Source organism: Brachyhypopomus gauderio, chromosome 8, assembly GCF_052324685.1.
Source record: "Brachyhypopomus gauderio isolate BG-103 chromosome 8, BGAUD_0.2, whole genome shotgun sequence".
NCBI lineage: Eukaryota > Metazoa > Chordata > Actinopteri > Gymnotiformes > Hypopomidae > Brachyhypopomus > Brachyhypopomus gauderio.
Genome location: NC_135218.1, coordinates 5,762,282 through 5,904,953, shown reverse-complemented (window position 1 = coordinate 5,904,953; position 142,672 = coordinate 5,762,282). Strand labels below are relative to the sequence as shown.

At 42.5% G+C, this 142,672-nt stretch overlaps 8 protein-coding genes and 1 long non-coding RNA gene across 21 annotated transcripts; 6 read left to right on the top strand and 3 right to left on the bottom strand.

The window, feature by feature from the left end:
• The first annotated feature begins 15,412 nt into the window (after window positions 1-15,412).
• glyctk (glycerate kinase) lies at window positions 15,413-18,859 on the top strand. Of its 5 annotated transcripts, none has more exons than XM_077014027.1 (6): window positions 15,413-15,550; window positions 15,845-15,903; window positions 16,198-16,602; window positions 16,816-16,967; window positions 17,121-17,296; window positions 17,566-18,725. In XM_077014027.1, the coding sequence occupies exons 3-6, from the start codon at window positions 16,238-16,240 to the stop codon at window positions 18,454-18,456; spliced, it is 1,584 nt and encodes a 527-aa protein (XP_076870142.1). In that variant the 5' UTR covers window positions 15,413-15,550; window positions 15,845-15,903; window positions 16,198-16,237; the 3' UTR covers window positions 18,457-18,725. The 5 variants fall into 5 exon arrangements, with proteins under 5 accessions (XP_076870142.1, XP_076870138.1, XP_076870143.1 ...); XM_077014023.1 differs by having other exon boundaries at window positions 15,414-15,550; window positions 16,174-16,602; window positions 17,566-18,859; XM_077014026.1 differs by having other exon boundaries at window positions 15,432-15,550; window positions 15,784-15,903.
• On the bottom strand, window positions 18,609-22,096 carry tcta (T cell leukemia translocation altered). 2 transcript variants are annotated; one of them, XM_077014030.1, is made up of 3 exons: window positions 21,422-22,096; window positions 21,056-21,140; window positions 18,609-20,641 (listed from the first exon to the last, which is right to left on the bottom strand). In XM_077014030.1, the coding sequence occupies exons 1-2, from the start codon at window positions 21,630-21,632 to the stop codon at window positions 21,082-21,084; spliced, it is 270 nt and encodes an 89-aa protein (XP_076870145.1). In that variant the 5' UTR covers window positions 21,633-22,096; the 3' UTR covers window positions 18,609-20,641; window positions 21,056-21,081. The 2 variants fall into 2 exon arrangements, with proteins under 2 accessions (XP_076870145.1, XP_076870144.1); XM_077014029.1 differs by having other exon boundaries at window positions 21,086-21,140; window positions 21,422-22,094.
• Window positions 22,097-30,343: 8,247 nt separating this feature from the next.
• Window positions 30,344-34,414, top strand: LOC143521022 (tumor necrosis factor receptor superfamily member 1B). 3 transcript variants are annotated; one of them, XM_077013615.1, is made up of 8 exons: window positions 30,344-30,360; window positions 30,869-30,984; window positions 32,164-32,268; window positions 32,660-32,785; window positions 32,919-32,994; window positions 33,350-33,567; window positions 33,660-33,770; window positions 33,869-34,414. In XM_077013615.1, the coding sequence occupies exons 2-8, from the start codon at window positions 30,873-30,875 to the stop codon at window positions 33,928-33,930; spliced, it is 810 nt and encodes a 269-aa protein (XP_076869730.1). In that variant the 5' UTR covers window positions 30,344-30,360; window positions 30,869-30,872; the 3' UTR covers window positions 33,931-34,414. The 3 variants fall into 3 exon arrangements, with proteins under 3 accessions (XP_076869730.1, XP_076869729.1, XP_076869731.1); XM_077013614.1 differs by having other exon boundaries at window positions 30,345-30,360; window positions 32,916-32,994; XM_077013616.1 differs by lacking the exons at window positions 30,344-30,360; window positions 30,869-30,984 and adding an exon at window positions 31,902-32,055 and having other exon boundaries at window positions 32,916-32,994.
• Window positions 34,415-58,633: 24,219 nt separating this feature from the next.
• Window positions 58,634-64,200, top strand: tnfrsf18 (tumor necrosis factor receptor superfamily, member 18). Of its 2 annotated transcripts, none has more exons than XM_077014022.1 (6): window positions 58,634-58,797; window positions 59,056-59,195; window positions 59,503-59,590; window positions 59,670-59,743; window positions 62,708-62,830; window positions 63,164-64,200. In XM_077014022.1, the coding sequence occupies exons 1-6, from the start codon at window positions 58,775-58,777 to the stop codon at window positions 63,289-63,291; spliced, it is 576 nt and encodes a 191-aa protein (XP_076870137.1). In that variant the 5' UTR covers window positions 58,634-58,774; the 3' UTR covers window positions 63,292-64,200. The 2 variants fall into 2 exon arrangements, with proteins under 2 accessions (XP_076870137.1, XP_076870136.1); XM_077014021.1 differs by having other exon boundaries at window positions 59,025-59,195.
• Window positions 64,201-88,642: 24,442 nt separating this feature from the next.
• Window positions 88,643-96,083, top strand: arl8ba (ADP-ribosylation factor-like 8Ba). The gene is made up of 7 exons (XM_077014020.1): window positions 88,643-88,872; window positions 92,655-92,735; window positions 92,848-92,921; window positions 93,109-93,202; window positions 93,293-93,360; window positions 94,865-94,935; window positions 95,054-96,083. Exons 1-7 carry the CDS (start codon window positions 88,750-88,752, stop codon window positions 95,101-95,103), a joined length of 561 nt encoding a protein of 186 aa, XP_076870135.1. The 5' UTR covers window positions 88,643-88,749; the 3' UTR covers window positions 95,104-96,083.
• A 648-nt stretch (window positions 96,084-96,731) lies between these two features.
• edem1 (ER degradation enhancer, mannosidase alpha-like 1) lies at window positions 96,732-107,946 on the top strand. The gene is given in 13 exon segments (XM_077014019.1): window positions 96,732-97,378; window positions 99,480-99,552; window positions 99,968-100,071; window positions 101,895-102,066; window positions 102,368-102,551; window positions 102,637-102,811; window positions 103,000-103,120; window positions 103,618-103,725; window positions 103,727-103,789; window positions 104,002-104,075; window positions 104,201-104,297; window positions 105,097-105,258; window positions 105,672-107,946. Coding segments are annotated over 13 exon segments (1,884 nt in total). The 5' UTR covers window positions 96,732-96,917; the 3' UTR covers window positions 105,762-107,946.
• Window positions 107,947-114,225: 6,279 nt separating this feature from the next.
• Window positions 114,226-119,475, bottom strand: gnat1 (guanine nucleotide binding protein (G protein), alpha transducing activity polypeptide 1). Its single transcript, XM_077014018.1, has 9 exons — window positions 119,370-119,475; window positions 117,310-117,352; window positions 117,045-117,186; window positions 116,711-116,868; window positions 116,474-116,602; window positions 116,015-116,144; window positions 115,768-115,921; window positions 115,285-115,497; window positions 114,226-115,011 (listed from the first exon to the last, which is right to left on the bottom strand). Exons 1-8 carry the CDS (start codon window positions 119,473-119,475, stop codon window positions 115,307-115,309), a joined length of 1,053 nt encoding a protein of 350 aa, XP_076870133.1. The 3' UTR covers window positions 114,226-115,011; window positions 115,285-115,306.
• mst1ra (macrophage stimulating 1 receptor a) lies at window positions 119,454-135,927 on the top strand. Of its 5 annotated transcripts, XM_077014014.1 has the most exons (23): window positions 119,454-119,591; window positions 122,071-122,133; window positions 122,226-122,326; window positions 123,326-124,587; window positions 126,750-126,914; window positions 127,008-127,133; window positions 128,424-128,594; window positions 129,092-129,252; window positions 129,415-129,550; window positions 129,754-129,890; window positions 129,984-130,160; window positions 130,570-130,663; window positions 130,768-130,971; window positions 131,157-131,303; window positions 131,438-131,591; window positions 131,705-131,791; window positions 132,177-132,386; window positions 132,728-132,808; window positions 132,983-133,164; window positions 133,367-133,476; window positions 133,585-133,750; window positions 133,899-134,035; window positions 135,639-135,927. In XM_077014014.1, the coding sequence occupies exons 4-23, from the start codon at window positions 123,406-123,408 to the stop codon at window positions 135,910-135,912; spliced, it is 4,101 nt and encodes a 1,366-aa protein (XP_076870129.1). In that variant the 5' UTR covers window positions 119,454-119,591; window positions 122,071-122,133; window positions 122,226-122,326; window positions 123,326-123,405; the 3' UTR covers window positions 135,913-135,927. The 5 variants fall into 5 exon arrangements, with proteins under 5 accessions (XP_076870129.1, XP_076870130.1, XP_076870128.1 ...); XM_077014015.1 differs by lacking the exon at window positions 119,454-119,591 and having other exon boundaries at window positions 120,886-122,133; window positions 122,226-122,295; XM_077014013.1 differs by lacking the exon at window positions 119,454-119,591 and having other exon boundaries at window positions 120,886-122,133.
• On the bottom strand, window positions 129,108-130,082 carry LOC143521298 (uncharacterized). Its single transcript, XR_013132712.1, has 2 exons — window positions 129,967-130,082; window positions 129,108-129,585 (listed from the first exon to the last, which is right to left on the bottom strand). It is a non-coding gene; the product is annotated as an uncharacterized LOC143521298 (long non-coding RNA).
• Window positions 135,928-142,672: the final 6,745 nt, after the last annotated feature.

The following is a 142,672-nucleotide window of genomic DNA, read 5'->3' as shown; positions in this document are numbered from 1 at the left end:
AACAGAGGCACCGTGAGGTCAGGAACAAACCCGTTGATAAGCATTCTCTCGTGCAATCTCTCCGGGTCGAGCAGCACCACGGGCATCAGAAAGGTGCAGCAGCATTTTTAAGTGGATACATAGGAAGAGTATTCCCTGCACTACGCTGTTGGTGACCTTCTGCTGTTCTGTAAAGGAGAGCATCATCACATACTGTCTTACATTGTGGTGCGCTGACTGCACAGCTGCTGACAAAAAATAACTAAATAAATGTTACAAACGCTCCAGAGGAGATCACTGGCTGTCCCTCACACCTTTCCAGAGCCCTAGACATAATCAGAGACTGTCCCACTCTGGTCACCATCTGTTTGACCCTCTATCCTCAGGGAGGTGCAGTTTCATCCCAAAGGCCATTCAGACACTTAATCAGGATATACAGTAGTGGCATTTTGCACTTACATGTACTTTTTATTGATAATTAGTTACCTAATGTGGTACATATGTTGGCTGTACTGTATGTGTGGTCAGTGTTGCCAACTTAGCGACTTTGTGGCTATATTTAGCGACTTTTCAGACCCTCTAGCGACTTTTTGTAGTAAAAAGCGACTAGCGACAAATCTAGCGACTTTTTGTGGTGTTATTGGAGACTTTTGGCGACTCTGAACAAACACGCTCTTCAGTTGCTGTCCTCTGGACCGTGAGCCCCGGCGGGTGCTGCCGTGAGCCCCACAACACTCAGTGCAGACTCACACTCAGAGCAGACCCTCACTGCTCCACGTCCACACTGCAAATGAACTACGCATGCCCAAAGCTGCCGCTGATTGGGGATGTAAATATAAGTGAGACACGAAAAGAAATCACTGAATTTAACTCACACAGTCTCAGTCATTCTTCACCTCATTCACCATGTAGCCGGTCACTCGACTCGTCCACAGTGCATCTCTGTGAAAGCTAAACATCTAGCTTAAACATTTAGCTAACTCTCCACAGTATGTGCGTCTCTGTGAAAGATTAACATCTAGCTAACTTGCTCATCATGTCTCACTCTAAACTCTATTCTCAAAAATACAGGAAAGAGTGGGAATCAAATCCTGAATTTAAAGGCTGGCTGAAGCCATGTATTGGAGATAATACACGGGCATACTGCCTGTATTGTAAGGTTGATTTCTATGCCAACTAGTTCCTGCTAACTGCTACTCATATACTAACATTTAACAACACAGCAAAAGAACTTTTTATGTAATTTACATAAAAATTATTTATACAAAGCATTAAAGTCATGTAGTTCTTTTGAGAAGTGACTGCCTATTTCAAAGGCAACAGGTGTTGTTCATTTGTAGTTCAACATATTTAGGGTGTTTTTTTACAAATTTTCTTCTCTCCCAACGTTATTCCTTTACAGCTTCAAAAACATGTATTATGCAAATTAGGTGATGACGTCATTTAGCGACTTCTAGCGACTTTTAGGACAACCAATAGCGACTTTCCTTACTGAGGAGTTGGCAACAGTGTGTGTGGTGATTGTATTTGTGTGTAATGGATGGCTAATCTGCCATGTATGTTGTTCATAATTTATGAAATTTTGTTTCAAGTTCAAGTTTCAAGTTCAAGTCACTTCACTCTTGCCTCCATTACCAGATCCATTCAGGTCCACCCTCTTTGTTTCTCCTACTTACTCACAATCTCCATGCACACCCGAGACCACACGGTCTCATTGGTTGACCTGAGCAAAGGGGTGTGGCCAGAGTGCTGGTACTGCTGAAGTGCATGAGGTCCAACCAGACGTTTTGTTTCAATGGGGGTTTAGGTTCTGTATGAGCTCGTCTTAACAGCTATCTAAAATCAGTCGTCATGATCCAGAGCTCTGGCTTTGACTGATACCCTTCTTTTCCTCTCTCTGAATCTATCTATGGGTTCCTTTCGCTTAGCTGTGGCATTCCAGCTACATATTTCTCACCTGAACATCTCTAGGGTGCTTTTAGCCCATTCTGTGGCTTCAATCATTTTTACAGTCATCCGGATGCCCTTTGGCTTAACTTCCTTTATGATGTCATACCGAAGTGCAGCCAATGTTAGAGAGTAGTGCACTAGCCGTGAAGAAGTACGCAATATTTTCTGCCTGACTTCTCACTCAGCAATACTCTCAGAAGCATGGACGAAAGCCTCAGTCGTCCTGTGCACTTAACTTGGTCAGAAGGTGGAGGGCTGTTTGTTTGGGACCAATGAAACGGGTCCTTGGTTTCTGCCTTCAACCTGCGGGCTAACCTGCTGGCTAACTCCTAAAACCTTGGCAAAGGTTGGCCTGCAGTGGCAAATGAGCTGATCGGTTCTGTGGAATATCTTGAATGATGACAGCTGAGAGAGATTGAGAATCGGAGCATGTGAGCTGTATGGCGTGAGAGTGGTTCACGGAGAGGAGCAACACAATGTTGAGGGCAGCAGAGAGGAACAACACAATGTTGTCCCGAGGAGCAGCTTTTCATAAAGTTGGAGGTGTGGTTTTTCATTAAGCTACTGTTCCAGTACAGTGCCAGTGCAAATTATATGATAATAGTCCATAATGAAATTGAACCATACATTTTTACAAGCTTGGATTTGTCTAGGTGTTTTCACAGAGACTATGAAAATCATCAAAAATACAAGTGCCCAATTAAACATGAGTGCAGTGAGATTATCACCACAAGGAATTTTTATGGAATCTATTTTTTATGGAATTTATCTAAGATAAATGTTCCGTCACAATGCACAGAGGCAATATTTTTTTACTGCTCAAAAAAAAATATTTAAAGGGAGCACTTGAACAACACAATGTAACTCCAAGTCAACACTTCTGTGAATCCAACCTGTTCAGTTAGGAAGCAACACTGATTGTGAATCAATTTCACCTATTGTTGTGCAAATGGAACAGACAACAGGCAGAAATGAGAGGCAATTAGCAAGACAGTCCCTATAAAGGAGGTTCTGCAGGTGGGGACCACAGACCTTTTCTCTGTTCTCATCCTTTCTGGCTGGTGTCTCAGTTCCTGGCTAATGTCTCAGTTCTCTCACTATACAGTATAGCATGAAGTGATGTCTACAACCCACAGAAGATGCTCAGGTATTGCAGTTCATCCAGGATGGCACACCAATGCGAGCTGTGGCAAGAAGTTTTACTGTGTCTGTCATCAGAGTGTCCAGAGCATGTAGCAGATACCAGGAGACAGGCCAGTACACCAGGAGACACGTAGGGAGCCATAGAGGGCAACAACCCAGAAGCAGGACCACTATCTCCTCCTTTGTGCAAGGAGGAACAGGAGGAGCAGTGCCAGAGCCCTGCAAAATGACCTCCAGCAGCCCACTAATATCCATGTTTCTTGCCCAAACTGTCAGAAACAGACTCCGTGAGGGTGTTATGAGGGCTCGACGTCCACAAGTGGGGCTTGTGCTTATAGCCCAACACTGTGTAGGCACGAATGGCATTTGCCAGAGAACCCCAAGATTGGCAGTTTCGGCATTGCCGCCCTGTGCTCTTCACGGATGAGAGCAGGTTCACATTGAGCACGTGACAGACGTGACAGAGTCTGGAGACGCCGTGGAGAGCGATCTGCTGCCTGCAACATCCTCCAGCATTTCTTTGGAGGGCCGCACAGACCTCTTTGTGCTATTGCCATTAGGTACCAGGATGAGATCCTCAGACCCATTGTGAGACCAAATGCTGGTGCAGTGGGCCCTGGGTTCCTTCTGATACATGACAATGCTAGGCCTCACATGGCTGAAGTGTGTCAGCAGTTCCTACATGATGAAAGCATTGATACTGTGGACTGTCCTGCCCGTTCCCCAGACCTGAATCCAACTGAGTACATCTGGGACATCATGTCTTGTTCCATCCACCAACGCCACGTTGCACCACAGACTGTCCAGGTGTTGACAGATGCTTTAATCCAGGTCTGGGAGGAGATTCCTCAGGAGAACATCTGCCGCCTCATCAGGAGCATGCCCAGGTGTTGTAGGGAGGTCATACAGGCACGTGGAGGCCACACACACTCCTAAGCCTCATTTTAACTTGTCTTGAGAAACTGAAGCTGGATCAGCCTGTCATTTGATTTCAAATCCAGACCTCCATGGAATGATGCAATATGTGATAAACCTTCCGGTAAAAGGTACGCTGTGCGCGTTTGTGTTTTGCCGCTCTTTTACCAGAGTTCTTTTTGTTGTTTGTTTTTTTGTTTTTTCTGTTTTGTTTGTTGTCATTTTAGTCATTTCTTTGGCTACTTTATTATTTCCATGCTCATCAGTATTTTTCCCATTACTGGAATAACTGGGCCTGCTGACGGTGGATCTACACTGACTTCTTTGAGTGTATGGCTCTTAAAATCTTTGGCTATAACTCACCTGTACTATTACTGGTCTACTGTCCCCTGCACAGTTCTGTCACTGAATTCATACATGAACTTGGTGAAGTTCTAACCACTCTTAGTCCTTTATCTAATTCACTGGTCATTCTTAGAGACTTCAATATCCACCTAGACTCAGTCTCTCCGGGTTCCTCTGTTTTTTTGTCTTTGCTAAACTGTTTTGAACTGTATCAACATGTCAATTTTTCCTACTCATAAACACAGTCACATTTGGACCTAATCTGTTCCGCACCTGGTACTATTACTGATGTATTGGGTCATGACACTTGCTTTTCGGTCCATCTCTTCATTACTTCATGTATCTCACTGCCCTCTGATATTCCCTCTTCTAAATCACTTCTTACCTATCGTAACCTTTCATCCATTAACCCATCCACTTTCTTCTCTGCATTGGGAACCTACAGTATACTTTCTCCCTAATTCCCTCTCTTCACAATATTCGTAACTCGTTCTATACACTCCACTCACTCATCCCCCTGAGAAACTTCTGAGCTTTGTGTTCTTAAAACCGCCTGCAGGCACCTTGAGTGACAAGAAAACCTGTTTGCCTGTCCATCACCAGGCATACATGGATCACCTGGTCAAATATAAGGATGCTCTAAAAACTGCCCGTTCTACTTATTACATGCAATAAATAACACAGGCTCTGACCCTAAGCAATTTTTCAAAATTGTAAATAAACTTTTGCGTCCTCCATGGTTCTCCCCAGCTCCTACACCTGGCCAGTGTAATGTACTTCTTAATTTATTCAGTCAGAAAGTCTTTGTTATTTATCAGGATCTGTTGAATGACCATTCACACAATTCTCCATTAACCTCTTCTTCCATGGTAACCTCCCTCCCCTCTATTCAGTCTTTTTCCTCATTCTCACCAACTAACCCAGATAACATAGCTAGACTCTTCACCAATTCAAAGTCTACCACCTCTGTTCTCGATCCTGTCCCTACATTTCTCCTGAAAACAGGTGTTTCTTCACTCTCTCCCTCCATCTCTCATTGGCCATGTCTCACTCGATTAAAAAATATCTGCCATTACTTCTGTTATTAAAAAACAGAATCTAGACAGCTCAGTTTTAAACAACTATAGACCCACTCCCATTCCTCTCCAAGGTTCTTGAACGTGTGGCTTCCCAGCTACATGTACATGTCTTCCAACAATCTTTTTGACATCCTCCAGGTTTCCGTGCTCAGCACAGCACAGAGTCAGCTCATACTTATGACCTCCTCCTTTCCTCTGATAATGACCTTGCTTCTGTCCTTTTTCGGGTAGATTTATTTCCTGGTTCACGTCCTACTTATAAGATAGACGGTAGTTCATACGGTTGGGTAACTGCAAATCAGATCTGGCTCTTGTTTCCCAGGGTGTTCCTCAGGGCTCTGTCCTAGGACCACTGCTTTTTACTATTTATATTCTGCCACTTGGGGACTTGATACGCATTGTTTGAACTTTCACCTCTATACTGACGACACCCAGCTTTATTTTAGCTTCAAACCTTCTGACCCCTTCCCACCACCATTATCACTATGTGTATAGGCTGAACTCAACCGTTGGCTGCGTACCAATTTCCTCCAGTTAAATGCCCATAAGACTGAGTATCTCATTGTTGGCACTAAATCTGTGGTCCATTCCCTTACTAGTACTTCCCTATACCCCTATACCATTCCCCTATACTTCCCTCACTATTGCTGACACTTGTTAATTCTTCTGCTACAGCACGTAATCTTGATGTTTTGCTTGACCCATGCCTTCGTCCATTTCTGTCCTTCAAATTCTGGTTCATGCCCTTATTACAACAAAGCTTGATTACTCTAACTCCTGTATGGGCTTTCCTCAAAATCACTTCGGCCTCTCCAGCCTCTCCAAAATTTTGCGGCTCGTGTTCTGACCCAGTCCAGAAAACACGATATAACACCTGTTTCAAATAAACCTATTAATTCATTACAAAATCCTAGTTCTTACATTTAAAGTACTCACTGGCTTGGCACCTTTGTACCTGTCTAACCTCCATCACCTCTATGTCCCCAGTCGTAGACTTCGATCCTCTGATACTGATCTTCTGGTCATTCTGAGATTTAAATTAAGCACTATGGGTGGTCGATCATTCAGTGTGACTGCCCCACACTCTGGAACTCTCTTCCCCTCTCTCTCCGTCTCTCCTCATCTCTTACCACTTTTAAGGCTCAATTAAAAACTCACCTATTCATTCATTATTTCCACCCAACCTCTCCACTTTCGGTCACTGCGTGATTTTGATCTGTGTGTCCTTTCTGATTGCTGTGACTTCTGTTGTTGACTGTGTATTGCTTGTAAAGCGTCACAGTCGTAAAGGGGCTGAGTGAGGTGTAAGCAAGGAGTGGGGGGGGGGGTGAGTGGGGAGTGAGCAGCGAGTGAGGAGCAGAAATAAGAAGAGCTGAGTGGAGTTGGCGTGATTACACAACGCTTTGAGCGGTGAGCAGAATCTATTTGTTGTCCCACTCACTGAATATGCAGTGAACTGTTGTTGTTGTTTTGTTTTGTTTTTTTGCTCATCACCTGTGCCCAAATTCTCCATGACTGAGGGGCTGGTGGTGAACCAAGACACAGACGCAGGATATAAGCAAAGCCAAAACAGCTTATTCAAACCAGTGCAGGTAAATGATCCCAAAGGAGTGAAGAGGAGAGAGAGTTATATTCAGGGCACAGTCTGGGGAATCCAGGGGAAGCAGTGATCCGGTCCTGTTTCCTGGGTGCTGGTCTCAGCTGATCAGACACCACTTTAGAAGTCTGGGAAGTCATTAATAGAGGCAGCGAGATAGAAAGAAGGAAAAGAAGGAACAGAGAGCTTTAGTGAAGCCTGGAGACTCACCCAGCCATCATCCACACGGCCTATTTATAGCCACTACTGCATGCCGGGTGAAGAGGAACAGGTGGGCCAATTAGTTCTCGTGCTCCGCCTGCTCACCACGCGGCTCTGACCGTCCACAACAGAAGTGCTGAACGGCCTACGTTCAGCACCATGGTGAGCTCTTCGCTGGTGTGGAGGTTTGCTTGCTGTGGATCTCAGTGGCAGTGTCCCACGTCCACCCTCGCACCCAGCATTAACAAAATAAATCATCACTGCGTTTTATTTCTGGATTCATGAGCCATAAGCATGTAGAGAGTCAAACACTCACGAGCACAAAAAGCAATGACTGATGCACTGCTGAAGGTTAACGGCACAATTAGATAGTTTGCACGTGTAGACAATCTGAGTGTAGAATTGGGTTTATCACTCTAAGTTAAGTGTAGGACACTTGGACTAGGCCCGTCAGGAGACAATGACACAGTAGGTTAATGAGAGTGGACTCTGTGTGCTTGCAGCGTTTGAGGGAGCTTTGGAATGTCCTCATGTGCAGCAGCTGTGTCCTGCTTTTGCTGACATCATCGTTTTAATTCACAAAGTCACCTGGGGAATACAAACCAGCTTCATTGAAAAAACTGGCTCAGCCAAGACAGCCAAGCAGACACCTCCACTTCTTGCAGTGAACGAGGTGAGGAAACATGTCTTCTTCTAGCTTCTTCTAGCACCTTCTGTAGAGAGACAATAGAGACTGTCTTGACCAGCATGATGGGAGAATTGCACTGTCTCAGATCATAGCACTTCCTACGGCAGATTGTCTGAACAACAAAAAACTCACTATTTATCTCTACTCACTATTTCTCTATTGGGGTTTCTCTGCTCACCAAATGCTCACAGCATTTGCGAGGCAGTCGGTGTTCTGGATGGTCCACCTCATCCCTGAACAGCCTCTTCAACCTCTGGCCATCCACAAGAAGGTGCTGGAGCATCTGTGCCACCTTCAGCTCCAGCTTCTCCTTGGAGGTGGTGGGGCTGCATGACACGCTCACAGCCCCACAGCACCCACCTGGACTCATCTGGAATCTGCTCATCACCAGAAGATCTATCAAGACTCATCAAGATCCCATCACCCACCCAAAGGGAACCTGGACCTTTCTCTGCACACCACCGCACACCTGCTCATGAATCACCAGATGAAGCACCTTGCGGAACTGTCATGCTCTTAGTGACGACATGTAGGATGCAGGTACAAACATTAGTGCGCTTCCTGCTTCTGCTGTTGGGAATGTTCCTCCTCACCCAGTCCACAATGTCAAACTGTACCAGTTTCACAGTTTACTGACCTCCTCAGATGACACATAACCAGGCACCCTCTTATCCTCACCTCTCTTCACAGCTGGGTGAACATTCAGTTGTCCTCATTTGCACTGTGTCCCTTGACACTGTGACTATCATTGTCTTTTGGACTTAACATTCTGGCTATTTATTGCCATTGTGTACCATTGGGTACTGTATTTAATGTATTTCCTGCTTTTCATCCTCTGTGTTGAGCAATTGCACTTTGTAATCATGTGTATTGTACTGTTTTACTGTTGTTACGTGTTGCACATGGACCAGTAGAAATTTCATTTTAATTATTCAAACTATATAGCAGCTTCATTTCATTTGTCTGACTTTCATAGCTGTATGCAACCTACAGCTTTATGCTACCAACTAAACTGTAATAACCTGTATACACACTCTGTGTAGTACATTTGCCAAAAGGACTGAAGATGCCATAAACAGACAAGACACAATTCTCTTAAAACGTAATGTACACCACACACAACAAACAGAACAATAAAAAAACAACAAAAAAATAGCCTGACCAGTATCAGTAGCAACTGTTTTTTCTTCATTTTCCTGTTCCTCAATCTCATATTTGTCAGTGACCTAGTTATAGCCTATATATCTGTGGCATTGCAGCTATTCTCTGTGATGTGATTAGATGTTCACTGAATGTGAGGACTTGATAAAGAATCCACAGAAGATGCTGAAGAGATCCATCCACAGAAGAGATCCATGTCAGGCAGATCTCCCTTGAGAGTCTTGTCTGCACTGTGATGGTTTTGTAGTCAAAATATGTCAGTGTTTTTACTATGACATCTCTCTCTTTTTCGCTCTTACTCTCATTGTTAATATGCAAAAACTTTACTGCTGCTTTTTGTAAGATATCAGATCAAAATAATGTAATTTATCGCCACTCCCAACATGTGTAATATAAATGTACATTGCATTGTTAACATCTAATGTGATAAAAAAAAAAATACATCTACATGTTTACTGTGAAAGTAGGGGAAATTAACCCATATGCAAAATATCTGTAACACCCCCCCCCCCCCCCAAATATGCCATATGCAATATGTAAATGAAAATGTGTACAAAGATGTACATTTCACATGTAACTATAGTCTTAACTATAGGAGCCTCTTCTGAGTCTATGAACACATTAACTCCCTGTATTCACTTTATCCAGGAGGATACATGAGGATTTATGGGCCTATAGAATGGGATTAGAGAACTGTGACATGCAATAAAAAACGTGAGAGGCAATAAGGGTTTTGTCTATTCCAAAAGCCAAACAATGAGAATATGTATTACATTTTAGCACATTCTCAACCCCTTTGTATTGGTTTTCAATATCAAGGCAAGTGGAACCTTCCAGTTGTGGCTTTCTCTGCTGATCATAATGATGCATCCTTTCCTTTGGACTGCAGGGTAGGTGTCCCCTCCTTCAGCTGCTGACAGATATTCTCGAAAAATCCCAGATGACCTTCTCTGGAGCACTTAGAGCAGGCACTGCCAAAAAAATTGAATACAGTGATCCTAGACTTAATTATGAAATGACACATTAGCTTTTTACCCTTTCAAAGCCTGATATTCCTTAAGATCAGTATTGAATGAGATTTGTTGTATGTATTGAATGTTAATCCAGTCACACCTTTGGACTGTTTTGGAGTACATTAACTGTGTTCTTATTCACATTGGTCCAATAATACAGTAGCCTGAGGTATGTTTACTTCTTGAAATAAGTTCTCCTGCACTTGTTCATGACAAAACATACACTCACCAGCTACTTTATTAGGTACACCTGTCCAACTGCTAATTAACACAAATGTCGAAACAGCCAATCGTATGGCTGCAACTCGATGCATTTAGGCATGTAGACATGGCCAAGACGATCTGCTGCAGTTCAAACCGAGCATCAAAATGGGGAAGAAATGTGATTTAAGTGACTTTGGTTATTGGTGCTAGACGGGCTGGTCTGAGTATTTCAGAAACTGCTGATCTACTGGGATTTTCATGTACAACCACCTCTAGGGTTTCTGAGAATGGTCCAAAAAAGTGAAAATATCCAGTGAGTGGCAGTTCTGTGGGTGCAAATGTCTTGTTGATGCCAGAGGTCAGAGGAGAATGGCCAGACTGGTTCGAGCTAATAGAACGGCAACAGTAACTCAAATAACCAGTCATTACAACCGAGGCATGCAGATGAGTATCTCTGAATGCACAGCATGTTGAACCTTGAGGCGGATGGGCTACAGCAGCAGAAGACCACACCGGGTGCCACTCCTGAGAACTGAGGCTACAATTCGCACAGGCTCACCAAAATTGGACAATAAAAAAATTGTAAAAACATTGCCTGCTATGATGAGTCTCGATTTCTGCTGCGACATTGGGATGACAGGGTCAGAATTTGGTGTCAACAACATGAAAGCATGGATCCATCCTGCCTTGTATCATCAGTTCAGGCTGGTGGTGGTGCAATGGTGTGGGGGATATTTTCCTGGCACACTTTGGACCCATTATACCAATTGAGCATCGTGTCAACGCCACAGCCTACCTGAGTATTGTTACTGACTGTACTCGAATGGCCTCCACAGTCACCAGGTCTCAATCCAATAGCGCACCTTTGGGATATGGTGGAACGGGAGATTCACATCATGGATGTGCAGCTGACAAATCTGCAGCAACTGCGTGATGCTATCATGTCAATATGGACCAGACTCTCTGAGGAATGTTTCCAGTACCTTGTTGAATCTATGCCACGACAGATGAAGGCAGTTCTGAAGGAAAAAGGGGGTCCAACCTGGTACTAGCAAGGTGTACCTAATAAAGACGTCGTGTTTAAATGTTTGGATTATCTCATTATAGACAGAGGGCCTTAAATGAAAAATTATATCTTCTTTATCTATTGATATTTTTGGAAGGAGTCTTGTTTTCTTTATAGATCCAAATTAGTGTCTGTCATCTTGAAAAGTAATAACATTCACATTAGAGGAATGTTTAAGCAAAGCTATATGATTGCCAATGTTACACCCTGCTCACTCTAGTTCTCATGGACTGAGGCATGAATCGGCTTCTGCCAAATTCTGTTAAAATTCTAGATTGGAACATTTTAAGATTCAGTTTCTTTCCTTACTTTTTGATTTAGTCCTTCATGTTTATCATGTTGGTGTTTTTGGAGGTGATCTTTTTGATTAAGTCATTCATGTATATCATGTTGGTGTTCTCGGAGGTGATCTTTTTAACAGCAGTGCAGCTCTTTCATCTCTCCACTTTGGCAAACCCATGACCCACACTGTCTACAGGGGAACGCAGCCTCTCAAAATCGTCATCGCATCACCCCTGCACGATGCCTGAAATAAATCTCTCTCTTTCCTACATTAATCGATGTCCCTTTCACGAGAGCTTTTGTTGGCGCATTGATCGATCGTTAAAGGGAGGGACAGGCCAGGACCCTCTTAAGCAATATTACCTTTGTGCTCGTCTGTCTGTGCCATGGCCAGCTATGATTTAGGTCTTTTAAAAAGGGCAGATAAAAGTGTCAGTGGACAAAATACCTGGCAAAGAACAGAGTGCTATACCTCCATTGTGACATGAGCAGTTCTGGTTATCAAGTAGCTCCTGCTCTGAAGTAGACATTTCACTGGGGGAAGTTAAGTACTTTTAAAAATGACTTAATAACAAACTGATTTCATAGCTAACCATGAATATGAAGCTGCTTAGCATAATTAGCATAATCTTGTTAGCATAATTTATGTAATTTGACTCAAACCGAACTGTACATAGTCATTATCAGATGTTAGAATTGGTTAAGATGTGGGAGGAAATTATTTTGATAACCTTTGTCATGAAAACATTGCACTAATTGTTTGGTTCCCATATGAAACTTCTATACTTTAACTTTTATCATTTTTGCCGACTGGGGTTAATTAAAGTTAATGAACTCAATGTGAGGTAAGATTTTTGGCTTATGGAATATGGCATAGTCTCTCTGGTGTCTGTAAGATATGAGTTTACTTGTGAAAAACAAGTGGAAGAAGATAGAAAGTCAGTTAGACTGGCCTCCAAAAGTGAGAACTTTTAGAAGCTCTTAAATTTAATGTGCTGGATGATTTGCCTGTGTAACGGATCTTTAAAGACAAAATGAAATGATGCTTGAAACAGAACAGCATTAACCAAAAGGGTTTAATCGTAAAGGGAAAGGGTAAAATCATCTCGGTGAGAAACATGTGTCTAGGAAATGACAGGAGCAGGCATTTATGCAGATCTCTTGTGTTATTTTAGTCGACTGTATAACAGCACTATGTCCACTCCACCTGCCACTGTAGCAAGCTGGAGAAAATGTTTCTTAAATAAGATATATTTCACTTGTTGTAGTTATAACCTTCGCATGTGTGTCTCTCTTGTTCTCTCTCAGGTGGTCTCAGATAACAGATTATCCCTGCTGAAGCCCAGGAAACTATGAGCGCACATGGGGACAGCAAGGTCATCATTAGGAATTGTGAAGGTGAAGTGAACTCTTTATCCTTTAGCAAGGTTGTGCCCTCGGCAACAAAACCTGGTGTAGGTTAGCAGCCTGAATGCATTGTAACTGATTATATGACAATATAACAGAACTGCAACCTCTCATTTGAAAAATGCTGTTATTTAACAGGTTTGCGGTTTACCTAAGCTATCTTCTATCTTTATTGGCCATCAGTTGCACTCTGTTGCACCTAACCATCTCACTTCTTAGAAAGGGCAAAGCTTCCTGATTTTGTGTTTAATAACACCATGCCTTCTGGGACGGGCTTGAGCTTTCTCAACCCGCCCTAATTCCTTACTGAGGAAATATTGTCATGTGACAAGGCACACCGTAGCACTACGGTTGCCTAGCAGCAGATCACTGGAGGCAACCACCCAAGGAGCTGTCTACAGAGAGTGCCCCCTGTTGATAGCACTGTGTCAGTATAACCAAGACATTTCTTATCCACAATTTGAAACATTTTTTTTTATGCAGATAGGCAGCGTCTTTGTCTTTCTTTCATTCTTTATTCCTTCCTCACCTCTGTTTCTTTTTATTTTTCCCTTTTCCACTTTAGTTTTTTTTTTTCCTACTTTGACATTTGTCATTTGGAAAAAGCTCTGGGTTATTAATCCCCATGGATCTGCAGTGGGTCTCTGACTTTGATCGTCTTGAAGGTGGGCATCTGCAGGATGCCACTAAGAAAGCTTGAGTGTATTTGGCAAAGGAGCTGCCAAAATCATCAGACATTCAAGGTAATAATCAGAGACAAGGGAGATTTTAAAAACCTTCTTGTTCCCCAAAGCCTATCAAGAGAACTGAAAGCAGCATGATTTTGCTTGTGGATCGTTTAATGGCTACATGTGCCAGAAGTAATTTGGGTGCAATTAGCATTAAAGAAAGAAACAGACTTTAATAATACTTTAATAATACTTCATTGTAGACCAAATCTACACATGCCTGATCTATCATACCTTAAAAAACTGAAACTGTGATATGATTTCAAACTCAAAGAGTTCTTCCTGTGGAATATGTTTCTTAACTTCACATGCTTTACGTTTTTAAAGCGCATAGATTTTGAAGAAGGTGAACAGAGCATCATTATGAACTTTATGAACATTATGAATTCCTTTGTAGCACTGCAGGCTAATGACTTAACAAAAGCGAAGGAAAAAAACAAGTGATGAATGTTAACCTGAGTATGACAAAGCGCTAGCTGAGGCTAATTCTGTTTCCCTCCCCAGTTATCATTATTTCCCACATCTGCTCTAATGAAAAAGAGTGGAGATGTAATTGGACTCAGGGAAGTGATACATCTTAGTCACTCACAAAGGAGGGAGACTAAATCCCCTCACTCGTGTTTAGTTCTTCTCATCTTAATTCAGCCACTGCTGAAACTTCCAGCTGTCAAAAGATCATCAACGCAGTTTCTGAGGAGTTGAGGTCCTCACTGATGGGCAAAATCCTGTCCACTCATCATCCACCTTTAGTCATGAAGCGCTGTGTTTCTGTTCCATGAATGACTTGCACAACATGCAAAATAAAAGCCCAAAATGAGCAATGACCACAAGGAGAGAAGAAACAAAGTGAGAAGAGGCTGTAGATGGAGGATGTAGAAGGGCCCGCAATGGTGCTTTATAGCAGAATAAAGGAGTGTGCATCGATTATCCAAGATTGAAAAAGAAAGCAAGGTACACTGGTGCAGTAACCACACCCAAACCCAGCACATCAATCCACATATTAACTTTTACTTGCTTCCAGAGGCTGGACCTCCAGCCATTTTGGCTCTTTTGTTTCCATTCCTTCACATCTTTTACAGTCCAGTTACATAGCCTACCTGGAATCGTCTTTGGATGTTTGTTTGTTTATTTATCGTATTTTTAAGAATTTTTAAGTTAAAAAGTCTTAAATTGGTTATATACATGTTGTTTATTCATGTAGCGTATTGCTAAATCTTCAAAGTTAGTTTCATGAACATGGATTTATTAGTTATAGTTTGTGTTGCTATTTTGTTACTCATGCACTGTGCAAATTGTATTTCCACATTACACCTCAAGGGAACTCTGACAGTACTACTATTACAATTAATAGTACAACTATTACAACAATATTACTATTACAAAAACGATCAAGTTTTGTCTTAGAACGGTTTACTTCAGATGTACTTCACTATACTATGGCCCGGAAGACGTTTAGGCTCTCGTGGAGTATTATCTAGCAGTGCCATCTCCTGTCAAATGTATGTAATTGCATCTAAAGGAGTTATCTGACACTAAAATTCCTCTGTAATCAATATCAATCAAAATCAATTCCCTTTCATGCATTTCAATATTTTATATTTAATTCGTAGTCTTTCCCTCTGTAAAATAATGAAACGTGACTTTTATTTTGACCTTTTAAAGTTGTGAAAATGACCGGAAGTAGTACTTTGGTACTTGTTTACTTGGGAACTGTAAAGGTAGTTAGACCTAGTTAGCTAGACAGGGTAGTCGTCCTGAAAGTGCAAAGAAAATACCATTTATCGCATATTGAGTAAGTAGAGCATTTTCATGTCGTCTCTGAATCTGTATTCACGGTCCCGTTCAAAACATATCGCTGTCTTGCTGGTAAATCGTTTGTAAATGTAGCTATATCCACTAAAGTATCAGCTCCCTATCACATGCCCCGCCCCTTACACACGCCGTGTCATATACAGTAAACCTTAATAAACTTCACGATCTCCCCCATCCATGTTTTAATAACTTAATTTGAGCTTCCCCTCACAGTCCTGGCCCTGGCGGTGCTCTCTGACCTATGGACACTTCTAGTGAATTATTATTCAAACAGTACACAGGTTCAGCGGTTCCGACACAGCCAGACAGATGAATGTTCTTCTAACAGCGCTGGTAAGTCCAGGACTCGCTCGCTGCTTTTGGTCAAACTTGTCTAATCATATTTGCCACTGTTACCTCTGCTTGTTTTTATTAACTTGTGTAATCGATTATGTCATATAACATATACGCTCAGTATCACTATTTGTAGCCTTTCATTAACATTTAGTTGTTTTTTTTTTTTAGTGATTAAAAATATTTATAAAATATTTTTAAAATATTTATATATTCTTGCTGCTGAATTAATAGTCCCTCGTCTTGTTTACCTTGGGACACCACCCTAAGGTTTCTCACCATTCTGAGCTCTAGGTGGCGCCATCGGTCTGCCAGTGTGTGATCTGATTGGTCCATGGCTCGCGTCCTAACACTCTGTCGCACCCTTCATCAATGGCGCCCCCTGTGGGCAAAAACAGCACAGGCCTGGGTCAGAAGCATGTCATCACTAGAGGAGCGAGCCCGGGCTGTGTTCGCTGCTGCGGTGGAGGGAGTGCAGCCCGGCAGTGTGGTCCGCAGAGGTCTGCAGCGACGTGGGGATGAGCTGGTCGTGGGGGGGCGCAGTTTCACGCTCAGGAATAACCTGCATCTGGTGGGCTTCGGCAAGGCTGTGCTGGGTATGGCGGCCGAGGCAGAGAGGATTGTGGGGGACCACCTGGTTCGAGGGCTGATTAGTGTACCTCACGGCATCCAGGAAACACTTAAGCATCATGGGAAGATGTGAGTATTTATTGCACAATTTACAGTGCTTCCATAATGGAGAGTATTGTTACTGCTAGAATGGCCTGAAGGTCACAGTGTTGCAGATGATTGCAAAAAGTCCTGATCTAAGACATATTATGAGCATTATGCACAAAGAATAATAACGATTAACGTTGATGTAGTTGGTCTGAGATGGTCACACTGACCATGACTGCTGACATACTTGTTCAGGAACATGTTGCTTAAGAGCAGCAGCAGAATAGAAGTAATAGAGGGGGCCAAGCACAACCTGCCGGACGCAGACGCCCAGAGGTCAGCTGAGGGGATCCGTGAGCTCGCTAGCGCTCTCACTGAGAGAGATCTACTGCTTGTCCTTATCTCAGGTATCCCCTCTAATAATCAACATCTAAACTTTAATCACAGCTACCAGTAAAGTAGCTTATGCTGTAGGTTTGGTACAAGTGCACTCTGTCACTTAAAAAAATTAAAGTTTACCAAAGTAAGACTCACACTGTTTGACGCACGTCTTCATGTAGGTGGAGGGTCTGCTCTTTTACCTGCTCCGGTCCCACCAGTAACACTACAGGAAAAACAGGACGTGACACGCTGTCTTGCTGCAGCAGGAGCCACAATCCAGGAGTTGAACACGGTCCGGCGAGCCCTGTCGCTTCTGAAGGGCGGGGGCCTGGCACGGTGCGCCTACCCTGCACAGGTACAACTGTGTCCCATTTTTCTCTTAAAACAACAGTAAACAATCTTATTACAAGTCGTATTCAATCAGAGTATCAGTCTTGCCTAATTCATATTTCATTCAGGAGTTCTCGGCTACAGTCAGCTACAGTCTCAGAAAGGATGTGAAAATCAAGACTTGTGGAAAGCAGTGAATCAATTGCTTAGGAGTTAAGCGTTTTAAAGGGTTATTCTCTCAAACTTCTGTTATAGCATAACTCAGTTACTGCTTTTTTGTTGTTTTTTTTGGAGGTGGTGGCTCTTATTCTCTCTGATGTCATTGGAGATCCTCTAGACTTCATAGCTAGTGGTCCAACAGTGCAGAGCGAGACGTGCCCACAGGAAGTGCGGGCCATCCTGGATCGCTATCACCTCTCTGCCTCTCTCCCCTCATCTGTCAAAGAAGTCCTAAATAAAAGTTCTTCCCAGTGGAGAGGCGAGATAAAGGATCACTATCATGACAAAGATCGTGTCCTAAACGTAGTAATTGGTTCAAACGCCATCGCTCTGGAGTGCGCTGGCCGTAAGGCCCGAGAGTTAGGCCTGCACCCCGTGGTTCTGTCCCCTGGGGTGTGTGGAGAAGTTGGAGCTGTGGCCCGCCTGTATGGGCTGCTCTCTCGCTTTGGCTGTTCACCAGAGAAGGAACCTCCCCCAGCACTGGCAGCCCAAATCCTCCAGCTGGGGCCCGAGGTGGGTGTAGAGAGCTGGGACCTCCATCGCACAATGAAACTGATAAGGGAGGAATGGGAGGAAGGCTGGTGCACCACCTGCGTGTTGGCGGGAGGTGAGCCCACCGTGCAGCTGACCGGGGGGGGCAGAGGGGGCAGGAACCAAGAGCTGGCACTGCGGGTGGGGCTGGAGCTGAGCAGAGAGGTGGAGAAGAGTTCTGCCTTGTTCCTCAGTGGAGGAACCGATGGCCAGGACGGCCCTACGGAGGCGGCCGGAGCAGTTAGCGATGGGGAGATGGAAACAGAGGCCAGGCGTCAGGGACTGGATATCGATGGTTTCCTTTCTAATAACGATTCGTTCACGTTTTTCTCACGCCTTTCTGATGGGCGGAGGTTGCTTCTGCCAGGGCTCACGGGTACAAATGTAATGGATGTCCATGTAATGTTACTGCCACCTCAACCACCATCAGAATAGTGGGTCAAAGACTTTCAGTCAGTGTGTGATCCAGTTTGATAAGACAGAGGAAATGTTATTTTCTTTTTAGATTGATAGCATTTAGCTGCCTGTACCTAGTGCCATCTCAACAGAGGTTCGGTCGGAAGCATCAAGTTCACCTTATGCAGTGCAAGTTTTAAATTGTTTTTAATACGCAGTATTCAGTGTGAACAATTACGGATCAAATATTACACAACTATCATCATTTACATCAATAAATGTATTATTAAAGGCCAATAATAACAGGACTCATTTGTATGAAGAACCTTCATTTTCACAACAAAGTGTTCTCAAGAGCTGACAAGTCTCACTCCATGTAGAAAAGATATTACTTGGCATATGTACAAACACCTCTTGAACCCATTAAACACAACCTACCATGTTTGCATGACATTTATTTAAATTCTAAGCACCTTCGGCACTCAAAAGTGTCTAGTCTGTGATTTATACACTGATAAATCTATGAAAGAATAAACAGCTTTCAAATCCAAATCTTTGAAATTATGACCAATGCTTGAAATACAAGGCATGTAGAGAAATGTGTTGTTGAAAATGCACTCATTAAGGACAAACATATTGGGACACGTACTGCTGCAGTTATGGCATCAAATTCTAAATCCATGTGCATCAATATGGCGTTGGTCCCTGTCTGCAGCTGTAACAGCTTCCTTCTAGGAAGGCTTTCCTACACAGTTTTGGAGAGTGTGAAATTTCTGCCCATTCATCCCAAGGCATTTGTGAGATCAGATACTGATAGCTCTGTGTTCTAGTTCATCTAGTCGTGTTTGAAGAGTTGAAATCAGGACTCTGTTCAGGCCAGTCAGATTCTTACACACCAAACTCACCCATCCATGTCTTTATGGACCTTGCTCTTTGCACTAGGGCATAACTGTATTAGAATAAAATAGACTGTTCCCAACAGCCTTACCCAAAAAGTTTTAAGAATGCATTGAGTACCCTTCATTGGAACCAAGGGGCATAGGACAACCCCTGAAAAACCAGCCCATAGAACAACCCTCCTCCACCAGACTTTACAGTTGGCTCAGTGCACTCAAGCAGGCGATGTTCTCTTGGCATTCACCAAACCCACTCGCCCACAAGACTGACAGAAGTGTGATTCATCACCCCACTGAACACATTCCCACTACTCCAGACTACACCACTCCATCCAACACTGGCATTGCGCTGGTGAAGTAAGTCTCGCATGTAGCTGCACAGCCATGGAAAACCCACGTTGTGAAGCTCCCGGCACATTTGCGCCGATGTTATTTGGAATTGAAGGTACTGAACATTACCAAGTTTTATGTGCTACGTGCCTCAGCATGCTGTGACGTTACATGGTCTCTTTTTAGGAGTAATTCCTAAACATTTCTATAAAACTGCTCACAGATGACTGTGGAATATCTAAGAGGGAAGACCGCTCAGGAAACAACTCATTGCAAGGGTGGCATGCTTTTACAGTACCATGCTCGGATTCAGTCAGCTCCTTAGAACAACCCATTACTTCACAAAGGTTTGTAAAGACAAACTGCATGGTTAGGTGAGTGGTTTTAAACATGGCAATGGGACTGAATGGAACGAATAAATTCCATGACTAAGAGGTGTGTCACAATGGTTTTGTCCATATAGTGTCGTTTCTTTTGGTAGCTATGTAGTTCCAAGATGCTTGATGTGAACTAAAGAACTGCACGTGAATAGACAATGGCAGTGTAATATTGGCTGTTAAGTGATTTACAAAATTACCTGTTTTCTTGCCTAGGCCCAACAGTTTGACAGTTGGCATTATATTGATTTCCAGTTTATTGCTAATGCCATGGAAGTGGCTATATTTTAAGTCAAGTTATATCAGCAATTTTATCATTAAATTTATACAAGAGCAGAAATATCCCCACATGAGCAGCTACTTGTTAGGTGTCCCACATCACAGCTGCAAAATGATGTGTAGTCACCGCTGGATTGTGGACAAAGCTTCTCTTTAACTTCTCTTCACATGCCATGGGTGAAGTTCTGGAAGGGTCATGGCACACTTCTCTTCAGGAATGTGGTTAACAATAAAACACCACCACTGGGGTCCATCCTGTGCGATTAGCTCAAGCCAGCCCCATGCCACTAAGGGTCCAGTCATTCATGGTGTGTTTTAAGGACGTCTCCTGCAGAACTGTCCCTGAAGCAGACAAACCACAGGGAAAAAAATGTAATTTGTTGTGTAGTTAATTAAGACTGGCTTTATTTATATTATTGTTACAAATTATGTTCACAAACTGCCTTTCCAGAACACCAAGACATCTCCTCTGAATATTTCCTGCATGAGGATATTTACTACATTTATACACCACACTCCTCAACAAACAAAATTTAAGCCATTATTCTCTGTTAATTAAGCATAAGCACATGATACGCACAGCAGTGCTGGCACACCATTCTATCCGACTCCATCTTAATTGGCACTAAATGTTAATAAGGGAACAACAATGACGCACACTGGATTTACAGAGTAAGGTCTGGTCATGTGGCACATCCAAGGTGATTTCATGCCAAGCACACCGTGCAAATACAGTTGATCTGAAAATACTTGTACCTGGAAGCAAACAGACGCCTGGACACCTACCATCCACTCAGGTGAGGTGCTGTGTCAGGCGTGCCACCATTCTGTCCGCCGGTTCCTGATTCAAAAGGTATTAAAGATGAATACATAAAAAGACAAGACCCCTGATCTTTAACAGGTGCCATGTCGTATCAGTAAAGAGAAGTAGGCTACAGCATAACACTAATAAATGGCATTTAAAACGTCGTCTAACGTCTCGTTAAGTAAACCCATTCTAATTAAACTTTGACACTTAGAAGTGTGTCATGAATCATTCTGGTCAACTAGACACACTGTATAAGCCAGATGATCCAACCACACATGATGTGAAGGCCTGCCGGGTGTCTAGGCCCCACTCACCCTGCCTGTAGTACATGTCGTTCACCGTGTTCCCGTACACTTTCCACGCAAAATGTATCGCCACCAGACTCAGGATGAGCCAGCTAAAGAGGATTTTGAACACAGCCACCCTCATGTCACTGGCCAGCCAGTCGTCCACGAACTCGGACAAAAACGACACCACACTGTCGACAACGCGAGCCAAGAACTCCAAATCCCAGGGTTCCTCCATCACAGCCTAAGGCTCCTAGCTAGCTTAGCTGATAGCTAGCGTATTAACTAGTGTAGCTGTTAGCTAGCGCAGCTAAGTAGCACTATATCCTCTTTGACATGGTCAGGGCAGCACTCACAAAACATACAAATATTTGTCTACCTCACAAGTCAAATTCCATTCAGACTCAGTGTTAAACTGACAGTAGGATGGGCACCTAACATAAACAAGTGAGAGAATATCGTCTCCTCCTCTTCTTCTGACCAGTTCAGCTTCAGACAGAAACACTGACACTCTGTCGCCCCCTCTTGCGCACATTTATTGGTTAGTCATTTGAGCTAATTATCCAGTATTTAAAAATCCATAGACTGAGGTTGAATCCAGGGATCAGAAAATAGTATCAGTCTTACACTAATCTGTGACTATTTAGTCTGTATATGTATCCTCCTTCCATATGGCATATATCCTTTGGATGCTGGATCTTGGGTGGTTTGCTCCTGAGGACTTTATAAGACCATCTTATCATGTCTGCTGAGTATCTTGTAACTGAGATTACAGTACCCCCCCCCCCCCCCCCCCCGAGTACTGTTTACACACAAGCTTCTATGTTGTGAACAGGCAGATTATTATTCTGTAGTTGTAAGATCATTGGCCCTTGTTGGGGTCCTTCCTGACCAGTTGGTTCATGTATTGCTTTAAAAAAAAAAGACAGTGTTTCTCACTTAATTGGTGCAGAACTGTGAAACCAATTTGATTGCAAATGCACTTGTCACCCACAGTCTCACAGTCCTACAAAACTAACTCACAGCGAAGGCATGTGCATAATAAAATATGCAAATGAATAGCCAGAACCTGCTATGTGGTGTTTGTGAGACACAAGTTTGCTGTGAATGTAATTAACATCATGACCAAAAAACTTGTAGCTAAGTTTAACAGTTGTGAATCCTACAGAGACAAAAGTTGAACTATTTGCATTTTTAACTAATATGCATAGGCTCACTGGAAAAGTGCTTTGACAAAAAGAAAGAAAATACAATCAAATACAACTTACAATCCACTTGGGACAAGAGAAATTCTGCAGATGTAAATCCATGAATTTTAATGTAATGTGCCATATTTTGTCAATTGTGATTTTTACACCCCAATCGAAATTTGTCCTCCGCTTTTAACCCATCTGTGCAGTCAGAACACACACACACACACACACACACACACACACACACACACACACACACACACACACACGTGATTACTAGGGGGCTGTGGATCACACGTGCCCAGAGCAGTGCGCAGCCCTAGCCCGGCACCCGGGGAGCAGTTGGGGTTAGGTGCCTTGCTCAAGGGCATCTCAATCATGGCCTCAGGTCTGGGAATCGAACCCACGACCCTCCGGTCACAAGACCAGTTCCCTAACCGCCAGGCCATGACTGCCCACATTTTAATGACATCATGAAAAATCTCTCCCTTCTTGTTGCCAAAAGGAAGATAGTGTAATGGTGAGAGCAATATTTCAAACATGGCTGATGTGTTCGACATAATGCTTGGGCTTGCTGGATGAAGATCTTCTTGGGCTTGCTGTTGTAATTATGTAAAAATGTAAGTCCATTAGCTCCATATTTTCCAGCTTTGCCCATCTGTGGTTTGTTCAGCCTACCATAAAAAGTTTCTAGTTCCAAGATATTTAACAAGGACCTTTTCAAACCTGACTTGATGTCCGAGGCGTGATTCAAGTTTCAGAGGTATAGGCAACTTGTTGTGGTCTTGCCCAAGGGCTCTCATAGGTGTTGCTAGTGGTTGAAACAGAAGTGAAAATCATGAAGTGGTTTTGAATAGGTGAACTGATGATGCTTGTAATGTTAATGTTTATTTTCCGTGATATGAAGTAGTTTTCCCCACCCACACGGAAGGTTTAATATAGCTATTTAAAATATAAACACACACACACACACACACAAAGAGGTAAACTTGTTCATGTTTTCATTTTTATGGAAAAATAAGGTAACAAATCCAGGAGATGACAGTAGCTCTTCTTACTCACCACCGTTTTACTCTTCGAGGTTGTCCACAGTCTCTGTCGTTACTGATATGTGTGCGGCTCACGTGCACCACCCGTAGCCTCAGGGGGTTCTTCAGTGGGCACGGGTGCTGTAGTTAGTTCCTGTAGAATTGGCGGCATCAAGGAGGCCTGCTGTCTCAGCTCCACAGCCGAGCACTGCTGACAGGCTTGACCTGTGTCCTTTACAAGTCCAGCATTTCCTTACTAAGGTCCTAGACAGCCATTGTAGGGAAATCCAAACCAAGTATGCATCAGGTATAGACACTGAGCCAGACGTTGTGCATTCAGCTTAGCCCCTCCCACTCTGACCCTCCCACCCTCTCCCTGTCATGTTGACTCGACTGCTAGTGGCAGATTTGAGTTGGATGTTTGTCACTTCCACGACTTCAGGTCTGTGGTTCTGTGGTTGAGGAGCACCTTGAAGGTGCTTGAAGGATGACGACCACCTGAGGGATGGTGAGTGAGCTTATATAATATGCGCAACCATCTCTAGGGTTTACAGAGAATGGTCTGAGAAAGAGAAAATATCCAGTGAGTGTCAGTTCTGCGGGCGCAAATGCCTTGTTGATGCCAGAGGTCAGAGGAGAATGGCCAGACTGGTTGGAGCTGATAGAACGGCAACAGTAACTCAAATAATCGAACAGAAAAGGTGTACATCACAAAACCCGTGACATAGTCCAAATGAAGGATATAATAACCAGCAGTCAACTGGTACAATGACAAGATATATAAAGACAGACAACCATCAAGTGCTGGGAATCCTAATAGGCCCCGCCCACCTGAGGGACCAACACAACGCAACAACAACAGGACAACAAAAACTACTGCCGCTGTGGACAGAAGCAGCTGACAGGGGGTCCCCGTATCGTGACAATCACGTTACATCCATTCTCAGAGTTTCAGTGGCATCCTTATAAGTGCCACGTATGTTTCATAATTACCAGCTGTTGCAATCTTGCACCTTATCATCTGTCTCGTCTTCTTCACTTCAAACCACTTGCTCTCTCAGGTCTTTTGAGGAAAAGAGAGAACAGTTTATCTAAAGATGAAACATATCTGTCCTCCATCACCCACCCACCAGCTCACCCCCACCACAGCCCCACCCATATGCAACACACATGTTCTAAGCATCAACCCTGAAATAATCTGATGATCAGTAATCTGAGATATATGAAGTGGGAGGCTGCATTGTCATTATTATGTCACTCTGACGCTCCAGGGGTAGAATTTATCAGATTTCATGGTACCAAACGTTGATTGTGGGTGTATTGCCAACCCATGTCTTATTTCCAGCTAATCAATTCTGGTTGTCTTATTGTCTTTTATGAATTCTGGTTGTCTTATTTTCTTATATGAATTGTGGGTGTCTTATTGCCAGTTAATCAAAATACATTTATGATCCACAAAAATTTGTGAGTAAGACAAATTTGTCAAAATGTGAGATTAACATTGTCTTGAACAATACCTAGTACAATGAACTAAGGATCTGTCATGTCCAGCTCCGCCCTCCTCCCTAGTCCCTCCCTAGTTCTGTCTGTCACGCCCCTGTCTTCAGTGTCCACACCTGTGTCTCATTTCTCCTCCTTGTTCTCGGGTATTTAATCCCCTCTGTCTTATCCGCTCGTTGTCGGTCATTGTGTTTGTGAGGTTTCCTGTGTTTCATGTCCTACGCGGTCTGTAGCTTGTGCTTCCCCTACGTTTGTTTGATTTAATAAATTATAATACTGCTTGCACCCCCCCTTTGATTCGTTACAGGATCCTTTTCTGTTGTACTTTTTCTACTTTTACTCAGTTGATCTTTGCTCAGATAACAACTGGATGCCTCACTTGTACTGCTGATGGAATATACTGCTTTGTAAACCGGTGAGAAGGAGTTAAAGCAGGTGACAAGTTGTCTCTTCCAAAGTGTTTGTTCATTTACCACCAGATTATAAAAACTGTGAAAAGGACCTCCAGTGATATCACTTTGTTTGCAATAATAAAGATTTGTAGTGAAATGAGATGGAAAAAATCATCATTGTAGGCCTGAGTCAGTCAGTAATGGTCCTTATGTGACATGACCAATTCCACATACATTAGGTAATGATATCTCCCCCCCCCCCCCTTTTTTTGAAGGTTGCAGCTTTCAAGAGTCTAGGTTTTTTCAATAGTCTAGGTTTTTTCAAGAGTCTAGGTTTTTTCTTATATCTTCAGCTTTTTCCAGATTTGCTCCACACATCTAGAATGTTCTCCCCTCACATGTCTGGCAATATTCTTCTCTCTCCTTATTCAAATCTAACCTTTAAAACCCCTAACCTGACAAATTCATCAAGCCTTATCTTTCCTGACTTTCTGCCACACTCTTTGCATGTCTTATTTTACGTTATCTACCTTTTTGTCGAGCCACACATTTCCCTTTTCGGCTGCCTGAAGGTGAAGAGCCTCTTTTGAACAACGGCAGTGCAAACAGCTGCAAGCTCCTCCTTCACCAGTGACATTGACCTGGCAGTGTCGACAGTTTCAGGACTAAACCACTGATCTTGATCAACAGTGTGGTGGTCTCCCTGCCCAGGATCAAGCGTGACTTATAGAGCAGATCTAGTGGCATTAGACACCACCTATAACAAGAGGGAAAGTGCCATGTAGTCTTCATTTATTCTGTAAAGCACTTTGAGATGCATGTATGTTTGAAAGGTGCTATACAAAATAAATAAAGATTACTATTATCCATACTGACTAGGACACTGAGTGATCCTGCTACATCAGATTACAGAACTACATTTTACATTTAGGGCACATTTTACATTTAGCAGAAACAAGTGAGTCTTCAGCCTACGTTTGAAGTCGGCCAGAGACTCTGCAGTCTGCACAGCCAGTGGAAAATCGTTCCGCACCTGGGTAGCTTCCTGTGAAAGAAAGGCTCGTAATCTCCGTATGTTGCAGAGGAGTAATACCGGTCTGTAGTAGCTTATGTCAGAGCCGGCAAGTCGCCTTCAAGATTGGTACCACCCTCGATGTCTTGAACATGGTAGGAACATGTCCTGAAACTGTTGATTATAGTGGAGAGAAATGGAAAGTGATCTCTTGAAATTTTCTGGAACATAGTGGAAGGAATTGGATTCAGCGGGCATGTAGTATTGCTGGAAGACAGGAGTTGATGGGTCTTGTCTGAGGAGAGAGGGGGAAAAGTCTGAGAGGTGATGGTCTGAGAAGTGAAGGGGTGACTGTGATGTCCGATGTACTGGTGGTGAGGTCAGATGATAACAGCAATGGAAGGAAAAACAATTTTTCAGCAGAAGGTTGAAGTCACTGAGGAGAATGAGTGGGTTTGCTTCAATATTGAATTGACCGAGGAGGGTATCAAGCTTATCAGTGAAGTTCTCAAGGTAATCTGGATGACGATATATCATGATGTGAAGATGGGTATTTGGTGACATCATCTTCACAATGATGTGAAGATAGAAAGATGGGTATTTCATTTTCATTGATGTCTAAACTGTCTAATAAACCTAAGTCTCCCAGCATTAAAAGATCACAATGGAGTGTCACCTAGGCAAGATGGACTTGGGGGCAATGGCTAACAACAAGCACCCTTAGCTTGAGCACCAGTGAGTTTTTCAATGAACACAGCAGTATAATCTGAGATGACTGTGTCCAAATTGCAATCTACCATGGGACCAGGGTGGCCCTTTACCCACGATAACACTTAGAATGGTAATATTGTATTAGTTTCACTAGGAGTCATGAAAATTTCATGTTTAAAAAATGGTAAGTGGTAAGTTCATTTCTTTTTCTTGAGCAGTCTATACACTCTTCAAGACCTGAAGATTGAGGGTGGCACGGGAAATGAAGCTTCTGTTCAATACTCAGACCTGTCACAGTATGGCGGGCCCCCTACTGGTCGCCTCCGTCCACCAGTTGACTGCTGGTCATTGTAATTCGGATCGTGTCACGGGTTTTTGGTTTGGTTTGCGCACTTTTTTCATTAAAACCTCCTTTTCACTGACACTTGGCGTGATCGTTTCCATTTTATTTTGCACTCCCTGCCCGTCACAAGACCTTTGCATTAATGTTGAATTACTCTTGATGTGAAGGCATGGCTTTGATTGCTGTTTATCAAAATTGGTATTCCACTCTCTGAATATTTTCCTTTGCCAGAATTGCCTCCTGTTTTCCAGTTCTTCTTAGCACATAGAAATATCTCAGGCCTTATAGGAAAAATGGTCAATAATTACCAATTTTGACTTGAATGACCCACATGTGAACATGTGTGAGAAATTGTTATGCAAACACTGAATGGGCCCAAAGCGGAGGGGAGCACATCATGTTTAACTATTTTCAATGCCACATTATTTTGTGCACAAGTTACAAATTAGTCAGACATCCATGATGAAAAAATGTTATTGGCATTCCCTGTAACAACCCTCGTGTAGCATGACGCGTGTGGTAAAAAAAGTGACAAAAAGGAGACGGGAATATGACGAGGACAACCAGCCTTTCAAGGCATCTTATCAACCGATCTGCCCCCTTGCTACAGTGCTACGAGTGCCATATCCTCCCCTGATGCAGAAGACTGTGGCACAACTAGGTCATTGTAAGCCGCACTAGGACTACAATGTGCATGTGCAGCTATTTCCAGACAGATAAGAGCAGACAGTGTACTGCGTACTCTGTGACCAAAACCCCTTTTGTGTCTAATTTCATCCAAAGTCATGGGAGAACTGTAAAACATGCATGCTATGCTGTCTGTGTAAATAGACACAGTTTATCCTTGAACAGAGGACATGCATGAATCAGAGATACCAGCTCAGTCCCCCCAGCTGAGGCACAAGAAAGAGGGTGAGCTTCAAGAATTACATTTGTCAGTGTGCACACAGTATAGCCACATAAGTATTATCACTCTGGAACAGGTCCATAGAGGAACTGTCATGTTCCTCAAGGGTCTGTGCTGAATTTGGCAAGGACAAGCCTGCACATCTGCTGAAAAGATTGTTTATTAGTCAAATTACTAGTGCATGTCAAAATAATTTCATAGCCACTATGTCTTTGGGCTATTATGCATTGCATGGCAGATGTATTTATCATCCTGGTTACATGATGACTAGTTTTGCAGGAGCCCAATAACAGAAGTCCTAAGAAACTAATAATACCTTTCTTTGTTGAGGGGAGCTTACAGAAACTACAATACAAGCATAAAGTACAAACTCTTTTTTTTTATGAACCTAGTACAAGTTCAAACTAATAGCTCCACTGAAATCTCAATGGGCCCCAATGTACTCAGACCATAGCAAAATAAAGGGAAGATGGTCAACCTGGTAGCCAGTCACATCTGAGCTATCACGTGTTGAGCAGCAGAGCACAGTCTGTAGAGCAGACAGTAACCAAAGATTGCAACAATTCACAAGTCCAAGGAGGGGCTTGAAGAACCTACAAGTGGGAAGGTTACAAAAGGGAAGATTGTCAGCCCAGCAGCGAATCACATCATGGATGTGGACAATGCCCCCTGTCAACAAAATATGAGAAGCATATCACAGCACGACTCTTCCAACAACATCCACATAGAGTATTCTGACAATATAAATAGGACACACCAAAGAAAAAACTGAACAGAAGCAACACATGTTGTCATTAATAATATTATGTAATAATATAACATAACATTACATTAATAATATTAGTATCAGCAGGCAACCTGTTTACATCAATAGGTAGAGAGAGTATAGTCCATTGAAAGCTACTGAAATTTCCCCTGGAGTTCAAACAACAATAACATGGCATTTGGGTTTTAAACACTATGGGTTTAGACCATAAATTAGTTACATGTTCCATGGTGTCATAGTGTAATGTCATTAACCTCAAAGTACACACGGTTCAAAGTAAGTACTCATAATTGCTTTAATCTTCAGTAATATTAGCTTTGCTAATATAGTTTATCTTGTATGTTTAATCCCAAGATGTTTATTGTCATAGTATACACTCATTGACAAAATTCAGCTGTGTTTCAAATGAAATCATTTTCTGTTCTTTTCTAATACAAGATGTGTTGAAAATATGTTCAGTGCTAAGTTACCAAATGCTATACATATGATGCATAAATATTAAATTGAAATGCTGGAACATTAATTAATCTCAACAACAATAACAGACAAAGCTTAAACAAAGCTATATCACAGGATATAAAGAAGAAAACAAAAGAAAACACTAGAACTATTACCTTGTTTCAGAACCACGTAAAGTGTTTTGCAGCTAAGAGTAAAGGAAATATTTGCTAGATTTTGCATGAGGTGAAATCCCCCTGCCCCACATAGAACTACCTTTCAGCCCACACACTCCTAACTCTTTGATTATGTAATAAAAAACCCATTAACCATTACAAACAAAAATCGTTAACTTCCATTAACTTTGTTCTAGAAATATAACATTAATCCATCAACAATATTTTTCTGCATTAAATGTTTTTTGCGGTTTTCCATTTGTGGTGACTCATCAATTTTGAAAAACTGAACTGTGTTGAATTCTACTCACAACCACCTTTTGTGTTTCTAATAAAGTATTGGTAAATATTCAATTACAAAACATCCAGTCAGACTAATTTTGCAGTGCTACTGAACAAGTCTAACATTTTTCTACATTTCAGAAATGCAGTATCCTCAGGAAGTGAATTCTGCAACAATGCACCTGTTGTCACGTTAAACCGCTTTGAGCAGATTCTTGGTAAGAGGTGTTTTTTTTCCCAGAAGTTTGTGAATGATGCATTTCAAAGATTTAAAGCATTCGAAATATTATCCATGTCTGTGTAACACTGGTTACAAACTGTTGTTGAATAAGAAAAAAACCCTACATTTAAAACTGAAGAAAATTTCAGTTATATTTAAAAAGTGCTGGAAAAAATGGCAATGTTAGGGGATTATGGCAATGGTGAGACACGTATGAAGGAAATGTTACGTTGTTAGCAGTGTGTTTTGGCACTGAAATGTAGAATTGAATTCCACTTTAAAGGTAAATGTTGAGCAGATTCCATGCCAGCTACTCGGTGATACTCAAAGGGACATTCAGAAATTCAGGACCAGTGCCAACAAACAAATTTAATTGTTCCCTTAAAACAACATAAATGTGCCTACAAGGTTCATCACAACTCGTATGTGTTTACTGAAAAAGTTACGCTTTGCACATTTGTATTAACTGGCCTGGCGAAAATGTAACTGTAAGGATTCTTCCTCAGTTTGATGTGCCTTCAAGGAAACACCTGGTCACGCTGGTCCCACATTTACTCATCACTGTTCCGGTTGTTCTTCCTTCTGGATCCTGGAAAGACACGGAGTCCATCCAGACCAAGAGGCAAGCGCAATTTATTAAGGAAACATCGGGATTTATATAGATGGTTGGAACAAGCTGTCTCAACAGAAAGGAAAACACATGATCCATTGTCTTATGAAAGATGGAAAATCACATGAGGTGTGTTTTAATGGTCAAGAACATAGATATTCGTAGTACGATTTGTCCTCAGATAAATATAGAATGGATTTAGCAGAACAGGATATGACAGACAATGGCAATGATGCGGAACAGAAGTCCTGTGTGTATCTAAAGAGGATAAAATATAAAATATAACAGCTTTGCCAGAGAATATTTACAGAAAACGTTTCTCCTTGTCGGAAAGTAAGTCAATTTAAAATGCCAAATTTTAGCTTTAAAGTTGCCACCGACAAGCATTATCATCATTATTATTATTTCTGAATTGTATGAAATGCCTGAATATTAAGCTTTCTAATTTATTTGTGCTGGCTACTAAAACTGTTTGATATAGTATGCTGAACTTAATAATCATGCATAGCTCTTACACATAAAAAGGCAACATGTGGGTTTTGGGCAAAAGTGTGCTACAGCACTAATTACTTCAGAAGCACAGACTAGGTGTTAGATTTGAGGTTCAAGATCAGTCAGGCAGTGACAGCCAGTCTTATCTTAGAAACACCATCCATCAAACCACAGACATTAGAAATTATATTGAGGTGACAGTACTCGTTTGAAGCACAACCATGATTTTCCAGGACAATAAATAAACCAAAGGTTGAAATGTCCAAATTTTTATATGAGTTAGTTTTTATTTATCATCTGCCTCCCAATTTGGTCAATAACCTTACAGTGGACATGTCACCAAAAAACTTGTAAAAACACTTTACTGTGACTCCTTGAAATTGCCCCCGCACTGGGGTACAGGACGTTGAGGGGTGGAGTATATAAGGCTTGAAATATTTCAGTCTTAAAGGGTAGCACGAAATCCACATGTTTGTTAAAGCGGTGTTGCCATGCTTGGGATTAAAGTTCAGTTGCTCTCTGGCTCTTCCTGCATTCTCTTTTGGTTGTTTATGTTTCTTCGAGTTAATGCTGATATTGAATGTGAACCAGGCAAGTATTAGATGACAATGATTGAACAAATATTCCCATCCTAGATACTGCTGTCAGTTACTCGGAGATCTGTTGAGGCTCTTAGTGAATGGGATGTGTTTACTGCAGGTCAAAAGATATCAAGGACAATGGACAAGTGTGAGCCTTGTGCCTCAAATCAATACAGAGACAAGCGTGGAAAATATACAGAATGTCTTAACTGCTCTCCATGCGGTAGGTTGAACAAGATCCTCACCGTGCACACTGACTCTCAGTGGGTCTGCAGTTAGCCACATTACACACGTTGCATCTGGGTTAGCGGAAGGCTAATATTGAGCAGATAATGTTAAATAATAATGTTTTATTATATTTTTTGCCAGTATTACAGAGCATAATGGGTTTTTTTGCCTTCTTTGTCCTCCTTAGTTTTCTCTTTGATAGTTTGGGTTTTGGGTAATGAAACAGGATCACATTGTTGTAGCATTTACTGCCACTAACATCTACTAAACTTTTACTGTAGGTCAAATCATTTAATCAAGTGTCTACCTGAATTTTTCAAATGAACAGCTGAAATGTTGTTTTCTCAGCTTCACTCATGTTTGACTGTTTTTCATTGTTCTTGTAGGCCGGCATAGCGAGATCACATCAAAGTGCACCCCAATCAAAAACACAGACTGTAGTTGCCGTAAGGACTTCCAAAAAATCCATGGGAGATGTGTATGTATGGAGGGGTCAGGAATTGAGAAATCAGGTAAGCAAAAATAATGTATCTGCATAAACATACAAATAGTTTTAGGTAACTTTTGTTTAGGTAAGCTGTTAAAACCTTTCCAGTGTTTAGTTGGATTAAGCGTAAGCTTGTTGCTTGATTTGTTTTTAAGCAGGGGGAGATATTTGTGTGAAATGTAAAGATGGAACCTTCAGTAACACCACTGACTCGACATGTCAACCTTGGAGAAAGTATGTATTTTCATACACTCACATAAAAAATAGTAAAGATATTGGAGCTTGAGTCTAGGAGCTATTGTGTTTAGTTTGCATGTGTAAAAACCATATGTAAAGTATGTAAAACATGTAAAGTATGTACAAGCTAATAATTTTTTTTCATAATTTTTCATAATAAAGATTTATAAACTCCGATCATATACTATTTTACAGAAGTTGACATATAGATTTTTACTTTGTTTATACTATTTTTCTCTTAATAATATGTATTTTGTAAAAACATTTAATTTTTTTATGACTGTGTTCTGCTTTGTAACTGGTAGCACTGTCAAAAACAATCCTTTCATGCCTTCTGTGGGTTCTTTTTTAGGTGTGATCAGAATGGTGAAAAAATTCCTGGAAGTGATATCTCTGATGTTGTCTGTAAAAACGCAACAAAACCAGAAGAACCGGTACCAAGCTCCATCATCTCCCCCAACTTTGTGCCACAAACATCCACCAAGACCTCTGTTGTCTCGTGGCCCACACCAAGCAGCTCTCTTGCAGACACTACATCAGCGCAGCCCAGCAGGAAGAAACATGGCCTTTGTAATCTCCTTTTACTGCTAATGTGGCTTTAACACCAGTACCCCAAAGAAGTACATTAGCAAATTCTGATGCTAATGTCTATTTTATTCCAGGGCTGGGTCCACTGGGAGCCATTTTGGCACTCCTCTTCATACAGTTTGTGATCATCCGGATGAAGCCCATCAAGTGGTTTAATAAAAATAAGCAACAGATTATTCAACAAGGTACGGTACTTTTGGGTTTGGAAAGATACTGACTAAAGCGTGTATGTCACATGTCTGTGTAAGTATATGCACCTCTGATATGCGTTGATTCTCTCCAGATAGCACATGCAGAAAACCAGTTGAAGAATCAGGGGAGAAATGCCTTCTGCCTTCTGTCTAATCCTAAAACAACCTCTTTCTTCATTTAAAATCACAGTCCGGCAATCTCTATTGTCCTTATTTTTTTCATTTAACTTTTTTAATGCTCAGACCAGTATTCCTTGACAGCACTACTGTATTGTTCTTTTAATTAAAAGTCAACAGTAGGTATTGTATACCGGTGCAGGTGGGAGGGCACGTTAACTTTTATATTATAATGTGAAAATAATCGTATTTATTTGTATGATGCAATTAAGAAACATTTTACATTTTAGCTGCATAAAAAGTATTTTGGTGTAGCAATGATTTGGGGGTATTTGTAATCCCTCTTCTGATATCTGTGTTCTGTGGTGACTTAGGTCCTGAGAATTGTTATTTATTTTAGCCTTCTTATTTAAGGCTGATTTATTAATACATATTTCAAACATACTAAACATACACAAAGGAAAACAAATTGTAGAAAATATCTGTATCTTCTTTCCTAGTAAATTTTTGTTGTCGTATTATTGTAGTGTTACTGTGTCGTATGTCATTTCTTGCCGATACTCGTGTAGATAAGATGCACGAGATAGATAGTTCCGTTCATGCCACCAGTGTTCAGTCTAAACACCTCTGCAGTGACTACTGTTCCGATCAGTTCTCCGTAGGTAGTTGTAACTTCCTACAGGCAGTGGGTTTTTTTCCGAGAGTATGTTAATTTCCTTCCACTTTAACAGTGGAACTGTGGTTGAGACAACGTGGTAGCGATGATGCATGACAGCTTGTGTGTTAACGTTTGAAATTACGTTTGAAATGACAAAAATGTTTCAACGTGTGCAGTTCTGCACAGGAAAGCATGAATTCCCACGAAAGACTATGAAAAAGCAAGCCGAGGTATCTAAAGCAGATCAAACAAATGACGAGATAGAATGATTCGATTATGGATATATTTCGATTATGCAAATATTTCGATTTGGATATAGGCCTATATCAAATTAATTTTGAATGTTTCACATTTAAACTGTATTGTGAATTTAATTGAATTTAATTGTAATTGAATGGAAAACCCCAAATTACAGACTGAAACGGAGCTAGTCTGCGTTAGTCCACTAGGTGGCAAAATAAAAAGATCAATAAAAGCCGAGCCAAACTGAGCTGCTGACAAAACTGAGCAAGATAAGAATTTGAACGGTATTTAAAACGGTAAATACGGAAATGAGCTGTTTTAGTAAATGTAATAAGGGATTCATAAGTCTATATAAACCTGTAACATATTCTTTCTGGTTTACTGCAATGATGGAGTGAACTGTCACCAACTTAATATTGCTACGCACCATGACTTCACAAGTGCCCCACACCACACATGGTCTTTAAAGGTTACATATTGTCTCACACTTTACCGCTGCTTATTATGCTCTTACTGAAAAACACCCGTGAACCACCATCCCCCCCACCCCGCCCCAACCCTAATTCATCTTTTTTTTCTTTTGTTGACACAATGATTTTCTACAAAATATTGATTATATTTTCAAATATATATTTTTTATATTTTATATTAGCATTCATAACACGTGATGATAGATGGTGTGTTCATAGAAGTTTCAAAGTCATCAGCTGTGTTCGAAATAGCCTACTACATACTACTGGCATACTGATCGAGCACCAAAACAGTATGCCGTATGCAGTATGTGACCAAAATTTTCCAGTACACGAAACATACCCGGTTGACCTACTACTTCCGCAAAATATTCCAGTACGCGAACAGAGCTATCTTCGTGGTGTACTGCATCCCATCATGCAACGCTATGTTCACGTGACCCCGTAGTATGCATTGCTTTTGTCGCATACTGGAAACTGTACTGCATACTACTACGTGGACCAGTATGCAGTATCCAGTATATAATGAGTCCAGTATCCCATGACGTAAGACACTCTTCCGGGTGAACGCTGGCGCGTTTGGCTGCCGCTGCCTGCCGGGGTTTTTTAGTTTCTTCTATTTTATTTTGAGTTTTAGCATATCGTGATTATATTTATAATTACTCGTCTCTGGTTTGCCCTTTTATGGATACTCTTCGCAAGAATTTACCAACCTGTGCTGGGTATCATCCACTACTCTGCTGCTGAATTGGTTCGGCTGAGATTTCAGCAATCCGCTCCTCTGCTCTCACTACCGGCAACTCTGCTCTCCAATGCGGATTTACTCTATATTCCCCGTCGGAGATACATCCACCGAGGGTCCCGCCGATCTTCATATGAGGATATATCGGGTCCATTGCGTGCCATCGGGTCTACTACTAGACACTTCCATCGTGCCCGTCGAGGACCGAGTCGCGGAGCTGACCACAGCGCGCTAGCTCATCTAGCCCGGTCGGCTAGCACTGCTTCTGGGAAGAAGCATACAAGCTTCGGTCTATTCAACATCCGCTCACTAACAAACAAGGGACTTCTTATCCAGGATCTCCTAACTGATCGCAAGTATGACATCCTCTGTTTAACTGAGACGTGGCAACAGCAAAATGATTTTACCCAACTTAATGAATCGACCCAGGCGGGGTATGTTTACATTAGTAAACCTCGCGAGATTGGCAGAGGAGGTGGCCTTGCGATACTTCATCGCGAGGAACTTAAAGTTGTACAGGTATCTGCTCACGCTTTTGACTCCTTTGAGGCATTGATTTGTCGACTTGCTGGCTCCTCACCAACTATTATCGCTAAAATTTACCGGCCTCCAAAAGGTAATAAAGACTTTTTCCAGCATTTTGTTGCGCTGCTTACTCACCTGATCACACTCTCACCGGTTATTATAGTTATGGGCGATTTTAACATTCATATGGATGACACCACTAATCCCCTGACTAAATACTTCATTTCATGTTTGGAGAGCTTCGGTCTACAACAATATATTGATAGTTCTACTCACGCTAAAGGTCACATTTTGGACCTCGTCTGCTGCTCTGGTGTCACTCCTTTAAACTGTTCAGTGGAAGAGATGGCTATATCGGACCACTCTCTTGTCTCTTTTAATGCCAACCTTCCTCTCTCTACTACTAAGCCTTCTCGTCTTATCTCTTACCGCAATATCAGGGATATAGACCCAGCTTTATTTTCTTCCTGTATTACTTCCAAATTGGACTTCCACCAGCATATGGACCTTGAGGATCTAGTGACATTATATAACACTGGTCTTCAGGCCAGTCTAGACTTTGATGCTCTGCTGAAATCGCGTATGGTTCGTTTCTCACACTCGGCCCCATGGTTTACATCAGAACTTCAGCTCTTGAAAGCCAAAGGGCAACAATATGAGAGACTGTCACGTAAAACTGGACTGACCGTTCATAAGGATTTGTACAAGGAACATATGCTTCTTTATAAGGATTCTTTAATACAAACTAAATTGAAATATTACATTGCTTTAATTGTTTCTATGAACGGCAACACTAGATCACTTCATACATTTTATAATAAAACTGTTTGAGCCCCAGACTCTTTTCCATCATATCTGTGCACTACTACCTTCTGCAATTCTCTTATGTCTTTCTTCATTGAGAAAATTGAGAATATTTATAAATCTCTTGATATTCAGCTCACACCTACAACTGTCACTAATTCTTTTGATTCTTCTCTAGTCACACCGTTAGCTGATTTTCCTCTCTCCTCTGACTATTTTTCATCTTTCTCTCTTCCTTCTGCTTCAGAACTATCTAACCTTATCTCTATTGCTAAACCATCCACTAGCTCATTGGATCCACTTCCCACAACATTGGTTAAATCATATTTACATGCTGTGCTCCCTCTTATTACTGCTATTATTCATTCTTCTCTTAGGACTGGGACTGTACCAATAGCCTTTAAAACGGCAGCTATTACTCCGATTTTAAAGAAACCTGGTGCTGATCCGTCTGATTTTAATAACCTACGACCTATTTCTAATCTCCCATTCATTTCATTTCAAAAATTTTAGAGAAAGTTGTTGCAGCTCAGCTTCACTCATATCTATCACACAATGTTTTATATGAAAAATTCCAATCCGGCTTTCGATCTTCCCATAGCACAGAAACAGCTCTGGTTAGAGTTACTAATGATCTCCTCTCTGCAGCCGATTCTGGTCTTCTCTCTATTCTTAATCTCTTGGATCTGAGTGCTGCTTTTGACACTGTTTGTCATTCCACTCTTCTTCACAGATTGTCCTCTATTGGGATAACCTACACTTCATTTTCCTGGTTTAAATCATATTTATCAGATCGTTCTCAGTTTATACAGCTTAAAACTTCCACTTCTCAATCCTCTCCTGTTACTGCTGGTGTGCCTCAAGGCTCTGTCCTGGGCCCCCTTCTCTTTATGGTTTATCTTCTTCCCTTAGGTATAATTTTTCGCAAATACAATATAAATTTTCACTGTTACCCAGATGACACCCAGCTCTATCTTTCAAGTAAGCCTTCTTCTAAATTTCTCTCAGCCGTTCTTGCAGATTGTCTAGTTGAAATTAAAACCTGGTTTTCTCATAATTTTCTCAAACTAAATGGAAATAAAACAGAGATACTTCTTGTTGGCACCAAGTCTAATCTCTCCAAAGCAAATAATTTTACTCTCACTATTGATAATTGTTCCATTTCTCCTTCTGTTCAAGTAAAGAGCCTGGGTGTCATCCTGGATAATACCTTGTCATTTCAATCCCACATAAACAATATTACTCGTACTGCTTATTTCCACCTTAGAAATATTAATCGTCTTCGCCTTTCTCTCTCGTCACACACTACTGCCATTCTGGTCCACAATCTTGTTACTGCTCGTTTGGACTACTGTAATTCTCTTCTTTACGGTCTTCCTCTGAAATCTCTGCACAAACTCCAATTGGTTCAGAACTCAGCCGCTCGTATTATTACTAGAACTCCTTTCTATCATCATATCACCCCCGTTCTACATCAGCTGCACTGGCTTCCGGTCACGCAACGAATTCAATATAAAATATTACTTCTCACTTTCAAGGCTATTCACAACCTCGCCCCTCCGTATATTTCTGACCTTATTAAGATCACCTCTCATTCACGATCACTGAGATCATCTGCCTCAACTCATCTGTCTGTTCCCACTATGCACCTTGTCACCATGGGAGGTAGAGCCTTCAGTAGCTCTGCCCCAACACTTTGGAATGCTCTTCCTCCTGATCTAAGGAATTTGGACTCTTTATCTCAGTTTAAGTCGAGACTCAAAACACATCTTTTCAGAACTGTTTATAATCTCTGATGCTAAATGCTCTTTTAAATTATGTCTTATTTACTGATTCTATGCATTTGTAGTATATTGTTTGTTTATTTTATTATTGCTGTGTATTACCTCTTTTATGTAAGGTGACCTTGAGTGTTTAGAAAGGCGCCACCAAATAAAATGTATTATTATTATTATTATTATTATTAGTATGCAGTATCCAGTATGTAGTAGTCTATTTTGAACTGAGCCATCACCTCCAATTACTCTACACCCGGATGTGTGAGACAACACAAACTGATGACGACAGAGCTTAATAATCTGCATTGCCTTGGATCTACATCGACAAATATACTCCCAAGCTGCAGTTAACATCACACATGGTGTAGGGCAGGTGAAATGGTCTGGCCTGAAGGACCTCTGCTACATAACTCCTGATACTGCAGCAAGCAACAAGCAAGCTCATCTTGAACAAGCCTAATATCCTAATATTGCAATATCCTTATATCCTAGAAGTCCAGAGTCTGAGAGAGTCCATGGGTCCATGGGAGATAAACACTCCCTTAGCCCATTTATTTAATTGTAGTAGTATACTGTATACTGAAGATTTTTACCAAATACATACACCTGGCAAATTTATTTTTAAATTTGTAAGATTTGTACTATGTAATATGTAATATCAAGTGATAGTATAAAATTGACTTTTGTTTGTTAGTTCACTTCACTCGTTATCTTGATCATTTAGGGACAGTGTGTGAAAGAGGCATGACCTTTCTGAATGCTGAGAGTAAAGCTTACATTACCATTATCATTTCATTTTAACCTCATGAAGAGCTGTTCTATGAGGCTTATGGTTTCCTCACAACCAAAAAAATAATGAATAAATTATGGAGCAAATTAAAAACATCCATAATTGAAAGATTCAACTTATACTAAAAAAATAATACAACAAAGAAAACTGCAAGGAGTATTGTATAGCGTCTCCTCATCAAACCATTGTCACGACAAAACCACTTCCTCTCAAACCATGTTTTACAAAGAGCTAATGTGTGCTCTTATCACCAAACCAAAGAACCAGCCATCACACACGGCAGTCAAACATGCACTCTCTGTCATTCTCTCTGTCACACTATCCTTCCTTTCAGGGGGTGCCTCCCGTCACAGACTTGTTTCTGATTACAAAATATAATGCTTAATACCACATGCAATAAAAGAAAGCTAGGTTATACAGCAGATGCTGTATTCGTTTTTTCAGTTCAATTCATAGTGTTACAGTGCTAAACGTTTACACCGCGTAGTTCCCCCTAAACCACAGTGCAGTGACAGTGCTTACTGAGCATTGGTGAATACACGAAATGTGACATTTTCTCTAAAAAGACAATAATAAAGGATCCAGAGGATCAAAGTAAAACTGAAGTGGGTACCACCACAGTGTGGTAAGCGTGCATACGTCTTTGTGGTCTTGTCTCATGACATCATAAGAACGAGAGTTTGTGGGTCTACACCTCCAGTTACCAAGAAGCACATCTTACAGCAAAATACATTATAGAAACATAGGGGTACCATAGGGGTACAGAATGCATTTGCCTATTACTCCTCGCTTATGTGAACAAAATGTGCATGAGTCTTGTTTAATATGCTATTGAAACATTAGTGTATTTCTACAAATTTGCTAGCAATTTTATGTATTTAACCTTTTAACCTTTAGGATTTCTCCCCATGCAGCCCACTTTATTGGATTTGTGCCGGATTTGATTTGTGGACACTTTGGGCAGTCCAATTTTAGTTATATCCACAGCTGTGGCCAATTGTTTTGAGAATGGCACAAATTTTGGTTTTCACAAAGTTTGCTGTCTGTGTTTTTTTTTTTTTTTTACTTTTTGTCAGATGTTCTATGGTATATTGAAGTATTAATATAAGCATGTCATACATTTTAAACTTTTTATTGATGAATACATCCAGTTTAAACAACTTATTATTTATAGTGTTGACACTTTTTTAACACTTTTGCAATTCACTTCGGGATGCTGAATTTCAGCTTCTGGGTAAAATCTTGAGTGATGGTGACTCATTCTTGCCTAATCAGTGCTTGAAGTTGATCACAGTTTCTGGGTTTTTGTTTGTCCACCCTCTGTTTGAGAGTATAATGTACTGTAATGGCCTCCTGACAATTAAATAGCTACAATTGATTAAAATGTAGCTGCTAGAGTTCTCACTAAGAGCAAACAACGTGATCACTTCTATTCTTAAGTTCTTACACTGGCTACCAGTACAACACTGTAACCATTGTCCCTCAGATACAGGTATACATGGTATGCCCAGCTCTAGCCACAAGGTGTAGTAGGGAGCTATTTTGGTTTGAGGGAAGGTATACGAGAAGAAGAATTTGAAATATTCTGTTGGTAGGAAGCATGCAACAATCCTGATGGATGTGGGGTGTCTTAAATATCAAATCCTGTAAATGGGGGTTGGGGGTTGCTGGATTTTTGTGTGTGATTACCGTAATTTCCGGAGTATAAACTGCTACTTTTTCCCCCACGATTTGAACCATGCGGCTTATAATGAGGTGCGGCTTTTCTGTAGATTTTTCTTCACCCGTCAGGGGGCGGAGCAAAAAGTGAATCAGGTGGTAAGACAAAGTTGTAAATCAAAGAAGAAAGTGCTCACTGCTCATTGAATTTTTTCCAAACCAACATGCCGACTCCCCATTGTTTGCACACACATAAAGACGCTACAGATTATGTTCGGGAGTTACAGTGGGAGTTCAGTGATTATAACTTAGTTCATTGAGCACTCTAGTTTTGTCCTAACTAGATATTTAGACATAATACTGCTGTAATACTGCCAAGTCGTGCTCAGAGGTGAACTTCGGTATAGCCAGTGTGTATTTTATTTAAAATAATTAACACCCTTGAGCCAGTGTGGCTTTGGACATAGATAATGCCGTGTCGTTTGCTGTGATGGATAATTAAAGTGTAGCTCTTATTTATGCATAGAAACATAAATCGACAATATAATCTGTAGCATCTTTATGCGGATAAACGAGGGGAGTCGAAATTCAGCACAACACCGGCTGAAAGCCAAATCTGTCGCACGTGAAATGCTAAAGGCGCAGTTCAGAAACTGATCAGGGGTGGGTTTCCCGAAACGTTCGTAGCGCTAAGTACTTCGTAACCTCGTATGAAACGTATGAGGTTAAGAAGTACTTAGCGCTAAGAACGTTTCGGGAAACTCACCCCTGTTCAGTTAAATGTATTCAGTTCAGTAGATATACAGTATGCGGCTTTTAGCCCAGTGCGGCTTATACAACATTTTCCAATAAGAAAAGAAAAGACCTCCACTTCAGTCCCCTGGAGAATCTGTGCGGACACTGAACTTGCGACGTATTTGCATTCAGATCCACTTGCCTGATGGCGGAAAAATCAAAATCGATTCCCTCTTCTGTCAAACATTGCCAGAAAATATATGACCGTTTGTGCGACGAGCACTCCATCGGAGCGTGTATTCAGCATGGCAAGCAACATTGCCACCTCGTTTAAATCGTCCCTTAAACCGGACAAAGTGAACATGTTGGTTTGTCTTGCAAGGAACATGAAGACAGAAAAATAAGATATTATTTATGTCACGTTATTCACGTAATTATTAACAATATTATGGCCATAATTTTGCCTAAAGTATTTACAACGAATGAAGTTTTTGTTAACTTAAAAGTGCATGTTTTTAATTTATATTTATTTATTTATTTATTTGGGGGGGGGGGGTACGTTGCTCCGATACGTTGCTCTCGCACCTCGGTAAGAAAAAATCATACCATCACAGCCCTATTTGTAAGTGACTTAATGGTGCATCTATCTGACATGCTGCAGAGTTATGAGCTGGACATGAATCCTAGGTCACTAGGAACTAATCAGTTAGTCTTGCCCAAGGTAAAAACTAAGCATGCATTTTGATACTATGCTGTTTCTAAATGGAACCAGCTGTCAGAAGATATTGGAAGAGATCCAACACGAGATGATAAAATGCCAAGATAAAAACTTACTTATTTGGACTGGCTTTTGGTTAGATATTGTTTTGTAGGTACCACAAATATAGCCTGTTTTATTTATCTTTTACTTATTCTTATTTTACTTTCTCTCACTTTACTTTTTTCCAGTTTAAGTGATTTTTTACTTGTTCTTCTTGGCGCAGTCATGGTCTGGTGGTTAGGGAATCAGTGTTGTGACTGGAGGGTTGTGGGTTAAAAATTCCCAGACCCCAGACCATGACTGAAGTGCCCTTTAGCTCCCTGGGTGCCAGGCTAGGGTTGACCACCGCTCTGGGCACATGTGCGTGTTCTCACTTCACAACTGAGTAAATGTAGAGCACAAATTTTGATTGGGGTGAAAATCACATTTGACAAATATTTGCACATTTTAATTCTTAAATTAGGTGGAGAGCGTCACCTGGTGAGGAGTTTCCCTGAAGTGCCCTTCAACAGATGTCAGCCTGCTAAGCAGTTCTCTATCGAACCTAGGTCCATATCCGCTATGATGAGTGAACCCACCTTAGAATGTATTGTCAAGTTTATCAAAATTCCTTTAATCCTTACTACTGCTGCACACTCATCTGTGTTTCCAGCTGTAGGTACCATGCTAAACAAGCAGGTGGCAGTACCACTGGTAACACATAGGCCCTTTTCACAACAAAGCAGAAATACGTCACCGCCGGGTAAAACAAGTTCCTGTACTCGCAGAAGATAGTTGTTTTCAATTCACCTCAGCATGGAGCGTATGTTTACTTCATTCCTGTCGTCGCTGCCGAGACTGAATTTTGAAGATGTTTCCAGGATCGTTGGAGAACATTCAACAACGAAGGGTTCCAAGTTGAATAGAAGCTACTAATTGTTAGTTGAAGAATTTATTCACTCATGCCAGGGTAAGGTGACACCAGCTAACACTAGCTAGGTAACTAACTAACTATTATTTAACGTATAGCTAGTTCCATTAGTCATCCTATGGAGTGGTAAAACAGTCTATATTATTATGATATATTATAATATTACGAATAATACTGACAGCTTTAGTTAACAATATCTAGCTAGGTTATTCCTCGCTATGCGAATGTGAGACTAAGTGTTATTGTTTATTCAGTGTCCATTATAGTCGACAGCAAAGTGATAGAGCTAAATGCTACCGATCAGAGCTAGATGAGCTAGATGCTACCTATCAGAGCTAGATGCTACCGCAAATGCTCAAATCTTTCACAACCACCTCCGACTCTGGTGGACGAACGTCTACTCCCAGCCGAGAGCTTGCTCTTTCAAATGCAGACAGCCTTTGAGCAGGAACATGGAAACTGTTCCACTGAAACCGGCTGGGAACAGCACCAACTTTTACTTGCGAGCTTCCTACTATGTAGTCTGCAGCAGTGAAATGCTGGCTACAGACAAAGGTACTTCCCCTCCGTATCACAAAGTTTTCCCCTTCATCTCTCCTAATTGCATAAACCCATTTTCTTTTCTGCTCGTCGTCAGCCGGAAAACCATGGAAACTGAGATACAACTGTTTTTGCTTTGAGTTCGAACACCCTGGTACACTGCAAAAGCTCATGTTTTTAGACTCTGCCATTGTTAACTGTTTAACGGAAGTAACTTTACCCTGCGACGAGAGCTTCCGGAAGAAAAAATGCGGAAGTATGAAAAGGGCCTATTGAACAAGCTTGCTTTGACGGAAGAAAGGATGTGTCTAAAGTACGTGGTATCCAGGTGTCCATCTATCTCCGGTTTTCTTTATTAAGAGCATGCGAACTTTGGTATGACTAATAGCAAACAGCTGAAAGTCGTATTTCTTAATTAACGAGCCCGAGTTACGGTGTAATCTAACAACAAACAGATCAATGTTACCACGGCAACAGATTCACCGAATTACTTCCATCAATCTTGGTAACGCGGCCACATGGACTGAAACAAAGACGATGAATTCCCTGTTAAACCGTGAAAGAGACTCATATTCCTGGACTTCATATCCAGAAGGACGATTCCCAGCACACCTGGACGACGTCGCTTTTTATCAATGAGGAACATGTGGTGGAAATTCCCTCCTAATTCCAGGAGAAGTCAGAGAGGATGACGAAACCACCAAAAAATCCACGTGATAGTCTAACCGCTGGGCAGTTTATAAAAGAGTATAGTCAGCTAAAACCTTAAGTTTTATAAGTTAAGTTATATACCAGTGTTTTGTGTCAACTTTTTTAGCTAATCTTCAAGATGTGTACATATAAAGTTATCTTTGCTGTGCATCCAACCATCTCTTCTTTATCTGATTAATTGACAACTTGGAGTCTTCCCCATTCTCAGACACACCACATAAATTTTTAGTTATTTAGTCAGCGCCATTACTCTTTGTTCTGACCACGTTGGAATAAACCAGCTGAGCTCATTAACATACTCTGCACGCCCGCACAAGCGCACACATTTACTCTCCTCCCCTTTTTACACATTCATACACACTAGATGCAAGTCCTCACTGCAAATATACTGAACATTGTTGATGCTGTTTGTGCTTTAGAATAGTTGGTTGTAAACACCAAATTGTCTGTGTTGATATAGTAATTATTCTTAAGGGATTATTGGGTTACTGTTTCTTTAAGTTAAGTTGTGGCGAGTGAGTGCAAAATGCTCGAGGAGTGAGAGAGTGTATTCACATTAAAATAAAAGATGAGTTATCAACAGCAAACCGTCCTGGAGTAGTATTTAACAAACGTTACAATATCATTCAAAAGTGGTTTTTGCCAAACAAATTATATCTACTGTGAGGGGGGATATTATATATATATATATATATATATATATATATATATATATATATAGACGGAAGAGACACAGATCTGCTGGTTGCGACAGACGTCACTTTTATTCATACAAAGTCTACACGGCAACGTGTAGACTTTAGACAATGACGAGCACAGGACACTGCGCGAGCGCACATTAAATAGACGAACCACATAAGTCCCGCGTGATTACGAGACGAGGCACAGGTGAGACGGATTATCACAAGACACAACCACACCCACGGAGATCCACAAACGCAGACTAGGAGACGTAGACAACGTAGACACACGCCCAAAAGGGAGGGGCCGGGGTCCTCACCGTGACAGGGAAAACCTGCAGGAAATAGAAGGTTAAACAGAACTTTTGGGAAATGTGAATATTTTCTTGGTTAAGCAGTACATCCTAAAGAATTTTATGTATCTGGCCAAGGGGAATGCAAAGTGTGAAATACATGTTTTGTTAGAGTAAGTTAAGATTGAGGAAAATACTTAACAATGAATGGTATGTAAAGGAAGGCAGCCATGTCTTCTTTTTGAGGAAACAGAAATGTTGCTATAGAGAGCTTTTATGGTTGAGTTTCCTGACATCACACCACTTCCTGTGTAAAAGGCCTACTGTTGTTTGAGAGGGTGGGTTGCATGGAGATAGATTAGCATGGAGAGTAAAAAATGCTGATAATTGAATTATGGGTTTTGTAACTACTAAGCTCTATAATTGTTCAAGAACAATTTTGTGAACTGTCACGTTGATATTTTTCTTTATCTGCTTCTACATTGAGACTTAATAAACACATTCCATCTCACATATTCTACACGTAACACCTCTAATCTTCCGTTCCACCTCTAATCTCACCACCAGTGGAGCATACCTAACGAGAACGCTCTCCAGAATATCGAACACACTCACCTGTTCCGTTACGCTCATTGCTCTCCGTCCCTTCCATTTTTATAGTGCTCCCAGTCTCTCCATCTTTGCGAAGTGTTGCTTTTATGTGGAATACTGAGCATTCTTGTCCTTTCTTAACCTTCTTGTGTACCGACCCGCTTTCCTTCACCGGACCTTCAGCCTGAGCCTTGGATCTGGCCTAGACTGCCTCACTGTTGCAGACGTGGATTACCTAAACAACACCTTGTTTCTGTGGATTATAGCTCTTGAGCTGTTTGTGTCTCATTGAGTTGCCACACAGGCTGCGTTTCTCAGAAAAATAAAAACCCTCTCTCATTATCTGAAACTGGAGATTTTCAGCTCCTTACAATGTGATTATAATTGATATAACAAAACAAAAACATTGGCATGCATGATATTAATGTTGTAAACTTTTATACAGTTTACAATATCATTACCACTTCATTCACATGGTTATTCCTTCCACAGCAAGATGAAAATGGAGAATGCAAACTAAATTTAGTGCCGTATTATACATATTGAGTTTAATTGTCCCAATACTAGTGGTTGGATCAGCTTACTCATTACATCACTCTTCCTTCCCTTCAATATACATGATAAAACAGAAAAGAAAAATAACTTTAAATTAAGTCAATCACAATTATATTGATAGTTTGAGCAGAGTAATTTAAAGTCAAATATCAATGATCAGTTATCTAGTTAATTAGCAGTTAAGTTGTATTAACAATAAATGAAGGCAGTCAGTTCACAATGAATTTCATCATTCAAATATGTTGAATCTTCAATCTATAACAAGGAGGTAAGGCAGGATGTAGAGACAGGTTGTCGTGGAACTGACACTGAAGATAATTCACATGAACAAAACCGAAACTAAAACACAAGTGTGGGAAAACACAGTCATCATGAGACTGAGCTGTCCAGTAGCATGTGTGCATAACACAACACAAACACGAGACAGGATCTGGTGAACTAACAGAACTATCTGTCACTATCATTGGACAGGTGTGACTTATAATAACAGGAGTGAACAAGGGAGGTGCGTGGCACATATGAAAGGAGTGATACATACATGCACACAACAAATAACACTCATGGGAGGAGACAAGGAGTACCCACCCACCCCTGAAGGCCCGATGCTGCCTATCGGGCCATATCCCCCAAATCCAATACAAACGGCAAGTTCAGAGGGGTTAGCGGACCAATACAGGCCAGCAGAGACCAAGACCATAACAGACACAAGGACAGTCACACCAACAGGAAGGGGAGCTGACACAAGAGAAGACCAAGGAACACACACGGTGACGGTGACGGTGCTTGTTGGGACTCCAGTTGAAGTGCCTGGAAATTCCCTGCCATACAGGCCTGCGTGATTCAGACAAATGAAACACCTCATGATCACATGACAGCCAAAGGTCATACGAGTATCAGAAGGTGTACACTGATGTGGGAAGTGGCATGCTATAGAATCTGTGGTTTATGTAAAGATACAGAAGTTCAGCTGTATAGCAGAATACAATACCATCAGTAAAAATATGTGGTGGTTCTTGTTTGACATATGGCCTACGGCCTGCACTTTTCAGTTCTCTGACGTAGGTAATATCCTTACCTCAAATAGTTCTGGAACTATCTGGAAAAAATGATTCCTCTGTGTATTTATAAGTAGGGTTGCGTGTCATCAGTGTCGGTTCTTCCTGAAGTCCGTTTGTTCCCCATTGCAGTAAATTGTGTATATTATGTATATTATATTATGTATATATGCTGCACATTTAAGTACTGTGTTGTTAGATTTCAAAAACACATTTGAGTGTGATTTCTTAGAGATCTTCTGTTTCTCATCCACTGGCCCTACACAAATGAATATCTATGGTTACTGTTATGACACAGGACTTGGTCCAGGTCTTTCCACCACTCACTTTCTGATTGCACCCAAGAGAGTGGCCGTGGGATGGCTGTGGTTCAGTGGGGCTGATTATTGGGCATGCAAACACGTCTCTAAATAAACACCTAAAAATGATGTGGAAAATGTCACTCTGTCATGAAGGACTGAGGATGATTCTATTGATAGATTGATACATTGAAGCTTTTATTAGTATTTAATTTGTATTCATAACATCAGTAATTTATTCACATGTTTTTCATTACCGGTATTAAGATTGTCTCTACCAGTCTTATTGCTATTAATAAATTAGATCATTCTGTTTGAAGCCTTTTCTTACCTTTCATTTATCACATCTAATCTTCTTATTCTTAATAATTCTTTGTTTAATTCATGGCCCCACACTGTTTTATTATCTTATGAACCATAAGATGTGTTTCTATGTATGAAGGGCACTACATAAAGTTCTCTGACGGGGTGGTGAAAGTACATTGTGTGTATTTCGCATTGCCAGTGATAACATTGACTACTGTAGTTTCCAGCAAATGTACTCAAAACTTTAAAATCACTGTTTCTGACCTCAGGAGCAGCCCGATGTCCTCTGGAGAAAGCTTGATCATTGATGAAGGACTACAGCATGGAACACACAAAATGAGCGTGGAAGCCGGTGGACTGCGGATTTTAGTTTATTTTAATCAAATAGCAGTTGATTGTATATGCATGCAAAAAGCAGCTTGCAATTTATCAACCAATCAATGTTAAAGGTGCAACAGATTTTCTCAAGCATCTCTAGTAGCGAAAAAGAAACTTGTGGTTTCATGATGCGAGTGACGTAAATTGAAGTGAGCGTGTGTCGTGGCCTTTAAGGGAAATGTCATCAGTAGAGTCTGCCTGCACACACCAGACACATGTACTAAGTAATCATATCTATAGGTGTGCATTCAGATGAGATCCTCAGTGGTTAAGTGCCTTTGGTGGGAATTCTCAGAATATTTTGCTGTAAATTACAAGCGTATGTTTTTGAAAAGACTCTTTCTCTTTCACATTGCTTTATTTGTTTGCTTGTGTCCACATTAATTGGTCTTGGACTGTGTTTCACTTGACATGCATTCAGGTTTACTGTTGTAAAGATTTCCAAAGAACTTTCACACTGGAGCCACCATACAGCAGTTATATTCCCTGTCCTAATACTTATACCCCCTCCATCTTTTGCTTATTCTTTTCCTAATTTAAACCTCAGTTCTTCCTGTGCGTCTCTATAAAGGCTCTTCTATTATTTACCATACGTCTGAATGTTTCTCCACTCTTTATCACAATGACACTCAGAGGTGAGCATTCCAGGGTCAGGAAGTAAAAGTCCTCTCCAGAATTTTGCTCAAGCTTGCTAGATTTTCTAATTAGTGCAATCCAGGTCAAATTAGAGGATCAACACAATCAAGCAAGCATGAGCAAAATCCTGGTGAGGACTTTTACTTTCTGAACCTGGAATGCCCACCTCTGATGACAGTACATGTTCTCCTGGAGAGTGCTGAGAGTTGTTATGAACATTTGTATGTATTGTGTTGTATTTCACTTGGGGATATATTCACCCCTTCAAGACTGCCTTAGGTAGTACCCTTGTTCTGCTATATGGCTTGTGGGACTTAATGAAGTCCTTAGGAGGTTTTTGGGTAGATCTTTCCTTACATTGACTACATCTTGATCAATTTAACATCCTAAGACTTGTTCATGACATGCATCAGGTAGGCTACTCACCATGCACCTGCATTATAACCTCTATCGTAAGCCGAAGAAGGGCACGTTTCATCTATGCCAGATGAATTTTCTCCTCCATGCAGGGTTACAGGGATCACCCCCTTCAGGTCTGTCTTGGGTTACCAACCTCTGCTGTCCCCGTGGAAATTCCCAACCTCGGACCAGCCTGCTGTCCATGACAACTGAGCAAGTAGGTCTCAGGTCTGGGTGAGACCCTCCGATGCTTCCATCACCATCTTCATGTAACCATTCTCACCATCTGCAGATCACCACCACCACCACCACCACCACTCGATCTTGAAGGCATATAAAGTGAGAGCCCTGCTGGGCTCAAGGAGACAGACGGGGCTGCTAGGGGTACTGCCCCAAGGGGAGAAGCTGATTAACAGCCTCACAAATCCTGAACCCCAACCTGGTGACCTCCTTCCACTGGGGGCGTTTGGTTTCTTACCATGCTGCACTGCTATGTTACCACGCCCCTGTGTCATTGTCATCACCTGTCCCTAGTTTGGTTCTATGTATATAAGTCCCGTCATTCCCCAGTCGTGTCATCCGTGATTTTGTCTATCCATTTGTTCATGCTGTCGGTTTGTGCTTGCTGTTCGCTGTTTTCATCTTGCTCGTGAGTTTGTCTGTGTTCCCCGTCGTGTTCAGTATGCCTGTGTACCTTTGTTATTCGGACTGCCCTCCTGTGATCGACCCTGCCTGGCTTTCTGATGATGAGTATGGTATTCCCTTTAATTAATCTCGCTCCTCTCAGGGATTGTGTCCGTCTCCTCGCTCCGTAGCGCGAGCTACGTTACATAATCACGGATCTATCCAGGACACAGCGAGAGAGCGAGACTCCGGTGAGTTTAGTCGCTGTAACGAGTTGTTGGCTGCTTCCGTGCAGTTTAACTCTCATGTGTTACAGCGCGAACGAGCCGGAGACAGGAATACCCCTGGCGCTGTGGGAACAAGGAAGTCTCGTCACAGACCGAAGAAAGCGCAGTCTCTCACTACTGCCTTTCGCGGCGAGACTCCTATCGAGCGCTGTGAGTCTGCCCTGCTTGTCGAACACCACAGGGGTGAGCAACCTGTGGTGCAAGCAGCGGGCAGACGGAGGGAATGCACAGACGAGCTTTGGCTTAACCCTCGGTCGGCTCTCAATGGCTGCGAGCTCCCGACGCCTCAGAGGAGGCGGAGCCATCGCAGAGAGAGCCACCGAGGGGCGTGTGTGTCTGTGTGTTCTTCCAGGCTCAACCCGGACCCCGAGGAGGAGGACCTAACCCGGCTGATCCCGCCGGCTACTCCACACGACATCCCCAAGTATTTTTTGGGGGGGAGTACAAGCCACGTCGGCTTGGCGGTCCCGCCCCCCGATGACGTCAGTATGGCGGCTCCGCCCCCTGAGGACGTCGGCTTGGCGGCTCCGCCCCCCGAGGACGTCGGCTTGCCGGACAAGCCCCCCGAGGAAGTCGGCTTGGCAGACATGCCCCCCGATGACGTCAGTATGGTGGCTCCGCCCCCCGAGGACGTCGGCTTGGCGGACACGCCCCCCGATGACGTCAGTATGGTGGCTCCGCCCCCCGAGGACGTCGGCTTGGCGGACACGCCCCCCGATGACGTCAGTATGGCGGCTCCGCCCCCCGAGGACGTCGGCTTGGCGGCTCAGCCCCCCGAGCGCATCTCCTCACCTCAGGTTCCAGTTCCCGCTGCCCGTCGGCAGTCCACGCCGGTTCCTGTCCCCGCTGCCCGTCGGCAGTCCACGCCGGTTCCTGTCCCCGCGACCCTGGAGGGGTCGTCCACATCGGTTCCTGTCCCCGCTGCCCGTCGGCAGTCCACGCCGGTTCCTGTCCCCGCGACCCAGGAGAGGTCGTCCACGCCGGTTCCTGTCCCTGCGACCCAGGAGAGGTCGTCCACGCCGGTTCCTGTCCCTGCGACCCAGGAGAGGTCGTCTACGCCGGTTCCTGTCCCTGCGACCCAGGAGAGGTCGTCCACGCCGGTTCCTGTCCCCGCGACCCAGGAGAGGTCGTCCACGCCGGCTCCTGTTCCCGCTGCCCGCCAGCGGACCCTGCCTGTTCCCTCTGCCCGCCAGCGGACCCTGCCTGTTCTCGCTGCACGCCACGGACCCTGCCTGTCCCCGCTGCACGCCAGCGGACCCTGCCTGTTCCCGCTGCCTGTCTGCCGGCTCCTGTGCCCGCTGCCCGTCGCCCGGCCGCTCCTGTTCCCGCTGCCCGTCTGCCGGCTCCTGTTCCCGCTGCCCGTTTGCCGGCTCCTGTCCCCCAAGAGACTGTGCTGCCCCCTGCTGGGCACGGACTTTGTGTGCCCCCTGCTCTGCCCTGTACTCCTGTCCCGTTGCCCTTGCTCCACTTGCCCCCTTGTTCCGTCCCTGGATTTGTGTTGGTTCCTGTTCCTGTGTGTGTATCTGTTCGTGTACATGTACCTGTCCCTGTGTCTGGTTCCAGTGGTGTCCTCTCTGTCCCGGTTCCTGTGTCTGTTCCCCAGATTGTGACCCACTTCGTTCCTGTCCCAGTCTCTGTCGTCCAAGCCGTGTTTGCCTCAGTGTTTACCTCTGCCCTGTCCCCTGGCCCCGCTCCAGTGTCTGTCCCCGGTCCTGTCCTGTCCAGCCCTGCTCCTGTGCCTCGCCCTGGCCCTATCCGGTCTCCCTGTGTCCCGTGTCATGCCGTGTCCCAGCCCAGCTCTTGGCCTGTCTCCCTGTCTCCAGTCCCTGCCGTGTCCCAGGTCCCTCGTCCTATTTTGTCTGGTCCTGTCCCTCCGGTCTGTCCTGTGTCTGCTGTCCCTGTCCTGTCTGCCCTTGCGTGCCCCGGAGTGGCACGCTTTGAGGGGGGGGGGTTCTGTCACGTAGGGCAACGCCCCCTCTCGTAGCTGTCACTCTGGGTTCCCTCATGTCTGTGTTCCCTGCCTGTTTGTCCCGCCCTGCTCGTGTATTTTGATTATTCCTCGTTTGTTACCACGCCCCTGTGTCATTGTCATCACCTGTCCCTAGTTTGGTTCTATGTATATAAGTCCCGTCATTCCCCAGTCGTGTCATCCGTGATTTTGTCTATCCATTTGTTCATGCTGTCGGTTTGTGCTTGCTGTTCGCTGTTTTCATCTTGCTCGTGAGTTTGTCTGTGTTCCCCGTCGTGTTCAGTATGCCTGTGTACCTTTGTTATTCGGACTGCCCTCCTGTGATTGACCCTGCCTGGCTTTCTGACGATGAGTATGGTATTCTCTTTAATAAATCTCGCTCCTCTCAGCGATTGTGTCCGTCTCCTCGCTCCGTAGCGCGAGCTACGTTACAGCTGCATTCCTTCTGGAACTAACGGGATGTCTGTTTTGAGAACCAAGTATCCTGTATTATCAATGCATTTCAGTTATTTCTAACACTTAAAACCGATTGATTATTGATTGAAAATTCCACCACCTTGTTCAAAAAGAAAAATTAAACACTGTACCTTGAGGTAATGGAGTAAAACAAAATGCAGTCTGCCTACAATTGTAAATGTATTCTGTTGAACGGTAGAATAATAAAAAAACATCTGACAAATCCTTTTTATTACTGTAAGTTAACCTTTGCAAATAGCTGAACTGGAAGTCAACCACAACCACTTATACCAAGATTTACAGTAATATGTGGGGAATATGATGGTGGTAAGGAACAAGCTAGAGTTTAGGTAAATTGGCTATCCCAAATAAATTATTTTGGTGTGTGTGTGTGTGTGTGCGTGTGTGCACATGTATGCCCAGTGGTGTACAGTGATGCCGGTAACGCGTTACTTAGTAACGCGTTACTGTAGTCGGACTACTTTTTTCAGTAACGAGTAGTCTAACGCAACTACTATTTAAAAACTAGTAGTCAGATTAAAGTTACTTATCTAAAGCATCGTGCGTTACTATTTCTGCATTTCGGGGGAACGTAGGTTATATTTATTCATTCTTATTTTTTGGCTACACGTTTCTTACGCGGTTACGTCATCTCTGCTCTGCGGCGCCAAAGTCAGACGTAAGGAGAGGTTCGCCTTTAGCAGCTGGAAATACAGGCATTATTTTGATTTTATTTCGGCTAAGGAAGACAACATTAAGGTCCGTTGTACACTCTGTCCTGGCGACAGAGTGCTGTCTACTTTCAAAAACACAACGTCAAACCTGAAATAAAAAACCGGGGCTTGGCGGCGAACGTAAATTGTTACTGGGCGGGGTGTAAAATGGACTAAATTCAGTATTATATCGCGATCGATCGATCGCCGGTGGTTGGCGCCAGATCGAACTAGTAACTCATTGAATCATAGATGTGGATCAGAGTTAAATAAACTAGATTTTTTTTCGGCGTGAGATATCGGAAGTGTGGCGTGTAAGCGTGTGAAGACAGTCAAATGCGTGTGTCTCAATGCGTGAGAGTTGGCAACCCTGTAAGTGGGCGGAGTTGAACAGAGACTGTCTTATTTATTTATTTAAAAAACATGTAAGCCTATTTCAAGAAAAAGTTTACAAATGCCAGTGTCATTTTTGATGTTCCGGTTAAAATACATGTCAATAAAGTGAGTATTGGCAGAACTGGTAGTCATTTTCATGTTATAGGGGCGGGGGATCAGCCTCTGCTGAAAGTAACTAAAAGTAATCTAACTTAGTTACTTTTAAAAGCAAGTAGTCAGTAACTTAACTGAATTACTTTTTAAAGAAGTAGTCAGTAGTCAGTAGTCGGATTACTGTTTCAAAGTAACTATGGCAACACTGGTGGTGTATGTTCTGTTCAGGGTTTGTCCTCTAGCCCCTTGTTGCATCTGGTTGAGAATGTGCTTCATGCAATTGGCTGCTGCTTCTTATCATTGTGTGATTGGATGTAAGAAGTGTGTGTGTGTTTTAATTGGAAAGCAACCTTGGGTAACTTGAAAGGTGCAATATAAATCTAACCATTCAGAACTTCATTCATTCATTCGGTGGACCAAAAAATAGATTGAGAACAATTGATAAATAGGAAGGGAAGAATGCAGTTATTTATTTTTCATTGACAATTAGTAGGTTTTCAGTGCAAGTTATTATAGTAATTAAAATCATATAGTTTTTTTATATTTTAAGGTGGGAACCTCTCAACATATCATTGTAAACAGGAAGGTGGAGACAGGACCCTGTTCCCCATGGTCCTAATAGTTCTAGAGTATATCATGGCTAAGAGACGGGATTCCCATCAAATCAGGTGTTCCTCTTCTCATCAGACTTCTGCTTTCATGTCCCTTGTAACAGTTCTAATGACACGTTTCATTTACGTTTATTGTAGGTTGTTTTCTTTTAGTGTGTCACATATTCATGTATTTGATTATTTTGAATCCCTAAGATCCGAAATCTGTTTAAAAGGTGTAACATAAGGAACAATTTAACATTATCTTCAAAATGTGCTTTATGAATAATGTGCTGGTTAAAATGTACTCTTCGTGCGGTCATGTGATTAGAGCTTAGTTACCTGTTGCAATTTAGAACAAACATGGACACAGAAATATTGCATGTAGCTCCAAATTGTATTCTATACATGGTTAAAGAGGCTGTTCTCCATCACTACACACAGGGTCTCTCTGTAAGGATAGGTTACGAGCTCGGAGAGAGGACGTGAAAGTAACACAAGCTCAGTTTGACACATCACCAAACACTCTAGTTTATTCTTGTCAGTCCTTATATACATTGAGGAATGAACCATTTAAGGAAAACACACATGCATAGGATCACTATTTACTTGCCATGCAGATTTAAAACCACTTTTACAGACATTTGGGAAACTTGTTTCTATCTTAAACTTGTCTTCCTGTCCTCCAACTTGGTTCTTCTTCATTTCATGCATGGTAATTGTCATTTGTTTGTTTATAGTCGTGTATGATATTCATTATTGTGCCTTTGCATGAACAAAGTTGTGACGCTGGGGTGCTGGAGCAAGGACGAGACACGAGTCCAGGTCTCCGGTCCAAACGACACGTTTTTATTGTGAATTATGGCGCACAGAAAACAAACACAAGCACACCACGTGCAGACTATAGACAACCACGAGCACAGGACACTGCGCGAGCGCACATTAAATAGACAAACCACAGTAGCCCCACGTGATCACGAGACGTTTCACAGGTGAGACTTATTAATCACACAACAAAAACCCCAACCACGTATATACACTGACGCAGACAAAGCATGTGGACAACGTTGACACACGCCCAAAAGGGAGGGGCCGGGGTCCTCAACGTGACAAAAGTGATGTGTTTTGAGTAATTTTAAGTGAGATGTAGTGACCAGCTATAGTGACCAGGGACTAGTTTGTGAGTAAAATGCATCTCGAAATTCTATGTGAGTTCTAGTAAAACCAAAATCCCAAACGTTTGTGTAATTTCGCCCAAACATTTTTTTATGGATCAAAAAGAAGACATGTCCAGGTAAAAGAGGATGTCTGGTCACCCATAAGTTATGTACACTTTCACAAATGTAAAAGCTACCATAACTGTCCACCAAAAACATCCCTAAAGCATACCTAACATACCCAATACAAAGTCTAAAAACAAGGGCCAGGAGACAATACCAGTAACATGTCAATGGCACTGCTAGCTAACAGCTAAAATAAAGTAAATTTTAACTAGTAACGTTAAACAAATATTAGCTAATATTAGCTATTAGCTAATGAATGTTACCCATATAATTTCTAATGTTTACTGTCATGGAGTGAATGAAGCAGGAGGTGAGGCAGGAAAAGTATGGTGGCCCTGAAAGCCCATTGTGCTGTAAAGGGAAAACGCGTTGCAAATACGCAAAGCAAATTCATCAAAATGACAATGCGTATGCTACATTTCGGAAACCGAATATCATCTGTAGCATCTTTATATGCATGCAAACCAGAGGAATTGAATTCTGCCGAGGAGTCGGAATTCGGCACAACTGAACTGAATTGAACTATCTGTTTAGACAAAACCACACCGATGGGCAGGACCAGTGCCGCTGGGACCCGCACATCCGGGAGTCGTCGTCCTACAGTGGGAAGTCCGCCACAAAGCAGCTTAGAAAACCCTCCCTCGTCCTCGACGTAGGGCACGTACTCTCCCTCCTCCATGGAGCACTCAGAAGGCGGAGAACTGGAAGCCTCGGTCCACGGCTTGATGGTCTCGCCTGAGCACTGGAGTTCATGCAGGATACTCTGATGGAGGAGGGCTGGTGTCCTCCACCTCACAATACTCCGGCTCCGCCAAGTACTCAGATGGTGGAGGGCTGACATACTCCCCCTTGTACTATACAGTGCTCTTGTAGCACACTGAGCAGGGATACCCCTCGTCCTCCTCCCCAAACTCATACTGCATCAGAGCAGGCATCTCTCCGGTGGTGATCATCACCCAGTGCGTCTTCCTTCAGGGGGAAGGAGTCTCTCGCAGACTGGCAGGCTCAGTTCTGCCAGGTGTCCTCCGCGAGTTTGCGGTAGTAGCCTGCCAGACCCTCCTCCTCGGCCTCGCAAACGTGTCGCTGTAAATCAGGGAAGATGAGCTTCCCCTCACGTTCTGAGGCCATGTCTGGAGCTTCGCACTGAGAGCCAGGTGAAAGTGTGGGATGGAACCTGGGAGAAGAGGCAAACAGGTGCTTCCCCTTCCTTGCCCCATGTTTACTCGCCCTCTTTCCCGGGCTACGGAATCCTGGCATTCTTACGGACACGAAATATTACGACACGGAATATTAGCATTAGCTACATATAGCGCTATACCACACAGCAAGAACATGTAACACACGTAGCAGACTCAAAGATGAGCACAGGACAAGACAAACACACAGTTTATACACAGAACGTAACAAGCACCGCAGGCATCACATTACACTAACGAGACTCACACAAATGACCATACCCACGAAAATACATGGACTACGTTAACACACCCCCGCAAGGAGGGGTCTGGAGCTATATTGTGACACTTTTGCTTTGCCCAATTCTAGACTGAGGGAGAAATCACAAGATCCACTGTACAATTCATAATGTTATTGTGGTCATAAATTATGTTATTTAAACCTCTGTGTGACTGTCATATGGTATTCCAGCCAGAAAATGATATAATAGCACAAATATGGTCTCTCTATGTATCTACTTATATGTCACACAAGAGTTCTCTCTCTTTCTCTTTCTCTCAGTTCCTGCTTAGATTGTGGGTAGATCGGAAACCACTGACGTTGTGAGGTGCTTCACATAAAAGCCCAAGACCCCAGGCAGCTCACATTACTGGCTGTAAGAGGCTCTTAAATGGACATTATGAATTCCTGTCTGAAACTGTTCATGATGGGTTTTGTCTTGTGCGTGTGCCAGGATATCAATTGTAATTGGAAGACCCAGTATGAACATGAAGGGAGATGTTGCGATGCTTGTGCCCCAGGTAAGATGATTATCATTATCCTACTCTTGTATCTCTAATTGTTGCTTATAAAATAGTAAAATTAAAACTTCCCTAATACATTACATTAATTTCTCTAGTCAGCCTTAGTATATTTAACTAAATAAAAAAGCCAATGTATTTTTAAGATCCTGATAGATATCACATTGCTACAGGAACTCATTAACATTCATCACATCTGAGTAAAGTTGCTCATCTGTATCATATAGGTAAATATCCCAAAATTCCCTGCAACCCTAGTAGATGTGAGAACTGTTCAGCAGCGACCAGCTCTGAAACCCGGTGCTCCTGTGGCGGCGAACACTTGTGCGAAGACCTGGGGTGTTCTAAATGCATTCCCAGACCGCGGTGCAAACGAGGAGAACAGCTCAAGAGAAGCGGTAAGGGTTGGGTCCATTCATCTGACCAAAGGTTTCCATGCCATTCTCTCAGTTGCCAATGGTGGTTGGGCAGATTGTAGTCATGTTCTGAAAATTACTGGCTGGGATTTGATCAAACAGTGTAGGAAGCTGTGGTTGGCATTTGTGGTCTAGATTGGAACCTTTTTTTATATATATATAGCCAGGGGCATGTATGTGGGGAGGGTGAGCAATTTAGAAGAGAAACGAAGCTAAAGAATCAGCAAAGTCTGTGTGTAGGTGATGTAGATGTATAAGTGATTTGATACATTTTGTGAACCTTTGGTAGGTAAATATGACTTCAGTTATTACTGTGAACCATGCCCTAACGCAACATTCAACAACGTTACGGACGGCGTGTGTGTGCCCATTTTAGAGTAAGTGATACTTAAATCCAATTTAATTTTGCTAAGTCTTTTGATATATTTATCATACATGTTATATTGTTATAAACAGCTGCCGGAAATTTGGTTTTTCCACACTCTTCCCTGGGAACAAAACACATGATGCAAGGTGTGTTTGTCCTAAAGGTTAGTGTTCATTATCAGTCCTTCGCAAGTCTTGAGTTATTATTCTGTAAAAATGCTATTCGTGTTAAGGAAATGATAGTATTGATGAAAGATAATGATAATGATAGGTAAGTATCTTAGTCCTAATCACGGTTGTCACCACATAGCCCCTGACTCCTCCCTTCAGGCGTGTCTGTGAGACGTCTGTCTGTGTCTGTGAGACGTCTGTCTTTGTCTACATATGTATACGTGCGTGTGTGTTGGTTAAAGGGGGTGTGCGTTTGTCTGTTATCCGTGTCACCTTTCCTTCGTCTTGTCAGCATTATGTGTTGCACGTGTGTCTTGTTTATGTATTTAAGTATGTGCGTAGCATTCATGCCTTTGTCAGTTCTTGTTTCATTATAGTTCTGTTGTAGGGGGCAGTCATGGTCCTGTGGTAGGGAACTGGTCTTGTGACCGGAGGGTCATGGGTTCGATTCCCAGACCTGAGGTCATGACTGAGGTGTGCTTGAGCAAGGCACCTAACCCCAACTGCTACCCAGGCGCTGGGCTAGGGCTGCCCACCGCTCTGGGCACGTGTGCACCACAGCCCCCTAGTAATCACTAGTGTAATCACTAACTGCGCAGATGGGTAAAAAGCAGAGGACAAATTTCGAATGCGGTGATCACAATTGACAAAATATGGCACATTTACATTTATTTACATTCATACATTTTGTATATCTGTTAGCGATATTGTTAATCATTATAATAAACAGTGTTGTTCATGCTGCTCCCACCATGATATTCCGCTTCACCCTTGTGTTACAATGCTATATAGTGCTATTACGGATATTTGGCTTTTGGGTGAAAATGATTGAGAATGTAAAACGTTCACACTACTGTGATGTTATATCATGAAAGTAGGGCATTTAATTAGAAGCATGCTAAGTTCCTAATTTCCTCATCTCAAACAATTTATTGAAACAAAAGCAAAAAACAGTGGTGGGTGGACCACAACAAAAATGTCAATGTCTCAATACCTTGAGTGTCAATCACAGCTTGACAACGACATCCCATGATGTTCACAAGTTGAAATATCATCCGCTGAAGGATTATTGCCTGCTCTTCTTGAAGGGCGGCCCTCAGGTTATTGAGGTTCTGAGTTACAAACCTCTACATGACAACTCAGCTGATCCTGTATGTTTGGTATGGGATTCAGGTCTGGAGAATGTGCAGGCCACTGCATTTGAGGAACCCCAGTCTCCAGCAGCCGTTCCCTAATGATGTGACCTCCATGAGTGTGAAGATTGTTGTCCATGAAGATGAAATTAGGCCTTTGTTGTTCATGCACAGGCACAATGGCTGGATTAATGATGTTATTCAAGTAGAACCACCACCACCACCACCACTACCAAAGGCTCATTTGTTAACAACAGGGTCTGAGGTATAGCGCTCTCCTTGATAATTCCAACATTGGTGGCCATTATTTCTGATCAGCGTGAATTGGCTTTCATCATTGGACAGCACTGACGTCCATCGTCAAGTGTCTGGATGCCTGTGCGGCAGTTTGATCAGGAAACCTCACATGTCATCTAGCGCACTGACCACTCCGTTGTGAACGGTTTCAAATGGTCTGACTCTTGGGTACCTCTCACCTCCCTCAAATGTGCCTGGAGAAGTGTGGCATTCATCATTCGGTTCCACAGGACACTGTTCACAATAAAGCATCATCCATGTGGAATCAATTTCTGTGCCTTTCTGTGACTTTTTCAGTCTCTGTTGCAACCTTTTTACACTCTTTTTGACACTCTAAGCTCAGTGACCACTTCCGTCTGAGAACATCCTGTTTGAAACCTCGCAATGGCGAGGTACTGTTGATCAATTGTTAGGTGCCGTCTTGGCTCCATGATGACAAAATGTGAACAGCATAATGAGGAGGACTGTTTAAATACCAATTCTAATTGAACCAGGAAATGTATTGGTCGATTCATGGATCAAACACCTGTTGTGAATTTTGCTGTTAAGTCCCTTGTTAGATAACAGAAAGTTGTGCAAAAAGTTCAGAAACATTGAACAGTTAGACCTGTGCATTCAAATGTTTAGAGAAGGTCACACCTGTAAAGGTTAGAGTGCATTTTAGGTTCATCCTGAAATTTCACCCGAAAGCCAAATATAGTAGTGTATATAATCAGTGTATATACAGAGAGTATAGTGTACATACTGTAGAGTAGTGTACACTATAAAGTGTATATACACTATAAAGTGTCTTAAACTTTTCAGTTAGAGGATTTGTGGATTTGTTGTTGTTAGCTTGGAGATTACAAAAAAAAAACCTTATTGATGTTGGCTAATTGTATTTTTTTCTATTTCTATAGTATTCTCTGAAGTATGTGCCTATGGGTATGACATCAGCCTTAGATTGCAGTTTAGTAACATCCAAGACATTCAGAGCCTTTGGTTTCTTTTTATTATTGACTTAATTTCTGAGATGCTTAAATGTTTCTTGTTGAACTTGTTGAAAATGCTGTTTCTAATGTAATGTTTTTTCTATGTAATGTTAACATACAATCTAGTAATAATTTCAGCTGTCTGCATGTGCTAGACAGTAATAGTTGCTTCCTTGAGCTGTTATGGTCAGATACAGTAGCTGCAGTATTACACAGGATAGTTTGTTGTCACACTAATAATGACAGCACATAATGAAGGTCACCTTTAAAGAAAGAAATAAAAGTAAAGAATATTCTCATTCGTTGTGGAGCCTGTGAAAATAAATAGGAGAAGATGAAATGGGAAACAATCAGCTGTATGATTGGCAAACAAGGGATTTGGACCTGGGAAGTGGATGGTGTGTGTGTGTGTGTGTGTGTGTGTGTGTGTGTGTGTGTGTGTGTGTGTGTGTGTGTGTGTGTGTGTGTGTGTGTGTGTGCGTGTGTGTGTGTGTTCTTGGCTCGGTTTCAACTGGAACATGACAGTGACAAATTTTTACCTGCCCTCTTTTAACAGATAAGTATGATGATTTGATCCATGTAGTCATGGGAATATGTTTAGCGATCACCAGTTTGATCTGCGTGGTGCTGTTTATCAATATCTGTATTCGAAAGGCCATGTACAAGAAAAGGAAAAACAGTAAGTGACATTTAATATCATTAATGTATTTTGTTAAGCACTGGGTCAGTCTGTATTGATGTCATGCTGAAATGCATTGTAAGGTTAGTACTGTTTAAAAACAACATTACCATTGTGTGGGAGTTCTGGTGGTATAGTGTAGTGGGTAACAATGCTACCTTTCTTGTGTGAGACTGGGTGCAGTTCCCTTATGGAAAAATGCTCTATATGTTTTTGGGCATGACTCTAGCCTACCTCTGTAACATAATGTAAAATTGTAATTAACTATAGATAAGAGTGTTTGACAAAATGCATTAAATGTCATGTAATCATTCTCATTGTGTCTTTCTACAGAGCACCATCTGATTCATCCAAATGAATGCTCGTGTAAACTCTCCAAAGAGGAAATAGGTGAAAACCATGATATCAATGAAAACCATGTCAGTGACATCTTTTTAGAAGTCTCCACTAAAACAAGCTGAATGTCTGAAGCAGACTGTTTCTGGAAACGCACTTCAGATATCTAGCAGCCACGTATCCTCTTCAGAAATGTTTGTTGAGCATAGTTGTGAACACGTTTTACTATTTTATAAAAGCTTGTGTTTCTACAAGGATTGGCAGACTCATGATCAGGTGGAGAAAAAAGTAGGTCATGCTGCAGAATATGCTTTGGAAGAACTGAGATGCAATAATCCATGAATTCATAAAATTATTGTTACAGTTGTGCTCTCTGGAATGATGGCAATGAAACCCAAAGCCTGAAAATATTAAAAAGTTTCAGAAACATCTCAGCAATTCTAAATATGCTACTTGAAAATAAAACGTTCAAGCTACAAGTTGCTTTATAACTTTCACAAGCTTTCAGCTTGAGTTCTGTATATATGTTATTTACATTCATGATTGCTTATTTATTTTTACAGTGATGTATGAGATGCAGGCTGAGGAATTCAATTTCTGTTGTTGGCGCCAGTAACTGGTTCACTCTGTTTAATTCAGTTGCTGAGGTTTCTGGCCAGCTTCATTATGACGGTGTTAATGTGTGTACTAGCATTGACTGCAGCATGTTACACTGGACTGGTCATGCAAATCAAATGGCCAAGGGCCAAAACCAGAATCGACTAATAAGAGTTTGCACTCAGTTTTATCACTTTTGGTGTGTTTGTGTGTATGGTTGGATGTGAATATAGAAATTTGTGTCTCCTTAAATGAAGATCACCTTGCATAGATGGTTTCTACCATATATATGTAAGCCATCCCAAAGCCAGTATAGACTGGAATTAAAACTGCATTCAAACAGCATTCATTTAATGAATCGTTTAATCTATGTTTTGTCCTCCAGTGTTGTAATAAAAATTGTAAGAAAAAAATTGTAATAAAAAGTTACAATAAAAACCAAGACCAACACTAACTATACCAGGGGTGCCCATTACTTCGAAGGAAGTGTCCGTCGATCGTGAAGGAATGTGGGTAGATCGCATGACTTTAAAAAGTAGTGGATGAATGACAGGCTATCGTCCATCTGCACTGACGGTTGTATATATACACCGGCCTGGTAACAATTTACGTTCGCCACCGCTACCCCCCCCCCCCCCCCCTCCCGTCAACTATTTACACTCGAGGTTCAAATCTCAGTCCAAGCGATCTTGAAAAGGTAGATCTTTCTGACTTGGTCATCTTATAAGTAGCTCGCAAGCTGAAAACTTGTGGGCACCCCTGAACTATACCCATAAGGAGAGAGGAGTTGTACAGATAGGATGGGTCAAGTACAAGTAGTCTGTACATTTTTTATTTTTAAATTTTTTGAAGGTTCCGACTATAATCAGTAGGAAGACCTTTGCTTTGAATGACATCTGAGGCCAAAGGACATCACTAGTTTCTCACATTGCTCTGGTGTGATTTTGGTCCACTATTTTATTTTTCCAGTCTCTTCCACAGTTCTGTGACTGTTTCATGGTTCCTTTAGTTTCAAGGAACTGCTTTACCTTTTTGCTGTGTGACAGTGTGTGTGTGTGTGTGTGTGGTCTTTGGTTGGGAAGGCCTGAGCATAGCGGGTAAAACTGTCACTACGAGTATACTCGCAAATCCCTGAGTATCTGGCAAGAGTGATAAAAAATGTATGCACACCAGATCTAATGGGCCACGGCTTGGAATCTTATTCAGAGGAGCCGCTCTTTGAGGTAAGGTTTTCCGGGCAATGCATCGGCCACTGTTCTTTTTTTTTTTTATCATACAAATATGATTATGTTAGAACTCAAATAACGTTATTATATATAATATATATAAAATATACATTATATGTACACAAACATGCCCATACTAACACATATCAACACAAAGAAAACCAAAACAAAAAAGAAGGGGAGGGGGGGAAAGGTAAGGGGATAAGAGAACGTGGAGGTTGCTTTGGTTAGTCAGGCTTACATATCCTCAGCCAGAAGCCGTTGCAAGGATTTGAAGAATGTTATGAAAGGTGACCAGCACCTATAAAAGTTTTCTGTTGAGCCTCTAACTGTGCGTTCACACCGAAAGCGAAGAGAGCGACACGGCGACCGGAAGTCATTCATTTTTAATGAGAGTGAGCGACACCCAGCGATGCGACGCGAAGTGAGCGATTCGAGCGACACGAACAAGTTGAGCTTGGCTCAACTTTATGCAAATGAGCAGTGACGCGCGGCGGCGACTACCAATCAGAAAGTATGTTTGCACCCTCCTCCGAAACCGCACCTCTGACATTGGTTCCTACTGATTATTTGTTCCGATTGCAAAATGGAGGAGAGATTAATAGTGGCTGTCTCTGGATGTCCCGCACTTTACGATGTTTATTTTTGGTACACCTGGATACTGTTCATTCGTTAAAAAACATCTGCAATAAATTAGCGTATACCCTATTATTGGTTATGATTTTTTAAATTCCTGTTTGATCTTCAGGTCTGGGGTAAAAAGTAAAAAAAATACATAAACATTTTAGGTTTATATACTATATGTGTTTTATACACACACTATGTTTTATACACGCACTCCTTTATAATCGTGTGTCCTGTAATCAATAGATTAAAATAAATACTGCGTCCTGCTTTAAAAACGTGATTTGCATATCTGTCACGTGCTGCATGCAGGCGTGATGTTGGACACGCCCCCACGCGACGCGATGCTGGCGACTCTGCGACGGAGAGCGATTTTATCGCTTTCGGTGTGAACGCACAGTAAGACTAAATTAAATTTTTTCAAGGTGTAAAAAGAACATGACATCTTTAAGCCAGAGTGAATAGGATGGAGAAAAACAAGACTTCCAGCTAATGAGAATTCGCCTTTTTGCAAGCAATAGTGTGAATCCTATACTGTCCAACTCCCGAGAACTCCATGTTATACATGTCCAACTCCCGAGAACTCCATGTCCTCTATTTTGTCCGAGGGAACACCGAAGATTGCTAATTGAGGGCCCAGATTTAATTGTTTTTTAAACACTGTAGAGAGAGATGAGCGCACAAAGTCCCAATATTTCTCCAGTGGCATCGGCCACAGTTCTTGACATATTGCTCAATGTCAGCGCCCATCTTGGGCCAATAGAACTGGTCCCTTATCAGGTCGGCCGTTTTCTCTACACCTAAATGGCCACACTCATCATGGAGGGATCTCAGCATCATGGGTAGGTAGACCTTGGGTAAGACTAGCTGTCGCACTTCTGCACCTAATGTCCTCTGCACAAGCCTGTAAAGCAATCCATCAATTATCTTCAACCGTGGCCCTTCCCTTCTCAGCAATGCAGTCACGTGCGACTCCCCCTTGTCTCCCATCTGTAAGCTCCCCTCCGTGATGGATTTCTTGACCAGGGCTATTGCTGGATCCGAGTTTTGGGCGTAGGAGCCAGTAGGAGCCATTCCCAAGAATACAGTGCAGTTGGGGGGAACGCCATCGAGTGCCAAGCGTACTTGCTTGCAAAGAGCTTTAATGCTGTCTGATGACATGTTTTGCCATTCCCCATTCTCTTTGGAAAACACGTTTCTGGACAGAGTCAGCATCGACATTGTGACACCCTGGCCTGTACTGAATAGTGAAATTGTATGCTGAGAGTGCAGCCAGCCAACGATGACCAGTCGCATTTAGCTTTGCGGTGGTGAGAACATATGTGAGAGGGTTGTTATCAGTTCTCACGGTAAAGTTTGCCCCGTGCCTGGGGCCCCCCAACCCCGAGCTGGGGCCCTGCCCCGTGCGGGGGGACCTGCGCCGCTGCGGTTGCGCCGCTGGGTGGGGTGGGTCGGTCGGCCTGGGTCGGGGCGTTGGATCTGGGCCTTGGGGCTCCGAGGTGCCTGGGTGGTGGGAGTGGGGTAGTGGATGATGGGGATGTCTGGGGTGGGCCGGGGAGTAGGGTTCCGGACTCCGACCAGCATGTCCTCAATACTGTTGATGTCTGTCATCGTTTGTTCACTGTGCGATTGGTATGGTTGTGGGTGCATACACAGGGGTGTGGTGTATATGGGACAAGCGTGTGTGGGTGTATATGTATGTGTAGATATATATGTATATATGTATGTATGTGTATGTATATATTTATATATATGGATGGATGTATGTATATATATGTGTATATATGTATATATTTATGGGTTAAATGTGTGTGAGTGCATACGTGTATGAAGGAAATGTGTGTCTAGGTGTATGTGGATGTGCGGACCGGCTGCTCTCTGTGGTGGGGGTGGTGTGGATCCGGGCTTGGATGTGGTGGTGGGGAGGGTTGCCGCCCTGGTCTCCCCGGGTCGACCGCTCCCTGCCTTGAGCTGGGGGGGCAGTGAAGTTCGGTGCTCAATGAGGGGGTGGGTGTGTGCATGGTAGGGGTGTATAGGGGCGAATGTAATGTGAATTTGAGTGTATGGGTGAGGACAGCTGGTTCTGGGTCGGGGCTGGTCGTGCCCGGTTCACTCCCGGACGCTCCCCTGAGATTACTGCACCACTCCAGAGGGGGGGCGCCTTGGGGCTCCGGAGTCCGGCTTGGCCCCCCGGCGTAGGGGCGTTTGGCCCGCTCCCCTGGGCGGTGGTGGTATGGGGCGGCAGGGTGCTCCTCGGCGGGAGGTGGGCCCTGCCGGGTGGTGGGTGGCTTTCCGGGCGCGTGGTGCCGTGGCTTTGCTGCAGTCCCCTGGGGGGGGGGGGGGGGGGGGGGGGGCATCCTGGGGGGGAGGCGCTCTGTTCCCTCTGGTTCCCCTGGACCTGCGCTCCTTGACTGGTGGGGCGCTGTCCGGGGTCTCTCTCTCCCGTCTGCGGGGGCGGGCATGTGAGGGTTTCTGGGAAGTGCGGCTCTGGTACTCCACCACTCCGTGGGGGGCCGTGGGCGGGTGGGATTCCCGGGTCTCTCTCCGCCCGCCTCTGGCCTCTGGGGGAATGTTGTCGCAGCTACCCAGCCTTGCTGGTAAGTACATTCCATACATCTATCCTATGTTGCACTTTTAGGTTGCACATAAACACACACTCACACACACCCATACATCGCACTCATCTGATCGAATGCTTGGGTGCATGACTCACCCCACCTGTCACCAAAAGGCTCTCTGACCTTGAAGTAGGTTTTGTCCCCTGCGGCCTTGGAAAACTTCCTGCCCTTCTGTATGGGTGGGTATCCCTTGGTCAACTCGGTAAAGGGTCGGACAATGATGGAATAGTTCTTAATGAAACGTCGATAATACCCACAGAACCCCAAAAGGTATTGGAGTGATGCAAGATCAGTGGGCTGCTTCCAGGAAACCACCGCCTCAATCTTAGCCGGGTCTGTTGCAATGCCATGCTCTGACACAATATGTCCCACATATGTCACTTGGGAGCGACAGAACTGACACTTGTCAATGGACAACTTCAACCCATTCTCCTCCAATCGGTCCAAAACTTTCAGTAAGTGTTATTCGTGCTCTGCCAAGTTTTTTCCAAATACAATCAAGTCATTGAGGTACACTATCACTTCTAGCATGTGCATGTCACCTACTGCCCTCTCCATGAGGTGTTGAAATGTCACTGGGGTCCCAGTGACCCCTTGTGGCATCCTCTCAAACTGGAAAAATCCCAGGGGGCATATGAACGCAGTCTTCTCTTTGTCTTCATCTGCCATAGGGATCTGATAGTACCACCGCTTCATCAATACGCGGTACAACATACTGGTCGGGAATGGTCTGTCGGTTCAACGTCCTGTAATCCACACACATGCACTTGCCAGACTTCTTCCTTGTGAGAACTATGGAGGAGGCATAAGGGCTCCTTAAGTAAGTAAGTAAGTAAAATTCATTTATATAGCACTTCTCACAGGCACAGGCCACAAAGTGCTTTACAACGGAAAAGAAATAAGATAACAAAAAATAAAAACACAAAAACACACACTATAAAACAGAAATAAAATACAGTGCACAAGGTCAACGGCTGCAACCTCCACCACTAACTAAACGCCTGCGTAAAAAGGAAAGTCTTTAGCTGTTTTTTAAAAGTATCCACAGAGTCAGCTGATCTTAAATGTGGAGGAAGTGTGTTCCACAGTTTTGGAGCAACCACCTTAAACGCTCGGTCTCCACGAGTCTTTAGACATGAGCGTGGCACAGACAGTAAACTCAGGTTGTTTGACCTGAGTGATCGCGATGAAGTGTAGGGGTGGAGTATGTCAGCGACATACACAGGAGCTGTGTTGTGTAGTGCTCTGTATGTTAAAGTTAAAATCTTGAACTGGATCCTGAATTCTATAGGAAGCCAGTGTAAGGATTTTAAAATGGGTGTTATGCGAGACCGTATGCTTGACTTGGTCAGTAACCTCGCTGCAGTGTTTTGAATTATCTGTAAACGTCCACGAGCTGATACACTGAGAGATGAAAACAAGGCATTACAGTAGTCTATGCGAGATGAAATAAACGCATGGATCAGCATCTCTAGATCTGCTGTTGAAACCATAGATCTCAGTTTACTGATATTTCTCAAGTGGAAGAAACAGGATCTTGACAGCTGTTTAACATGAGAATCAAATGCTGAAGACTGATCGAAAATAACTCCCAGATTTCGGAGGCTAGAGTGGACAGCAGAGGAAAGAAGCCCAAGATTTTGCCTAATCGTTTGACTAAGTCTTTCGGGAGCAATGATCAATACCTCAGTCTTGTTGTCATTTAGCTGTAGGAAGTTATTTGAGGTCTATTCTCTGATTGATTGAAGACAATCTAATAGCCTAGACAAACTATGAACCTCACTTGGTTTAAAAGAGAGATAAAGCTGAATATCATCAGCAAATAAATGATAGGAAATATTAAAACTATTTAAAATCTGCCCCAAAGGTAACATGTACAAAGAAAACAACAAAGGCCCTAAAACTGAACCCTGTGGAACCCCACAGGTTAATGGGGTTGCCTCAGACATGTAGGCTCCCATCGTAACTGAGAAACTTCTGCCAGTGAGTGTCACGGTGAGGCGGCCCCCTACCGGCCACCTCTGTCCACAGCGGCTGTTGTTGTTGTTGTTTGGTGAAGTCATGTGCGTCCCTCAGGTGGGCGGAGCCCGTGATCCGTCTCACCTGAGCGTCATTTGTTTGCCTATATATCTTTTGTCTTTGTACCAGTTGACCGCTGGTCATTATATCCTTAATTTGGATCTTTTGCACGGGTTTTGGTTTGCACACTTTCTATTAAACCATCCTTTTCCCTGAGACTTGGCGTGATCGCTTCCTTTTCTGTTGCTCACACCGCCCGTCACAGAATGACCAGCCCTCTTCGGAAGCCGCCAGTCTCTTTTACTTTCTCCTTCGTTTGTGGTCATGTCTCGTGGTAAGTGTTTGTCTGCGTGGTGTTTTGTGAAGAGTTCCGCCGTGCTTTTGTGTTGTGTTTGTGGCACGGCGAGGACCAGGGCTGTCTGCCCTGGGAAAACTCTTCGTGTCTGTTGTTTGTTAGTTTGTTTGAAGAGCTCCGCCGTGTTTGTGTTTGTGGCACGGCGAAGACCAGGGCATCTTCCCTGGAAAGGCTCTTCATGTTTTGTGTTGGTTAAAACGTGTGTTCATGTCGACGGATGTGTGGATCAGTGTGCGTACTGATTCGCGTCACTGTGTGTTTATGTCGAGCGCGCATGTGTAGGTCCCGTCTGTCTGTTTGTGCACCGTTTTTGTTTGCTTGTCTAGTCTTTGCATGTGTGTTGTGTCCTAGCGTGTTGTCAACTGTTTGCGTGTAATTCCACGCATGCTCCTCCCCGTGAATGTGTGTTTGGGGGGGGACCAGCTGTGGTCCCGTGCCATGGGGTGTGGCACGGAGAGCGTCACTCCCGAGGGAGGCCCTGAATAGGGTAGGGTGCGTTTGTGTTGTGTGTGTGTGTGCTGTTCTCTGTGCAGGTGCTTCTCCTTGGCGGTGTTCCTGGACCTTGTGGGGATCTCCACCTGGCAGGAGCCCCCTTGTGTTGTGGGGTGACCGGAGCCCGGTCATGAAGAGCCCCTCCCTAGAGGGCTGGGGCCCCCGGTTGTTTGGGGACCATGGGGCTCCGGTCTGAAAAGCTCCTGCTGAGGAAGGAGATCCTCCCTCCTGCCCGGGGTGACCAGGAGGCCCTTGGGGCTGCTCCCTAGCCTGCGTCGGTCTCTGGCGCTCCTGGGTTGGGTGGAGGAGTCCACCTTGCGATGAGAGGCCCCGGGAGGGGTTGGCTCCCCAGGAGGCTGGGGTGACCCCGTGATCCGTCTCACCTGAGGGTCGTTTGTTTGCCTATATATGTCTTGTCTTTGTACCAGTTGACCGCTGGTCATTATATCCTTAATTTGGATCTTTTGCACGGGTTTTGGTTTGCACACTTTCTATTAAACCATCCTTTTTCCCTGAGACTTGGCGTGATCGCTTCCTTTTCAGTTGCTCACACCGCCCGTCACAGTGAGATAAGAAATAAACCAATCAAGTGCTTTTCCAGATATGCCCACCCAGTCACGTAACCTATTTATCAGTATTTCATGATCAATGGTATCAAACGCAGAACTGAGATCCAGTAGCACCAACATAGAGCAGTCACCGACATCAGCAGACATTAAAAGATCATTTGAGACCCTCAGGAGAGCAGTCTCTGTAGAATGCCTCTTCCGAAACCCAGATTGTAAAAAGTCATAGCAATTGTGATTTTCCAAAACTGTAATCAGTTGGTTTGCCACCACCTTCTCCAAAATTTTGGATAAGAAAGGAAGCTTAGATATAGGCCTATAGTTCTTAAGCACAGCCGGGTCTAAATTTGATTTCTTTAAAAGAGGCTGAACAGTGGCGTGTTTAAAATAAGATGGAAAGCAACCTGTTAACAGTGAGGAATTTACAATGGCCAATATAGCAGGGCCAACGGTAGGTAAGACCTTCAACAATAATGAAGAGGGTATCACATCCACAGAGCTACTTGATGGCTTAAGCCTCACAATTACATCCAGCAGATCATCTAAGGCTGAAAGGAATCCAAAACTGTAAGAGAAGGTGGGCGGCTAGAAGAGGAAACACCTGCCACTGGCTTAATGCTGGACCTAATGTCCATGACCTTCTCCACAAAAAACACATGAAACTTATTACAGTCATTGACTGAAAGACATGGCAGTGCTACAGGAGGAGGAGCTACAATATTGTTTATGGTATTAAATAAAATCTTTGGGTTTCTTTTGGAGAGTAAAATTTGATTAGCAAAAAAGGAGGACCTAGCATCCTTTACTAGATCATTAAAAGAGATGCGAAGCTCCTTTAGGTACAGACGATGTACTTCCAAACCCGTAGCTTTCCAAAGTCTCTCAGATCTACAACACTTCTGTCTTAAAGAACGAACTTCATCAGTCATCCATGGAGTTTTGTTAATGATAGGCCTAGACCTAGTCTTTAGAGGAGCCACCTTGTCCAGTAACAGGGAACACTTTTCATTAAAAGACCGCATTAAAGACTCGACGTTGTTACAGTTGGGATTAAAATCACAGCAGAAGTTAGTTGAAAACTGGTTTACTGATTCTTGACTGATGGTACGAGTGAGCGTCATTCTTTTTGGACAGAGAGGGTCAGTATTTCCAGAGAGATTAAAGAAAATACTTTTTGATTGTGATTACTAATCAAAAGATCTTCACAACACACGTGATCAATGTGTAAACCCAAAGAAAACACAAGGTCTAAAGTATGCCCACCTGTATGAGTGGCACCAGTAATAAATCAATCAATCAATCAAAGTTTATTTATATAGCGCTTTTCACAACACATGTTGTCACAAAGCGCCTTACAGGATTTAAAAGGTTAACAATACTACGGGTCCAGAACCCTAATGAGCAAGCCAAGGGCGACAGTGGCGAGGAAAAACTCCCTAAGATAGTGGGGAATAGGAAGAAACCTCGGGAGAACCAAGACTCAAAAGGGAACCCATCCTCCATTGGGCGGCCCGTTAACACAGATTACACAAAATACAGACAAATACACAAGTCACACACAAATCACACAATCAGACTAAGTAAAGGTAAAAATGAAAGTTCTGGGTTATGATATTGTCACTGTAAATGTCTGTTGATGAACGCCAGGCTTTCATTCCGTGTCGGAGCAGCGATGCTGGTATTGTAGGCTCCGACTGCAATGTTACTCTCCAGGTGAACCTCGGAGAAAAAATACGAGATGTAGTAAATATGTAACAGATTAATCAAAGGCCAAACTAAACAGATGAGTCTTTAATCGAGTTTTAAACATTGAGACTGTGTCTGAGTCCCGAATAGAGGCAGGAAGATTATTCCACAATTGTGGAGCTTTAAAAGAAAGCTTTAAAAGAAAGAAAATAAACTGTTTAAAATTGAAGGATTCAACAATATTAAGGAATTCCATAGCAGCACTATCCAGGTTATTATCAATATGTAAGTTAAAATCACCCAGCAATAAAACTGACCTGCTGGACCTAGAGAACGGTAAACTAAAATGCAGTAAAACGGATTGATCTTACCAACTTTCATCAGTTGCAGTTCAAAAGTGGAGACGTGGTCAGAGCTCACTAGCTGGGAGAAATACCGGTTTTTCCAAACCACAGCAAGCCCACCACCACGACCAGACTGACGTGGAGTCCCAATAAAAGAGCAGTCTACTGGGCACAGCTCATTTAAGTGGATAAACTCCAGATTTCGCTGCCAAGTTTCAGTCAGGAATAAGAAGTCCAGGTTTTTCCTTAGGAAAAGGTCATTTAAAATGTGAGCCTTATTCACCACAGAGTGTGCGTTGATCAGACATATTTTAAGTGAAACCGCTAAATCCCCTTTGACGGAAGGAGATGTTTGGGCGCGTGCTCCGGCAGCTTGCCCACCGCCCACCGCCTGTACCACGGGCAAGGTCGGTGCAAGCCCACCGAGATGGTGTTGGTGTTGGGACACACCACCCGCTGATACGACGATCTAACAGGGTCACAGCGACGCCGCACCACAGAGTGGTCAATGGAGCGTGGAGTAACAGATGGATGATGTTCTGAGGGTCGAGCACCGGATTTGGACTCAGTTAACTGGGAATGACGAGATGAGAGCCGATTAGAAGTCCAGATAGTGGGAATGCATCCAGGTCTAGGTACAGATGAATAATGGACCTTAGTGTGGCGAGCAGAACTAACAAAACCCAAAAAGAAGATGCACGACTACGCCACCTAGGGGAATTTCACCCCAAGGAATTATACTGGGGCAAATGAAAGCCTCAGCACCAACTAAGACCATTAAAGAAAAGGACACAAGTTCAAGACCACTGGACCAGAGAGGTAGTTCCAATAATCTCTTTAATATAAAAATATAATTTGATCACTCTTTATGGATCGTATAAAAATATATAATTTGCACAGACTCACAATGACAAGTAAAACGAGGGAACAGGGCTGCGGCCTTGGTAATTAAGATGGGAGCTAGCGGATCACCTCTATACTGTACGCTCACCGTGACCACACTTCACACTCAATACTCTTCACTCCCTACCAAACCCGTGCACGAGATTCCACCACCTGGGACATCTGCCTCTGTCCGGCCTGCAGCTCCTGCCCTGCACAAACAATCAAATAATTAAACAAAACCCCGACAATGAGAGGACCAATCAGTAGACAAACAAAAGAAAAAAGTTCCTCACAAACACAACACCCTTCACAAACACAACACGAAAAACCAAACGCTTTGCAGCGCAGTTTGGCACCAACACTATTTAAAGAAACCACGAAAGAAATCACACCACCAAATCACTGCAAACGAATAAAGGGATAAAGAAATAAAAACCACACACTCAACCAAATCAAACATGTAAACTAAGAAAAAGGTCGCCGCCAAACTAAGCCTAAAAACGTAGCAAGAAAACAAATAGAAAACACGAAACACACGATCACTCGGACAACGTGAATCACAAACGCCCCCAAACAAAACACAGCACAAAACAAAACTGAATAAAACGAATCAAAGCGAAACAAAACAGCAGCACTGCTGGCTACTGGAACTACGCAGCAAACTATCCTTGGGTGAAAGTCTATAATGCTGTTGTCTTCTTTCCCCCTTATGACTGGAATCCGCTCATTGCTCCGACAGCCACTGCGAATTCTTCAGAACAGCGTGATGACTAACAAAGGAAAATGAATTAAAAACAAATCCCTTCATTAAAAGTGCCGATAATCAGCAGGCCTACCTTACCTAACCAGGTTGTTCTCAAAGGGCATATAGCAACTGCCCACCCGTGGTAGATCAGCGCAGTAATTCTCATGACGCGCCCACCGAACTGTGACGAAACAGCAGAGCATGTTAGTTCTCAGTGCACAGCACTCACCGATAATCAGACGCCAAAAGAAGCGCCATACCTTGACGGTATTAAGCTGGTCCACCAAAGGAAGCCAGGCCCAACAACAATAACTTGGCACCACTAAAGGTGCTGGAGAAGCGGGATGACAGAAGGGAGTCTGCCCCAGTAACCACACCCCCGCTATTTATAACGCCAGGATAAACCTGCCCCGCGACTCGCACGGCTCCACCGCAATTTATAATTAGGGAGGGAATTAGTGAGATTGCCCCAACAATCTCACTCTACCACATTAGGTTTGGAGGAAGAGGTGCCACGGTGAATGTAAAGTTTACAGCGAGCTATACCCAGGGCAGCACAAGTAGTAGCAATGGAGGTAGGGAGGTGGACAATCCTACGATTGAGCTGCAGAAGTTCGTAAGGAGTGTAGAAAAGCATCGTATCCGTCGAGTGAAGCGTGATCAGTGACAACAGGATGAAAACATAGAAGACTCGGGTTAAAGAGTTAAGTGGCGAAACAGCGAGCATAAACAATAGCGCTTAGCATTTGCATAGCAACCACTGTAAACACTCAGCAGGACAAAGTACAAAGAAAACAAACAGCAAACGAGAAAGTAGAGACTTACTCGAGTGAAGCGTTATCAGTAACAACAGGATGAAAACATAGAAGACTCGGGTTAAAGAGTTAAGCGGCGAAACAGCGAGCAAAAATAATAGCACTTAGCATTTGCATAGCAACCACTGTAAACAATGGCTGTTATCATTAGCACAGCAAAGCGAAACAATCTCCGAAAGAAGCGACCGGTAAGATATAAAAACCGCACAAAGGTATAAAACGGTAATATAAAGGTAAATAAAACTAAAAACACGAGACAAAATTAAATTAAATAAAATCGAGGTTTTTTGTGAAAATAGGAAAAGTTTCCGGAGCAAAGCGGCAGACAGACCTGCACAGCGTACTCGCAACCGGAAATCGCTCCTTGGCTCCTTTATGATTCCTGTGGTTAACAGGCCCTGCACATGTCAACGTAAATCATCCAGGTCAGCAGGTGCTATCCGGCGGGACCTCTCACGGAATGGCTTATCGTCACGGAGTCTAATTTGATGCTCCACCCCTCTCGCCAGGCCAACATCCCATTCCTCCAGTGAAAAGACATTCACTCTTTGAGCTAGTTTCTTGGAAAAACTCTCTTTCCACTCTTCTGGAATTGGTGAGTCAGCGAAATCAAATACTAATGGGTCTATCCGCTGGTCTGTCCACTACCTGAAGATGAGCGAGGACAGTGCCAGCTGGAACAGATGCATCTTTAAGAGACACATTCCATAGCATGACTTGGAACCTGTTCTTATCCAGTGTGGATGAAAACAACACTGTGGGCTGCACTAACACACTTGTGGGGAGAGCAAATGATGAAGCACGCTCTGTAATGAGGATACTCTTCTCCAATGCCTGGGTCTCTTTGACTTTGCAGATTGCAATGTGATCACTTGTTGCAGGGACAACTAAAGGACCAGGGCCATCTAACCTCAGCCACTCTGTCCCCTGTAAAATCAGCAGCTCTGGCGACCGGGCAGGATTGCGCTGTAGGTGTGGCAACAGCACATACTCTCATGGAGCACGCTTGGTCTGAACTGGACGTTTTGGTGACTGAGCGGAAAGGGCGGACTTTGTAAACATTGGTGCCCACTAGAATTGGCACACTATCAGAACACCGAGGATCAGTGCACACTAAAGCAAGAATAGTGATGGGCCCTTTAGTGCCACACACATTCTTTGGGAGTTCCAATTCAACTTGAATGTAGCCTCGGTATGGATAACTCTCCTCAGAGCCACTCAATCCCCAAATGAACAAGCCACTTAATGGATGAAAGTGCTTATGCGCTAGATGCTGTGTATACCAGCTTTCAAAGATAATCGTCACTTGAGAGCCGCTATCGATGAGAGCAGTACACTGTCTTCCACCAACCTTCACCTGTACCAGTGACGGGGGCCCTACTAACCCTCCAGGTATACACTTCACCTCTCCCTTTACCACCCCTTGATTTGCATAGAACTTGAGGGAGTCATCCTCAGAGTGAACAGCTGATTCCCTCTTTCCATCTTTTGCTGCATGCCGTGCACAAATGAATTACTGAATTACCCTCTGGGGGTCTGAATTACCCTCTGTGGGAGGAGCTTGGCCCTTGGCTGATATGTGCCCATCCTCCCCACAAAGGTAGCAGAAAAAGTCACTGTGGCTTCGGGGTAAAAATGAGCTTGACTGGTTGAACTTGGAGGATGGCGGTTTGTGCGCAGACCTCTCAGTGGATAGCTTGACAGTCATTACTTTGACTGTTTTCGTAGTTTCCTTACTTCCTTTTTCAGTGCATTTACATTCTTGTCATCCCATGAGGATTCAGAACTAGAACTAAAGGGTGAATGCATATCAGCAGTTAATGTTTGTATTGGTTGCAAAGAAGCATAGTCACTAACTTGTTGTCTCAACTCTCTTATCTCATCTTGGAGACCTTGCATCTCATCTGTTCATGCTATCGCACTCTTGACCTGGACAGATGTCATTGCTGAGCTCAGCTTGTGCCGCGAAGCTTCATACCCCTCTTCGGAACGGATTTCGTTCAGCAGTTGTAGGAAGTTAGGTGGGCTGTTCTTCCTTTCCCTTAGTCTCAGATTCAGATGCATCAAGTCAGATGTAGTTGCACCTTTAATGAGCTGTTCAAGGGCAGTCATGGCCTGGTGGTAGGGAACTGGTCTTGTGACCGGAGGGTCGTGGGTTCAATTCCCAGACCTGAGGCCATGACTGAGGTGCCCTTGAGCAAGGCACCTAACCCCAACTGCTCTCCGGGCTAGGTCTAGGGCTGCCCACCGCTCTGGGCACGTGTGATCCACAGCCCCCTAGTAATCACTAGTGTGTGTTCTAACTGCACAGATGGGTTAAAAGCAGAGGACAAATTTCGATTGCGGTGTAAAAATCACAATTGACAAAATACGGCACATTTACATTTACATTTCTAGACGAGCTCCATTAGCAGCGGGGGCTAGGAGACCGCCCCTCTGTACCACTCTGTTGAGAGCTCTCTCAATGCGTCTTAGAAACTCAGAGTTTTTCCCTTGGTTTCTGGCAGAGGTGCCGGAATGCAAAGTAAAGCTCCTCCCCAGTCTCCGGTGTGTCAAAAGCATTCTCAAGGGCATCAATATACTCCTGGGGGTGGCATCTGGGTCGTTGAAACGAACAGCCTGCACAATTTCAGATGCTGTACCTTTCAGACTCTCCAAAATTCGCATTCGCTTCTCTTTATCTGGCCTTTCACTGGTCTCGACCATAAGGCGGGCTTGCTCTAGCCAGCTGTCCAGCTGTTCTTCACCAGGGGGAGTAGGCACCACTCCAGAGAATGTACGTAACCTCCTATATGCACTGCTCTCGCCTATGAACCTACCTTGCTTTTCCATCAATTCTCCAACCGCCCGAATGATGGCATCCGGCGCACATACCTGAGCTAGTTCTGCCTGGCTCAAAACAGGGTTCTCATCTGGTTTATTTCGCTCAGTTATCTGCTCAGCTGAGGCCCCAACCAATCTCGAAGGCTTATCAGTGTTTGAAGGCAGCACATCTGGTGGCAGTGTCTTGACATTCACTTTTTCACGACATTCACACAGGACTGTTAGACTCTCCAGCTGGGGGTCATACATCCTGCCTCGCACTCTGACTCGTCCCAGTGCTTTTACAGACCCTTCAGGGTCTCTTCAATGAAACTCACCTCAGTGTCATCAGGAATGTCTTTCACTAACAATGCATTATCAGGGTTGATGCCTTCCCCCTTACAACAATGGCAAAGTTGTGCCATGCTCTGGGCTATGACTAGCTTTGTCAGATGATAGGGAGTTAGACTATTTTAAATCTGACTAGTTGTGACTGAGACTCAGAACTTAATTTTGACTGTTTTCAATACTGTTTACGGACCGTTCTAGAAGTATTTTTAAAGCTTAACTGAAACTATGGTGTCTGGCTTTGTTACACTAATTTATGCTACTACTTTACAGTAATCCGATTTTAAAATCCCAGCGGTGCCTCCATTTTATGTAGCACTCGTGCCCCCTACGTAACAATATGTTCTAAATATAGAGGGTGAGGCTAGGTTTTGTTATTTTAGAAGTTTGTTTTAGAACGTTAAAATGCAGAGTGAATTACTTAACCAGAGCACTAGAGTGCCCTAATAGAAATAAGCTAAGCCAGACACGTGCATGAAATGAAAACGTTAGCTTTACTGCGTTGGCACTAAACACCCGTATTCTATTTTACAGAAATACCTTATGAAAATCACAATAACAGTACAACACACAATATAAATGAAACCCCACATGTAAATGCTCACCCCCAACAAAATAACCGAAACCGGTTCATCCCGTCAGTACAAAACCCATATACATCCGTAAACCCCAACTTTAACAGCCACTAACCAAAGTATTTAGGGACCACCCTCGTATACATACACACACCCATACACCTGTGCGCACACTCAAACCAAAAAAGTTGCAGGCCTGAAGGATGCTCGGGTGCGGTGTGGTTATGTAGCTAACCCCTTCTTAAGTCTCTCCTTGTTTAGCAGCACAGCCAGAACGGGGAAATCTTCGTGAGAAGGCCCACACCGCTGTCCCGGTTGCCGTGGGGCCTATCTGACCTTGAACAATGTCCAAACGACTCCGCTAACTCGTCTCGCAAACTCCAGCACGCGGACAAACACAGTCATTTATCAAGTACTCAAACATTTATTTAACACCTAGAACTGCATCAACCTGAGAAAATGTATCTTGGGACCAGTTTTGATCCCTTCTTAGGAAAAGAACGTCTATTCCCCGCTAAATTCCACTCTTTTTTCTCCCCCTCCTCTCTTTTTTTCTCCCAACTCCCAGAATCCCCAGTCGGTCTCTTTCCCTTGCTAGTTCTTAAAGAGACAGTATCTAAATATACTCATTGAGACCGTGCAAGTAAACTGATTCAAATAGTGTGCATTTAAGATCCGTATTCATGCCCGGGCTACATAAACAATTACAAAAAAAAATTCAACCATGTCTATTCAATCTGTGTTGGAACGTGAGGTGTTAAGTAGAAGCCTGTGGGCCTGTGTCTCCCCCTGTGATGCCTCCGTAGAATGGTGGTGATTGGTGGTCCCGCTGTTCATTTACAGAGGGCCAGGCAGTTATAATTCAGCGCAATACCCGTTTCAAATGACAGTAAAATTGACCAATCATATCTTCCCTCTTAGTGGGCAGGCTTAACTGGGGTGGGTTTCCCGAAACGTTCGTAGCGCCAAGTACTTCGTAACCTCGTATGAAACGTACGAGGTTAAGAAGTACTTAGCGCTACGAACGTTTCGGGAAACCCACCCCTGTACTGTATGACACGGACATAATTTGGGGGGGGACACCCCCCACTTTTTCAAAAGCCGGTTTTGGTCACCTGCAGTTTTTATGGTTAAAAACAAATATTTAGCGACGAATCCATGTCCACCAAACTATTTCAAAAGCCGGTTTTGGTAAATAGCGACCAATCAAGCGCTAGGGCCACACAGAAAACGACCACTCCGAGTTTGCACACTGGAAAAAATCTAGTTTAGTTCGCTCTGGCGCCGTGCCAGTTGGTTTGATTGTGTCTGCGCTGCTGATACAGTTTGAGTAATGTGAAGGTGCATTTAAGAAAACTATATTATAAAAAATTACAGGTCTACTTTTGTGATTGATGTGTATGTCGCTATTTTTGTTTTATATAATTTTGTTGGTTTTGTGTGGTTTGAGGTCGTTTACATATTCCGCTTCCGAGGAACACAGAGCTGTGGAACCTTATTTTGTTGGAACCTTATTTTGCTTAAGAAGTTATCTAGTACAGATATTATCGTTTATTGCATTTCTAAAGCTGTACTGTCGTCTCAGTATTTTCTTTATTGCAGTTCATTAGGAGAGGAAACAAATTTTTTTCGGGGGGAGCGGGCCCAGGTTTATTGGGCACGGTTCGCTACTGAGTCCAAAGTATTTGCACACCTTCCTTGACTCACATATCCATATCAAAATGTTTATATATATATATATATATATATATATATATATATATATATATATTAGTGGTGGGACTTTAACACGTTAATTTCGATTAATTAATTACAGGAAAATTAACGCACTAAAAAAATTAACGCATTTTAACGCATTTAACGGACGAGACACTTTTGCACCGTGGAATGTTTCTCAGTGAACGAGTTCCAGACATACAGATTATATGGACGCACAATAAGATCATGATGGATATGACTGAAGAGGCTACGCTGGTGGATGGGAAATTTAAATATAAACTTCCAGATGGAAGTAGGCTACAAACAAAAATAGTGTTATTTACACTTTATGTAAGAAGGAGTTCGCTTATCACAGGAGCACTTCCACCCTTCGTTACCACCTCAACGCAAAACATGTTGCGGCTAAAGCTGGGCGTACACTGTGCGATATTTAAAATCGTGTACTCAGCTCCAGCTCAAACTGTACGACTAAATCGCAGGGAGAGTCGGCTCGTGGAGCTGCTTCAACAGTGCGATACTCTCACGAGGAGCGATTTGAATTTCACACGTTTGATATTCTTGCGACGCTGCGATTTCTGATCGGGAGTTGTGAATCGCTCCTCGTATACCTGTGTAAACTATACGATGCACGACACGCGATTGAGCCGAAACGAGTGAAAAATCGGCTGAAAATGGGCCAAAAATCGCACAGTGTTCGCCCAGCTTAATGCGCAGGTCAGTAATGATAACTTAGCTGCTAAATGTATTCCTAATACGATAGGGTGACCAAACGTCCGTAATTCACATCCTGTGAGGAAATGTCCTGGTTTTTAAATTACCTTCATTGGACCATTAAGACTGGATTAAACTTTCGCGAGTGGCCGTAGCGCGCGACTCCGCACGCGTTTATACATGACGCGTCACATTATTTGTGTTGTCCGCTCCCTGTGGTCGAAGATAAAGACTTACAAGAAGCGCTGCGAATTGCGTCAACTGATGCAAGTTACGAACTATCGTCCAGGGGTGAGTTTCCCAAAACGTTCTTAGCGCCAAGTACTTCTTAACCTCGTACGTAAGAACGAGGTAACGAAGTACTTGGCGCTAAGAACGTTTTGGGAAACTCACCCCAGAAAGACAATGTCGAAGAAAATCCAGCAGCTGTATGATGAGGAATAGGAAGTAAAACAGGTTATTGTGAAGAGCGCCACAAATGTGGCTCTGACTGGGGATCACTGGACCTCTGTTAGCAACAAGAATTATCTTGGTGTGACAGCTCATATAGATGATGAATCTATAGATGATGAAGATCCAGTCATTTGCTTTGAGCATGCAGAAGACCACTTCTAGGCACTATGGAGATGCCTGTGGCAGAAGCCTGGGAAATTAAAGAAATTGCTAAAATGCTATTAAAAAACATCTTCTGATTTACTTCAATTCTTCCAATATCCTGAGCAAAACTCCCAAAATTAAACAACATTTTTGATCAGAATTTCCAATGTTCTGAACTGTTTTCTGCACACTACACATATATTGGTCTGTGTAGTAGACTGGTGGAAAAATAAACAAGATGTTGAAGTTTATGATTATGTTCATTGATTCATTCATCATTCATCAAATTAATATTTCTCATGCTAAATACTGAAATGCGATTAAAATGCGATTAATTTCGATTAATTAATTACAAAGCTTCCGATTAATTTGATTAATTTTTTTAATCGCGTCCCACCCCTAATATATATATATACCAGTAGCGAACCGTGACCTTTAAACCTGGGCCCGCTACCCCCCCCCCCCTCCCCCCCGAAATTTTTTTTTTCCTTTCTTAATAAACTAAATAAAGAAAAACTGAGACGACAGTACAGCTTTAAAAACGCAATAAACAATAATATCTGTACTAGATAACATCTTAAGCAAAATAAGTTTCCAAACAAAATAAGGTTCACAGCTCCGTGGTTCTCGGAAGCGGAATATGTAAACAACGCGCACGAGGACGTCAAAGGGATGAATCGAAACTAGCTAGCGATGGTGCTAACGACAGCTAGCGTCGCCACAGCGGGCGGAAATTATCATACAGTTAAGCCCGCCCACTAAGAGAGAAGATATGATTGGTCAATTTTGCTGTCATTTGAAACTGGTATTGCGCTGAATTATAACTGCCAGGCCCTCTGTAAACGAACAGCGGGCATCACAGTCCTGATAGGGGGAGACACAGGCTCACAGGCTTCCACTCAACCCCTCACCTTCCAACACAGATTGAATAGACACGGGTGAATATTTTATTTGCTTATATTTTTGTAATTGTTTAGATGTCGAATGTCAAACTGTAAGTAGATAAAATAAAATTGGATAATTATATATATAATGCTTTAAGAATATTTTAGGCCCTCTGAGAGGGCGTAGAGGGCCCTGACGGTTCCCCACTGATATATACACACGGAAGTCACCATGTAAAATTCCTGATCACAAACAAAATCTAAGTAATCTAGATCAAGTGAGGGTTGTTGGATAATTGAATGGAGTTTTGAAGAAAGTCGTTCCAGTATGTAATGGCGCATGGTTTCCTAAATAAACTAAAGAAATCATGTTGCTAGTATTTACCTGTATAAATCCATGCTAATCAACTTGGCTAAGTAGGTCTAGCCAGCTTTAACCTGCTCAGTAAATAATTAACTATAATGTGATATATAACACCAACCAACACTGACAATAAAATACACACTGAAGCCTACTTTGAAATAACATCAATTAAAAACAAAAAACACGTTGCACTCTGAATCTACCTGTTCCATAATGCTCATTGGCAATTTCGATCAATGATTCCGGTAATCATCTACCAAGCCTGGATCATCTACCAAGCCTGGATCATCGAGCAGAAATTTTAGAATCGAGCAAAAAACTGAAACGCGCGCTGAAAACAGTGAAGCGCTCGCGTGGCTGCGAGAAACGAGCGCGCTTTACAGCGCAATTCTTGATTCTCTGCTCGCGATGTCACTGTTTTTGCTCGGTTTCCTTGATTTTGCGTGTTCAATGTGTCTGACTTGCTCGATTTAACATTATATTTACGCTCTCGTATTAAAGACCCTAATTTGACTCCATAGCAATATTGTTACTGCAAAAATGAGCTGTCTCACTCCTCAACATGTTGATCAGCTCCTTTTCTTGCAGAAAAATTTGACAATCTCCAAGATGTCAGAAAGCAGTTATGAATAAATCTTAGTTTTTGGACCTTAATGTTTACAATATTCAGAACTATGTTCATAAATGTTTTTGTTACATGTAAAAAAAAACAACTTAATTTGCACTTTAAAAGGCTGTTCAAAACCGCTTTCAATGCCTTTTCTGGTAAAGGAGCTATGTGGAAGAGTGTGCATTAATTGATATAAAAAGAATGTATCTGTTGTTCACAGTATAAACACTAATATCTTAATACATTTTAATAAAGTTTGTGTTCCTTGTATCATTACAACATTTCACATTCAAACTACACTTTTTATTGTAACTGTAATGTCCCTACAAGGATCGATATTGAATCGGATTGAATCAAATCGAAAATCGAATTGAATCGGGACCTTGTGAATCGAAATCGAATCGAAATGGGAAATCAGTAGTGACACCCACCCCTAACGCCGACAGTTTTGGCTACTGAGCCAGGTCTATGAGATTTAGCATTAGATCTGGTATTTTCTGTCTTGTAGCCTTTGGATCCAGAAGGAGAACCTCCGTTTTGTCCCCATTAAGTTGGAGGAAATTTAGCGACATCCAGCATTTTATCTCTTATGCAGGTCTCAATTTTTCCTAAACTGAATTTGTCATCAGGTTTGGCTGATATATATGTAAACTTGGGTGTCATCTAGCAGTGAAAGTTGACACCATGTTTAACTATGCCCAATGGTAGCATGTATAATGTAAATAATAGTGGTCCTAAGATGGAGCCTTGAGGGACTCCATATTTCACCTTTGTGAGTTTGGAGGGAATATTATTGAGCTCTAACTGATAGCGATTAGTTAAGTAAGAATTAAACCATGAAAGGGCTGATCCTGAAATTCCAACCCAGCTTTCTTACCATTCTAGCAAGATCCTGTGATCTATTGTGTCGAAAGCTGCACTAAGATCAAAAAGCACTAGTAGAGATACATAGCCTTGATCTGAGGCAAGAAGGAGATCATTTGTTACTTTAACTAGGGTTGTTTCAGTGCTGTGGTGGGGTCTAAATCCAGATTCGGATATTTTCAAATATGATTCCTATGCATAAGCATAATTTCTGGGCTGCAGCTTTTTTTATGATCTTGGAACTTAATGATATGTTCGAAATTGGTCTATAACTAGATAGTACAGTTGGATCAAGATTTGTTTCTTGATCAGAGGTTTAATGACCATTAGTTTACAGGATTTGGGCATGTGACCTATTGTAATGGATGAGTTAACTACCGTTAGAGGTTCACTCACAACTGGTAATACCTCTTTTAGTAATTTTGAGGGAACTGAGTCTAATGTGCAAGTACAATTTAATGATGAAATTATTTTCTGCAATTCTGATTGTGGGAGTTGATGAAAAGCTTCAAGTGTTTATCCTAATGCAAAATGTAGTTCAATGTCAACCAAACCAGATGACTTAGGATTACCTATAAATACCTATTATATTTTGTCTAATATTCTCTATTTTATTATCAAAGTAATCCATAAAGACATTACTAATTAGGTTTCCTGGAATCTGAGGTTCAGCGTGTGCTTTATTTTTTGTAAGTTTAGAAATAGAACATGTATTTGTGAACCATGCCCTAACATAACGATAGAACGGATGCTAAGCCCATAACAGAGTGCAACATGCGAGGAGTCAAAAACCCGTGGACGACTCCAAATCAAGTATACAATAACCGTAACGTGACTTTGAATATTGAAATCCACTATAACTTAGCTAAGTCTTTTGTTATCCTTATTATATGTGTTCCATTGTTAAAAACATCTGTGGAAATGTTGGATTGTCATTATTCTTCCCAGGAAAAATGACACAACACAAGAAGAGGTTAGTGTTCTTCATTAGTTTTTTGCAATGAATACAGCATAGACTGAGTGAGAGACAGGATGATGGGTGAAATACAAATACTAACAAATAAAGATTATATTCATGCCTGAGCCTGCCCTCCTTACCTATCCTAGTATTGGGATGGTAAAGGACTGGATGACTCCCACGTCTGAGGTGTTGATCTCTACAATTAAGGGGCTGTTGGGATTGGGTTGCTATACCGCCTGGGCTTTGTCTGCTTTAGGCTTCCGTTTAAGATGCTTAGCCTGCCCCTGGAGCAGGTCAGTGAGGTGGCTGGCCAAGGTGTTAAAGGACTGGATGAACCGTCAGTAGAAGTAAGCAAACCCCAGAAAGCACTGGTGCTTGTGTTGCATCTGGAATTCCAGCCACCTGGTCACTGCCTTCACCTTACACAGCTACATACCTTGCCTAATGATATATCCCAGGAAGAATCCTGCACGACTTCAGCTTGCTATACTTGCAATGCACAATAGAGTGCCAAGGACAATGCATGTCATCCACACGTTGGAAGGATGGAAGGTGAATAGATAAAGTGTTCTTGGAACACAGAGTGGTCAGTTGTATGGCAGAACCACGTATTCATACTGAAGGCTGTCTTCCAGTCGTCGCCTTCTTTAATGCAAATTAGGTGGCTATGGAGTCCTCCAGTGGTTGGGTGAGAGAAAATCAACCTTTATGTGACACTGTAACTGACTATCTGCAATGCAGTGAGAGTCTCACTACCCTGGTTGTCCTTACCAGGCTTATCATGCCTCTGTGGACTTTCGTTGCCTTCCAACACAATGTGTTCCTCGGGAGCTGCGGCCTGGGTCATTGCACTCCTGGTATGACACGGCGACAGCTTACGATGGAGGGTGAAATGATGATCATGCAAGAGGCAGTCATAAGTGACAGGAAGAAGGACAGTGTCATTCAACAATGCAGCCTCCTGCTAGCTCCTTCTTTCACATCATGAAGGCACCTACCAGGGTAGTGTCGTTCCACAGAGTCCCGGTGGAAACATTCAGAGTTCTGATTTGCTTTTGGTTTCTTTATAAAACAGGCCTAAGATCTAAGATGCTTAAAAAGTTGACTTGTTGCTGGATGCTGTGGTTGATGTATGGGTGTATGTGTGTTCTTGGCTGGGTGTCAACCAGAACATGAGACACATGTTTGGAACATTTTTACAAACATTTTTACCTGCCCTCTTTTAACAGATACTGATCACATGACCCATGTAGTTATGGGAATATGTTTAGCTATCACCAGTTTGATCTGTGCAGTGCGGTTTATCTTTGTATTCAAAGGGCCATGCACAAGAAAAGGAAAAAAAGTAAGTGACGTCAAACATTTTTGTGCCCGTTTAATGTCATCATAGCATTTTGTTAATCACTGGATCTTGTCCTATTATTGTTGATCCACTAAGTGTTTCTGAAATTCTGTGTCCATATATTTTTGTCTGTATGGGTGTCAAGCTGAAATGCATTGTTAAGTTCATACTGTTTTAAAACAACAATGTGTGGGAGTTCAGGTGATATAGCATAGTGAGTAACAATGCTACCTTTCCTGTGTGACACTAGGGTGCAATCCCTGTATGCTATATATGCCCAAATGTGTCAAACGTTTTCACATTACTTGGGTAGAAGTATAGATACTAGGGTTGTAAAATACTTCTGTAGAAGTTGAAGTATCAACTACATTTTTTTTCACTCAAGTGTAAAAGTACTGGTTTCAAAACTACTTAAAGTATATAAGTAAAAGTAATGTAAGGGGGAAATGCCATTAAGGACAATATAGACACTGGATGACAAAACGATGATTAATGAAGCTTGCGTTTTGAATGTAGTTTTAATAGCTAGTTATTAAATAGTTTTTACACACAGTTGATCATATATAGCGTAATTACATGCCTTTGGTCATCGTTCATAACACATTACACATTTAGTGCAAGGTTTCTCACCTGACTTTCATCTCACTGTTGCAAAAAAAAGCCCAGAACAATCCCAGAATGCAATGCAGCCCAACGCTAATGAAGAGTCCCCGGCGAGCCCAGCTGGGTCACGTGACCGCGGGCTGCGCCTTCCAAACATTACGTTGACACCCGCTAGTACACAGATTCTGCCGAAAAGAAAAACACCAAAGACTTGTAACTCTTCGATCCAAAATGTTGGCACTCATTAACCGTTTCCTAGATTGGGTCAAGTCCCTCTTCTGGAAGGAGGAGATGGAGTTAACTCTTGTTGGACTTCAGTATTCGGGGAAAACCACGTTTGTCAATGTGATAGCTGTAAGTGTTTTCATCGCCCTGCTCGTAGGACGGCTAAGCTAGCCTTCCCCATCTCGCCTAATAGCGAGATACTCACCGGGCCACACACTTCCCCCCAAATAATACAACTAGCTACATAGTCGTATGAATATTGGTTATCTATTGTCCGAGTTTCTCAAATATTTAGCTAGCGAAGTGATAGTAAACGATTGTGACAGTGAAGTGAATGATTGTGACAAAAAGTGCCTCAGCCGGCTAGCAGTGGCGCGAGCCGGCTAGCAATGGCGCGAGCGGGCTAGCAATGGCGCGAGCCGGCTAGCAGTGGCGCGAGCCGGCTAGCAGTCGCCTTAGTTGCGATGACCAACTAGAATAGCTAGCACGCTAGCTAGGTTAGCTGACATTCTACCTTCGGCATTAACATCGTAACTATCTAAAATATCTAATTTTTTGCATGTTGCGATGGTATAAAATGTGTATTCCCATCAGACTACATGTGTAAGTTAAAGTTATAAGCGTTAACTGGATGTATACGTATATATGAGAGATGTGTAGCTACCTCAGAATATTCACCAGGGCATAACGAATTAGCCAACTAGCTGGTATGGCTAGTTAGCTAGTAGACTCCAGGAATATATTAACTATGTTAATAGAAAACAGAAACGACAAAGTTTAAGCCAACGACCTATCCAAGCTGCTGGCTATGTAGTAGCCATTTAGATGGCTGTAACCATGGACTTCCAACCCCGCTAGGTAGCTAGGCTAGGTAGTTAGCTAGCTGGTTAAAGTGATACTATGTGGTCAATATTTGTATCTGTAACGTTTGTTGAACGACATGCAGCTTATATATAAACTTCACATCCTACTGATGTCCATCTCATTAGTAACTGCTAAGTTGTCTAGGAAGAATAATTCGCATCGACTCTATCATCATCAGGTATAGCTGGGACACTGCACAGCTAACACAGAAAATGATTCAGCTGGAACCAAATCCTGTATACAACTAAGTGCAGTTCACATGATCTAAACTAGATCATGTGTGGTGAAGTCCCTGGTGTTCGGCCTAGCTGGCTGTGAAACGCTTGAGCTCAGTTTCCAGTGGCCTTGGGTCATTCCGTTTGATTAATTGTAGCATTTTCATGTGAAACATGAATCTGGTTTTCTGGAGCACATGTTTAACACGTTTTACTAGTCTGTCTAGTAACCTGTGTGCAGGCAAACAAACTGAATTGATATTTTGACACATCAAGCATATAAGTAATAGCCTATGTGGATTTTAAAAATCCTCATGCACACAGTACACAGTAATAGCATGACCACTATTACCTGCAGCAATATACTTAATAAAGGGAGGATATCTATCTTTTTAGGATGAAAGTCGATTGTGTGTTGTAAAAACGGACTACTTCCCTTTTTAGCTGTGTCATGTAGAAATGCGGATAGCTGATGAAATTATTTGACAGCAGCCTTGAAGTGTGACCTTTTAAACACCCAACTCCATGCTTCCTTTTTTGTGTCTGGGCCTTCTGGTACTAAACTTCAAAAAGACAAAAAAAAAATCATTGGACATCTCAAAATATCACCACTGCTGCTTTGATCAGCAGTTTGACAAGTCATGAATTCTAAAAAAAAATTCTTGAATGTCTCTTAAGTGTCGATTTACTTTGCTAAAGTGTGTTTAAAATGGGTGCTCTGTATGCTTAAAGTTTTGTAAGAAGTAGGTGAAAGTTTAGAAGAACTTTGTAACTTGCTATGATTTGCTTAGACCTGAAAGTCACGATTAGCCTAGACTCTGTGTTTTGGCATAGTAGTAGTCGTTCAGTAGTACAATCATCTTTTCAGAACACTAACAGAAATAATAAGCCAAGTGTAATAGGGAGTTTTCCTGCCTTGTGTGTGTGGGTTTGTATTTGTGTGTCTGTTTACGTTGTGGTAGTAGATGGTGGAGTTTCTCTTAGTCACAAGACTTCCACTTCCACTTAGGCCTCCAGGTCAGGTGACATCTGTGATCATGTGGGGCGGTGATCATGCTCTTTATCAGTTGTTCAGCAATAGAAGCAAAGCTAATTCTGACATATCATTTAATCATAAATCTATGGTTTCAGAAGAGATGTAGAGATGTTCAGAATTGCAGTGAAGTACACTTGAGTTTCCAGAGAAACAGGATGTTTTGGGCAGAGAGGCCCAGAGTCCCCCAGAAAACCTTTTGTGATGTTCTCGTAAGCCAGAATATACTGGAACAAAAGGGGCGAGTGTCATCATACAACAGTACGTATATGAACCAACGTGAATTTTGCAGATACTTCATGAACTTGTTCATGGGTACGGAGCTGTAGGTGTCTGTTTCTTCTCAGGATGAACACAAAAAGCCAACTCCATGGGCAGTAAAATACTGCATGAACATCACTGCAGAATAACTTCGCATTAACAGATTTTGAGTTTTGCTGTTTGCTTGTTTCTGTATGCTTTGAGGTTTTTTATGCAAGCCTTGGAAAATTATTAAAAAAACAAAATTTTTTGACAAGTTAACATCTGCAGATTTGAGTTTTTCCTAAATCGGCAAATTGAATGTACTTTTACTGGCAGGTTGTCTTCACCTGTTTTAACCCAGAGAACACAATATCGTTATCTAATCAAGAACCCTCATCTCTATTGGTTTTCTGCAGTTTGTCTTCTTGCAAAGATATTGGCCTTTGCCAAAACAAAATTGAAAAAGCTTGCTTGATTTGATTACTTTTCTGATGCTCAGGACTTGGCTATTGCATAGCATGCAGGTTTGTATGGTAGGATAGATTTATTCTACATAAAGTAGGAGGAGCTGTCTTGACAACTATGAGGAAACTGGCTCAGTTAAAAGTTTTAAATGCTTTTGCATCACTTTTTTACAAGTTGTTTTGAATTTACCAATAAGCCTTTAGTTCACATTGCAATGCTATTTTGGTCATTATACTACAAAAGTCATGCCAAAAAAAGATGAAAGATACATGTAGTATCTGTATTTATATTTAAACCTATATTATATTTAAAATATAATGCTTATATAATATTTTATTGTATTTAAAATAAAATACCCATGTTGTGTAACAATTTAACTAGCATTGATTACACAATTGAATGCAAGTTCAGTTTTTTTATAAAAAAAACTGGTAGGTGTAATTGTTACTGTTAATAAACAAATATTACAAATATATTTTTAATATTAAAATGAGGCTTTAATGAATGGGTCTAAACATATTTCTGAACCTTTACCTAAACGTATTCAAAAACAACAATTTCTGAACATCATATGTCAAAGCCACCTTAAGATGCTGGTGTTCAAATTACCCGAGTTACTGGATTTTGAATACTTTAACTCCACCTGTCATTTGACTTTTCTTGTTCTTTTGGTCTGTGCAGGCACCAATGAGTATTAGGCTCCATATTAATCTTGCTACTAAGTTTGGATGAAAAGGATGTAGAAATGAAGACATGTTTAATAAATGAAGTAAAGTAATGAATGCAGTGCGTGAAATGCCGTTCTATACGTTTGTCACTTTACGCCCTTTGCTTTCACGCATGCGGCATTTGGCGGGCACTCCTATCCAGAGTGGCCTACGTATTTATCAGTGTAACTGTAATTATGCATCTTGGGAGTTGAACCCATGACCTTGGTCTGGTGGCACACTGCTCTACCAGTTGAGCTGGTAATAAGTATAAAATAGTTTTATATAGGAGCGGGAGAAACAGGTCAAATTGTTAAGGTGCCCTCTAACCCTCCGTGCCCCACACATCAATACCGTATTAATGTTCCTTACTGTCTGTTTTAGTCAGGGCAGTTCAGCGAAGACATGATCCCAACAGTTGGATTCAACATGAGGAAGGTCACGAAAGGAAACGTCACAATCAAGGTACGGTGTCCCGTGTCCTGCCGTGTGGGCCAAGTCATGTGAGTCTCAAATGAATGAAGACAGTAGTTGAATTATGTGTGGTGTAACTTCACTCGATATTGATGTTGTGCAGATCTGGGATATAGGGGGACAGCCCAGGTTTAGGAGCATGTGGGAACGATACTGTCGAGGAGTCAACGCAATAGTGTAAGTGTCTGAAGTTCCGCTCTAACGCGTTGGAGTAAATGCTGGTTATTTTCTGCTCTTCAGTCATGTGGTTTGCAATATGACTAGCAGTGTGGCAGTAATGGCACAAATATGTAGCGTACAGAGGTTGTCGCTCAAAAAAGAACCCATTACATAGATTTACACATCATTTTTCCTCTTTTAAAAGGTACATGGTGGACGCCGCAGACCGAGACAAAGTAGAAGCCTCCAGAAATGAGCTGCACAATCTGCTAGACAAACCACAATTACAAGGAATCCCTGTACGTCAGAGACACTGAATTTCTAAAGTACATCAGAGCTAAAATACCACGTTACATCTACTGAGCTAATACATGTAACGTTGTTTTTAGGTATTGGTACTTGGTAATAAGAGGGACCTACCTAATGCGCTAGATGAGAAACAGCTTATTGAAAAAATGTAAGTACCTGAACTTTTTTTCCTTTACATTTAAAGAAGGTTAAAGCATTGAAGTGCAACATCAAAGCTTTTTCTTAATTTACAACCCTCCCAGTCCACCTTGCCACCTTAGACATAAACTGTAGAAAGAGTTTTTATCTTCAAAGTATATTAAATATTACAGTTTAATGGTTATAAAAGTGATAAATGTTCTGTTAGTGGAGATGTGCATGTCTTATACCTTTTCAGCAGACTTGAACTTAAATGTAACAAAGCTATTCTGTCCTATTGGATTCTGAGCCTTTATAAATCAAAGGCAGGATGTGCGTTTGTGGGTGAACATGGGTAAATGGGTAAACATGTTATGAAATCATTTTGCTTGTTTATATGTACATTATGGCTTTACAACATATGAAAATCATTCATCATTGGCACAATATTGGCCTTTGTGATATTGGTAACAGTGAAGTCCACACAAAGTTTCTTTTTATTGTGGGTTGTCAATACTCTGAGCTGTCTCACATATTCTAAATGAATGAAAGATCTGGGGGTCTTTAATCACAGCATTCACGTGATTCAGCAAATGGAAACAAGACAGTTCAAAATAACGTCAGCTCATTTTTAAATATGTTGTGTCAGTGGCTTACAAGTATTGAAATATATAGCAAGTAATATCGCAGGTGTAAAATGTGGCTGTTATCATGTTCATCATTTTTGCATGTCGTGCAAATGTAACACATGGACAGTGAGAAAGATGATTATTATAGATTATTACAGTTATTTATAGATTCCTACAGACGTGGCCACATGTCTGTCCCTGTTTTGTTGTGTGACTGAGTCATCAGATGTTTCAGTAGTAAAAATATCTTCCAAAAGGGGGATTCCTCCGTGACTGTATTAATCTGATAACCTGTAGCAATACTTAGTCACATTATAGAGCATTGAACCATATTACTTGAAATGAGAAACTGACTCAGAATTTCTGTGCACGTTTCTCTCTGGGACCTTACAATTGCTGCCATCTACAGGACACTTTGAAAATGATCAAAGCTCCTGTACGAATGTGAACTTTTAACCTGGTTACAACTGAGAGCTCACACTAATAGTCATAGTTGTAATAATAATGATAGGCCTACATTGAGTACTACTTATAGTAGTATGATGACAGAAATGAAAGTATATGTTTTATCTTTTAAATCTATCATGGAATTATTGCATGGACTGTTTTGTCCACCCTGCAGAACTGATGGATTTTTAAGAAAACAGTGCTGTCAATACATTTTTACAAAAAGAAACCATGGATCACTGCAAACATTAATGTATAAACAACTAGAAACATTTGTGTCTGGCATTTATCAGGCGCTGTTATCCAGAGCTTAACTGATACTAATTGCCTGAACTGTTGCAGTAATTCAGATTGGCTCACCTAACTGTCCTGGTGATGGCAAATCCCAGAGGGTTTTCTGGCCCAAATGTATTACTATAGAGATACAAAAACATTTATGAGCTCTGTGGTTTTTGTCAGGAATCTGGCTGCTATTCAAGACAGGGAGATCTGCTGCTACTCCATTTCTTGCAAAGAGAAAGACAACATCGGTAAGTCACCCTGTAGGTCGGTCCTGAGGACCTAGGGCAAACTTTCTTGGCTCAAAATAAATTGGCGTTGAATAAATGAGTCATTAGACTGTGCGTTTGTTCTTCTCGCCCCCCCCAGACATCACTTTGCAGTGGCTCATTCAACACTCAAAAACACGGAGGAGCTGAAACCACCGCCCCCTCTGCGTTCCGGCTTCGCCCGCTGCCATGTTGCTCACGGCCCGTCCTGCTCACTCTGTGAAACTGTACAGTCGTCTTTCCTGCGGTCCCATCGCACTACCCCTCCTCTTTTTCACAAGCATCCTTTTGTCTCGTCACAACCAAGAGCTCGTAAAGTCCCTATACCGCCACGTTCGACACTGTCATCTGCAGAGCAGAAGATCCCTTGTCTGCTAAACTAAGAAACTTAAATGGTTTCTTCTCTGTGATGGGATGTAACAGTCTGTCAGAAACCAACTCCCAACCCTATTTCCAAAAGTCAAGAGACAATAAAGACTATCAGATAATGTTCTGCCTTTCCCAATTGGTATGTCAGGTATTGCTCATGTGAGAGTGTAATTATGTATGACTGTTGCTTCTCTTTTGTTTCTCTCTCTGTCTCTCTCTTGTTGGCCAAAATGTTTCTCCTGAGAAAACAGTATATAATATTTAACTGAAAGGAGCGATTAATTAAGCCGGCAATCAGCTTAACAGGTGTGTGTGTGTGTGTATATATATATATATATATACACACACAAATGTTGATCATGTAACATTTTTACAAAGGTGAGCAGAAATATATTTAAGTGAATGTATGGAAGGTTTAGGCTTAGTTTTCCTTTATCTGGGTGATGTCCTTGAATGGTGTTGGTAAGAAGGGAGACGGAGTGTGCGGAATTAAAAGTGCCTTGTGCAGTGTATCTGTCTCTCTCTCAAGTGAAACAGTGTGCCAGGTGTGCCTGCCTGGAATTGGGAGGAAGAAGACAAACCTATTCAAAAATGAAAGAAATGAAATAGGCATGCTTTTAAAGTAGATCATTGTACCATTGTCATTATCGACATAATCTTTGCTTTGATATCTGTGAAGAGGCAAAAATATTAGAAACCCCACTATTATCAATGCACTTTTGTAAATATGAACCAATAAATAAATAATTGTTGACATCTAACAGTTTGTGGTTGTTTGGATTTGTCTTGGTTGTTTGGATTGTTATAAACAATATGAAGAACAATTAAAAAGCGTTTTCATTGCAATTAAGAGTTCTGCAGTGTCTTGGCTGTACCCAAGACTGCACTCCCTAAATGGAGATGTGTGTCCCTTATTTTTGATGTTACGATCACCTGGGATTGCCATTACCAGTTTGTATCCTGTATCTAGTTTTGTCATTCCCCCACTGACTTGTTTGATTCTGTATACTATTAGTTTCTCTGCTGTCTTTCAATCCAGCCCTTTCCAACGATTGGCAGGATTTCTCCATAACAGCTGCTTCCACTCTTTGATTTGCTGACTGTACACACCATGGAGGATATATATTATCCTCCCGTGATGGTTCCTGTTACGCCTCATTCTCACCCAATTCTGGGTACTGTTGTCTCTAAGTAACTTCATCACCTGGGGCCAACTTCCTTGTATTTTGTTTCTTTCTTTAACTTTTTGTTCTTTTTTTCCCAAAGTGCAATGTGTTCGCTAACGAGAGGACCTCCGCCGCGTCACGTGTGATACTTGTGGCTCCCTGATTGGCCTAAAAATCACAGTTTCGTTTCAGCGAGCAGCTTGCCACGACAGCCAGGCTCACGGACCCGCGAAGACTGACACCCGCACGAGCCAATCACGGCGTCCGCAGCGACGACAGCCGCGGCGCACCAATCAGGGACGAGAACACAGAAGGGCTGGGTTTGTTGACAGGAACCGCAGCTCGCTGTGGAAAACGGAGGAGATTTGAGCTTCGACAAGTCGAGAAAAACACCTGAATTATGACTTTTAACGCCGCTCGCAGGCAAAGATGCAATGGAGGTCAGTGGTAGTGGGTCTGGTTGTGCTGAGGCTGGCCCTGGGCTGCGTGGTGTGGCTGGCGTTCGGACTGGGACCCAGCTGGGGCTTCAACTTCCCCCTCAAGTTCAGCTTCAACCTGCACAAGATGGAGCTGCTCAATAACGGAGACCCGGCCTCGCCCCCCACCACCACCGCCTGGACCCGACACCAACACCCGGGCCAGCGCCAGGACACCTGCTCCAGGGTGAATGGAGACGGGCCACGGAGGTCGTACCTGAGCTTGTTTGACGGCAGCAGGGACCAGTACGACAGGAGGTATGGGTCCTTCTCCCACTCCCTCAGGGTGAAGATGAGGGCCATGGCCAGAGACATGTTCTACTTCGGCTACGACAACTACATGAAGTACGCGTTCCCCGAGGACGAGCTCAACCCCATAGACTGTGAGGGTCGAGGACCAGACGTGAGGAACCCGTGAGTTACTGTCTAGGGTGGCCAGTGCTAGCTAACACACCCAGCTAGGGTAGTGTAGTACCTCACACCTGTGTTGGCTATCTAGCTGTCTGTCTAGTACCTCACACCTGTGTTAGCTGTCTGTCTGTCTGTCTAGTACCTCACACCGGTGTTGGCTATGTCTGTCTGTCTAGTACCTCACACCGGTGTTAGCTGTCTGTCTGTCTGTCTGTCTAGTACCTCACACCTGTGTTGGCTGTCTGTCTGTCTAGTACCTCACACCTGTGTTAGCTGTCTGTCTGTCTGTCTAGTACCTCACACCTGTGTTAGCTGTCTGTCTGTCTGTCTAGTACCTCACACCTGTGTTAGCTGTCTGTCTGTCTGTCTAGTACCTCACACCTGTGTTAGCTGTCTGTCTGTCTGTCTAGTACCTCACACCTGTGTTAGCTGTCTGTCTGTCTGTCTAGTACCTCACACCTGTGTTAGCTATCGGTCTGTCTAGTACCTCACACCTGTGTTAGCTGTCTGTCGGTCTGTCTAGTACCTCACACCTGTGTTAGCTATTTGTCTGTGTGTGTCTGTCTGTCTAGTACCTCAGACCTGTGTTAGCTATCTGTCTGTCTGTCTGTCCAGTACCTCAGACCTGTGTTAGCTAGCTGTCTGTCTGTCTGTCTGTCTGTCTGTCTAGTACCTCACACCTGTGTTAGCTATCGGTCTGTCTAGTACCTCACACCTCTGTTAGCTAGCTATCGGTCTGTCCAGTACCTCACACCTGTGTTAGCTGTTTGTCTGTCTGTCTAGTACCTCACACCTGTGTTAGCTGTCTGTCTGTCTGTCTAGTACCTCACACCTGTGTTAGCTATCTGTCTGTCTAGTACCTCAGACCTGTGTTAGCTATTTGTCTGTGTGTGTCTGTCTGTCTAGTACCTCAGACCTGTGCTAGCTATCTGTCTGTCTGTCTGTCTAGTACCTCAGACCTGTGTTAGCTATCTGTCTGTCTGTCTAGTACCTCACACCTGTGTTAGCTATCGGTCTGTCTAGTACCTCACACCTCTGTTAGCTAGCTATCGATCTGTCCAGTACCTCACACCTGTGTTAGCTGTCTGTCTGTCTGTCTAGTACCTCACACCTGTGTTAGCTGTCTGTCTGTCTGTCTAGTACCTCACACCTGTGTTAGCTATCTGTCTGTCTGTCTGTCTAGTACCTCACACCTGTGTTATATGTCTGTCTGTCTATCTAGTACCTCAGACCTGTGTTAGCTATCTGTCTGTCTGTCTAGTACCTCACACCTGTGTTAGCTATCTGTCTGTCTGTCTAGTACCTTAGTCCTGTGTTAGCTATCTGTCTCTCTATCTGTCTGTCTAGTACCTCAGACCTGTGTTAGCTAGCTATCTGTCTGTCTGTCTGTCTAGTACCTCAGACCTGTGTTAGCTATCTGTCTGTCTGTCTGTCTGTCTTGTACCTCAGACCTGTGTTAGCTATCTGTCTGTCTAGTACCTCAGACCTGTGTTATCTATCTATCTATCTATCTATCTATCTATCTATCTATCTATCTATTTATCTATCTAGTACCTCAGTTAGATGTGTGAGTAGTTAGTCACAGCCTTTTGACCTGTGCTATCTATCTATCTATCTATCTATCTATCTATCTATCTATCTATCTATCTATCTATCTATCTATCTATCTATCTATCTATCTATCTAATACCTCAGTTAGTTGTGTAAGTAGCGCCCCTCAAGAGTTAGAGTTAAGCCTCTCTCGCCTGTGACATTGTAGCTGTCCTATGAAGGTAAAGTGGTTGTGATGATTCATTGGTTTAGCTAGATGCTATGCATAATCTGCATAACTACAGTATAGAGAATTATTGATATGGTGTAAATGTAAGCGGATATGAAATTATTGTTATGAAGAGGAATATAAAATCCACATTTATGGGATTATAGATGTGCAGTGTAGGCTGAACGCAGAGGTTAAGTGTGAAGCGTTGTCTTGAATGGCCGTAGCTTGTTACAAAGAAGTGTGACTGTTGGAGGTAGGACAGTTAACTAGTCATAGCCCAAGAGATTAAACCCATACTGTCAGGTTCAAACATTTTATTTGCATTTAATGTATTAATTTTAGGTCAAACATCAACATCAATGACGTCCTTGGTAACTATTCCTTGACGCTTATTGACACCCTTGATACATTGTTGGTAAGTAAAGCTTATATCTTCTATAAAAAAAAACATGTATGACGTATTTCCCACGAGATCAATGTATTAAAATATAAGGCACTGGAGGACCCAGGAACTCTTTATTGAAATTGAAATGCTGTTGATCTTGGAGTAGATGCCAGGTCACGTTCCCAATGATTCCTTCCTTCTGTAAACTGTAGTTAAGTATTTACATTTAAGTTTCAGTGTTGTTCATTTTGATCACTGGGACTCAGTGGCCCAAATAAATTAATCCAACGAGTGATGACACACATGAGACTGCAGTGTTGGGATTACCGGAGAAGCAGAGTATGAGATATAATCTGTACAGCAGTCCAACATTGAACCCTTTGATGGTAGTCAGTGAAGTTTGCTTCAAACTTTAATGGACATGGTTGTTTTACTGGCTGTGAAGGTGCTTGGGAATGTGTCGGAGTTTCATCGGGCTGTCAGGCTGGTGATCGACACCGTCTCCTTTGACAAGGATTCTACCGTGCAGGTGTTTGAGGCCAACATCAGGTAGAGAATCCACTGCACTCTCCTCCCTTTAGACCTTTCTCCCCAAGATCTACTGTTTCATGGGCAGACCAGAGTAGAAACAAAGTCGTTGGCTTGCTGTGCCTGTTGATGTTTCTAGAGCTTCGAAGGGTCCAGTGCAGATAAAATTAAACTGCAATCATTATATATATTTTTTTTCATGGGGGCATTTCGACTTCACTTAAGGTAGAGGTAGAAAACATTTGACTTTGGATTTAACTCGAGATGGTTTTGCATCAAGCTGCTAGCCAATTACCCATATGAAATGAAGAAGCAGCCTGACTTTCAAACACACCTACGTTCATTGCCTCACAAGTCACCACATTCTAATTCAAGCGTACTGGTATTTAAAAATAAATTACACAAAATAAATTCCCCTCTCTATATACGAAGATGTAATTATTCACTACTTAAAACATCTCGAAGTTTGCACAGTCAGATCAGATGCAGGTTCACTGTGAACGTGTCCATAAAAGATGACACTGAATCTCTAAAGACGTGGATTCATTGTTTAGCTGCCACTCGGGAGAACTCACTGCATCCACGGAGAGACCCTGCATTCTCATACAAGACATGTGATGCTAAGGTGTTAATCTGCTGAACGGGTTTTTGCATTTACATATAGTCTGTTTACATCTGGCATTAATATGTAATTTATATCCGGATTGTATCTGGATTTGCTTTGGCTAGATCTCAAAGATTATACTGTTTACTAAAACGCGTCTGTGTTGTGACCAGATGAGATCTCATCTTAATTTCCCATGAACATAAATTTTTTTTCTTTCTGAAACCTACTGTAAACATAGTTCCTTAAGGACTATTACAAAGTGTATCATAATTTATACAAAAAGATAATCAGTTCAAAAGCTTATGAAATTAATTCACAATCACTAAGTCTTCCTAACTAAACATATTGATATCCCTGAAGTTTAATTGAGTTGGTGTTGTGTTGTGATGATTAATTGTTCCATTATTTTTCTGAGCACTGTATTGAAAGATCTGTCACTGACCACTCCCAAATGTGGGTCGAATATTTACGTGGCTTGTCATGTGGTCAAGTGGAATCCGAGCATGATCCGATCACCAAAACTACATTTTAATGCAAAGAGCAAACGGGCACATCTGGGTTTCAGGAGGTTGCTTCCATGATGGACGGTTCTTCTGAGCGCCCCTGTGCAAACCTCCATTAGCTGTGGCTTCTATTTGATCTTACAGGCATGATTTTTTTCTTGAGGATGTGTCTTTGACCACTTTTGTACCAGTGACCTGTGTGTTAATCTGGTCCTTTTTACCTCAGTGAGATGACTTGCGTTATTACCAGGACATAGAAATTTGCAATGGGGCCTGGGACAGATATCGCTTACCCTTACATGAGTATATTCTGCATCTTTAAAAGGGGACATTGCAACCAATGTGTATATTACTAAAAGTTTATGTGAGTTGTTTATTAGTTCAACATAGTCAACATGTGTTTAACTCTGTTCAGACCTGATGCAATAGCTACATTAATGGGTGGTAACTTTTTGATTTCCAGTGGCAGTGAATCGCTTTTATAGCAATAACAGACAGCAGTACATTCAAAGGCTTCTGAGAGTTGACATACTTGGATAGCATAAATGTTTGGTGCAGTTTGTGTGGTTGTTCTGGTAAAGTAATGGCTCTTTTTACACTTTTGTCGCGCAAAAGCCTACAGCTTTGCCACAAGCCCTGACCCGAGGACTGGTTTTACAAACTGACCGAATGACCAAACGAATCGCACCCCAACCACAAAGGCCTCCTTGTCTTCCCCTCACACCCTTTCCCAGGATCCTGGGCAGTCTCATCTCGGCCCATATTCTCCTGACTGACCCTCGCCACCCCTTTGGAGACGTGGGCTTGGAAGGTTACGATAATGAGCTACTACGTCTGGCCCACGACCTGGCCGTGCGGCTGCTGCCCGCCTTTGAGAACACGAGCACGGGCATCCCCTACCCCAGGGTCAGGCACTCTCTTCATATCCGCTCTTCTGCTTATGTGTCCTATGTCTGTTACTTTAGGCCTTCATCATTTATGGGGCTTTTTGATGCTTAAAGTTCCTTCTCATTTTAGGCTTGGTCCTTACAGTATTTTGACTGGAATGTTATTATATTCATATACATACACACACTGTGTGTGTGTGTGTGTGAGGGAGCAAAACATCTTGCTCTGCTGTGCTCAGTCTGTTCTTTCCTTTTCCTCCAGCCAACCTCATGTTTTTCCACTGACTCCTCCGCTGGCGTGCTTTGCTTTACGTGTGCAGGTCAACTTGAAGAGCGGCGTGCCTCCCGACAGCATCAACGAGACGTGCACGGCGGGGGCGGGCTCTCTGCTCGTCGAGTTCGGCATCCTGAGCCGCCTGATCGGTGACTCGACCTTCGAGTGGGTGGCCCGACGGGCCGTGCGGGCCCTGTGGAGCCTGAGGAGCAACGAAACTGGGCTGCTGGGTAAATGCCCCCGCCCCAACACCTTTCTGCCCTGTTTGCCGTGTGAACTGCCCATGTTTCGAGCTGCGTTCTGCCTCCATTTCAGGGAACGTGGTGAACATCCAGACGGGCCAGTGGGTCAGCAAGCAGAGCGGCCTGGGCGCGGGAATGGACTCGTTCTACGAGTACCTGCTGAAGTCGTACATCCTGTTCGGGGAGAAGGAGGACTACCGGATGTTCATGTCTGCCTACGACAGCATTCAGAGCCATCTGAGGAGAGGGTGTGTGAGAAAATAGACATTTTCCATTGCGGTACAGTTATCTCAGGCTGAGGTTGAGAATTTGACATGCTTAGATGTGTTGTCATAAAAGCCTAATCAACAGTTGCTCCTGTTTTAAGCAAATGTGCAAATTGCACCTGTGGCTTTGTGAGGTGCGTCTATATGTGTGTGCGCATGTGTTTCTACAGGAGAGAGGCTTGTAATGAAGGAGAGGGGGACCCTCCCCTCTACGTAAATGTGAACATGTTTAACGGACAGATCATGAACACCTGGATCGACTCTCTTCAGGCTTTCTTTCCAGGCCTACAGGTACATCATGGCAAAGCCCTGCCCAGGGTATCCTCCATTCCACATCTAGCTCGCTTTGAACCCGCTCGCACCATGTAGACTAACCTGACACTGGACACGACTGCAGTGTCTGTGTTCCTCTACACCAGCATTTATTTGAGGCCCACCAAACGGTTTTTATGGTTTTTGCTCTGCACCATTTCCCAAAATGTGAGTCAGCCTGCAGAGAACATTACATATCTGGGTTCTGGGTTATGGGAGCAATGTGCACTGTTTTGTGGCTGCCTTCTGTTTCCTATGCGAGTGCAAAATGCAAATGAATTCCCTGAAATTCTGTTCTCTGCCCACTTCTTTGCAAATCGACAGTAATCGTGGCTCCTGACGTTTTTAGATTAGTTTTTTTTGGGGTTTTTTTTTCCCTTCTCTTTAAAGGTTTTTGTGTCAGTTCCCGTATAACAAAGCCCAAGCTGACCTCATGAATAGTCCTCCACACCTTTTCCGCCCCCCCGTCTTCTCAGGTTTTGGTTGGAGATGTGGAGAACGCCATTTGTCTGCACGCCTTCTACTATGCAATCTGGAGGCGCTTTGGGGCGCTGCCAGAGAGATACAACTGGCAACTCCAGGCCCCCCGATGTCCTCTTCTACCCTTTAAGACCTGAGTTAGTGGAGTCCACATACTTGCTCTATCAGGTATAGACACCCACCTTCTCTCTCTCTCTCTCTCTCTCTCTCTCTCTCTCTCTCTCTCTCTCTCTCTCTCTCTCTACTCTCTCTCTCTCTCTCTCTCTCTCTCTCTCTCTCTCTCTCTCTCTCTCCTCTCTCTCTCTCTCCTCTCTCTCTCTCCCTCCACGAGGTCAAGGCCTACGCTTTCATAAACCGAGCTTACTCCTCCCTTTTCACAGGCCACCAAGAACCCCTTCTATCTTCACGTTGGCATGGACATCCTTCAGAGCCTGGAAAAGGACACCAAAGTGAAGTAGGCAGGCCGCTATGCGTTGGGTTCGGTCTGAAGCTCCCGGGCCACCGTCCAACCCTGTTCGCTTCAGGATTTATATGTCTTATCAGCTGCACGACTGTTAATTGTGAGAGTGCTGTGTGCAGATGCGGCTACGCCACTCTCCATCACGTGGTGGACAAGTCCAAGGAGGACCGCATGGAGAGCTTCTTCCTCAGCGAGACTTGCAAGTACCTTTACCTGGTATGGGCTCCCATTACTAAGTACATTTGTGAAGGCAGCATGTATAGACGTTACAGTTTTGCTAATAATACCGTTGACCCTTCTGCAGAATGTGTGACATGCCAGGCTGCTGGGAGGGTCTGACTGTACACCACTGTAGAGAAGCAGAATAAACTATAACAGAATAAACTAACTAAACAAAAAAAAAAAAGTCGGGCAGGGGCGTGTCTATTGACATTTAGCAACTGTATCGTGTGTAATAATTTTAACAAGCAAATTTCTCCCTTTTCCCTGATAACTTAAGCCTCAAGTGAAGATCGCCCAATAGGAGAAGAGTTGAGTGACATTCCTGTTGGAAAGTCCTTAACTTTGAGCTCATGTGGCTAAACAGAGAAGTCCTGCTTTGTGGAATAATCCCATCCCCCCCCATTTAAAAATGTTTAAAATGGCCTTCATGTTTGGTGTCTCTTTCCACTACTGCTTTCCCTGCCAATGTTTAAACTAAACATTTGATGTGTGTGTGTGTGTGTGCGAGCAGCACTGACTGTACCTGAAGCATTAATGCATTACTATGTTCCTACAGTTCTACAAACAGAGTGAATGTTATAGGAGCAGTAAAAGTTGGAACATTTCTTGAGGTCACTTTTTTTTTTTTTCGTCTAAAACTCCCCATAAACTGGATAGACTTGGATTACAGAGTTAACAGGCAATGTACAATATTAACCTGTAACCCAAAGTCACTTGCGGGTCATGTGTTTTAAGTCTGATGCAAAGGCGGTGTGTCCATAGCCCATGGCTGGCTTGTGTTGGTCTTCTGCAGCTCTTTGACGAGGACAACCCCCTGCACAAGACTGGGAGCAGGTACATTTTCACCACAGAGGGCCACGTCGTGCCCATAGACCCGCGCTTCAGGGAGAAAAGCTGGGAGGAGCAGGTCCCTTGGAAGGAGCCTGTCAAGGAGACTCCAGCCAACATCAGTAATGTGAGAAAACGGTTAAACGTGCACTCTAGTGCTCACTTGTAGTGTTTATGCAGTGAACACCATATCAAGTAATAGATACTTGACAATGTGCCTCCATCTGTATCTTTTTGTTTCTATGCACATTTTATCAGTGGCCTAAATTACCAACACTAGAGAAATCTACTCTGCTCTTAGGATCACTGTCCCAGTTTCCTTAGATTAAATTGCAGTACTTGTAGACTATCCCCACTATACTCCGGTCACTTATTTAGTCTTAGGCTTAACCTGGATTAGGGAAACTGGTCCTAGACTCCTGAGAGCAGAATTACAACATTTAACGATGTTAAAAATGCTACAATCCAATAACACAATGTTCATATTCACTAGTCCTAGTTGATGGACTTTCCTTCTGTCTCCATTTCTGTTGCCTGTAGTGTGAACGTATCCCTGAGGAGCGACGCTACGCACTTCCTCTGAAGAGTGCTTACATGAGACAAATCGACCACATGGTGGGCCTTTCCTGAGCTCAGTGCTGCCCCCCAGAGGCCAGGAGGCGTTGGCACTAAACCCTCTGGAAGGGGACCAGTGAGGCTCTCCAAACTGAGAAAATGTTTAGACTTCTGTTTGTGTTGTCGTTTGTTTGCACAAAGTTTTCGTTTCGTTTAGGGGTTTTTCTTCCCATTGAACCTCGTAAGAAATTTATAACAAAAACATATTTTGTTATTTTTTTGGTGGTTATTCCAGTCATCTCGTGTTGCTGCTACATTCAGGGCAGGTTTGTGTTACAAGCCAAACATTCAGGGGAGGTGACGTGACTCTTTAAGGAATCTTTATCCCAAAAACAACAGCTAATAAGGCTAGTAGTAAATGAAGGCTCGGAAGGACCCAAGTCTGAGTTTCTTCTACTGTTAGTCACTTTAGTATTTTGTAGATTATTCCTTTTAAGTAACACTTGCCTGAGTGTAACCCAGTGTTATCAGGTGTGGATGAGTTTCTCTGCTGTTGAACCCCCATTCAGGGCTGGTGTCCTGGTGCTCTGGTGACCGTGTTCTTCAGTCCAGTCTTTCCCAGGAAGAATACACATTTGCCCGGCAATCAGAAACACCGAAGACACGGTACGGCTGTTCTGCGAGCTGTCATGGAACAAGAATGTGCCTCTGTGTGTCCGAGGATTTGGTTTTTAATTAAGGACAATACATATTCACACTATGTAATTCCATGTTTTATACTTTAACTTTTTTCTCCCAGTGCCATTTTTTTATTCTTACAAAGGGCTCCGCATAATTGCTGAGTAGGCCTTGCATCTGCATCCTGGAGCAAGATTAAGCCTGAGCTTCCTGATAAACTCTTCCTACTCTTTTGTACCATATGCCTTCCAGGAACGTGGACATCACGCACTGTTTACAGAACATTCATTCTCTTGGCAATACTTGGTCATTCTGGGTTTGATCTGGTCCTTTGCAGCTTGGTTTAAGTTGCACAGCCACAGGCCTGACGAGCTTCTCAAATTTCCCTTCTCCTATGCAGGTGCTTCAGAGTGTTCTTTTTGTGGCCACCTCCGTGATTTTTTTCTTTTTTTGGGGGAGGGGGGGGTTGTCTTACTATAATCTAGTTTCTGAAGAATATTAAACAATTAGGCAGATCCTAAAATGAAACTGAACATTAAACATTGCATTCACGCATGTCCTTGAATTATTTCCTTTCCCCTTGAATCCTATACAGCAAACATATGGTCATAATGGTTATGGAGTAGAAACATTCCTGGGGTCAGTCCCTTGTGCCTTAAATAGGAATCTGTGGCTAGTCCTCAGGATCAACTGCATACCTTTCTCTCATGCCATATTCATGTTTGTCAAAATAAAAGCCATATGGTGATATTTGTTCAATATTGAAGGTTGTGTTTGACATGACAAACATGGAAATTGTTAAAATGATCACTGATGTAAGTGGGTTTGTTTTTTATTATTATTTAAACAAAGCCATTAAAAAGGGATTGTGGTGTTCTTAAGGGGCTATCGATCAACATTTTTGCAGAGAATTCAGATCCTGTAATATTAAAAATTGTCTTTTGGGGCTAATAGTTATCCTTGATTGATTTTTATTTGAAGAGTTGATTATCATGTTGATTTATTTATAATGATTCCAGGGCCATCCTAAAAGCACTGTTGGTTACCAGTGATTAAAATTCTTATATAATATTATAATAATTGTAATAAATATTATTCTTCTCAAGATTATAAATGCAATCCTGAAATTGCCATATAATCTAGAATCACATTATCAAAATTCAATGATTTTTCAAACTGAAACCCGAATTTAACTGATTTTGTTTTACCATATTGGCATGGATGACTACCTTGAAGCTGCAACATCAAAACAAAAACTTTCAGTGCTGTTTTATTGCACTTAGAATTGGAATTCAAAGTGACGCATAGCCAAAGATTAGCAAATTTGAAGTTGAACTATTTCTCAGAATTCTTTATCACACTAAAGAGAAACTCAGGGATAATTGTACATCATCTTTCTGATATAGGCCTAATTCTAACACTTGTGTTTGGCGATGTGATAAGTGAGTAGCAAAAGCATAACTATCCGCATGCTTAAGACCAGCTCTGTGGAGGAGAGCTCGTGTTGCACAAATATTTGAGGATCAAAATAATCTGTGATATTATGTATAAAGATGTTATGAACAATAAACAGTTTCTTCAATTTCTGTTATTTCTGTGATTATTAAAGGAAACAAACTACTCACAAAGTTTGTGAACGACCCAAACATAGTCATTGTTTTCTAAAAAATAAAAAAATAAATAATTTTTGCATGAAAAGATTATTTATTATTTGCATGTAAATAATTGCATGAAAAGAGTGTAATTTCTCTCTCAAAAACGGGAAATCTGCCAAACGCAGAAGTATGTGGTAGTTAGTATGGAGTATATGGAGTAGCCCAGGTCCTTATGCAGAAAAGTACACATCTCCACCACCATGCTTCACATCTCCACCACCATGTTCACATCTCCACCACCATGCTTCACATCACCACCACCATGCTTCACATCTCCAGCACCATGCTTCACATCTCCAGCACCATGTTCACATCTCCACCAACTTGCTTCACATCTCCACCACCATGTTCAACACTCCACCACCATCTTCACATCTCCACCACCATGTTCACATCTCCAGCACCATGTTCACATCTCCACCACCATGTTCACATCTCCACCACCATGTTCACATCTCCACCACCATGCTTCACATCTCCAGCACCATGTTCACATCTCCACCACCATGTTCACATCTACACCACCATGTTCACATCTACACCACCATGTTCATATGCTTCACTGTTGGGAGGTGGTTATTCTATTTAATATGCCAAACATGGTGCCTGTAATTGTGGCCAAATAATAAAATTTTGGACTCATCTGTCTAAACAATGGACTTTCAAGAAGTCTCTGGTGTGACCAAGTGTTCTCTGGCAAAGTTTAAATGGACAACTTTATTCTTTCTTGAGAGCAGAGGCTTCCTTCTAGAAACGCCCATGAATGCCACGTGTATTGATTTTTTGTACATTTATTCCTGATGAGGTCTGCAACTCTCTGGAGATGATTTGTGGGTTGGTCTTTACCTAATTGATTAGGTAAAATTATTACTTCCTGCTTTCTTGCTGTTCAGACGCTTCTCTGCTAGCTCTGTTTGTTCTGTACAGTTATTCATTTATTGTTTGTGTTATATTTACAAGTTAAAAGTTATTTTTACAAGTTAAAGGGATTCATTACTCATTACTTTACTAAGTAAGCTTTTTAAAGATTCATCTATAAAGGATCGTTTAGCACTTTTGATGTGCTGACAGTCTGACTGTGAGTGAGCTGTTTTTTGCGCCTCAACCTTGTGAGTGAGTGGTTTTTGTGCACTGTTTCTATCGGCGGCTGGTATTGTTCTTAGCTGTGAAATACCTGAACTTGCCAGAACTTCTTGGGTGTCAATTTTGCATTTTAGAATTTTTATTTGGATATTTGAGCCTTGTGTGCCTTTGAGCCTTGTGTGCCCGGTGCTTTTGATATTGTTTCGATTATGGATCACACTTCCATGTCATCTATTTGCTCTGAGTGTATCAAACTGTCTCAGAGGGTTGCAGAACTTCAGGAAAGAATCCATACCTTACATTCTATAAGGGAGAATGAAGAATATCTGGACTTGATTTTCGCCACACAAACTGCTGATAAAACCATCCCAGTGACTGGCAAAGAGACGTCTCTCTGCATTGTCGCCGGGATGTACTGGGGGCAAAGCCTAAGCTCATCTTGGCCTCAACTCCCAATCCAGTTAACAACAGTAATATGTGCTGGACTCTTGTTCGGGGGAAGGAACGCAGCAGAAACCAGCACAGCAGCGGTGGCAAGCAGCCATCTCCAGAACAGAGCATTCTTTTAGATAACAGATATGAAGCTCTCGCCTCAACTGGAGGAGCAGAAATCGAGCAGTCTCACCACAACATACTGCCTCCCTCTCCAGGACATCAAGGACATCAAGCACACCCCAATCAGCATCAGAGAACCAACTCCAGTCTGGCTGCTAAACAACAGCATGCAAATAACCACCAGGCTGCCAACCGTGTTAGCTAGCAGCATGCTAACAAGCATGCTAAGAGTCTTTGCTATCAGTGCGGCCACACACGTCCCAACCACCAGCTTGCAAACCATGCCATTCGACGGCTAACTAATAAGCATGCTAATAGGGTTAGCCATCAGGGTGCCGCCGAGGCACCAATGGTGAAAGGAGACGAGGAACACCTCCACAGCCCAGAACTCTGCTGATTGGGGACTCAGTCATCAGAGATGTATGGAGCCATTGACGAAACTTTGATTTCATAGGTAGGGGGGACACAAATGTGCAGGGGACCCCCCCCCCCCCCCCAAATTACGTCCGTGTATGGAGCATCAGTATTAAGGCCTTTTGCTTTCCTCATGTTATTGTCTGTGAAGTGATAGCCATGCTTCCACGCATATTGCATGAGCATCCAGCTACGGAAAGACTGATTGTACATGTCGGCTCTAGCGATGTTTACAAACAACAGTCTGAGATTCTGAAACAGGATTTTAACCATCTGCTTGACATTCTGGGGTTTTCCCAGTCTGAAGTGTTCATTTCTGGACCGATACCAACTGCACATCGGGGCAATGGTCACTTTACCAGACTGCTAGCTCGCTACAGCTTGTGCACATTGGAAGGTAAAATTCATTTACAATTTCAACATTTTTTGGAGGTGTCCTGAGCTTTTTAAACCTGATCACATACACCCTAACAAGGCTGGGACTCAAAAGTTAAAGTAAATCAAATAAATGACACTTTTCAGTCTGGTTTCAGAGCTCTCCACAGCACTGAAACAGCACTAATTAAGGTAGTAAATGACTTGAGATTGAATGAAGATGCAGGCAAACTCTCAGTCCTTTTTCTGCTAGACTTTAGTGCTGCTTTTGACACTGTTGAGCATGAAATACTTCTTGATCGACTACAGATCTGAGTAGGCCTTAGTAGTGGCTTAGTCTTAGGCTGGTTTAGATCGTATCTAACTGGCCGTGATTACTGTGTTGCCTTAGGTACCTCTTCATCCACACATCAAAAAATAACTTGTGGCATCCCCCAAGGTTAAATTCTTGGGCCTTTACTGTTCGACCTATATATGTTTCCATTACCAAACAATGTGTTAAGAACCTGGGCATCACTTTTAATAATGAGCTCAGCTTCAAATCACTTATCATGACTACATGCAAGACATCTTGTTTTCACCTTCTAAAAATTGCTAAGGTCTGAGATATGCTCTCTCCTGCTGATAGTGATAAACTTGTCCATGCATTTATCACATCAAGGCTAGATTATTGTAACGCTGTTCTATCTGCTCTTCCAAAGAGCTCTATTTCTCACCTACAATGAGTTCAGAACGCTGCTGCAAGGGTTCTGACCCACAGGAGAAAGAGAGATCATATTACACCTGCACTCCACTCACTGCACTGGTTACCTGTCAGCTTTAGAATAGATTTTAAGGTTCTGGTGATGGTTTTGAAATGTCTTCATGGTCTTGCCCCTCTTTACCTCAGTGAAATGATGGTTAGATATGTTCCAGTCAGGTCTCTCAGGTCTTCAAACTGTAATCTACTGGTGATTTTCTTTTTGTCTTCTTATCTTTGCTTAATTTTTTTTATTTTATTTTGTAAAGTACTTTGAGTTGCATGTATGTATGAAAGGTGATATACAAATAAAGATTATTATTTTTCTGGTGCTGAAAGTTTTGATTCCAGTCACTTACATGACAACAGGTGAATAAAATTAAGCACCTAGGCATGCAGGCTGTTTGTACAAACATTTGTGAAAGAATGGGTCGCTCTCATGAGCTCAGTGAATTCCAGCGTGGAACTGTGATAGGATGCCACCTGTGCAACAAATCCAGTTGTGAAATTTCCTCACTCCTAAATATTCCACAGTCAACTGTCAGCTGTATTATAAGTATTATATTATAATGGAAGTGTTTGGAAATGACAGCAACTCAGCCATTAAGTGGTCGGCTATGTAAACTGATGGAGCAGGTCAGCGGATGCATCATAGTGTGAAGAGGTCGCCAACTTTCTACAGAGTCAATCACTACAGACATCCAAACTTCATGTGGCCTTCAGATTAGCTCAAGAACAGTGTGCTGAGAGCTTCATGGAATGGGTTTCCATGGTCGAGCAGCTGCATCCAAGTCATACATCACCAAGTACAATGCAAAGCGTCAGATGCAGTGGTGTAAAGCACGCCGCCACTGCACTCTAGAGCAGTGGAGGTACATTCTCTGGAGTGATGAATCACACTTCTCCATCTGGCAATCTGATGGACGAGTCTGGGTTTGGTGATTGCCAGTATAACAATACTTGTCTGACTGCATTGAGCCAAGTGTAAAGTTTGGTGGGGGGGGGGGGGGGGGGGGGGGGGGGATTATGGTGTGGGGTTGTTTTTCAGTTTAGCTCCAGTGAAAGGAACTCTCAATGCTTCAGCATACCAAGACATTTTGGACAAGTCCATCCTCCCAACAGTTTGGAGTGGACCCTTTCCTCTTCCAACATGACCAGTGCACAAAGCAAGGTCCATGAACTTGATTGGCCTGCGCAGAGTCCTGACCTTAACCCAATAGGACAGGACGAACCCAATAGGGTAGACCAACATCATATTGAACTCTTTGGATTAGGAAAGGCACGTCACTTAAGCTCATTGTCACGTAGGGCTACGCCCCCCTCTCCCCGCTGTCACTCCAATGTCTGTTCCTCGTGTTTTCTGTCATTCCTTGCCCGTTAATCCCGCCCCGCTCGTTTGTCTTCGTGATTCCTTGTTTGTTACCACGCCCCTGTGTCATTGTTATCACCTGTCCCTTGTTTCAGTTCTATGTATAAAGTCCTAGTATTTCCCCAGTCCAGTATCCGTGATTTTGTCTACTGTGTGCCTTGTACTTTGTTCCGACCTGTTCGTTGTGAGTATTGTTTCCGCTGCCTGTATTCCTGCCTGTTCCGTGTTTCCCCGTCGTGTTTAGTACCAATTATGTCTGTTCGTATTTCATATCTGGACTGCCTGCCCGTTGTGACCCATGCCTGTGTTATCGACTCTCCTTTTGGTATTCCCCGTATTAAATCTCGCTCATCTCAGCAATTGTGTCCGTCTCCTCGCTTCGTGGCGCGAGCCACGTTACATAATCACGGATCAAACGAGGACACAGCGAGAAAGCGAGACTCCGGTGAGTTTAGTCGCTGTAACGAGTTGTTGGCTGCTTCCGTGCAGTTTAACTCTCATGTGTTACAGCGCGAACAAGCCAGAGACAGGAATACCCCTGGCGCTGTGGGAACAAGGAAGTCTCGTCGCAGACCGAAGAAAGCGCAGTCTCTCACTACTGGCTTTCGCAGCGAGACTCCTATTGAGCGCTGTGAGTCTGCCCTGCTTGATGAACACCACAGGGGTGAGCAACCTGTGGTGCAAGCAGCGGGCAGACGGAGGGAATGCACAGACGAGCTTTGGCTTAACCCTCGGTCGGCTCTCAATGGCTGCTGCGAGCTCCCGACGCCTCAGTGGAGGCGGAGCCATCGCAGAGAGAGCCACCGAGGGGCGTGTGTGTCTGTGTGTTCTTCCAGGCTCAACCCGGACCCCGAGGAGGAGGACCTACCGCCGCTGATCCCGCCGGCTACTCCACACGACACCCCCAAGTATTTTTTGGGGGGGAGTACAAGCCACGTCGGCTTGGCGGTCCCGCCCCCCGATGACGTCAGTATGGCGGTCCCGCCCCCCGATGACATCAGTATGGCGGCTCCGCCCCCCGAGGACGTCGGCTTGGTGGCTCCGTCCCCCGAGGACGTCGGCTTGGTGGCTCCGCCCCCCGAGGACGTCGGCTTGGTGGCTCCGCCCCCCGAGGACGTCGGCTTGGCGTACACGCCCCCCGAGGGTTTCTCCTTGCCTCAGCAATCTGTTCCCACTGCCCGTAGGCAGTCCGTGCCTGTTCCTGTCCCCGCTGCCCGTAGGCAGTCCGTGCCGGTTCCTGTCCCCGCTGCCCGAAGGCAGTCCGTGCCGGTTCCTGTCCCCGCGACCCAGGAGAGGTCGTCCACGCCGGTTCCTGTCCCCGCGACCCAGGAGAGGTATTCCTGCCTGTTCCGTGTTTCCCCGTCGTGTTTAGTACCAATTATGTCTGTTCGTATTTCATGTCTGGACTGCCTGCCTGTTATGACCCATGCCTGTATATATGACTCTGCTTTTGGTATTCCCCGTATTAAATCTCGCTCATCTCAGCAATTGTGTCCGTCTCCTCGCTCCGTGGCGCGAGCCACGTTACACTCATATGTGAGTCAAGGAAGGTGAGCAAATACTTTTGGCAATACAGTATATATATATATATATATATATATATATATATATATATATATATATATATACTGTACATACTTGGAACTTCAGAACTCCACATTTAATATAGAAGGAACATATGCTTGTGTCTACATAAGCTTTATTAATACATTTACAAGTCCTTGTCAAAATAATTGGTTTATGACTTAATGTTACACACTCTACGGTATAATCTGGAACAGCTTTGCGAAACAATTTCTGGAAATATATAAAACATCACTTTGTGACAGCTTGGTGACTGGCCCGCACACTGATTGAACACTTATTGAAAATGAATCATGTTAAATGATGAATGATGTATGAATACTTATTGTAGCAGCTATGACATATTACCTAATATACTGCTCTCATTTGCAGCATAGAGTACTCTTGTTTTACTGCTTAAGTGCAGATGCAGGTGGCTCAGAATGTCGGTTGTTTTCTGAGCAGCTACATTGTATATCAGAGTTGGTCCACAGCCTGAAACTACAATAGCCAAAGCCTACCCACATAGTCCAAACCATTTTTAGCTGAAAGAACTACTTGTCCAAAAGCCCCAGTCTTGGTGAGCATCTGGTGATATACTGCTACAACTATACCACACCACTGGTCTGACAGTAATGGACACTCTTTTCTTATGGTGGTTTAGGAAATGAATTTACCAAAAGCAACAGTGGAGCTCCATTCCTCTTTCAGGGCTCCTTATCTCTTTCATCAGCACTGTAGTACGATCTCTGTGCCCTCGTGATTTTAGAATGTGCCATGTTTGTATGTGTATGTCATTGTGTCGTTGACAATACTTTATTGTCTGGGAGAAAGAAGGAATTTGTGAGAGGGGTAGGACTCTGTGGTAATGTTGACTGATGTGTTGCTCCAATCCTAGAAAAAGGAATAGATTTTCAGGCCAACAGCTCACAAACAGGCCAATATCTCACAAACATTTCACTTTGATTACAGAGAAGGAAAGGAGAATATTCTATTTTTTCCAGGACACTGATTTCGTCTGGGCTTCAATTCTTTTATCTGGGCTATAGATAATTCTATGTGTTTGTTTTAAAAGCACAACATTTTTCCAATGGGGAATTCATACTGATTACTCTAAGGAGAGAATGTCTAGCATAACGTAGCACGCGTAAAAACAAACATTTTTACCTCTTCTGTCAAGTGCGTATGCTTAGAAGAGCCCACAGTCCTTGAGATTTTCCTTGATGATGATGTCTGTCACGGCATCAAACACAAACTTGACGTTCTCCGTGTCTGTAGCACAGGTCATGTGGGAGTAGATTTCCTTGACATCTCGACGCATGTTGAGATCCAGGAACTGCACCTTGATGTAATTACCAGCATCCTCATAGGTGTTCGGACCTTGGAGGTAATTGCATTGCACTTTTAGAAAATGGTTCCATTTTATGTACTAACCGATTTGACCTTTTATGTAAGTTAAAGGGTGATGTTAGACGGCTGTAAACAAAGACCAGCATCAAGGATCCCATCACGTCAGTGCCCTAGGCATTTAAAGACATTCTGACAGTATTGCTGTGTTTTCAGGCAGGTATTTCCTCTTTGCTTACCCTTTCTGTTGGTGCGACATTGATTTATGTGACACTGCGCTCGTTTGTGCTTTTCCAAACTCACCGTCATAATCCGGGAAGCACATGCTCAAATGAGCCTTCTTGATCTTCTCCACGAACACGTCCTTCTTGTTCAGGAAGAGCACGATGGAGGTGGTGGCGAAGTAGCGGTGGTTGCAGATGCTGTTGAACAGGTGGAGACTCTCGTGCATTCGGTTCTGGAGGAGAGAGACGGAGAGCACGGCTGAGCGGAGGTGCGTTCAGGGGTCCTGCACGAGGGTGTGTGTACGCGTGCTGCTGAGAGCTCTCACCACTTCATCGTCCTCCACCAGCACCATGTCGTAAGCACTCAGGGCTGCAATGAAGATGATGCAGGTGACACCTTCAAAGCAATGGATCCATTTCTTCCTCTCCGAGCGCTGACCGCCCACATCAAACATCCTAGACACAGAGAGTCAGACATGCTTGTCTCAGACTGTGCTGTTTTTGGTGTGTGTGTGTGTGTTAAGTGTCTGTAAGTAAGAGAGTTGGTAGGGGTCAGTTGACTTTTGGCAAAGGAGACTGTGTTGAGTTTCTTCTACCAGCTATTAACACTGCTACCTATTTGGAATCCTACTTTAAAGTATTATATATGGTAACTTTCTAGTACTTTAAGTACTAGCTACAGTAAGTACTTTGAGATATGTTTAAAATGTACTAAATAATGTAATTTTCTTCTTGATAAATCAGACCCATATACTGTATGTCTGCTTAGAGGTTTGTTGCTTGACCTGAAGTTGAGGTCCTTGAAGGAGAACTGGGTTTCGATGATACCAGTCGTCTTGACTCGAGATCGTAGCACATCTTGCTCAGTTGGGACATAACCGGGCCGGACAAGCCTCTCCAAGTCGTTCAGATAACTAAACAAGAAGCCCATGGATCTGGGTAAGGACCAACTGCACCTTGATGATCCAAGGCTGTATTTGAGATTGAATCGGTTACGTTTTGTCACCGTCACTGGAACATACTATCCGGCGGAGTCATTGAGCTGGTATTCTGAAGCTCTGTCAAAGCAAGCCTGAATACCCGTGTCCTTCCACAGCTGCAGGATGATGTCAGACAGCTCCTTTGGCATGGTGCCCTCCTCGATGGTGTCGGCCAAGTGCATCAGCTTCCTGGCATTGTCCTGCAAAACGCAAATCGTACACTCACAAGCTTTTGGTGGTGGTTGTTGTTTTGATGCCAAGGTGATTACTCCAAACAAATACCCCACCTTGAAGTGACTGACTGAGCATAATCGTAATGAGGAAACTTCAAACAGAACACGTCAAGAGCCCTATTAAGCCATGCCAGTGTAATTACCTGTTGTGCTGCGTCTCCATAGCCGATGCTGAGAGTGTTCATGGCCTTCACAATAGCCATAATTGACTGCAAGGTGTTGCTGTAGATAATGGTAATGAACTCCAGGCACTCTTCTAGGGAGTAGCCATCTTTGTGGATAATTCTTTAGTAGAAATCAATGAACTTATATTAGCTATGAAGACTTTAAATAGGTTTATGAATATTATGAAACAATTCCATGGTAAAAATGACAAAATTAAGTTTTTCAGATTTTTTGAAAACTTACTTCATCTGTTTGACAATAGTGCTTTTTCCTGACTCACCAGCCCCTGAAAAACATAGAATATGAAGTAATTAAGCAACTGGGATTTATTATACTTAAAAAAGTATATTTTTATACTTTATTTTATAAATTTATTATTATATTTATTATACTTTATTAAACTGGATTCTTTTGATCAATTTAGTCAAAATATTTTTAAAAGGTAACACAAAAGATGACCACTAGATGGCAACATTGAAAAACATATGTTATATATATTTGAACCCACTTGACTGATTTGATGAAGACATTGCAGAGATGTATTATGAACTGTATTATGAAGTTTATTCAATCATTAATTGAAAGAAGTTCAAGATCAGCAAATCTTAGTGAAATCACCATTGTAAAACGACTACCAAGTTAACCTGGGTCTGACACAGTTCACCTAAATATGATTAATTTTAGTAACGTTGTAAGTCGGCATTGTTAATATTAGGCTGCTGTCTGATTAAACTATAGAAATTGAAGTGTGGAATATTTCAATGTACAAAACAAGGCACATCTGACCTTTTATGAAACAGGACAAAACTTGCACTACACATCTATGCTGCTCAAGGTTCAAGTTCCAACAAGAACATGTCTGAATGACTCATTAATACTGCCATTATATTTTATGAACTGTTCTTGGTCTCAGTGATCTGGTGAAAAGCAAAAGCTCTATCGAGATTTAAAATGGGGCTAATATGGGTGCGCTGGTGTAATGTGGGGCTAATATGGGTGCGCTGATGTAATATGGGGCTAATATGGGTGTGCTGATGTAATATGGGACTAATATGGGTGTGCTGGTGTAATGTGGGGCTAATATGGGTGTGCTAGTGTAATGTGGGGCTAATATGGGTGTGCTGGTGTAATATGGGGCTAATATGGGTGTGCTGGTGTAATGTGGGGCTAATATGGGTGTGCTAGTGTAATATGGGGCTAATATGGGTACGCTGGTGTAATATGGGGCTAATATGGGTGCGCTAGTGTAATTTGGGGCTAATATGGGTACGCTGGTGTAATATGGGGCTAATATGGGTGCGCTAGTGTAATTTGGGGCTAATATGGGTACGCTGGTGTAATATGGGGCTAATATGGGTACGCTGGTGTAACTTGGGGCTAATATGGGTACGCTGGTGTAATATGGGGCTAATATGGGTACGCTGGTGCAATTTGGGGCTAATATGGGTACGCTGGTGTAATATGGGGCTAATATGGGTGTGCTGGTGTAATGTGGGGCTAATATGGGTGTGCTGGTGTGCAGCCCTGTTTAATGAACCACATCTGCACCACAACGCAATCAGCAAACATCAAGCATCAAGCAGCAAAACCGACACAAAAAAATGGCATTGTTCCAACTCCATGAATGTCATCGCCACGCTCATCTCTCCTGTGTCACTTCTTCTGTTTTCCTTTCCTTACAGACTCTAGAATGAACTACAGAAACATTCTCACATGGTGGATGTGTGTCTTGGAGGATCAGAATAAGAGGCTTGGAGAACCATTACTTCAGCCCTAAGCCCCACAAAGATGATGTGTGTGAAGACTGTACATTCTGCCAAGTTCTTATCCCTGACCTAGATCTAAGACTAACCAAGCCTGACATATCAGCTATAAAAATCTAAATACATATATAAAATATAAAATATTAAAATGTATGTAAGTGTGACCTTGTAAATGACAGTGCTGTTTTTTTGTGTCTGTTGGCTCATGCTTGTTTGAGCAAATTAACATTTTGTGCAGCAGTATTCACTGTGGTAACTTCTACACGTTTCTCGTAGTACTACATATTGTATAAGGAATTCAAAGAGAGGAATGCTAGTCTTGAATGCCATTTAAGATGTACATTTACATTCTTCTTTAAAATACATATTTTGCATGTTACACCTATAAAATAATGTTTACAGATGTGAATGAATGTCTTCAGGCCTGTAACATAACCAAGTTATTTGCATTTGAGTTTACCTCTAACTATGAAGTTGTTCTTTTGCTGTCTAAAGCTGTGGAGCTAAAGAAGGCACACTCGTGGGTTCTAGGATCTTTACCCAGTAGCAGCAGTTTGACCGTCCTGGCATCCTTATCTGCATCCTCCTTCAGCTTCTTCTCCAACTCCCTGGAGTGCTTCTCTTCTGCGCTCGCCCCGGCCCCCATGTCAGCTCTGGATCTGGGGGTAACTTGACCACTCGATGAACGCTCGCACGCTTCAAGGCCCACCGGGTGGCGTCAGCTATGCGGTTCTTGCCCCGACTGGCTTCCACGCAGCTAAGGTGGGTTGGCCAGTTTTTTCGAGTCTTAGGGGGATTTGGGATTTTGGAGAGGTGACTAACCACCTGTGAGATGATGGCCAATTAGAAGCAAGGACAGTGGATGGGGGAGGGGGGGATTTGCAGGTCACCTGAGATTTAGGTAGAATATGCTGTGGTCAGCAGAAAGCGCTAATCTGATCATTGTAGTCACAGTGATTAACACATTAGACACATTAAAAGGACAAGCATTAGAGATATAGATGATGTAGTATGATGTTACACATACAGTAGATTACATACTGTGTTTATGTAACTTTGATCAATGCCTTCAACCAAATTGTTAGTGTAATAGTACATTGTATTTGAAAAGCAATACAACCCAAGTCACTTTTATGGAATCACTGATTGCATCACCTCATAATTAGTCATTTTTCAATATTGTGACTTTTGTTCTGTGAATTTCAAACTACATTACCCTAATCCATTCTGCCTTCCGCTTTCTTTTAAATTGATATCAGAATGACCTGTAAGCAGAATTATATAACAACTGACCATTTTTTAAAAATAATTATTTTCATCAGTTTAAAATTATACCAAAATAACCATTATCAGTGCTGCATTAAACCATGTAAAATACAGCTTCACAGCAACAGTTTTTGATATATATTTTTACATTATAAATACACCCGGTGGTATGATGCATTTAAAAGCTTCAGGTTTCATCTGTAAGAGCTCAATAGCCTCAATCTAAGGACTGACAGACATGTGTAAGGGCAGGAGGAGATGTTTGAAGAATGGTATGAACTGGGAAGACTCGGTAGATCATTGCTGATACAGGACGATGATGAATGGCTCTGTGATGTATTGAGGGTTGTACCTAAAAGGTAAACTGCTCCAGCCATGCATGAAGCATTTAATGTTCTTGCTACACCTATTCATGTGATGTCAGTACAAACTTCCAGAGTGATATTATTTTTAAAACAAATAATACATATATGCATGTATAATATAATACATTAATTAAGAAACTCTAACTCTGTTCCATCTTATTTACTTTATTATATTTAGTTTGTCTATGATTTTATAATTTGTCACTTTATTACATTATTTTATTGTGTTTGTTTCCTTTTTATCTTTAATTTCTTTTGATATTTTCTTTTTGTCTTATCTTTGCTTCCTTTTAATGTTTATTTTTTATTTATTCTGTAAAGCACTTTGAGTTGCATGTTTGTATGAAAGGTGCTATACAAATAAAGATTATTATTATTATTATTACATAATAAGAGTAAATATTAAAAGAACTTTTTAGATTTTGTTGACTCAATCACACACCACTGTTTGTTTCAGTTCAGCCTTTTTCCAGTTATCTTCATTGTTGCTACGGTCTGCACTTACAGCACCACTTCACATGTGAGCAGCTCACCCATGGTGGGTCTCATCTTCAACAATAGGAAATGCACTGAAGAAGAAGGGTGACATGGCTTGTGTTGTGTTGTGAACACTGAACATGTTCCTTGGCTCAACATGGTCAAGTAAAGATATACTTCTGCGAGTGACTACCTGCCAGTCTTTCCCAAGAGATAAAGGGAGCAGCTATGAATAGTGTGATCATTAACATTTCTGGGAACCACGATCCACAACTCTCTAAATGCAATGACATTCTCAGAGTCAGGAAACTTCAACATAAACTGTTTCAGCTCTTCTATTATTGTGAGTGTCCTCATGGTCTTCTATTTGATTCCAGGTTCCCACCCTCTTCTGGCTGGGTTACAGGATAAGCATATAGATGTCCAGGATAAGCAATAGTTGGGAGTATCACATACTCCATTCATTCCTGGGATTATAGCTACATCTGTTTGGCAGACTACCACCACATTTCTGCTTTAGTCTGGTTTTAGTTGCAACTGAACCAAGCAAGATTTTTCTTTTTTCACGAACTAACATAATATAACCTATTGTACCATAGTGGATTTCGCGAAAGAATGCTAAAATATTATTTTGGTATTGTTTATGCATGTTTATTACATGTTCTGCACACCGTTTTGACATATAAAGCTGAGAAATCTTGTCCAAATCTGGAAACAACGACGGTATAGTTTAACCCAATAAATAACTCTATTTTTGGATTTGTGATTTTCTCCTCTTATTAAGGATAAAAGACAAAGATAAAAGACTATTGTACATCCAGTATTACTCATCCCCTTCACTTCTACACGTATTATTTGGACTGTGAAAGTGGCAGGCTACGTGCTGTAATTCCTCACACTGTATTTAGACTCTCACAGATAAGCTACATGTATAAAAAAAACCGCGTTCCAGTCATTTTTTGGGACCCACGTTATTGCAGTGAAACTGCAGCAGCATTACGACGTCCTGTGGTCAGCGGGCTATAAACTATATCTATTATATTTTTAAAATATTAGGGTTTGTTTTAAACCAGTACATGCCGGTCACGAATACTGGAGGTAAGATTACGCAACATTACTTCCTTGTGAAGCAGACGAGGCGTGTACCGAGAATGAGAGTAATCTGTGGCGAAAGAGCTACGTTCAAAGAAAAAGAGGTACGTTTACTGTCTCGATACTGATTTCATTTCTAGGGTTAGGGTTAGGTTTTGAGCCATTTTTCTTAACTAATGTAATGTTTCTTTTTAAGCCGAAGTCATGAAATCTGATATGCGAAAGCGTGACTGAATCAAAGTTGGAGTGTGCGCAGGATTTCTGAGGTACTGTTGGCGCCAGTCAAAGGTGTTTCAGGTAACTTTCAGTCATTTCAATCGTCGAATATTGTTTTTTCCATCGGATTTCTTTATTATATTCCAGTTAGTCTTTATTGTAAATAAACAGTACTCCAAACCAACGTTTATTTTCTTGATAACGAAGGTCATGACTTAAAGTTACCTAAGGTTACTACTTAGAGTTTACCTTGCAGGTAGGCCGCCTAATCCATAATAATTGACAAATATCCGGTGCAAACTGGTTATTGAAAGGGTGTTAATTTCAGGACTGCAAGTGTAGTATTGCACAGTGGAACAAAAGGCGTTTATGATATGTTGTTTTATTAATGATGTTATGATTGAGGCAGTAATTAAAGGAAGCATATTCTCTTAAGTGCCAAAATCCATTAGTGGGGGAAAATCGATACGACACATTTGTATTTGTTCCAAATGCTATTTGGTTCAAACGAATGAATATATATATATATATATATATATATATATATATATATATATACTCACTGAGTTCCAGAGTACTTTTGGAAATCTTTGTGCAGTTCACTTATCATGCATATCAAATTCTATATTTCCACCTCATTTTAAGGGTGGGGGACAGATTGAAAGTGTGACATTAAAAGTCATCACATTTTTCGACGTTATATAAATAAGTAAATAGACTGACTGAGAAAGTTAATAAATAAATCATTAGGATATTTCCCAGGTTTTGTTACTGGAAAAGAGCGTTCATATTATGAAAACTAGCATATATACTTCTACTTCACACACACACACACACACACACACACACACACACATATATATATATATATATATATATATATATATATATATATATATATATATATATATATATATATATATATATATATATATATATATATATATATATACACACACACACACACACACACACACACACTTCTAGTATATAGTACTTCAACATAATAAATTGTTGTTGAAATAGTGTGTCACACTTGATCACACACACAGCTCATCTTGTCTCTGGTTTTATTTTTAGGTCCTACTGATGATCACCATGTTCTAAAGAAGTGTGATTCTTCATTTCCTTCAGCTGTATGTTAATGTTACACAGCAGACATGGAGATGCCATTTACAGTCCAGGCACTGCTGACATGTTTCTGGCTCCAGATTCATGTGATCTTGGCCCAGGAAACCTGTCCTGTAACCCCACGCAAAAGTGTGGATTTTACTGTTCCCTATTCATCCTTACGTTTCCAAACTTTGAAATCCATACAGAACATAGAAGTGAACAAAGACCTGTCTCAGGTGTACGTAGCGTCTCAGAATGTGGTTGAAGCCTTGGACAGCAGCTTTGAGAAGATTTGGGAGCTGAGAACTGGCCCTGTTGGCAGCTCGAAATGTCAGACCTGCAATTGTGATATCGAGACCGATCCGAACGGGCCGGTGGATACGGACAATCAGGTTCTTCTATTGGACCCGTCGCCATTTCTGTCATTTCTGTACATATGTGGAAGTAATCAGTATGGGATCTGTACCTTTCATGAACTCACAGATGGAAGCCCAATCAAATCCAGCTGCCTCTTCAATAAAGAAGCTAACTCGCCTTCACATTGCCCTGATTGCATTGCTAGTCCTCTTGGTACCAAAGTCAGCATTGTAGAAGAAGGACAAACATCCTACTTCTTCGTGGCATCCAGCATTAACAGCTCAATCGCAGGAGATTACGGCAGGCGCTCCATCTCCGTGCAGCGTCTGCTTGCCACAGAGGATGGATTTGAAACCAACTTCAAGGGCCTGACAGTCCTTTCCCCATTCCAGGATTCCTATCCCATCGAGTACATCTACACCTTTTCCACACGGACCTACACATACTTCCTGTCCATCCAGAGGGAGAACCCTGAAGACAATACCTCCCAGCTCCAGACTCATCTGGGGCGCCTGCCAATAAAAGACACGGAGACGTGGATGTATCGGGAGATAGTTTTGGAGTGCCACTTCAGGCCCAAGAGGAGGAAGCGGATCACAGACAACACCGTGTACAACGTGGCTCAAGCAGCCCATTTTAGCACGGCGGAGAAGGACCTGGCCTACGAGCTGGGCATGAAGGACGAGGACGAGGTCTTGTACGTGGTGTTCGCCAGGGGAAACCCTCCTCGAATGTCCGCCCTTTGCGCGTTCCCCATAGAGAATGTGAACGTGGTCATTGATCAGGGGGTGGACGCCTGCTGTAAACACAGGGAGGGGAGACTCTCCCGGGGACTCTGCCATTTCCAGGCCTGCGTCAGCTGTCCACATGAGGTAAGACAGTCCACGCTGTGCGTTATCAGCCAATACTGCAGTTAACATACTGATAAAATGTTGTAGGAAATGTTATCTGCTTTTATACCTAACAACACACACAGGTTTTCAAATGGTCGGTTTTGATGGAATCTAATGAATGTACTGTTTGATCCTTTAGTAACGTGCTGTTTAGAGAAGGCGTTCATAACTTTGTAGCTTAAGCGTGACTGCAGGAATGGATGAAGAAAGTATTTTTGTTAAAACGCTAACTGATGCCAGGAAGTGACTCATATAGTTTTTGGTGTTTGTTCAAGAGAGGCAGAATAGCATTACACAGTACTTTATGAGGGCCAGGCATTACATTTCACCTATGTAACCATCTGTGAGGCCATATGTGGAAAGCCTGAATAAGTTGGTTATAAATTTGAGCAGTCATTTTCTTTCAAAGTGCAGATAACGTCACTCCACAGACTCATGTTTCATTTTTCAATCAGACTTTGAAACCTAGCAAGCCGAGTTTATTTCAAAATAGTCTGCATGATAAGTGAAAGTTCCTGCACTAACTCATAGGTAACTACTTTCCAACTCCACTCAAAGTCAAAAGGCAACTCCGAATAAAACTGGACACAGACATTAAGAAAATACATACAGTATGGCTACAGTGATTTTTGGACAAAAACAAGATTTCAGGCACAGGCAGAAGGGGGTTGTGGCCTTACTCTATTTTGCCAAGTGTGACTAAATGTATTTTGACATGAAGGTGACTGAGGTGTGTACCACAGGTACCAGGTTTCCAGTGGGCTGTCTTGAATGGTATTTTGGAATGTTTGTTTTTCAAGATTCAGCATGCCTGTGGTGGTAAGACCTGATGTCCAACAGTGATTTCATTAAATAACAAATGAGACATGGGTAAAAGATACCGCAGTGCAAAGCACGTGTGTAATGCTAACAGGTGCTGACTGTTAAAGTCTCTCAACTGAAGGGAAGAATGAAAATATATTTTAAAAATTGTGACCATGTATTAAATGTTGAAGGACAGTCATGTGTTCATTTTAGTTTTTAAAGGGGCTGTGCGCTTTTACAAGATTAACAGAAAGCACTTCACTGACTGTCCTCTTACAAAACGCGTGTAAACACTTTTTTGCGTGTTTATGCTACGGGAAAGGTATCTTCACATCTTTTCCTCACTGGTTGGATCTATAGTAAATAAAAGAAGGAATGTCCTAAGGATGACAAAATTAAACCTAGGCTCCCAGGTTAATTCTGTGTTGAGAATTAAGATGATAATTAGTATTATCAGGCCCTTTTAATAACACAATGCACTTACTGTGAGGGTGATATCAGGTCACAGGTCCAAGACCCAAGCTGTCTAAAAACCCATAAACATGGGGGTGGTCTGAGCGTCCAGCTGGTGTCTGCAGACTTTAGGATTTATGGCGGTCTCTTCCTGTTCAGGTGACTATGGCTAGCTATGTCCTCTTGGTCTGAAGTCTCACATGTGTTATTGAGTCACACTTCTAATCTCGGTGGCATTATCATTTTTCCTCTTATGATTATGAATATTTCACTTATGATTACAGTTCTACACACAGTTCTGCATTCTACTTACATTCTTACTCTCACATTTTCTATCACAACAATATCAAAAGCATAAAATTGCAAGCCATTATTGTTCAGACACTTTATAACCAAATAGCCTATGAGGATTTTTTTAAATTTGCAGTCATGGCAAGTCTTGTTGTAGAAGACCTTGAAGTTAATATCATGTAGGAATTTCTTCCCACCAAACAATCTGGACGACACTGTAGCATTGGTCAGCTGTGTCAGACAGGAAATATCATAGAATGGCTGAGGCAGTTTGATTTTACAATTTGCTATTCTTAGTGACTGTGTCAAGCATCTATACTGCAAGACCATCTCCATCATGTCGTTCTATGTGTTCTGTATATTCCGCATATACTTTTGCAAGTCGGCCTGGGGAACACAATCTTCTAAATGTAATATAAATATATTGTAAATCCGTGTTTTTATTCACAGGGTGTAATAAATGAGTGCTTCTCTCAGATGTCATGACATGGTTAACACAGAAGCTAGCATCTCATTTGCATCTCAATTTGATTGATTGATTGATTAATTGATTGGCAAAGTAATCAAACTATAGTCTTTTGTGCGTTTTGTAGCGTGAACAGCAGTGTGAAGAAATGCCCACTATGGTGGCAATGCCCCATTCTAGGACGGACTTCTTCAGTGGTCAGATGAATGAGCTCCTCACCTCCATTCTGGTCACCACTTCAGGGAGCGACACCTTGGCTCACATCGGCACTGACCGCGGGAGGCTGCTTCAGGTGATCACGCCACCATCGTGCCCTAGATGGGCCTGTCCTGTACTGGATCTGGTGTGGTACGGTTCTGTGACCTAGATGTTCTTTCTGTCATAGGTCGTTCTGTCAAGGTCAAACCCCGTCGTTTTTGCCAACTATTCTCTGGTGGAAAAGGAGGAGAAGGTGTCGCGTATCGCTGCTGTACAGTCTGAGGAGTCTTTACTCTTTGTGGTTGGAAACAAGGTGCCATTTCGTTACTCTCTCTCTCTCTCTCTCTCTCTCTCTCTCTCTATCTATCTATCTATCTATCTTTCATGTATCTCTATCTCTATTTTGCCAATGTTTCTTGGCAAAATAATAAATTAGCTCATGCTTTGTACCTTCAAAGAATGTACATTTTACCTGACTATATGATTTGTTCTCTGTGAATGCTCAAGACGAATCATTAATCCACCCAACCCTGCACCCACCACAACCTTCTGGAAATATCTGTCTCTCTGTTTTATTCTGCTTCAAATTTTCCTTTCAGTCATTTTTTTGCTCATTATTATTATTAGGTACATTTATACAGTACTTTACTCAAACCCATGTGCGCTTTACAGACATAAATCAGCTTTTCCAGTCAAGTCTCACACACGCTCACACACGCACGTGCGCACAGCAGCACTGCATACTCTTTGGGTGTAGATTCCTGTGGATGTAGGCTTGTTCAAGTCTGTATGTCTGGGACTAAATGAGGAGACAGAAGGATTTGATCGTGTTGAGATCAGAGCTTTGGGGGGCCATGTCATCACTTTACTTCTAGAACCTTCTTCTTTACGCTGAAGATAGCTCTAAATGACATTGGCTGATTGGCTGTGTCTTTCTGTATTTCTCAGCACTGAGGACACCATGAATCCTAACCAGATCCCTGACTCTATTTGTAAGGAACTTCCACCATTTTTCACTGTTGTCTGTAGACATTCATTATTGTACTGCTCTCCAGCCTTTGGGCAATCAAACTGCCTTCTGCTTAAGCCAAATATTTCACATTTTGACTCACCCCTCCTGCTACCGTTCTTATACGCCTCAGTTCCTGTGTGTTCATGCATAGTTGAATTGCGTGGCCTTGTTTCCATGTCGAAGGTGTGGCTTTTTGCCCACAATTCTATCATGAAGACCATTTCTGGCCAGACTTTTCCAAACAGAAAAAGTTTTCCAAACAGAAAAGAAACACTGGTTTCCAGTTCCAGTCAACTTAACTTCCATGTTTTTGGGAATCCTGAGACAACAACCCTGACAGACACTTGGAGAACATGGAAACCCCAGCAAGAGAGGAACTCAGACCCAAGACCCTTGTGCTGAGAGGCAAACATGCTAACCACCAAGCCAACATCAGTCACCATTAAACTATTATGAAGCACTTCTCAACCTGTGCCTCTATGTGTGTGTGTGTGTGTGTGTGTGTGTGTGTGTGTGTGTGTGTGTGTGTGTGTGTGTGTGTGTTTGCATGGCCTCTTGGCTGACATTCTGTCACTACCTCTCTGTGCACAGATGGTGAGTGTTTCACCTAAAGGTCCAGGATGTGCCCATCTGCTGACCTGTTCAGAATGCTTGCGGTCCACACGTTTCATGGGCTGTGGGTGGTGCGGTGACGCCTGCACCCGATTGGCTGAGTGCCGGGGCCAGTGGACCAATAGCACTTGCCCTCCTTCCATTACCCAGGTAACGTGGGACCCTCCATTGTTGGATATACCAGGATCAAAACATGCTCACTGGTAAGGAAGTGCACTTGTTTGGGTTGAGAAAAACAAGTGGGAGGTTTGTCAAAACAACTAGACTCTTGATTTAGTCATGTTAGTGTAAGCATGAAAAGAGCGGTAAAAAAATCACACTAACTCTCTATGCAGATCTCTCACATTAGAGGAAATGATACCAGCACTGACTAATATAATGTTACTGTAAAAGCTAAAATGTTGCATCACTGCTCATTTATGTCATGGTATGTCACTCTTAGCTCACTTCAGTGCTGAGTGACATGGATGGTTTAGTAAATAACAAGGATAATAATAGTACATGTACAATTTTGTTTGTGATTGTTAATAAACAACGAGGAAAAAAAGTAAAGACAAAACGAAACTTTCTGTGTCAGCACTACAATGCTGGCCATTACTGGTCATTCAGTTTTCTATTGTGGGTTTAATGAGTTTTTACTTTGACAGTTTTTCCCAGAGACGGCGCCCCCTGATGGTGAGACACTGCTAACTCTTTGTGGCTGGGATATCCAGTCTCCCACAAAACCTGCCATCACTGCAACCACTCACCAAGTTAGACTGGGAGAGACCAGCTGCTCCATTATACCAGAGAAAAGTAACAGCACCCAGTGAGTAACACACACCCAGCACATACACACACACACACACACACACCCACAAACACACACATATGTGTACACATGTCTACATGCAGGTACAAATAAACACACACACATATGCTCACACACAAATGTGCGCACCCACAATTCACAGTGTGTCGCTCCTGTCAGGCTGGTATGCAGGATTCCGCCTCAGTCGTCCAATCAGGAGCGAGGCGTGAACATCAGCGTGGTGGTGGAGGAGGCAGGGGTGGAGCGAGGTTACTCCATCTCTGGACACGCTCACATGCAGGGATTCAGCTTTGTGGTAATGAGCACGACCTCCTCTACTTTTCCAAAGATCTAGGACAAGCAACTACCTTAACACACGCTATACAGATACAGATACTATACTGAGGTGATTTTGCCTTTCACGTGAGACTGTAAGAGTGTACCAGTCCCACCAGTTTAATGAAAGGGGGTATCGGCTGGTTTAACATTTTCTAAAAATGTATAAAACCCCAATTTCAGACACCAGTAATAACGGACATCAGGCCGGACTACGGGCCTGTTGTTGGGGGCTCCTTGATCACGTTATCAGGGAGACACTTGGACGCTGGATTATCTAGGGCTGTCCGCCTGGGGGATCAGGTCTGCCCGATTGAAAGGTTCTTATCAACAACCCAACGTTTGTCATTTTTCACGTTACATTATTTGTGCTATTCGATCATGAACTGGACTCACTGTGGCACTTTCCACAGAGTGTCTTCCAACGGCACCTCGTCCTTCGTGGAGTTTGTGTCCAAGGGAGTGGGGCAGATGGCAGAAGTTAACGTGACACTACTGGTTGACAAGGCAACGGTGTTGGCAGCCACACGGTTCAGGTACAGGGAAAACCCGACGGTGACTGAGGTGAAGCCCGCCTGCAGTTTTAACAAGTGAGTCAAAACAACATTGAAGCAGAACACCAACGCATAACCAGACCTTTAATATTAATAATGAACATGGGTGTACTTACACTAGCCAGACCAAAACTGATGGGGTACATTTATGAGATCCACTTACTTTATACCTCAGATATACCTTAGATGTTTATACAGTATTATGCACACTTGTGCATTTGCAAAATATCGCACTAAACATTTAAAATGTATATTAAGTAGGTGTGCCTGTCAAGGTCTTCACTACTTTAGGTTAATTTGATCATGGTATGATCACTGTTATCATGTATTTACAACTAATAAAGAAATAATGAGACTGCAGCAACACAATTGTAAGTAGACTTTCATCCTAGCAAGCAGGGTCTTTTTTATTTACTTAATTGTATATATTTTTATCTTTATGAAGAGGGTCCAAGATCATTATCACAGGCCAGAATCTGGATACCGCATCGCGGACCACCATCTCCTACAAACCCAGGAATTCTGATCCGGTGCAGAGTGTAAGCGTTTTGGCACGTGGACCATTTTACAGAACATCCCATTGTATGCACAGTGGTCCACAGTAGTCTAAATGCACTCACGGTTCGTCTGATCAATCTCTCAGTTGTGTGGGGGCCCGGTGAGCCCCACGCAGATGGAGTGCGTGAGCCCAGCGTGTGAGGACTCGGACGGTGTCCTTTCGGTGGACATGGATGGAGCCAAAGGTCTCATTTCACAGCCTTTCAGCTGCCACCCCAACGGCGCCCCCATCCCCTTCGACGACAACGTGCTGCGACTCAACCACGGGCAAGACAAAGTCTCACTCCACGTGTGTATCTTACGTTAAACCCTGTCCCGTTCACAGATTCTCATCCACTCACACAGTGGTCCTAGGAACATGGCCGCTGTGCTGTATTTATCGGTGTAATCATTTTTAAAAAGCCTATTGTCCTGGTTCTGTCAACCCACGTCCTGTATGATTGGACTCAACGCATTTGTGATTGTCGCTGTTAGCACAAGAAGCTGAGTGCGGTGAGTCACTGCATGGAGATCGTCATGACAATAGACGACGTGGACTGCAAGGCTGAAGTTCTGGACAACGAGATCTTCTGCAGAATACCCAAGAACGTCAGCATCCCAGCAGGGGGAGCGACGGTCCGGGTGAGCTCGCCAACTCCAGGACTCCTTAGACTCGCATACCGCAACTCAGTTAGTTTCGTTTCAAGGAGGTCGAGCCGAACAAGTACGCCAGAAAAGCCAAGCGGCGTTTCATTTTGGTGTGCGCTCCATTCCAGGTGGCGGTGAATAGAGAGCTGTACGAGGTTGGCCAGGTGAAGTACTCCAGAAACGGCTCCATGGTCGGCGTTGTGCTCGGTATCCTGGCTGCTCTGGCAGTGGGGGCCGGGTTAGCGTACGCAGTCATGACTCATCTGCGAAATCGTAAGAAAGGTGAAGTCTTTTTATGGAATACCACACCACTGCCACATCATTATTATAATCTTGTTTTTGTGTGAGTCTGTGAAACAAATTTTGGTGGTCCAACTGGGATGTTGTGTTTATAGCTGTACTAGCAGAGGAGCGTTTAGCACGGTATTCTTCTCGGAATGGTGTAGACCCAGAGAGATCACCTGTGGGAGATTACAGGCGAGGTAACTCACACTGGAACCTATCATATAACCTCCCCATTAAATCATAACCCTAATACATGATTTCAAATGGAGGATACTTGATATTGCTTTGATTCTGTAAGACTAGATATTTGTTGCTCGAAACAAACAAGTAACCTGGTTGCCCTAATATTCTTCAGTAATTATTGAGTATTAGAATTCAAATTGTACATTAACATGATGTAAAACACATCCTTATGTTATGAGCGAGATCTTAATTATCTCAGCATACGTAATGATAACAAATAAATACAACTTCTTTATATATTAAAGCATAATACATGCTAACATCAAGTTTCACATTCACTGAAGAGACATGAATAACGTCTGGACGAGAGCCACGGGTGACCGGCTGTGTTTCCTCCAGCAGATGTGTCACGTGCTACGTCATACACCTCGGGCATGGCCTTCTCGGGTCTTGCGTATGCCAGCCCTTTGGACTCCTCCGTCCTTCCGCTGGTGTCTCCACCAGGGTTCTCCGCATGCGAGCTGCAGCAGGAGCTGCTAGAGGAGGTCAAAGACGTGCTGATCCCTCCTGATAAGCTCAACGTCCAGCACGACCAGATCATCGGCAAGGGTGCGCCGTGGCCCACGAAAAACACACCTGCTCATTTCATCTACTTAAGAGAAATGAAAGATTTACTGAATATGTCTTAGTTTCACTCTACGCTGCTGTAATCTGTGAATTTCCTTCTTGGAAAGCTGTCTGACTGACTGACTGACTGACTGACTCAGTATTTATTTGTGGCTTATTTAAGGTCTTCATTTATCTCTCTGACAACAAATGAATATATATTCATTTCTCTGGACGCATCTCCTCATCTTTGGGCAAACAGCCATTCCCTGTCTGTCTGACACTCGCTCCTCTTCCCTTCCTTAAACTCCCTTTTCTCAGACCTCTTCCTCAAATCTCTGCAGGTCATTTTGGGACAGTGTATCACGGCAACCTCACGGACAGCCACAACCATGAGATTCACTGTGCAGTGAAGTCCTTGAACAGTGAGTGAATTTGTTCCGTTCACTTTATCTCACACAGTACCAATATGTACAAAGTTTGACAAAGTCTTTAATCTTCATGCTAGTCTGCCCCCCCCCCCCCCCCCCCCCCCCCCCCGGGGTGTTTTTCAGTCATTTTTAGCATCGTTACCTCAAATCTGTGCTCTGTATTTTCAGGGATCACGGATGTGGAGGAAGTGGAGCTGTTCCTGAGGGAGGGCATCTTGATGAAGTCCTTCCACCACCCTCATGTGCTGTCACTGCTGGGCATTCTTCTGCCAGCCGAAGGGCTCCCCCTGGTGGTCCTGCCGTACATGAAGCACGGAGACCTTCGTCACTTCATCCGCTCTAAAGAAAGGGTGGGGAAAGTTGTTTATCACAAGCTTCAATACAGTTGCAGTTTTTAATAACTCCACATGTTTAAATGAGATTTATGTAGGTTTAGTAAATATAAATACAAGCTTGTTAGGTGTGTTCCTCCTGGATTACAATGATAATTACAGCACATGTTAGCATTGCTATTCTGTAACGGCTAATGTGTTTATTCTCCTGTGCAATTAGAACCCCACTGTGAAGAACCTGATTGGCTTTGGGCTTCAGGTTGCTATGGGGATGGAGTATTTGGCACAGAAGAAGTTTGTACACAGGGACCTAGCGGCACGAAACTGCATGTGAGAGACCTTTGTAGTTGGTGTTGTGCAAAAAGGACTGTTCATTGGCTACTGCGTAACTGTATTACACGACTGTACGTACAAACCTTCACCAAATCGCTGTGACAGGATGGACGAGACGTTCACGGTGAAGGTGGCTGATTTCGGCATGGCTCGAGACGTCTTCGATAAAGAGTACTACAGCATTCAAGACCATAAAAGAGCGAAACTACCAATCAAATGGATGGCCATAGAGAGTTTACAGACACAGAAATTCACTACCAAATCCGATGTGGTAAGTAAGTCCAGGAACCATCTGAGGGCTGTGTTTCTGTTATGTGTAATTCCCAGGAAATCACAGATATGCCATCATTTGATGATTTATGACAGCCCAGGTCTCAGATATTTGACGTTCGATGCCTTTTGTCCGATTTGCTTTCCAGTGGTCATTTGGTGTCTTAATGTGGGAGATGTTGACCAGAGGAGCGAGTCCATACCCTGACGTGGACCCCTACGACATGTCTCCGTATCTTCTGCAGGGACGGCGGCTGCCACAGCCTCAGTACTGCCTAGACAGCCTGTAAGGGAGCATTTTGTGTTCTAACTCCAATAGTTCTGGTTGCTAATCAGACGAGGCATCTGGCTGGTGCATTATTTGGGTTGTTTTCTGGTTAGCTGTTCAGGCAATGTAAGCAAGTCATGTGCCAATTTTTAAAATGTTTTTGCCAGTCTATGTGGTAGCTCAAAAATAATATATGATTGGTTATTTGGAGGTATTTAATGCTCCAAGGTTTAAAGATATGTTGATATTTCTAAAATAATAATAATATCACATTAATGAATAATAGAAATATAATAATTAGGGGTGGGACTCGATTAAAAAATTTAAAACAATTATCTAATTAATTATAAGCTTCGTAATTAATTAATCGAAATTAATTGCATTTCAATATTTAACATGAGAAATATTAATTTAAGTTTGAATGATGAATGAATCAATGAACATAATCCTAAATTTCAACATCTTGTTTATTTTTCCACCAGTCTACTACACAGACCAATAGATGAGTGCAGAAAACAGAGCAAACAGTTTTCAGAACACTGGAAATTCTGACAAAAATTTTGTTTACTTTTGGGTGTTTTGCTCAGGACATTGGAAGTATAAGAAGAACCGAAGTAAATCAGAAGATGTTTTTTAATACCATTTTAGATGGTATACGTTTTCTTTAATTTACCAGGCCTCTGCCACAGGTATCTCCATAGTGCCTAGAAGTGGTCTTCTGCATGCTCAAAGCAAATGACAGGATCTTCCATTCATCATCTATAATATGAGCTGTCACACCAATTCACTGGCGAGATGGATTGCTGTGGACTGTAGACCGCTCTCTGTGGTCGAAGATAAAGGCTTACAAGAAGCGCTACAAATTGCGTCAGCTGATGCAAGTTACGAACTGCCGTCCAGAAAGACAATGTCGAAGAAAATCCAGCTGCTGTATGATGAGGAAAGGGAAGTAAAACAGGTTATTGTTAGCAAACAGAGGTCCAGTGATCCCCAGTCTGAGCCACATTTGTGGCGCTTTTCACAATAACCTGTTTTACTTCCCTTTCCTCATCATACAGCTGCAGGATTTTCTTCGACATTGTCTTTCTGGAAACACTTTACTGGAGACACTGTTTGCTCGTACTAGGAATACATTTATCAGCTAAGTGATCATTACTGACCTGCGCGTTAGCCCCAACATGTTTTGCGTTGAGGTGGTAACGAAGGGTGGAAGTGCTCCTGTGATAAGCGAACTCCTTCCTACATAAAGTGTAAATAACACTATTTGTGTTTGTACTTCCATCTGGAAGTTTCTTATATTTAAATTTCCCATCCACCAGCGTAGCCTCTTCAGTCATCTCCATCATGCTCATCTTATTGTGCGTCCATATATTTCGTTCGTTATCTTGCCCTGTAATTAATTAATCGAAATTAGCGCGTTAAAGTCCCACCACTAATATAAATAAATGACAGCACAAAATTTAAAAAAAATTATCTCAACTTCAAATATCTTGGGTACACTCAGGTAGTGCAGATTTCACAGAGGTCATGTTCACCTGTGTTCCAAAAACGTGTTTCTTGTAAGGTTTACATCACCCCCTCTGCACCCTTATGTGATGTCTTCTTTCTGTGGCTGCCACAGGTGGTGTATCATGTTGCAGTGTTGGCACCCAGAGCCTGAGTTCAGGCCCCCCTTCTCCGAGTTAGTCCAGGACCTGCAGAACATCCACTCATCCCTGGAGGGTGAGCACTACGTCAACCTGCAGGTCACCTACGTCAACGTGGACCGAACCCGGCCTTACCGGGCCATCGCCTCCGCCACCCCCCTGCTCCTCGAGGGCCAAAGCACAGAGACCCTGGACAGACTGGACGCCACCATAGACCTCCAGTCTCGGCCCAGCAAGAATGAGGTGTGAGGCACCTGTGTACCTGTGTACCTGTGTAAAGGACCTTGTGGAACGCAGCAACACTCAGTCCCCATGGACAGTGCCACACACCCATTTTGAAGGTAACTGAAGCACTGGTGATGTCTAAGGTGCCTGTGAAGAATCTCATGTTGCTGGATCAGGGTGTTGGCCTCGTGACTGCCTGTCAAGCATGAATACGGTACTGTCTGCCCTCAGGTTTCCCTCTAGTCATTCTGGACTAGACATTTGCATTTTTGTTTTCTTGCAACAATACATGCTGTCTTGTTTTGCACTGAAAAGCAGTTATTTGTTGTTGTTTTTTAATTTCTTGATGCAATTTTTGTGTTTCTGCTGAAACAAAATGATTGTCATGTTTTTTTTCTTACCACACATACAAAAAAGGTAAAAAATGACTGGTTCATGTTTATTGAATTTAGCATTTTAGAAAAAAAGGTTTACATGAAACAGCTGGAAATGACATTTTATTTACTGTACAGATAATGAAGTTCTTTTGGAATATGTTAATACTACTATTCTGTAAATACCAAGTTTATGGTACTGCCCTTTAATTATCTGATCAATTCAAGGGAACGTTTAAATTAATGATGAAATAAGAAGATGTAGTGAAGTGTAAAGAATAAAAAAAATTTTAAGAGAACAGTGACTTTGACTGTTTTGCTATCTGTCTTCTCACATAGTTTCCATATGGTTACAAATAGCAATGCAGCTGAATGAGCATGTGTAAACTCAATATTTTTTCTCAAATTTTGGGTTTGGAGGGGGGTGAGCAGAGAATCAATAAATGGAAAATGTTTGTGTCCCCTGCGCAAGTGTACCAGATATTATTCATGAAAGGCTTGACTTGAAGTAGATGTGGACAGAAGATAAAATACAGCATATGGTGTCTTGGCACACAGCTGTGTATTGGTAGTCTACACTGTTGGAGCTAATCATTACAAAACTTTTAAAGGTTTATGTGTTTGCATCTCCAAACTGTAAAAGGACCAAAAGTTAAGTGCATGCTTCTACTTATCCTAACAAAAATACAGAGTAAAATTTTATTTTATTTTTTGCAACATCCTGGTCTGTGTGCTTGCTTTTACAACACGGCCTATTCAGAATGTAAGAAAATTGAATCATATTAGATTTATGGGACAATATATTAAAAACACAACAAATGTATTATAGCAGTCAATTCTAATCTGAGTCTTTGATGAGCCCAAATAAGCTGAATCGTTTGTTTTCCTGTCTACACCTGTAGCTGTAATCCTTATCAAACACCAGAAGAGGTCAGTAAAGCCTTAATGATAAGTCTTAAATGAACAAGTGCAACTCTGTTAGTGAAGCCTATGTGAACATGGACTACAAAATCAGACTCTTTGTTTTCTTAATTCAGACACATCGTCACAGTGCCTGGAGTGTGCACCGTGCATTGTGTGTGTACTGTTTACAGAGCTTTAGTCACGAGACTGCACAGTTCGCAGGTTTAACTACTCCCTCATGTCAAGGCTGTTTGTCACGTGCTGTCACTGCAAGTCAAAATGTGGAATATTCAACATATGCGGCATCAGCAACTTTGTCCTCCAGCTATATACTATGGCTGTCTAACAGGTTTCATTTTTAGCTTTTAATTTATTTGTGTTTCATTTGCATCCCTAATAACAAAGGCTGAAAGAGGAAAACAGGAGTATTTTATGCTGCAGCCCGAACTTTCCATGCAGTCGTTGTTGCACAGGCTACGGACACACCGCAGGTCTTGGGGCCAGGTCTCCCCAAAAGCACTGCAGAAACAGAGATATTCGCCTTGTTTTCGGTCTCTGCATCATAACAACGTCTACAGAGCTGGGAACACACTGCACTCTTAATTATAAATCACGGACACCTCACCTAGGGCCACTGCTGTGAGCAGCAAACAGACGTGACCTATAAGGTCTGTGGTCTCACTACAGCACAGGGCCCCCCCAAAATCACGATACTGTTACTGTCATTTTAAATGAGACAGAGTGTATTATTAAATGTAATAATCTATCATTTAAGATTATACTGCCATTGTTTGCTATGTGTGACGCATCTGTTATATCGTTATAAATAAAGAATATATGTTCTCTTGCAGCTTTAATGAAATATTAATATTTCAAGGCGCTTAAGAAGCCCTTAACTAAAATTGTTGAAAGTATGCATATTTCCTCAGAGTGCACTTACGTGTTATTGCTCAGATATGTAGTGGAGTTATATAAACAGATGATTTACTCTACGTATGATATTACTCCATACGTTCTTCCTATTCGGGTTAGTCCGTTATTTCTTGTAATAAAAGGATGCTGCTCTCTCCCTCTGTGTGCACACAGTCCCACAGTCCTCAGTGAAAATGCACCCGCCATTTAGCCTGTGATGGACGTGTGGAGATTAAAGCATTAGGGGGATGTAAATGACTGAGGAGGAATCGCAGTTTGATGTGCTGTGCTGTGGTGGACGTAATATTTATCAGGGAGCTGTTAGGCCTGTGTGTAGTACATTTTGCTTTTGCAATGTGTGACTCAAATAACTTGCATACATATGGATTCATATACTTGTATCGTTTACTCATATTATGAACCGTGGAGAAGGGTGGTCATGTATTATTTACAAATGTTTGTTTCATTTTCTAGAATAACTGATGCATCTTCATGGATGAAGGGCGTGTGCTGTCTAGTATTAGCTTTGATCTTCTGATGCACACATTAAAAGAAATGTGGCAATTGGTCCAGGAAAAAAAAAATCTTTAAAATCGCCCTATAGCTTACATTTGCGTTGTTGCATACTGTAACATCAAACACTGACTGAATAAACCAAATTATCTGCTCTAGGTTTATCAGTGTACCAGATGGTTATGAGAAGCAGCCTTGGTCAAACATCTCCCCATTCCTCCTGACTCATATCAATGAACTGGCCCAAGTGTCACGACTGGGTGGCCGTTTTTTCAGCCCCAGTCTTTAATATCTGAATTCGGTTCGTCTTTCAGCCTTGAGCCGGTGTGTGAAGGAAGAGTGGATCGGGATGAACGTTCCTCTACATCCTCCACACCTCTACTGCGCTATTATCGGGGAGTATGAAGAAACTCTCAAAGGCCACAGGGTGACGAGGCTGCCATTGAATCCAGCCCTTCTCCGGGCTTGAATGTGTCTGCCGGTGATGGGAGTTAGGCTAATTGAAAAATGTTTGCTTCGCCATGAAAAGAGGCTTTAGAGAGACTCAAGGCTGCGGGATTGTTAACGCTCAGGTTAACAGAAGCAGCAGGGACGGTTCAGTCATATGAAGGAACAAGCAGGACTCAGCCTTAGCCCACAGCATCAGCACCATTCATCCATCCTTTCTTCTCACGCAGTGCTTATGAAACACTTCATGGAATGTATTCACAACACTTATTTGTATATTACCGAAAAGTAAGAAAACAAGTGAGGAAACTTTTCATATGTATTTTTTAATTCTGTATAGGCCACTGAACGAATGTAATCAGCTGCACTTCTAAATATGAGTTTAAGGAGCACTCCATGAAAACTGTAAAATGTAGTTTTGTGTAGGTTTCCCTCGGGAATGGCACTGAGAAACACTTGTTAAAATGTGTTGACGTGACTAGAACTCATTCAACTCTAAATCATTACTTTCGTTATGTTAAAATGTAAAAATCCCTTTGTTTTAAAAAATATATTTCCTCAAAAGACCTCCAATAGGCAACCCATGTGATTAATTTGCAGACATTTGAGTGTCACATTGTTAATTCGCGGTACAATTTAAGTTACGTAACGTTAAGTGGCTGTTCTTATGAGATTTGAATATGATTCAGTGTGCTGTTTCTCCGTTCGGGGTATCTACTGAAAGTCAAAATTCTTTTTAAAATATTCGCAAATTAGTAGCCTACAGGTCAATGTGTATTCCATTTTATAAGATCATGTCCTGCTTTGAGCTGAGTTTATTATCAAGAGGCCTATAGTCAGTATTGTGAGGCTGTGTCTTATATAGGCGGTCTGATCAGTGCAACTCACTGGCCTCACAAGTCACCCAGTACAAGATTCTCTGCTAATGCCATCAGTGTAACAATGTAAATATGACATAATCAGCACTGCACTCGTTTGCACAGCTAATTCACTTATGAAATGTGTATTCACTCAGTACACATGTCAATATATTAATCATATATCATGGCAGGCTTTTGTTTGTTTGTTTGTTTGTTTGCTGGCAAACAAAGTGCATGTCACAGCTGCAAGCTTGGGCTACGTACATTACACTGACTAATATCCATAACTACTGTTTACCCCTAACTATCACAGATCACGTGTGTGATCACGCTAAACACCCCATATGTGCTTAGTGGAGTTCCATTGATGCTTGTTCATAAGAGACGGGGTTATAAAAATGTATGTATACGTTGATTTATTTATTTTTATGAACATAACCTCAGTGTTGTGTGCACAACCTTTCGAAGTGGCACCTGTATGAAACAGCACTGGTGGTGCAGTTGAATGTGTTCAAATGGGCTATGTGTTCAGATGAGTAAAGTAAACTGGAATCTCTGTAAAAAAAACTATAAAAAAAGAACAGAGATGTTTAGTGCAAGTTTATTTATTTATTGCTTAAGGCAAATGATTTCTTTCATGAAGTTAGAATATTTCAGAGATCAGTTCAGTATACTCAAGAGGATAAACCATAAGGCAATGGCAGAAGTTGGTGTTCATTTCACCAGTAAGATGGTCACCGTTGTCTTTGTAAGGCAAGAACGTCTTGCAGAATGCCTTTATAGTATTAAAATATGTGGATGTATACTATCGTCCAGGCAGACTGACTCAGCTTAGCATTTTTATGTATTTATTTACTCATTCAGATTCACAAAAGTATGAAGTGGTTTTGGTTTATCTGATTTATCGAACGCTCATTCAGTATCACTCAATATTCTGTTTGGTACTGGTAAAGCCTTGGTCCAGGTAGCCCTCCCTTATCTTACTTTATAAGCCACTGTGAGTTCTTTATCTCTCCCAGCGAGACAAGCACGGATGACTCATAGCCATTATGCCCAGCGAGTGACTAAGAAACACATTTCTTCACAGCTCCCATCTCTAACAGTCAGTCTCTTCACTGTACCAGTGTCCTCGTGTTTATAGCTGACCCACAGCAGAGCAAAAGCCTAATACGTCTATTAAAGGTAAACACATTGGCGGTGGTGGATGCTTGTGTGGTTTTCTTAGAGGGGCACTGGAACCTCAGAGGGGAACGCTGGCATTCTGCAGGGAACTGCTAGATGATTTCGAAGCAGGTTTTATACTATTGCAGTCCCGCTTTGGAAGTGGAGTAATGCTGTATGTGAGCGCATGCGTGAAATTTCAACAATGACATTTTGGCAATTCGTTGTGTCTTTGATGTGCAATAAATAGGTTGGAATCTTTTGGCGTCAGGTAGGTCTTCTCAAAAGGCACTTGAAAGCTTCTGAAGCCTGGCTGGAGTTTCTCCTAGTTATGTATACTGACATAGTATGGTCAAAAACATGTCTGAAAAGACATGGAAAATCTGGTCCCTGGTTCCGGATGCCTGAAGGGCACCGATACAACACACAACACGAGGCGTTTGTCTGATGAGTTGATCTGGATGTATCTGAACACTTCCACCCTTCCAGACCAGACTCTCACTGCTTGAAGTAAACCATAAGGCTGTTGATGGATGGAGAGCTCCAGACTATCCTGATTTTTTTTTTCCTCTGTCCGTGTTTCTAAGCAGTCGGTCCCTGTATTGTTGTGCTGGAACCTGGATAAGTGTAAAAAATGCTAATAATATCCACACGGTGACCATCTTTTTTTTGTATACATTAATGCAGGGAAGAGGAGAATGTTTCTCAAAAGCTCAAAAACCTTTAGTCTGACATAAAAAAAACATTTTTAGCAGTTGTATCCATTTCACGGGTGACTGACAAGCCTGTCGAGAGAGCTGCGGTATTGGCATCGCAGCCGTGGTGGCCATGCATGGCGGGTCACTGGCAGGACGCTGGTCTTCAGTGTGCCAGGTGAACGCGGGTGGTGTGAGGGACACCGAAGCAGATCGGGACCAGGATGGAGGGCAGAGAGTAAAACCGGGCAGAAGGCGCTCCGTGTCCGACCGTGATGCAGGCCGGCCCGGTACCAGTACTCGCCATGTCTGTTGTGATTAAAAAACCGACCAGAGTTGTTTGCAAAAAAAAAGAGAGAGAATCTCAAAAGCGCAGACGTTTGTTCATAGGCTGGTTTGAGATGCTGTCTGATCTTTGGGACCTGAGGTTCAGAGGGAGGAAAGGGTGCAGAGAAAGGGGTTAATTCCATTATGGATACAGCTAGTGCTTCTGGGCTGGCCTTCCACCTCACACACACAAACACACACGTACACTTGTCATCCAAGGACTCTGTTTTGGCTTCTGAGCTTATTGCTATGGCAACCTTGCTTTGACGCTGAATATGTAGGAAGGCAAAAAAGCAAAGCTTTAGAGACACCTCCCCTCCCCCCATTTTAAGTATATATAAGAAACTGGTTCATCTGTATTTGGGAATCTGGAATACAGTAAATGGTACAGGCTTTTACATAATATAACCAATATAGGTAATAAACCTTCATCATCCTGACATATACCCTCTAAGGGAAAAGCCAGCAGTAAAGGGTGCTATTGTCCGGCTGAGAAATTAATGTAATATATGGAATTGCAGTTACATTATTAGTACATTTTTAATGCAGTGTTGGCCTTAGAGTGTCTGTGATCGTGAGCTGTAATGATAAA

Bases quoted from the DNA above. Each gene is read 5' to 3' on its own strand.
- glyctk (XM_077014023.1), top strand. From the start codon at position 16,238: ATGGCTCGCGTCCTAACACTCTGTCGCACCCTTCATCAATGGCGCCCC. The intron at 16,603-16,815 runs GTGAGTATTTAT...ATACTTGTTCAG, and splicing joins CTTAAGCATCATGGGAAGAT to GAACATGTTGCTTAAGAGCA. The intron at 16,968-17,120 runs GTATCCCCTCTA...GTCTTCATGTAG, and splicing joins ACTGCTTGTCCTTATCTCAG to GTGGAGGGTCTGCTCTTTTA.
- tcta (XM_077014029.1), bottom strand. From the start codon at position 21,632: ATGGAGGAACCCTGGGATTTGGAGTTCTTGGCTCGCGTTGTCGACAGT. The intron at 21,141-21,421 runs GTGAGTGGGGCC...CTTTTGAATCAG, and splicing joins CGACATGTACTACAGGCAGG to GAACCGGCGGACAGAATGGT. The intron at 20,642-21,085 runs GTAGGTGTCCAG...TGTCTGCTTCAG, and splicing joins GCACCTCACCTGAGTGGATG to GGACAGTTCTGCAGGAGACG.
- LOC143521022 (XM_077013614.1), top strand. From the start codon at position 30,873: ATGTGCCTTCAAGGAAACACCTGGTCACGCTGGTCCCACATTTACTCA. The intron at 32,269-32,659 runs GTAGGTTGAACA...TTGTTCTTGTAG, and splicing joins TCTTAACTGCTCTCCATGCG to GCCGGCATAGCGAGATCACA. The intron at 32,995-33,349 runs GTATGTATTTTC...GTTCTTTTTTAG, and splicing joins ACATGTCAACCTTGGAGAAA to GTGTGATCAGAATGGTGAAA.
- tnfrsf18 (XM_077014021.1), top strand. From the start codon at position 58,668: ATGGACATTATGAATTCCTGTCTGAAACTGTTCATGATGGGTTTTGTC. The intron at 58,798-59,024 runs GTAAGATGATTA...TGTATCATATAG, and splicing joins TTGCGATGCTTGTGCCCCAG to GTAAATATCCCAAAATTCCC. The intron at 62,831-63,163 runs GTAAGTGACATT...GTCTTTCTACAG, and splicing joins GTACAAGAAAAGGAAAAACA to AGCACCATCTGATTCATCCA.
- arl8ba (XM_077014020.1), top strand. From the start codon at position 88,750: ATGTTGGCACTCATTAACCGTTTCCTAGATTGGGTCAAGTCCCTCTTC. The intron at 88,873-92,654 runs GTAAGTGTTTTC...TGTCTGTTTTAG, and splicing joins CGTTTGTCAATGTGATAGCT to TCAGGGCAGTTCAGCGAAGA. The intron at 92,922-93,108 runs GTAAGTGTCTGA...CTCTTTTAAAAG, and splicing joins CGAGGAGTCAACGCAATAGT to GTACATGGTGGACGCCGCAG.
- gnat1 (XM_077014018.1), bottom strand. From the start codon at position 119,475: ATGGGGGCCGGGGCGAGCGCAGAAGAGAAGCACTCCAGGGAGTTGGAG. The intron at 116,869-117,044 runs GTAATTACACTG...TGCGTTTTGCAG, and splicing joins ATGGAGACGCAGCACAACAG to GACAATGCCAGGAAGCTGAT. The intron at 115,498-115,767 runs GTGAGTTTGGAA...ATTACCTCCAAG, and splicing joins GTGCTTCCCGGATTATGACG to GTCCGAACACCTATGAGGAT.
- mst1ra (XM_077014014.1), top strand. From the start codon at position 123,406: ATGGAGATGCCATTTACAGTCCAGGCACTGCTGACATGTTTCTGGCTC. The intron at 126,915-127,007 runs GTGATCACGCCA...TTTCTGTCATAG, and splicing joins ACCGCGGGAGGCTGCTTCAG to GTCGTTCTGTCAAGGTCAAA. The intron at 129,551-129,753 runs GTAATGAGCACG...CCCCAATTTCAG, and splicing joins TGCAGGGATTCAGCTTTGTG to ACACCAGTAATAACGGACAT.